Below are 126,049 nucleotides of genomic sequence, written 5' to 3' on the forward strand. Positions count from 1 at the left end.
CAGAGGCTTGTTTCTTTGCATTATTCATGACGTTGGTGTATAACAATTCAATCAAAAGCTCAGCGATTGATATAAGACTTGCGAATTTCTGTGTTTATCGGTGTTCCCACTGTCTGTATCACTCTGCTCAGCTCTTCATAAATTGCATATCACGGCTTTGTGATGTTAAGGGAGCTACCATTTGATTTTTATGCGGGGGGGGGGGGGGGGGGGGGGGGGGGAGTTTTGAGTTAAAAAAAAAAAGGCAGGATGAGGCACTTGCAAAAAAAAAGTCAGGATGACAATTTAGATGAAAAAAGTCAGGATAAACTTTAAAAAAAAAAAGGCAGGACCGAATAGAGTGAAAAATAAAAAGGCAGGACAGAGATTACAACTAAAAAAAAATGCAGGACAACATTTTTCATCTTAGCCCCCCCCATAAAAATCAAATGGTAGCTCCCTAAATACGTTAACCCGGCCTTAAAGACCAAACAGCCTATTGTTGATGCGCATCAACTAACGCAACTTGATAGTGACATAAAAGCTCTATGACGTTGTTTCTAGCCATGAAAAAAAAAGTCAAATTATAACGTCCTATTTCGCGTTTTTCACGGACTCCAACATGGTGTACGCTTAAAAACTACGTCTTCCAAGAAAAGTGGAATTAAGCGTCGCACTGATACCTAGTGGAAATTAAACACAAATGGACACAAAAAATACTACACTATCTGTAACCTCCGTTCTAATAAAAATAATAATAAACATATAAATTTTGAACTCGGCTTTTTGCATTTGCGCCGATCTGCATTTCACTTTTTTTCTTTCACTTGCGCCGATTTTGTCTTTCATTTGCACCGATTGTGTACAGGTAAATTATAGGTGAAAGGTATTTTTTATTTATCATATACATGTAAACCTCTTCCGTTAGCCAGTTATACATATGTTATAAATCCATAAAAATGTAATATTAGTACAATGAATTATTATCTTGCCGAGAATTTATATGCCACACATCTGATATATTCCTTTCTTGTCATTTTATCTTTTCTATACTTGTTGTACTTGCCAATAACGAAGTCCATCTTTTCTTTCTCGTGTCAAAACGAAGTTCTCGAACAATATGACCAAAATTATCTTAAACATAAGGGAACACTATTTATATCCATATATTACCATGCAATATACATCCTAGGTTTACTACATGTACATGTATTTACTCGTATAGCAAATAAAGTATCGGGGCAAGTGATAAAAAAAATAAAATAGGCGCTAATGAAAGAATCAAATCGGCGCAAATTAAAGATCGAAATTTTTTTTTTAAATCGGCGCAAATCTCGTACGCCCGTGTAACTTTACACTGGTAGATTTATATGACTTACGCTTAGAATTTTAACTTAATATGTGATTTTCAAAACTGAGTTTTCAGAAGGTTAGGCCGATAAACAATACTTTCTAGAAGTTTCGATATACTGGCAATGTATGCATGTTGAGATTAACTTATTTCTTTAAGATTCTCGTAAAATAATGGTGATCTTGCAATGAAGTTAAATTTTATCTATACTGCTTAATTGACAAAATCTTATAGTAAAAATAAAAATGATAAAGGTTCATTGTCTTTTGTCATTTGATTCATTTCAAATTGTCTCAAGGAGAAATGATAAAGAATTCGCCTGATCTCACAGAAGCTTAAGGCAAAAAATATAAGAAAATAATATACTCAGTGAATGTGAATTAAAATAAAAATTTACGGTTTTTAAAACTAAACTTGTCGTAAATTTAACTTATGACAAAAACAGTTGCTTCAAGAATAAGATCCAACATAAAATTTCTCACTTTCAAAACTGAAGCTATACAATGACCGGAAAGCTTGAAAACAAATTTCGATTTTCAATGCCGGCAATCTATACATACAACCTTGTCTTTGTTTTAATTTCCAAAATGAGCTATTTAGATTCATAATATTTCATCCAGTTTTGAGAAATACTTTATAGTTTTCAACGGAAAATTATTTCTTAGATTCTAAATCAATTTTTTAATTAAAAACTTATTTGTATTTTATATTTACTGTCTCGTTTATTCAAAACACGTGAGGTAGTAATAACGGGGATCGTATTTTATGATAAATGGATGTATAACGTTTTAGAATCAAAAACTTTAATTCATATATTATACCTATAATTTTAATTTTCTTATATTTCAAATATTCAGAAATAATGAATCCACAAACTAGATGGAATAATTTGTATACGCTCGTCTTAGTCGGGACACATAATGGTATAAAGAATTCCGTCCGTGCTAATGTCTGTCCGTCTGTCAACAGTAGCGAAAGAGTGCGCTAGTTCGCCAGTGTCATCTTTCATTTCTCGTTTTATTTTCAATGATTTTGCCAATGAGAGGGAGAGGACAAAAACAGACTTTCCTTTCTAAAGCGTCGTAAAAGGTTATTTCGAACAATTTTTCATTCCGACGGATGGTGTTTCTGAAGGTTAATTTTGTGCGGCAACAACATCATGAGATCTGATACTGATACATACATGGGATCTCTTGTATTACCGGATAATAAAGTAGGTGAATATAGTTCTTATTCTTGATTCTTGAAAATTTAAATGTGGGTTTCAAACGTCCAATTTGCAATTTTTTTCAAACAGTACGCCAGCAAGGAAAACTTGTACTATGACGTCAGATTCAATGTTCTGAAGAAAGACAACTCTTTTCTCTCAAAACGAACGAGAAAAAAACATGAAAATTAATCATAACTTTTTGGAAAGGTCGGTGACATATACATTTTTTTGCTTTATTTTAAAGAGTACAAATGTCACTTTCCTTCTTGAAATTTTTATGAAAAAATCACTGGTAGATATTTTTTAATACTTGAAACGTTTTTCATTCTTGCGTTTTATTTTTGGCGGGAATGAAATAAATCATTTTTTTAAGATCAAAACAATAAGAGTCTTAAAATTTTGAACCTGTATTTGATAGACACAAATCTGCTGTTTAACATGAAACAAGAATTATGCTTGTAGGTTTCATATAATGGGATTTTTTGAGAGTTTAAATAACAAGCAAATATCATGTTAATATTCGGGAAAACACGAAACTGAGGTTGCTATAGTGACAAAACTAAGTCGGTGACCCCCAATTTTTTTATCATATTTTGTTCCTCAAATCATGAAATACCTTCACACAAAATTTTAAGGAAAAATCACTGGTAGAACTGAATAGGCTGTTTGGTCTTTAATAATTTTGACCCGACGCCATAATGAAGGTTTCGACGTTGATAATGTTCAACGTCGTGTTGTTTCTTTGAAAGGGACGTAACATCACTACTAACCCCATATTAGATATACACGGTCTCCAAGCGGTCGCTTTCAACCAATGATATTCCTAGAAATGTATAAGAGGTAAGATAATATGTACAGGACAAGACATACAGATGTAAACTTCACATCGACCCAACCTCTCATCCATTCTAACTCAGCAGCACACGACTTAAAAACATGTTGAACCTACTCCTCTAACCTGCTGTTCTATTAATTTGTTTTATTTACCAGAAAAATCATAACTGCATTTTTATTGCTATTTATTTTCGTTTATTACTATTTACTCATATTCAATACCGTCCATGCGGAGACCGTATTAAACTCTTCTATCTAAAAGAAAGATATTTTCTTTTCACTCGTTTTCAAACTGTTATACACAATGGCATAACAAAAGTAATAAAAATTTCCTGAATCGATAGATATATATCTACTGGTATAGCATAGCAAAATTCAGGAGAACTGCTAAATTGATTCCTCTTCGTTCCACGAACAAATCTGTGTCAGGGTTACGATTTTTAGATGCGTATCCTACAGGAATGTTTAGGGTATTCCCATGTAGGATCGTGTAGCGGATACGGGCGTCATGAAAATTAAAGTTTATTTGTTTAAAACTTAATACGATTGAACAGCTCTCAGGGGCGGATCCATCCATTTTTAAAGGGGGGGGGGGGGGTTCCAACCATATGTCCCCATTCAAAAGCATTGATCGTAAAAAAGGGGGGTTCCAGGATCCGCTACTGGCCTCTCGTTATTCAATAGTGATAAACATTTCATTTCTCCGCTTTTAACACACGTATTATCATTATAAACTTATAATGACAGATTGCAAGAATTAGTTAAACTTTGATTCATTAAAAAAAGAAGGATCAACGTAGATTCTGGGAAAATACAAACCGCTCTTTGTATAACCTTTCTATTCTATCAAGAGATTCTCTGAAAAAGACATCAAAATGCTTAAATGTATTTTTCAACAGACAGCCGGCAATCCTTTGGGAACCATTTGTGTTCCATTTCTTGTCATCTATGAGAAAAACGATACATGGGTCTGTCAAGTAGAGTGAAGGAAGGTAACATGTCCCATTTCTCCCACATAAATGATGTTCTGACAATGAACAAGTTTTTGATTCTATTTTTCTCGACTTTAAATAAATGTTACACAGTTTCAACTAGGCATTGAATATCCACCAAAATAGACAATGGGACATGTTTAACCACTCCACATTATTTATGTGGCTGTCCACAGTCAAGAGCCTGTACTTCGGTGGTTGTAGTTGGTTGCTGTTTGTCGTATTTGTCTTCGTTATTTTTTTTTTATAAATAAGGCCGTTGGTTTTCTCGTTTGAATTGTTCCATATCTTGTCATAACGAGCCTTTTTATAGCTGACTATGGGTATTGATATGGGTTTTGCTCATAATTAAAGGCCGTACAGTGACCTATAATAATCAAAGGCCGTAGAGTGACCTACAATTATTTTACAGCAGAGTGTGTAGGTAAAGGTAGAATCTTTGGTTAGCTTGCTTGCTAGCTGAACCGTGAAGTCATTATTAGGTCAGATATACTACCCTCCTTTCGGAGTAGTCTAGTCCTACAGACAGATAGATTGGTTATCTGTCGGACAAGTCTATACTCTTAAAGGAGGGTAGTTTACCTAACCTAATAAAGACTTCACGGTTCAGCTAGCAAGCAAGCTAACCAAAGATATTAATGCATTCTGCTGTAAAGGCCATACAGTGACTTATGGTTGTTTACATCTACGTCATATGTACTCTAGTGGATAGTTGTCTCAATGGCAATCATACCCCATCTCCGAACTTTTCTGAGTTGGCCTAGAACTAAACTTTACGACAAATTTTCATTTTTATTTATCACTCTGCGTCTGGAATATACACCTTTCAGTTTATACAACACTCAAGAGTTTTTAGTTCCTTAATCGGGGTTTCCGCTTTAAAGGTTTGCTATTTTCCAGGAAGCTAATACTAGTAGCTTAATAGTTTTAAAATGTCATCTTTTCTAAATTTTAAACACTTCGTCATAAATGACTTGGTTGACTATGACGGGAGATCTTTGTCACAAATGACCAGAATATATTAAAACTGTAAAGGCCGCAATCCTCTTCTCCTTGCCAGATTTGTGAATTGTTACCAATTGCGACCAAACGCCTCACTTTTACCTGTCTTGAATTACACGTCGGTTTCCACTAATGGATCAGGAAAGCTTACCTTTCCACGGTACCTAACGCCATGGTTGATACAAAAATTATTTCTCCTTATACTCCTATATCGATCGCTGAGCATTTGAGTGGATTTTTATGCACCAGCGTCTTAATATGTACCGATTATCAGGTTGTCTGCATACGAGAGTTTGGATGCGGGTTTACAGAAAAGAGAATAATGGGCAAAAATATAAAGAATAGAGGAAAATGGACCAAAATTATAAAGAATAGAGAAAAATGGACCAAAATTATAACGAATAGAGATTAATGAGGTGTTAAAATATAAAGAATAGAGATTAAAAGGCAAAAAGTATGAAGAATAGAGGAAACGGCCTAAAAAATTAAAGAATACAGAAATGAAGGACCCCCACCCAGACCCTCTTAGTGCATGCAATTGGATGCATATATGCTTATTTAACGGCTTAGCAAAACTTCATGCAATGATTTATTATAGATTTGAATACTGATTTAGAAAAAAATATAACGTATTGAAAGCAAGCGACCTTCACATTTTAAGCGGAATCGCTTCTTATTCAAAATGTAATCGTCACTTGCTTTCATTTCGTATAATTAAGAAGAAGAAAATATTTTCAATGTTAACATTTCCAGATCTTCGAAATAATACATGTATATACATTTTTAATCTGAAAATAAAAATGTAACGCGCAAAGCATCTGCAAAAATTGTCTTCTACATTAAAGCAGAATTATTCCTCGTGATATCAATGGAAATTTGCATAATGAAGATGTCGACTTCAAAGTTGATAGCTCATAGAATATTTATTAAATTTTTCAATTACTTGTATCCGATGATTATTCAAGTATATCAAAATAACATAATAATATATTGGTACATATTTCTATTGCATGATTATTAACAATATGTAATTACAAATTCTTTTCCAAATTAATGAAATTTGCATTTCTTTTTAAACAGTAAACATAAGTCTGTAATCATATATAATAATATAGTATTGTTTAATTAGATTGGTGCAGAGGCTTATGATTCTGGGTTTGCTTTCATATAGAATTGGAAACATATAACTGAATGACGTGATTCGACCTTCAGCAAATACAAAATCAATATTTTGGCATAAATTGATCACCTTCTGTAAATATTATGAAATGGACTTAATTAGAAAACTTTTAGAATATTGTGCAGATGACGTCAGAAGAATATAGCACTATTGCAACTCTATGTGTTCTAATAAACTATTTCTGTAATAATATAATTTTTATTACACATGTCGATCGAAATCTATATTTGTTTTACAAGAAAGTCCATGTGCACTTGTTTTATATAGTAAAATTTAGCCATTCAAGTATATAAAAGATTTTTTTTTTAATTTGAAGTTTCATATGACTTTAATAATACTAGTAGGTAAAATACAGTCGGTATTTTAACCCATGTAAAAATTTGTTTCCACAAAATAAGAAAAAAAATATGAAACAACATAATAAATAATTGCAAAAATTTCTTGTAATAAATAATAAAAATAAAAGCATTCAACGAAATGAAACAAATAACATAAATTTAAATTATATTAAAGGCAAGACATGTGTTTTTCCTAAATCTCTATTTCTGGGGACTTTTATAGAATTTTTGTGAATATTTCGTAAACTTTGAACATAATAAACAGTGATGAAATCATGGATTTCCTTATGTTATTGTATGAATAATCATCTATCCATACGGGACACATATAACAATATAATATGAAAATCATTCCATTAAGAAATGATGCATTATTCAAACCTTTTGAACCTGTCTGTATTAATCTATAAGATAATAGTCAGGATGAGCGATTGATTGATGATTTATTGCTGCTTGCTTAAAGTCCAGTGGCACATATTTCATGCATATTCGGACGAGAAACGGTTAACAATTTATACAATAGTTATAGGTAATGCAGGGTTGGAAGGTAGGGGTGAAGGGCTTGACATGTGTGGCGCTATTAGAGAACAATGGTATGCTGGATAAGGACACAACTTGTTTTCCTTGCATCTGATTACCTATAGACCAAGCAAAGAGTTGTTGCAAGGGTTCTTTAACTTACATAGAGCGCAGAAATGTATCTACACGAGGCTTGAGATTCAAATAATACTGGTAATAAAATTATAGACTATTACTCCTATAAGGAAATAATCTGTAAATTTTGGAAATGTCGAAGAAAGCAGGAAGATCTTAAATTTCTCAGCATTTTTAGCCTGTCGTATTTTCTATTTATAGTGGTTTCGAGATATTAGACAATTACCCTAATAATCTTCTTTAGCTATATCGCCCTTGCTGGTAGGCAGGTTAGGGCACAAATTACTAACTTAATAGTCGAAATCTTGATACTGGTAGTCTATTGGAAAATGAAAAGTTAAACAACAGAAAACGACCTCAATGTGCCGAAAATGATGTGTTTAACAACACCTAAAATATTAGATAACGATTGTTTAAAAGTTAAAACCAAAGTCATCGATAATGCATGAAAGGGAATTCTATCTATATAAAATAAGGAAATGCGGTATGATAGCCAATGAAAAACTATCCACCAAAGACCGAATGAGGTACAAAACGAGATTAACAACTACAGGTCACCGTAGGCCGTCAACAATGCGCAAAACCCACACCGCATAGCAAGCTATAAAAGGCCCCGACATTATCAGTGGCGGATCCAGAAATTTTCATAAAGGGGGAGGGGGACGCTCCAGTCATGCTTCAGTGGTCCCTAAATAATCAACCAAATTTTACCCACAAAAGGGGGGGGGCACCCTGGCCCACCCTAAATTCGCCTCTGATTATTAATGTAATACAATCAAAGCGAGAAAACTAATGGTCTGATTTATGTTCAAAACACCAAACGACAAACAATTATGATATACATTTTTTCTACAGCAACAAACGACAAACACTGAATTACAGGCTCCAGTCTTGGAACAGGAATGTACAGAACAATCTATGCAGATCTGATGTGACCTTGACCTATGCATTTGTAACCCTAAAATCATTTTACCCCTTCAATAAAAAAGTAACAATTACATTATTATAGATTAGTAATACAGTTAAAACTAGAGGCTCCAAGGAGCACCACTCACCTCGTATTTTTGCATAAAATTGATACAATGTAACAAGAATATTTGTGCTGAATGAAAATTGTGTTGGTCAAAAACTTGCTGGTAAGTTTTGCTGCACCGAGTTTCTGTCTATCAATTATTGTTTGCAAGATAGTTCCAAAAATTAAAAAAATGAATAAATGAAAAAGGGCAACAACTTCTGTACGGAGTCAATTGACGATTCCGTTCATTTTGACTTATTCGTAGATAATATTTGGTACATAAAGATTCGGTCTGTTACCTGTTACCTTCTGTAATTCCCTCCTCTATTAGGATAACCTGGAGTTCATCTATACAGTTAACAATTTTTCTATTTACAACCTATGAGTTTGGTAGACCTTAGAACTTATAAATGTTTTATTTACTTCTAAGTAGAGCACTTCGTTTTTCATAAAGAGAGTAGCACAGACTTCTTGTAATTGATTCCACCAAAGAAATGTCATTTTTCTGTAACACAGACTACCATTCAAAAAGACTACAGTCCAAGATTAATTGTAACATTTTAGAGATGCTAAAACATATGTCTGACCACGCAGCAGTTCCAATCTTTGGTACAACAACTGTATAAAGTTTTGTAATAAAAATGTCTCTAATACTTGTTCAAGCAGAGAATAAGACTAGGAAATGTTCTAAGTTTTCAATTCCTTCCTCACACAGTGGACAATTTGAAGTTTTTTTACCATCCGAAAATTTTGAACGGCTGTACTGTAGAATGTATGTATCCAAAAGCATTTTGGTTTTATAACAGGCTTTACGTATACACATTTGTTCTGAACCTGCACTCTTCCATATAGAATTGACAGCACCAATTTTACAGTCTGTCTATTGTTGTTTTTAAGATATAAGTTAAAACACAAAAAACGGGAAACATTATCATTTAAAGGGCAAAACTGCAAACAAGGAGTCGACAGTTTCTCTCCATCTATATACTATAGTTTTCACAAAAAATGATAAAACTCATTCAAGGAATCGACTGAGAATTTCGACCATGTTGGCCTATTTGTAGATCTAGTCATGAAAATCATTTATTTTATGGCAGTGGCTATTTTGCCGGCGCCGGCAAAATAGAAAATATGCTATTTTGTCGGCAATAGGTAAGCTGGAGACAATCTTGCCAGTAATATATGTTTTTTATGGAATTCTCTGCGACTATTATTTCAAAATCGAATTTAATTTAAACATTTTTGATTTTGAGGCTATGTGATTGATATAATGTTTTATCAAATTCATATGCAATGATAACTTTTAATCTTTTGCAACATAGGCCTACAGTTAAAAAATCTGAGATTTTATACTTATGCATACATATAGCATTATACTGTGACTGATTTTGGAAGTAATTTCAACTACATGTTTTGATATGATTTCATTACAAATGGATGCTCAATTTTTTACTTTTTTTTTTTAAATTCTTATTTTCACTTTGACTGATGAATGTTTTCAAACAATTATATGTATCTCATATATCGTCACGGTTATTGTTATCTTACAGTGGCGGATCCAGAACTTTTCATAAGGGAGGGGGGGGGGGGGGGGCGCTGACTGACCTAAGGGGGGCCCGCTCCAGTCATGCTTCAGTGATTACCTATATAATCAACCAAATTTTTCCCACGAAAAGGGGAGGGGGGGGGGGGGGGGGGGGCGGGCCCCCCAGGCCCTCCCTGGATCCGCCTATGTCTTATCTAACTATATGAGTTGATTCTTTTATGTTGACAATGCAAATTTTCGTTTTACTTTTCAAAAGTAAATATTAAAAATAACTCTTTAAAAAAAAACGACAAAATAATAAATTCACTATATTGCTGGCGCCGGCAAAATAGCCATTGCTATAGAAATTTGCTATATTGCCGGCTTTAATTAAGAAAATTTAATCAGATCCGGCAAAATAGCATATGTTCTATTTTGCCGGCGCCGGCAAAATAGCCACTGCCATATTTTATTTACAGTTTCTCTCGGTGTACTATAGATTATGCAAAACACAACGATGTGTAAAAATAGCCATTCAAGGATATAACTCATATAAGGAGACGACTGAGGATTTCGCCCATGTATAACTCATATAAGGAGTCGACTGAGGATTTCGCCCATGTATAACTCATATAAGGAGTCGACTGCGGATTTCGCCCATGTATAACTCATATAAGGAGTCGACTGAGGATTTCGCCCATGTATAACTCATATAAGGAGTCGACTGAGGATTTCGCCCATGTATAACTCGTATAAGGAGTCGACTGAGGATTTCGCCCATGTATAACTCATATAAGGAGTCGACTGAGGATTTCGCCCATGTTGAGCATTCCTGTATGTGAAATCCATATATAAGGTTTTTCAAAGACAATGAATATTGTGCAGTATTGTAAGTTACCTTCATCCCGGTTACTAAATAAGTTGCTATTGTTCCACGTAGCAATTTTGGCTTTAAAAAATAAAACTAGATGCTCTAAAGAGCCTGTGTCGCTCACCTAGGTCTATGTGCATCTTCAACAATGGATACTCTCCATCTTTGTGGACTAGAATAGAATTCATGACAAAAATCTCTTCTATGTTGATCTAGTCTTGCTGATCATTTTTGTCAAGCCTGCGACTTTTGTCGCAAAAGCGAGACATAGCGATCCTACATTCCTTCGTCATCGTCGTCGTCGTCGGCGGCGGCGGCGTCCACAAATATTCACTCTGTGGTTCAAGTTTTTGAAATTTTAATAACTTTCTTAAACTATCCTGGATTTCTACCAAACTTGGACAGAAGCTTGTTTATGATCATAAGATAGTATCCAGAAGTAAATTTTGTAAAAAAAAAAATCCTGTTTATCCGTATTTTACTTATAAATGGACTTAGTTTTTCTGCGAGTTAACATTACATTCACTCTGTGGTTAAAGTTTTTCAAAATTTTAATAACTTTCTTAAAATATCCTGGATTTCTACCAAACTTGGATAAAAGCTTGTTTATGATCATAAGATAGTATCCAGAAGTAAATTTTGTAAAAAAAAATCTTTTTATCCGTATTTTACTTATAAATGGACTTAGTTTTTCTGCCAGTTAACATTACATTCACTCTGTGGTTAAAGTTTTAAAAATTTTAATAACTTTCTTTAACTATCCTGGATTTGTACCAAACTTGGACAGAAACTTGTTTATGATCAAAAGCTAGTATCTAGAAGAAATTTTGTAAAAATTTATTTCTTATTTTTCCGTATATTACTTATAAATGGACTTAGTTTTCCTTCCAGTTAACATTACATACAGTCTGCAGTTAAAGTTTATAAAACATTTATTAGATTCAGAAACCATTTCATTAACTGTAAATCTATATTATGTGCATTCCCCTATCACACTGAAAACATAGACAACAGCAAAAGTATGGGTTCCGCGGAACCCTTACGAATTTTTGCTTATTTAAGTTTCTATCCATCTAATATAGTTTTGTAGGTAGTAGGCAAAAATCCAAAAAATTGGTCAGTACCATCATTAATTGGCAATACTCCAATAAGGGGTCGTCAGACGATTTTCAACTACAAACATGTATATATGACTTATTTGTAGATCTTGTCTTGATGATCATTTTGCCTATTTAAGTTTCTATATATTTATTATACTTTTTCAGATATTAGGCAAAAACGCAAAAAAAAATGATAAATATCGTTATTACTCTATATAAGGGGTCATCAGACGATTGAAACCATGTTGACTTGCTTGTAGATCTTGTCTTGCTGATCATTTTTGCTTATTTAAGTTTCTACTTATCTATTGTAGTTTTTCAGATATTAGGCAAATGCAAAAAATTGGTCAGAACCATCATTAATTGGCAATACTCCAATAAGGGGTCGTCAGACGATTACAACCATGTTGACATATTAGTAGAACTTATCTTGCTGATCATTTTTGCTATATAAAGTTTCTCTCTATCTACAATAATTTTGAAGATAAAAGGCAAAAAATTTAAAAGTTGGAAAAATTGGTCATTTAAGAGCAATAACTCCAATAAAAAGTTGTCTGACAGTTTTGATGTAAAAGGACAATAGGTGGATCTCATCATTCTGAACGTTTCTGCCCAGTCAGATTTTCTCTATTTATAGTGGTTCTAAGATAATAGAAAAAACTTGCATTTTACCTCTATGTTCTATTTTTATCCATGTCGGGAATCTTGGTTGGCAGGCAGGGTCATCGGACACATTTTTTAAACTAGATACCCTAATGATGATTGTGGCCAAGTTTGATTAAATTTGGATAAGTAGTTTCAGAGATGAAGATTTTTGTAAAAGTTAATGACGACAGACACCAAAGTGATGAGAAAAGTCCAGTTGGCCCTAAGGCCAGGTGAGCTAAATAAATAGGATTCAACACTTGCAAGAAAACTGATTAAAATGTCAATGGTTTCTGCTGGTAAAAAAATCTACTGTTCCATTTTTATAATTATTATGCTTGAAACACCTCCCAAATACTGTAAATTCAGATATTATTGCAAGGTATTTATTATTTTGATTCATGTGACTAGTGAGTAACACAAAAATAAAAAATGTGGATATTGTCCACATGTGGACACAGATGATGCCCCCGCTTGCATATCATATAGTTATAAAGGGATATAACTGAAGAACGGTAAAAGTGACGCTACCCAAATTTGAACTTGATCTGAATTTTGTGGTAATAAGCATTGTGTGTAAGTCTCATAACATTTGGTTGAGGCTAACTTAAGTAGAGAACAGAAACTAAAAATTCAGCAATTTTTCTATTTGTAAACACGCAGAACTCTAGAACGGTTGTGTATAAGTTTTATAACATTTGGTTGAGACAAACTAAAGTTAGAGAACGGAAACAAATTCGGCAATTTTTATGTTTATAAAGGGACATAACTCAAGAATGGTAAAAGTGTCACACCAAATTTCATACTTAATCTGTATTATGTAGAAATAAGCATTGTGTACAAGTTTCATAACATTTGGTTGCGGCAAACTAAAGTTAGAAAACGGAAACAAAAAATTTGTACTTGATCTTAGTTTTGTGGTAATGAATATTGTGTATAGGTTTCATAATGTTTAATTGGGATAAACTTAAGTTACAGAATGGAAACTAAAAATTTTGTAATCTTTTGATTTATAAAGGGGCATAACGCAATAATGGTTAAAGTGACACTACCCAAATTCAACTTGATCTGTGTTTTATCAGTGGAAGTCAAAATTAAACATTGCATTGTATAAAGCATTGATTGTAGTTGATTCAACTATAATCATGGACAAAGGAAGATAACTCCAATTTAAAAAATTACTTGATATTTAGAAGAAACTAAAAAATTTGTAATCTTTCGATTTATAAAGGGGCATAACTCAATAATGGTTAAAGTGACACTACCCAAATTCAACTTGATCTGTGTTTTATCAGTGGAAGTCAAAATTAAACATTGCATTGTATAAATCATTGATTGCAGTTGATTCAACTACCATTATGCACAAAGAAAGATAACTCCAATTTTCAAAGAAGACTTTAAAATATTTTTAGAAATGAAGGGTAAAAATTGCTTTAATTTATCAGTGGAAGGCAAATTTAAACATTGCAATGTATAAAGCATTGATTGTAGTTGATTCAACTATAATCATGGACAAAGGAAGATAACTCCAATTTTAAAAATGACTTGATATTTAGAAAAAAAAAAAAAGAAAAATTTAACAATTTTTCCATTTGTAAAGGGCATAACTCTAGAACAGTAAAAGTGACACCACCAAAATTCAAACTTGATCTGTATGTTGTGGTAATAAGCATTGTGTATAAGTTTCATAACATTTGGTTGAGGCAAACTTAAGTTAGAGAACGGAAACGAAAAATTTAGCAATTTTTCCATTTGTAAAGGAGCATAACTCTAGAACGGTAAAAGTGACGCCACCAAAATTCAAACTTGATCTGTATTTAGTGGTAATAAGCATTGTGTATAAGTTTCATAACATTTGGTTGAGGCAAACTAAAGTTAGAGAACGGAAACCAACTTTGGGACGTACGGACGTACAGACGGACAAGGGTAAAACTTAATAAAACTCCCATTCTGATATCCAAAACATATATCTGTATGCAGATTTTTGTGAAATCGAAATATTTTCTGTTCTTAACCAAGTTTTGAAGGCAAAAATATATTCTGACTATTCAAGAATATGCCTCTCTTCTAATGACTGTTTAAAGAACAAACCAAATCGAAGTGCTTTTGAGTACTGAGGGGATAAAGATAATCTGCAATGCATAGCAAGTATATTGAGGAAATATCTTAATTTGGGTTATCTCCCTTTGTCCACAATTGTTTGCTTTGCTTTCCAAAACTAATTATTAGTTTTGAGTATGATTTTCTTGATATCTATGGAAAATACACACACATCATTTAGTAAATGGAATACTAGTATCTGAATATCTATTATAAATATATTACTCAACATGGGCATGGATCATAGGGTCTAAAGAATAATCACCTCACTACATGATAGTGTGTGTACTCCCAAAGAGAGGTAGATAAGATGACCAAGATCAAGCTAACCAGCCAGTGACTGTAGGGATTGATAGTGTATTGAGTAATCTCTACAAGGTAAACAAAAACTAGCTTAGCAACATATATTTTAATAAATGGGGAATGTGTCCATGGGACACAGATGATGCCCCAGCTTGCATATCATATAAAGTTATAAAGGGCCATAACTGAAGAACTTTAAAAGTAACGCTACCCAAATTTGTTATTGATCTGAGTTTTGTAGTATTAAGTATTGTGTATAAGTTTCATAACATTTGGTTGAGGCAAACTTAAGTTTCAGAACGGAAACGAAAAATTCAACAATTTTTCCTTTTGTAAAGGAGCATAACTCTAGAACAGTAAAAGTGACACCACCAAATATCAAACCTGATCTGTATTTTGTAGTAATAAGCATTGTATATAAGTTTCATAACATTTGGTTGAGGCTAACTTAAGTTAGAGAACGGAAACAAAAAAATCAGCAATTTTTCCATTAGTAAAGGAGCATAACTCTAGAACGGTTAAAGTGACACCACCAAAATTCAAACTTGATCTGTATTTTGTGGTAATAAGCATTGTGTATAAGTTTCATAATATTTGGTTGAGGCAAACTAAAGTTAGAGAATGGAAATGAAAATTTCAGCAATTTTTCCATTTGTAAAGGGGCTTAACTCTAGAACGGTTAAAGTGATGCCATGAAAATTAAAACTTGATCTGTGTTTTGTGGTAATAAGCATTGTGTACAAGTTTCATAATATTTGGTTGAGGCAAACTAAAATTAGAGAACGGAAACCAACTTTGGGACATATGGACGGACAAGGGTAAAACTTAATGCCCCCTCCGCTACGGCGGGGGCATAATTTCAAAACTTTGAATTAAATTTTTCCAAGTTGCTTAAGTAAATTTTAGTAATGTTTGGTTCAGTAAATATTCCACTGTATCCTTGGTTTTATTTGTTACAATAATTTATCTATGTTTATAAGTATAGTTTATTTTTGAAATTTAAAACAAACTATTTGTTGCTAAACTTTATTTACCTACCAAATGAGACTTATCACCTGGTTTGTACTTACATGAGCAACACAATGTGTGCCTTTAGTGGAGCAGGATCTGCTTACCCTTCAGAGCACTTGAGATCACCCCCGGTTTAAAGTGGGGTTTGTGTTGCTCGGTCTTTAGTTTTCTATGTTGTGTTTTGTGTACTGTTGTTTGTTTTTTCGTATAGCCATGGCATTGACAGTTTGTTTTTGATTTATGAATTTAAATATTTCTTTGGTATCTTTCACCTATCTTTTACTCAGTACATTTATCTTGACACAAAAAACAAATGAACAATCTATTTAATGATGATGTCTTTATTTTGTGTATCTCTGAAGATCAGTTAATGCCAAAAAATTGTTGTGAACAGAATGCAATATGAATGTCAAATATTTGTGTACATAGATATGTTCTCCACAATATTCTAAATACACTAAATGTTAGTATGCATTAAGTATGAATATTTAGTATTACAATGATATTTCTACGAGAAGGAAGTAATTGTGTAAATATATCCAATTTGACATATAATATTGTTTCAACCAAACATAAAGGCTAATGAAAAATAATCTTATTTCAATTCTCAACAATTTTTGGGATACAGCATCTTCCAATTCATGTCCATTAGAAATGTTCTGAAGGTCATTAGGGTCAAAAGTGGTATAATTGCATACTCCTGGAGTGGTTTTGATCCAAGGACTATCATTTCAGTAAAAATGAGACAATTTCAGGAATAAAGATGAATTGGAAGATAGTTTTTATAAGAAAGATTTCCTGAATTGTGTAACAAATCTGAATGCAACTCTTTTTCTGCTTTGCAAAAGTAAATACTGAGCTTACCATTTTCATTCTGGTAAAATAAACATAAGAAAGGGTCAACTTAACTAATTTAAAGTTGAAAATAATTCTGATGCAATAGCATGTTATAAACTAAAATTCTTTTAAATATTACAATTCATTAAATCTACAGATTTGATAAAATTTTTGCAACAAACAAAAATCATAAAGTATCAAGAATAAAGATTACTATTCTTTAACAAAATGTACAGCATAAATATTAGAAATTCCCTGTAAATTAGTCATGTCTGGAGTTCCTGCTCAGGAAATAGGGGTTTCGTTTGAAAGTTTAATTTCATGGAAGGAACAAAGAGCCCCTAAGGGGCACTTACAATTGAGTGTAAGAAAAGAAATGAGGTAAAACTTTGTTTTTACAATATGTGACTATAATCTTTTAAATTTACTTAATCCCCATTTTATCTGGTGCAGAAAAATTGGTAAAACAGACAATTTTTTTTTTTGGTTACTTCAAACTGATAATCTATAGAATTTCAAAGTAATAAAGAGTCATCTACCTTTGTTTAGACCACCCCTCTCCTTCCTGAGCCGACATCACAATGTCTACATAAACAATATTATAATTAGATATGTACATTTCTTAAACAAAGAAATATATACAGTAAACAACTGTCAAAGTGAAACTTGCGAAGCAGGTGCATATTATACATACTATGGTGTATTATACATCTTCTGTTGCTAGTTATAGAGCAGAGAAGGGGGATCTGAAGCCAAAGGCACTTTTCTTTCCAATTCTGAATTCCTATAAAGTTATCTCCCCTGATCAAGCTAACATAAGGAAGTCAATATTTCTTCCCCCCTTTATTTCAAATCATGTCATATCTGGACCAATTTTAACTTGCTTGAAGGAAAGATAACTGAACAATATTGGATAACAATACCACTTCTATTCTAACAAAGTGCCTTGATGATGGAAATTTTTAACGACCTTGACTGGTTATACAGCCCTCACACGGTCGGAACAAAGTGCCTTTTGCTACCCCCTTCTCATTTGTTTCTGAAACAGTCCTAGATACCAAAAGTTTTATGATATTGAATTCCATTGATTAAATTTTCTTTTTAAAAATTGTATGGAAAAATAATTCTCATCTTAAACTACTCTTTAATATTATCTGCTATAAAGAGGCTATCCTATAATTTCTGCATGCAAACTAAAATTTATTTTCAAAGATACTACTACAGCAGTTGGCAAAATCATGAAATTCATGAATTTATGAATCTACAACAATTGATATCCATGAATAAAAATACTTTCACAGTACATTGTACCAGCACAGACTTCAAAAATCAGAGTTACTCAAGTTTTGTTAATCATTTTTCAGTGTGGTGAAATTAAACAACCAGAAAGCACCGTATAATGACAGATACTAGCAAAGTCAATTATAAAACTGCATATTATGCACTGTGTCCAGATATAAATATACAATGATCATAAACATTTTAAAATATTGGGGAGAACTTGTGCCATTTTTTTCAAGATGTGAAAAACCTCACTGTGTTTCGAAGAACTATGTTTGGATGACAAATTTGTAAGCCGTGTTATGATAGACTTATTTTTACTAGCTCGACAAATCTGCAAGCCTGTTCATGATTGGCTATGAACCAAATTTCACTAGCTTAACAAATCTGTAAGCTACTCTATGATTGGCTGATAATTTTTTATAAACCTGTTTACCATTAGCTGAAGCATCATGTAACACATAATTTGATTGGATGATTATGAACACCAACAGCAGATAAGTTTTCTATCACACACTCTTTCTTGTTAACATGGTTTTGATATAATAATGGCAAGATAGGTCAACAAAATACTGACCTATCAACAACTGAATACTTCTGTCAACATTCAATTAAAACTTGTCCATAAAAAATTCTCTAAACTTTTGAATATATGACTTAGCTTCCTTCTCTTATAATCAATTTTTTTTTCTTGCACCTGATAATCAACCAAAGAAATGAACTTATATCTCATGGTGTCAACCTGGTCAAACTTGCAAGCAAAAATGGTACAAGTTTTAATTAAATTATGACAAAAACATTTTTAATACATTATGGAATAAATTAGAAATTAGTCAATACCCTTATATGTACGTCTAATTTTCAATCATAAACTTATTTTACAGAAATTTTGTCTACAAATGTTTAAATATATCAAATGACATCCCTCATACTATAGAAGAATGCTACAAGTTTATACGGTACCAAATGTCAAACAAAATAAATGTTTCAAAAGGGACTCGCATATCACATTTTAACTTCATATGTTTAATGAATATAACACACATTCCTTTAGTTTTAGTTTTTAAATGTGGTTACACAGGTGCCAAAAAGACGGGGAGCTAGTATTTATTTACGCAATAATTTTCTAACTGAAAAATTATAAGTTGGATAAAAATCCATTTGTCAGGAGTTATTCTTACGATGCATTTTATCCAAAATAATATTTTCACTATAGGCCAAAAAATCAGCCATCATCTTTTTCACTGTTGATTATCATATTTACATTTAGAAATAATAAACAATTTGCATCAAGAACGTCAAAAAAAATCCTCTCACAGAACAAATTTTCACACAAATAACAGGTTATCGATAAAATATTTTCTATTCCGTAAAGGAGTTTTAATATGTACACAACAATTTTTTATCCCGCTCATAAACACACACAAACATGAGAAATAATCAAGTGACAATTTAATACATTATTTTCTCAACATCTTTCATGGATGATTGAACATAGCATGTAGTTATGTCAGCTTTTTTTCAGTGACTTTTTACTTTTGAGCAAAAAAAATATAGGTACATGTAAGGCGATTATTTAATATAATCTAGATTCTCATGAAACTTTTTTGAACAATTGGGTGGGGATGCACATTTTTTTTGTGATTTTCTTTTTTTTGTCATTTTTGTGAAAACTGATATAGAAGAAAATAGTCAGAATTCAAAAACAAAATTTCCAGAAAAAATTTGGATGAAACAGTTAAATTCTAAGTAAAAAAAAGATACATCTGAATATATGAAAACTGGATCTTCAAACCTTGGAACAAATTTTGAACCTCAAATTATACTGGACTCTTTAGAAAAGTAAAGCAATGTATGATTTCAATATAAGCAACAATCCAAGGGTGCGTTTGATTATCAGTGATTGCCAACTTTAATTAATGAATACAAAATACCACAATAATTTCCCCTAATTATCATAATCTGATTAAAAAATAAGATGTTGATCAAATAAATGTAATAACTATCGTCCTCAGCTAAATGCATATACAACATCTAAACCGTTACTATATAAATTAATTGTTGCTATGGACAAAAATGCAGTTTGTAAAATGATAGCATGATAAAACATGGAAGAAAGCCAATAGAAAATAATGAATTGGAAAAACAGTGCCTTCCTCATTTCGTCTCTTCTTCTTTCAATTATTCAAAATTCATTCCAACACTTTTTGTCTCACAAATTAATAACACTAACTTTATCAAATTTTCTCAAAAATTAAAATTGAAATCCAAATATCAATAGGATTTTTTATTTTCTGTTGGGTATGAAATTCTCATGAATTATCTTTCTATTTTTATTCTTATTCATTGACGAACATAAAAATTATAACCCTTGCTACATGCATGGTATTAGAGTGTTTTTGGAGTTGGAATGTTAATTTCATAGAAAGGTAAAAAAAGTTATAAAAATCTATGTAACAAGCAATCCACTTGAGTGTTCATATCGTGTGGCCTGGATGTCTTCAGCCTTCATATATGTCAATGGGTCAGGGAAACAGAACTAATACTGTCTTTTAAAGGCTTAAGATCTGCAGTCTGTCAGTATAATGCTTCAAAAAGACCTTAAAGATCTTAATAGGATGCAGGCCCTGAGACCAGATATGATTTTAATGATGGAAATAAAATGTTGAAAATTAACAGTATTATTGATCGTAGACACCGCGTAAAAAAGTTAAATCCGAACTGAAAACAGCGAAAATCTGCCAAAAAGCAGAAAAGAATCATCTTTGCGAGACAAAGCGTTAATTCATACTCTGAAACATGTCAAACATGATGATAGATCGTCAAACAAGGAAGCTCTGTCTCTTAATATCTTCACTGCATGGAGTATCAAATTAAATGTCTTACCTTTTTTTTAACCAAAAGAAACACATTTAAAGCTATTATTTTACACTACTGTGAACACAATTCCTGTACGGCATATTTTGGTTTTTCTAGATTAAAATTGAAAAAAAAAAATTCCTGCAAAAAATTAATTTTTTAAAGAACCTCTTAACTACAAAAAAAAAATTAATAAAACTACACACACCTATTTATTAGTAAGCTGATTTTATTTCAGTTAGAACATAATTTAGTATATTTCTGAAATTTACAAAGAGTTTTTAAAGACTTTTACATGATATGTTAGAATAACTTGGAAACAAGTTTTTTTCAGTCAGTAGTATTCATTTGTCAAACTGACTTTTTAAAAATAGGCAATTTACAGACCTGTCAAATGTACAATAAAAAAATAAGCATCTAAAATTTTTGCACACTATTTCTGTATCTGATCTACCTCTTTCATTTTCTCATTTCTTTAAATTCTCTATGGAAGATTTTTAATTATCTAGAAACAAATCATAATAAGGCAATGTTTTCATTATTGACTTTAATTAGTTTATGAAAATCAGCATTTTGTGCTCAAATAAAAATCCCGTCAAAGAATCATGATAGAAAAATGAAAAATTAAAACAAAATTGAGCATTTATGGGATTATAATGATAACAAGATGAATCATAGTTTAAAGTTCTCTGAGTAATATTTAATGAAAAATTATTCAACAACTAATTAAATTACAATTTCAATGTTAATCATCAACTGTGGTTTCTTGATACTTTTTATCATGATGAAATAAATGACATGTATGAAAAAATACAAGAAAACAAAAACCAAAACCATAAATAGTAATACATAATTAATAAATCTTAAACATAAATTTTAACATCAAGGTGCAAATTACAAAAAAATCTAAATATTAAAAAATATCATAAGCCGATTAGACTCCACCCATGCAAATGATTGACATGTGCCAAGATCAATATGTGCTATTTCTCCCAAAACAAAAACACTGTTAATTACGATGGTGATATTAATTCAGATAAACACAGGATTATGTGCGATTTCAAGCTTCTAAAATTTTAAATAGAGTTATCTCCCTTATGACACAAATAACAGCTGCAGAAAGACCTATATGATATTTGGAAAATGCAAGAAAATTGACTTCAAAACATCTGTTATTGCCTTAAAAGTCATTAGTTGTTACAGGAACTCAAAAGAGCAGTATTTTTTTTTATTAGTACTAAAACAAGACTAGATAAAACCAGAAAAGGTGTGCCAGACATCATTTCCACAACACATTTTTTCACTTTCAATTACAATTTCTATTTTTCATTTTCAGAATTTATCTCTACAATGCTGCATTACATTTGGCACTTGTAACATTATATAAATTTTAGTGTTTCTGAAAACTTGTACCTTCTGAAGAAAAGTGTAAAGAAAATTTTACCCTCTCACAGCTAAATGCCGAGTTTTCATTCATAGACCTAATTCAAAATTATCTGTATTTGTCCAATTTCCGTGGCTGAATCCTCACTTGCCACAAGCCACAGAAAAAAATGGCTTGTAGAACAGCAACATCAGAAAATGGTTATAAATATGCACCAATAGATACCATTTTATAAGCAGTTATATTCAGTTCAATGATTTAATTAGCACTATCATTAATTCTTATTTCTTTGATCTTAATATTAAATAAAGATATAAAAACTTTTCACAAATATTTATCACAGATTCTCAACATTTCTTTTAACAAATGAAAAAAAAATCCTTCAACTTTCTACGAAAGTCAACAGAAATATAACTTTTGACCTGTCAGAGGAACAAACATGGCCATATGTTTTATTTGAACCAGTTGCAAAAAAAAAAAAACCCCAGTGTTTGTTTACTCCCTTAATATCACCATCGTAACCATGACAACAATAATAAAACAACAAATGTTTGTAATCATTCATTCTCACCATTTCTCATTATACACACAATAAATTTAAAGCAACAAGCAAAAAATACAGTTCCAATATACAAAATATCCCCACGTTAATTTATATAATTGTGGGTCGATCAACATATCATCACAACGTTTTTAAAATAGTCTGTGGCACAATGTCCAACTCTGAACAAAAAGTTTCTGTTCTATTCATAGAAACTGTAATACTAATGCATTCACAGAGATCAGTCAACTAATTACCAGGAAAAAGAATTTTCCAAAATTTCACATTGAATTTCCGATCTCCAATTAAGAAAAAAATTCTTAATTCCTGAACTCTAAGAAAAGTTTTGATTTCCTTCACTTTAAAAAGTATGTTTCCAATACCAGTCCAACCAATATTGCAGAGCTAGCACCAAACATATTTAATTAATGGCCATTCTTTCATCAATTGATTGAGGTCAAACAAAATCTGACCTTCGTCCACTGCAGTCAGACCCTGATTTAAAACAAAATATCTGTCTATGGTTTTTAGGCAATATTGTAAACAACTAGACATAATGCAGATTAATTTAATGAGGATACCTCTGACAGGAAAAATTGTTCTGGGATTATAATCAGAAATATGTTTTGAATTATCGAAATAAAAAGATTTTTTAATGAGAAAATATATACAAAGTTGTAGCTATCTATTTGAATGCACTTACGCAATAAAACTTCTTAAATTTCTTCCAATCCATGCAGCTTTGCTCAGACAAAATATACATATTCAAGATTATGTACAATTTTGCATATTAAAAATTTTAAATTTGATAAAACGCATTTTAACTTTAGAAAGAAAGAAAAGAGAAGATAACAAAGAAGAAAGACAGAACAAAACAAGTATAAAGCATCTCGTCCTGATGCAACTCTTTCAAAACCAATGTCATTATCTGGTTACATATCCTAAACACTTTACCCATAAGCAACCATCAATGACAGAAAACCAGTCCTTATCAATATCAAAAGTTTCTGACAATCGGCAGCAAATTCTCTTCTTCACACTACAAATTCATATTTTCTCCTACTAAATCTTCTTCAGAAAATGGTTTCATTTTTAATCCCTTATCACAGAAATCATAAACAATTTTGCCAATGTTTTTTATGTGTCTGCTGCCATCAAATTCCTGCCACTTTTCACTTGGCAGACGACACTGATGATCTAGAGCCCTCACGGTCATTCCTATCACTTCGACGTCTGTCTCCTCTCCTATCAATACGATTTTCCTTGGCAGGCCTACGACCCCCTCCATGTCGCTGTTCTTTAGGTTCAAACTCCCTACGACCATGCTCCTTTGATGGAGTACGAGGAGCAGGTTTTTGAGTCTGCGACTGCTCTTTTAGAGTTTTACGAGAACACTGAGGCGACTCATTTCCTGAATTGTCACTAAGATCGTCTGGTTTTCCTTCGGCAGCGCTTCCTTCTTCTTTCTCACTTCCTTTTCTCTGCACCATTTGAGCATAAGATAACTTGGCTGGAGAAGGCCTTTCCCTTTCAGCCTGAAAAGTGGCCCTTTCAGCCTTAAAAGAGATATAGTCTTATCATTAGTTGAAATAATTTTACAAAATATCACTGCTTTATAAACTTAACTGTAAACTGTTCTCAAACAAAATTTATAAAAAAAAGATTATCTTTCATTGGTACAAATATTCAACAAAAATATTGCCACAATTATTTAACATTATATAGGAATAATAAATCACTGCACATGAATCAAAAGAATGAAGAATTAAAGTTAACCATCCTGAAAAATATTCTACTGTACTAGAAAATATCATACAGATATACTACACCGTCAGGGAAAACATGTTTTATTTATTAGTTGAAATTAGCTCTGCTTTCAGTAACTGTGAGTACTCTTAGATCAGTACTTTCATGTTTTTTTCTTTTTGTTTGTGTTTATGCTGATCTGATTTTTCAAGCCCTTTGCAACTGCTTTTACATTTTGTTCTTATGTTGTGCTGTTACACCACTTTACAGGTTAAAACCCACTACTGTAGATTAATTTTATTTGTCGGATACCAATTTTCGTGGATTTCATGGTAACAGAGAAACCATGAATTAAAATTACAACAAATTACAAAATTTCTATAGGAATATATGCAGACTTTGGAGAAACCATGAAATCAGATATCCATGAAAATGCAAGTTTTCCTCAATCCATGAAAATAAATGAATGCTACAGTATATTCTTTATGTGGCTCAGTGGTTGCTGTTGGTTGCTGTCTGCCATATATGCTTTTAACATAAATAAGGACATTGATTTTTTCTTTTGAGCCATTCACTTTATGTGATGTTGGGGCCTTTATAGCTTGCTATAAATTATTAGTTTTGCTCATACCTGAAGGCCGTAAGGTGACCTATAGGCTTGCTTCCAGTGACTAAACCTTAGATTTACTCAAGTTTTATCAGCAATGGACTGAATGGAGCAATTAAGTTTTAACATGACATTTTCTTAAAAGTGCTCTTGCTCAATAAAATAAAATGCTCCGCAGGGCGCAGCTTGATACGACCGCAGAGGTCGAACCCTGAACAGTTGGGGGAAGTATGGACACAACATTCAAGCTTGATACAGCTTTGGATTTGGATTGTGATTAAATATTTGACACAGCATAGGTTTCTAACACAGATTGAATGTGGTCTAAGAACTTAAAAATTTTAAATTGGACATTCACCTATTATGGTCCAATATCCAAAATCTAAATACATGGTTAGATTCAGCATATCAAAGAACCCCAAGAATTCAATTTTTGATGAAATCAAACAAAGTTTAATTTTGGACCCTTTTGACCTCAATGTGGACAAAGTTGATAACGGGGCCCAAAAATCAAAAATCTAAATACATGGTTAGATTCAGCATATCAAAGAACCCCATATATTCAATTTTTGTTGAAATCAAACAAAGTTTAATTTTGGACCCCGATTTGGACCAACTTGAAAACTGGGCCCATAATCAAAAATCTAAATACATGTTTAGATTCAGCATATCAAAGAACCCTAAGAATTCAATTTTTGTTAAAATCAAACTAAGTTTAATTTTGGACCCTTTGGACCTTAATGTAGACCAATTTGAAAACGGAACCAAAAATTAAGAATCTAAATACACGGTTAGATTCGGCATATCAAAGAACCCCAATAATTCAATTTTTGATGAAATCAAACAAAGTTTAATTTTGGACCCTTTTGACCTCAATGTGGACAAAGTTGATAACGGGGCCCAAAAATAAAAAATCTAAATACATGGTTAGATTCAGCATATCAAAGAACCTCATATATTCAATTTTTGTTGAAATCAAACAAAGTTTAATTTTGGACCCCGATTTGGACCAACTTGAAAACTGGGCCCATAATCAAAAATCTAAATACATGTTTAGATTCAGCATATCAAAGAACCCTAAGAATTCAATTTTTGTTAAAATCAAACTAAGTTTAATTTTGGACCCTTTGGACCTTAATGTAGACCAATTTGAAAACGGAACCAAAATTTAAGAATCTAAATACACAGTTAGATTCGGCATATCAAAGAACCCCAATAATTCAATTTTTGATGAAATCAAACAAAGTTTAATTTTGGACCCTTTGGACCTCAATGTGGACCAATTTAAAAACGGGGCCCAAAATCCAAAAACTAAATACACGGTTAGATTCAGCATATTAAAGAACCCCATGAAATCAAGAATAAAACCCCATTGAAATTGGTCAAGAAATAAGCAATTTATAGGAAGTATCTTCTTTTGCACAATCCTGTGCTATTAAATATTTCTTGCTATTGCGCAATACTGTACAATTGACAATTTCTTGCTATTGCGCAATATTGTGCTATTGGATATTTCTTGCTATTGCGCAATACTGTGCAATTGAAGATTTCTTGCTATTGCGCAATACTGTGCAATTGAAGATTTCTTGCTATTGTGCAATACTGTGCAATTGAAAATTTCTTGCTATTGCACAATACTTATTATATAATAATTTACACATCCTGTTTGGTGTGTATCTCCTACCATATCATTATTATTTGATTTTAAATATAAATCAGAAATAACCAACTTAAAATGGAAAATTTTAAAAGAAACAAAAAAGGAAAAAAAGAAAAAAAAGGAAAAAAAAATAAATCCCCCCCCCAAAAATTTTTTGAACCCCCATTATGATTCATCACCCCCAAACTCAATCCCAGCCTTCCCTTTGTGGTATGGTACCTTGCAGTACAATTTCAGAGAGATCCATACACTTGAACACAAGTTATTGTCTGGAAACTAGAAAAAAAATGTGTTTTTTGGCCCCTTTTTGGCCCCAAATTCCTAAACGTTTAGGGCAATTACCCCCAAACTCAAACCCAGCTTTCCCTTTGTGATATGGAACCTTGTAGTACAATTTCAGAAAGTTCCATACACTTACACACAAGTTATTGTCATGAAACTAGAAAAATGCTTGTTTTTTGCCCCTTTTTTGGCCCCTAATTCCTAAACTTTGGAGGCAATTACCCCCAAAATCATTCCCAGCATTCCTTTAGTGATATGGAACCTTGTGGTACAATATCAGAGAGATCCATACACTAACACACAAGTTATGTCTGGAAGTTACAAAAATGCTTATTTTTGGCCCCTTTTTGGCCCCTAATTCCTTTACTGTTATTACCATAACCCCCAAAATCAATCCCAACCTTCCTTTTGTGGTATTGAACCTTGTGGTGAAATTTCATAAACATCCATTCACTTAAACTAAAGTTAGAGTGCGAAAACCAATGTGTCTTCGGACGACGCCGGAGACGACGACGACGACGCCAACGTCATACCAATATACGACCACAAAAATTTTTTTGCGGTCGTATAAAAAAAACAAAAAAAAAAACTAAAAAACTTGCACACTTACAAGTCCATACATATACAGTTTTCTATTCTTAACAAACTTCCAATAAAATGAAGCCATATCAGTGATAGGGGTCAGAAGAAAGTATCTTCAAAAATCAAAGTAGAATTTTTTATGGAATAGTCCTTGTTACTGTAAACCAACTTATTTTTGTTTTTAATTTTCTCTAGCCAACTTCTCAGCCATTTATTTTCACGACCATCTCATTTTCTTGATATATTTATATAAAGGAAAGTCCAAGTTTCACATATTAGTCACGATTCAAATTCCTGTTATTTTTCTACGCTGGAAAGTCGCGAAAGTTAATTGGTTAACAGTATTTCCTTAAATGAAGCTTACCGTTTTGACTGGTGTTGAAGAGACTGGTGTCACTTTAACAGGTGTCTGAACAACCTCAATTACTTTCTGTTGCTGAGGAGGTTCAACAATTGTAGTCTTTTGAGACCTGAAATTCAAAGAAAAACAAGTTGAACGGTATCACCTCTTTTTAAGTATTTGGTAAACAGGAAGTTTATGAGCAATGGATGTAAAATGTATCACTGGAAGCATGCCGACATGAAGCTAGATAAATAATTTCAGGAAGCTCTGTTCCAGAGAATAGTGAGCCGAAATTTCATACATGGCCATAATGTGTAAAAATATATATGTATTTGGTTAACAGGAATAAACTAGTATACCCCTCCTTTAGAGTATTGCTTTCTATTTGAGGGGTTCAAAATTCAATCATTGTACTTCTGGTAATGCATAATAAATCTGATTTTACAACAATGAACATGCCTAGAATCTCCTTTTATTTAAATGAAATAATTAAATAAAAAATAACATAAAAAAAAAAGCTGAATGGCTTTTTAATGGAGTTTTCTCCCATATAAAAGCATAATTCTTAAAATCACTTGTAGAAAATTGTAATTATTTCACTCCTATTACCCATTGTCATGTGGTATCCAACCCTCATATACTTTTTTTCCCCCGAGTAAGCTCATATACTTCCCGCTTTCAATAAAGAGGAAATGTTTATATTGACCTGATGGCATAGTTTTTTTTCTGCTTACTTTTAGATATGATTCTTTTCAATAACGATTTCAGAGAGTAATCTTGTATTACAAACTTCACTGTTACTTTGCAGTTTGGGATATTGTAAGTCTAATTAATAGATGTACTTACATTTGAGGAGAGACAGGTGGAGGCGACGGAACCCTTGTTGGAGTACTACTCTGGGAGGATATTGTAAATCTAATTAATAGATGTACTTACTTTTGAGGAGAGACAGGTGGAGGCGACGGAACCCTCGTTGGAGTACTACTCTGGGAGGATATTGCAGAGGTTCCATTTATAGCACTACTGGAATTATTAGAGTGGTCTTTCTGAGGTTGAGGAGGTGTGGCTGGCCTCGGTGGGGCTACTGGACTCACAGGCTGTGGTTGGGATGCATTGGTTTGAGGTTTAGCCTGTGGCTTGGCAGTTCCTTTCACAACGTCAGAAAGTTTGCTCTCAAACACTTCATTAGAAGTGGATGATGTTGAAGCACTCTGTAAGATAAAAAAAAAAAAAGAACCAAATTAGGTTTTGTAATCAACAAGTAAGTTTTTTTTTAAATTTAAAACAACCTTTTTTGCCAGTTTTTAAAAACAAGCAATGATACAAAAAAGTTTGTTTTGATTTGTTGCAGAATGTACATTAATATTTAGATTCTGCAAATTGATATAAATTAGTGGCAAATAACTAAATACTGTCATAGTGTCATTGTTCTTCAGTGTTCATTTATGGCAACAACAGCAAAAAAGAATTTGTCTGCTACCAGCCTCCAGAATAACCCTAGTTTGGTTGCAACCCTAAAAGACTTATTGCCTTTCCAAAAAAATATTCAATAAATTATTAATCTTTAAAACCATTTACTTGCCAAGTTTCTATATGGTTTCTTTAGGATTCACAAACTTCTAACTTGTATATGTCAATACAATTTAATACAACTAAATACAAATTTTTTAATAACTAAAGTACCAATTTTTATTGATTTTGTAATTTACTATAAAATCAAATACCCAACAAAAAACATGTTTACCATAGAATTGCTTTTTTAATTCCAAAACGATGTATATATTCAAAGAACTACCAAAATGCTATTAAAAAAAAAAAAACATGAAAACAGAATAAATGACCTGAAACAAGTTCCAAATAATTTTTTTTATGTGTTATTGATTATTAAAACAATTACTTTTTGTTTTTACTGTATTTTTTCCTAGTTTCTTATTCTATTTGAACAATACTCACTGTGGTACCAGGCCCGCTTAACGGAGGAAAATTGCTGCTTTCAAAGTCAAACTGAGGTTCTGGCTTGTCTTTCATATTATTTAATTTCTGTAAAGTAATACAATAACATTTCATTAAAACCTCCTAAAACAATTATTTATCTCAAAATTTACAATATCATTATTACAGGAGAACGCTTCACGAAAAAATAAACCACTTAACTGTATAACAGGAGAATGTTTGATAAGACCATCTGAACTATATAATACCAAAATAGTTCTAAATCTTGAACTCTATTATACCAAAACAGTTCTAAATCTTGAACTCTATAATACTAACAGTTCTTAATCTTGATATGTGTTTGGTGATAATAAGTGTTGTGTATAAGTTTCATAACATTTGGTTGAGGCAAAGTAAAGTTAGTTCTAAAACGGTAAATCAAGCAATTTTTCCATTTATAAAGGGACAGAACTAGAGAGCAATTAAGTTGACGCCACCCAATTTTGAACTTCATCTGTGTTTGGTGATAATAAGCAATGTGTAAAACATTCGGTTGAGGCAAACTAAAGTTAAAGAACGGAAACCAATTTGGGGTTGTACGAGGAGAGAAAAAGGGTAAATCTAAATGCCTTTGGGGGCATGAAACAAAGAAAATCATGTCATGGATATGATGTTATGTATAAAGTTTTTTAAGTCCAGCAAAGCACTTTTTATCTTCCAAACAAATGAACATCAGGAACTCTTTTTCAGCTCAACTCATTCCTGGTCCAGGCAGATTAAATCATAACTTTTACACTGTTTGTACCTTGAAATTTGATTAAAATGCTATATATTATAAACCTAGATGTTAAACAATACTTACTGGACCACCATTTATTGGGGGCTTTCTTCTACTTTTGTATCTGAAAAAGCAATTTAATTATAAATGCAGGGCACCTTCTTTTATGGACATCTAATAAAATTACATTCTAATACCTGATAAATCCCTGTTCTATTTTATACCCCAACTTCTAGGATTTTGTGACAAGCACTGCCAACTTTTACATTGCCCATATTGATCCAATGATTTTGTCAAGATTTCCTTTCGATCTGTCAAATGTTTTCTGCTGTGATCCAACAAATTTATGGGAAAATGATTAATGTCCTTCAATAGTGGGCAAACTGGAAATTGCATTGGCATGTACAGGAATAACAACAATTTTCTTCTTAATTTTCTTAAAATTTCAATGTCACTGATGAGGCATAATGCAGTTGTAGAAAATATTTTTTCCTAACAAAAATTTGTAAGGGTTCCACGGAACCCAGTGTCTCGCCTACATTTTCTGTTAATCCCTGGCTCAACAAAAATGAGGAAGTAAATCAATAAAAATATTCCTCTTGATACTATCTTTTGATTGAAAGAAGCTTCTGTCCAAGTTTGGTAAAAATACAGGATAGTTTATGAATCTAATAAATGTTTAAAACTTTAACTGCAGACTGAATGTAATGTTAACTGGAAGAAAACAAAATTTCCTTCTAGATACTAACATTTGATCATAAACAAGCTTCTGTCTAAGTTTAGTAAAAATCCAAAATAGTATAAGAAAGTTATTAAAATTTTAAAAACTTTAACCACAGAGTGAATATGTTGTTTCCTGGCAGAAAATCTAAGTCCATTTAAAAGTAAAATAAGGAAAAAATGGATTTATTTTTTTACAAAATTTACTTCTAGATACTATCTTATGATCATAAACAAGCTTCTGTCCAAGTTTGGTTCAAACCCACATAGTTTAAGAAAGTTATTAAAATTTTAAAAACTTTAACCACAGAGTGAATGTAATATTTCCCGGCAGAAAAACTAAGTCCATTTATAAGTAAAATATGGAAAAAATGGAATTTTATTTTTACAAAATTTACTTCTGGATACTATCTTATGATCATAAACAAGCTTCTGTCCAAGTTTGGTAGAAATCCAGGATAGTTTAAGAAAGTTATTAAAATTTCAAAAACTTTAACCACAGAGTGAATATTTGTGGTCGCCACCGACAGAATGTAGGATCGCTATGTCTCACTTTTTCGACTAAAGTTGAAGGCTCGACAAAAACCAATGTAAATAGAAGTATCTCATTTTTTGAGATTATTCATCAGTAAATAATCAGTCCACTACTTTGTAAATTAATCATTGATACTTCAAATTACAAATATATACAAAAACATAAGATATGATATGATTGCCAATGAGACAACTAGCCACCAGAGACCAAAGGACGAGGATGTATATGTCACTGTACAGTCTTCAACAATAAGCACAGTTTGCACCAAAATCTTTTCCAACTACTGGTCCGAAGACCAATGTTCTGACATTATTCTTATGTGTCTAAACAAACTTTGGAAAATACTTTAATACTAGTCCGAATAAAATTATAATAGTCTGAGGCATCAGACTGTAAGCATACTGTATGTATAATAAAATTGAGAATGGAAATGGGGAATGTGTCAAAGAGACAACAGCCGAAGGCCACCAATGGGTCTTCAATGCAGCGAGAAACTCCCGCACCGGGAGGCGTCCTTCAGCTGGCCCCTAAACAAATATGTATACTAGTTCAGTGATAATGGACGTCATACTAAACACCAAATTATACACAAGAAACTAATGCTTCTTTTAGCACTCTTTATAGCAGTATCATGGCATCTAGTTTTTAATGGTGGAGGAAGCTGGAGTATGCAGAGAGAACCACAGACTTCAGCAGGAAAAGTGACTATCTTTGTCAATTAAGAACAGACCCAAAGGCACATTGCCCCAAGCAGAGTTCAAACTCACAGCCTTAGTGTTGATAGGTTAGTTATCACTGTAGATGAACTACATAGACCACTCAGCCACTGAGGCCACCTCAACTCAACTACATTTTACTACTGTATGAAGCATAAAGCAATTGTAGCAAAGATTTTTTCGGGGGACAAAACAATTGTAAATAGAAGTATCTCATTTTTTTAGTTTATTCATCAGTAAATTATCAGTCCACTACTTTGTGAATTAATCATTGATACTTCATATTAGAGATGTGGTATGATTGAAGGTGAGACAACTATCCAACAGAGACCAAAGAGCAAGGATGTTAACTATAGGGCACTTCAACAATGGCCATACCATGTTTGTTTGTTGATATTTAACGCTCTGTAAGTACCATTGGCTATATCATGGCGGCCAGTTTTTACTGCTTGAGGAAGCTAGAGTATTTAGAGAGAACCACTACCTTTGGCAGGAAAATCCTCATCTATTAAGATCGGAGTTGAACCCAAAACACCATGAAGAAAGGTCGACTCACAACCTTAGTGTTTACAGGCTAGCGATAACTGAAGATGAACTACTTAAGGCCACTCAGCCTCCAAGTCCCCCTTAACTTTCAATTACATAAAACCTTGACAAAAACCAATGTAAATAGAAGTATCTCATTTTTTGAGATTATTCATCAGTAAATAATCAGTCCACTACTTTGTAAATTAATCATTGATACTTAAAATTACCAATAAATACAAAAACATAAGATGTGATATGATTGCCAAGGAGACAACTATCCACCAGAGACCAAAGGACGAGGATGTATATGTCACTGTACAGTCTTCAACAATAAGCAAACTATGTTTAATGCTAATTTCAGCACTTTTGGCTTTATCATAGCATCTAGTTGCAGGGTTCATACTCGCAGCCTTAGTGTTTACAGGCTAGTGATAACTGAAGATGAACTACTTAAGGCCACTCAGCCAACAAGTCCCCCTTAACCTTCAATTACATAAAACCTTTGTTGTTGTTGACAAAAACCAATGTAAATAGAAGTATCTCATTTTTTGAGTTTTATTCATCATTAGATAATACTACTTTTAAAATTAAACATTGATACTTCAAATTAACAAAATAAAAGATAAACCTTATGACAACATTTTGTTCAGTTTATCTAACGAGTTTATCTAACAGGCTATTCCATTAAAATAGATGTGGGAGGGACTTCCTAAATCAATCAAAAACCAGAATTTGAGTAATTTTTCATGCATCAATGGACATACAACCATAAATGACCCACAAGCATGGTCCAAAAATAAAAAATTCTCTTCCTTTCCTTCCTCATGGACTTTAATGCATACAGTTTAAGTAAGAAGAAAATATACTAAAAGGTTTGAATAAATGGAGAATGTGTCCATGGGACACAGATGATGCCCCCACTTTATTATAACGTTATAAAGGGACATAACTCAAGAACAGTAAAAGTGACGCCATCCAAATTGCAACTTGATCTGAGTTTTGTGGTAATAATCATTGTGTATAAGTTTCATGACATTTGGTTGAGGCAAACTAAAGTTAGAGAATGGAAACCAATTTCAGAACGTACATATGTACGAAAGGACAAGGGTGACAATGCCCCCTCTTCTGTGGTGGGGGGATAATAAAAAATATCACTAATAGTTTCCATCTAATGCTAAATTTAATAAAATGCTCCGCTGGGCGCAGCTTGATACGATCGCAGAGGTCGAACCCTGAACAGTTGGGGCAAGTATGGACACAACATTCAAGCTTAATACAGCTCTGAATTTGGATTGTGATTAAATATTTGACACAGCATAGGTTTCTGACACAGAATGAATGTGGTCTAAGAACTTAAAAAATGTTTAATTTACCTATTCAAACCATATCATTATTATTTGCTTTTATATATAAATCAGAAATAACCAATTTAATATGGAAAATTTTAAAGAAAAAAAAATCCCCCCCCCCCCTCAATTTTTTGAACCCCCTTATGATTCATCACCCCCAAACTCAATCCAAGCCTTCCCTTTGTGGTATGGAACCTTGCAGTACAATTTCAGAGAGATCCATACACTTGAATACAAGTTATTGTCTGGAAACTAGAAAAATGCTTATTTTTGGCCCCTTATTCCTTAACGTTTTGGGCAATTACCCCCAAACTCAATTCCAGCTTTCCCTGTGTGATATGGAACCTTGTAGTACAATTTCAGAAAGATCCATACACTTACACACAAGTTATTGTCATGGAACAAGAAAAATGCTTGTTTTTTGCCCCTTTTTTTGGCCCCTAATTCCTAAAATTTTGAGGCAATTACCCCCAAAATCAATCCCAGCATTCCCTTTGTGATATGGAACCTTGTGGTACAATGTCAGAGAGATCCATACACTAACACACAAGTTATGTCTGGAAGTTACAAAAATGCTTATTTTTGGCACCTAATTCCTTAACTGTTGGTACCATAACCCCCAAAATCAATCCCCACCTTCCTTTTGTGGTATTGAACCTTATGGTAAAATTTTATAGAGATCCATTCACTTAAACTAAAGTTAGAGTGCGAAAACCTATGTGTCTTTGGACGATGACGCCAACGTCATACCAATATACGCGTATAAAAAGGGTTAGCAAGCTCACGTGATATTTGTGATCTACACATATTTTATTTGATTAATTTTTTTTCTATATGTTTGGTTGTAAAATAAACAGACATGTTACGTTTTTTAGTTAATTTTGTTGCCTTCTGTTAAGAATTTGTTGTATTTTTAGCCATAGTGCATACTTCTAATGGAAATTCAGATGACAGTAGACTGAATTTAATTATTGAAATTCACATTCTACAAAATAGGATGGTTCAAAATTCATTTTTCAGAAATGGAAAAAAAGTTCTAGGGTCGGGGTTGGTTGGGTAACTGGAACCACACATATATTTTTATTTGGCCTAAGAGGGCTATTCCATTAAAATGGATGGAGGAGGAGAGAAAGGGACTTCCAAATTCCAACAACAACCAACATAAGTAATTTTGTAGTTTTTACTCTAGATTAACACATCACAATCTATCCTTTAACCTGTCAGAAGCTAATGCTTTTATTACACCTCCTGCTACAACATATCCTCATCTTACCTGCTTGGAATTTCCGATTGTCTGCCTGCAGGTATATTGTTATTATCTATAATAGGTGACATGTGACTGTGATTGGCATTATTGTCCAGGGTTCGTCGACTTTGACTTTGGTATGAGTGATGACCTGAGATCGGTTGGTTATCCGACATCCGTGGACTTGTGCGATGACTTTGTGGTTGTCGGTCATGACTAGGGCGGTTGTCTAAAGGACCTCTGTCCTGGTTACCAAGGCGATTATTCTGTCTCGGATTCCGACTGCAAAATTTTAAGCAGTCATTGAAATTACATTTTTAAGCAGAAGTCAAAAACATCCCTCAACCCCTACAATCAATTTGCAAACAGCCCTAATGCGAAAACTGTAAAAGGACAGGTTTTGCATCATTAAAAACTCACATTTACATTTTTATAGCATTATTTCTATGCAGCACTTTCTTGAATCGTAATATTTCATCTCACTTTTTTAACCAATGTTCAACAATCATAATAAATACATGTAGAAATTTCTGAATTTACAGTATTTATAAAAACTGACCAACTAAATAATTAGGAATTTACATCAATCTTAAGGAAACAACATACTTATTTCTATTTAGATTTCCAAATGGAGTTCTTGGTTGTGTGTTCAACTTAACACTTGTTGCCTGGTAACCGTTAATAGCTAGCACCTACAATAAAATCAAAATTTGTCAGACGGCATATTCAAAATGAAGTGCAAAATTGATGGATCTTAAAATGAGTATTTTCAACACATAAATAATCTAATATTCATTTTAATAGAATGATGTAGATGTTAATTATTATTGACAAACCATTGTTTCACACCTTTGTGAATATTCACACTTTAAAAAAGTTTACAAATAGTACTAATAATATATTTCATTTCATTTATACTAAAAAATACTTATTTTCAATGAAAATTTAATTTCTAGTGGTGTTTATTTTGAGATCTTTGCAAATGATGAATATAGAAAATTGTACATGTTTTCCTTCTGTTGTGCATTTTTTTTTATATACCATGGTCTCCAATTCCTATTATCTGCACTATTCTTTCTATTTAATTCTGTTACCTTTTTTCACTCTTTTTTTGTTTTTTTCATGTTCTGTGTTACTATTGTAACTTCTTGTCTGATTTTTTTCTCTCTCTTTATCAAGTTATACAGTGAAATCAAACTGCCATGAAACTTTTCAGTTCATACAAGCATTTAAACAAAAGCCAATTTTTCAAGCTGATTATTGGAATAATTGTATTGTCTGGTGTGCTAAAAACTTAACTGCAATATTAAAAACAATCTGATTAAAAAACAGATCCTGTGTCTACACTTTTCTAACAAGTATCTATCAACACTCTGTTCTACTTTCTGTTCTGGTAATAATCACACCAGCCAATGAAATTTCAGCCTTCAAAATTTTGAAGGTCAAAGACAGAGGTTCCCAAAAGTTGAAGGTGAGTATCATTAGGACAAAACCAAAGGATCCCGAAAGATCTGCTACAACAGAAAGTAGAACAGAGCATTGTCAGATCTTTGTAAGAGAAGCGTATACACAGGTTCTGCATTTCAATCAGATTGTATTAAAAAGATTAGCAAAAATTACCCCAAGTTGATAATTAGCATGTTCTCTTACCATGCTTGGATCCAATATTGGACTAGATTGCCACTGTATCAAGTTGGGATTTGGAAAGAATGGTAATGCCTGAAATGAGAAAATCATTCATTGTTTTCCAATGGCAAATATTTCAGGCATATTCAGAAAAAAATACTTGTTAATGCATACATTTTTTAAATTTTAACGGAACTGCCTCTTTTGACACTTTTTTGCTGGAATATATTTTTTTTGGACTAATTCATTGGCCTATCAAAATATATTATAAAAAATAAAAATGTGCCTGTATAATTGACAATGAGACTAATATCCACCAGAGAATAAATGAAATAGATGTAATCAACTATAGGACGCCATGCGACCTTCACCAATGAGCAAAACCTTTACCGTGCTTTAAAACCCAGAAATGACCAAATGTAAAACAATCCAAGCGAAAACAAAAAACTTAAAGCAAATATTAAAACAGCGACCAAAGACTATCAAACAATCCAAGCGAAAAAAACCAACGCCCTGATTTATGTACAAAACAAAAAACTAAAAGCAAATATGAAAATAGCGACCAGAGCCTATCACTGAAGCCTAGTATCATCTGACCCTACCAAACCTAAAGTACTGTGGATTCATTATTATTCGTGGGATACCAATTTTAGTTGATTTCTTGGGTATAGGTAAACCATGAGTTTTAAGGTTCAATAAAGTCCAAATATTCTATAGGCATGGATGCAGACTTTGACAACACCACAAAATCAAATATTCACGAAAATACAATTTCTCCTCAATCCACGAAAATTGGTATCCACATGATAAATGAATCCACAGTAACTAAAAATTTGTATCTGGAAGCAATGTTGAGAATCTAAGATTTAAATTTCCATCAAGATAATTTTGATCAATGATTTTATAGTGTAATACATTTGGTGCATCCATGTCAGATAGCAGCAAAAAATAAAATCCGGACAATTTAACATATTTATATATTCCTTTCTACTATTACTTTGCTGTGGCATGGGTATGTTTGTAAACTAAAGTAATTTTCAAAAAAGGGGGATAAAATCTTCTATTTCAACAGTTTTAACTTGACATTCAAGTAGATGACTTGATTTCTGACTTAATGAATGTATAGTGGGTGTTCTTACAAGTTTTAGTTGACTGTAGTTAAATGGTTAACTGACTTGCTGACTATAGGTTACACTTTGTAAATACAGCTGTTTCACAAACCACACCTCTTTTTGGGGAGATATATAATATTCATAGATATTTTGTTTGTTTACCTACTGGTTCCCAGATATGATCCTTATGTTTCATCTCATAGAGACATAACTTGGGAATTTTACCAGTATAAATACAAATGGATAGTGGTCAAATTAAATTCTGAGGAAGACCCAAAGTGAAGGGAGGGGTAGTACAGAATTTTAGTACAAGTTTGAACTGTTAGAAGTTCGAGGCATATAAATGTTGAAAATATGCCACACAGCCCTATATTTTGACCATTGAAAAAAATGGTAGTGCATATGAACTTTACATTCTAGGATATAATTTTTTACGAACCTTCATAGTAAAAGTGTCACAGTTTTAGCAGTAAAAAGAGTTCCTATGGGAAAATGCATTGTCTATATTTAAGAAGTGCAACCTATAGTTAGGTATATTTGACATTAATGAGACTTGGGGTTTAGTTAACTAACCTGCTGACTATAGTTAGGTATATTTGACATATTTGACATTAATGAGACTTGGGGTTTAGTTAACTTACCTGCTGACTATAGTTAGGTATATTTGATAGTAACTTACCTGCTGACTATAGTTAGGTATATATGATATATTTGACATTAATGAGACTTGGGGTTTAGTTAACTTACCTGCTGACTATAGTTAGGTATATTTGATAGTAACTTACCTGCTGACTATAGTTACGTATATTTGATAGTAACTTACCTGCTGACTATAGTTAGGTATATTTGATATATTTGACATTAATGAGACTTGGGGTTTAGTTAACTTACCTGCTGACTATAGTTAGGTATATTTGATAGTAACTTACCTGCTGACTATAGTTAGGTATATTTGATAGTAACTTACCTGCTGACTATAGTTAGGTATATTTGATAGTAACTTACCTGCTGACTATAGTTCTGTATATTTGACATATTTGACATTAATGAGACTTGGGGTTTAGTTAACTTACCTGCTGACTATAGTTCGGTAAATTTGACATATTTGACATTAATGAGACTTGGGGTTTAGTTAACTTACCTGCTGACTATAGTTAGGTATATTTGACATATTTGACATTAATGAGACTTGGGGTTTAGTTAACTTACCTGCTGACTATAGTTAGGTATATTTGACATATTTGACATTAATGAGACTTGGGGTTGCACTTGAAACTGTGGTGTTTGTTGTGGTCCTTGTCCCTCTGTCGGTTGTTGTTGTTGTTGCTGTTGAGCCTGCTGTTGTTGTGGTTGCTGAATCAACTGCTGCTGCTGCTGTTGCTGTTGTTGTTGCTGCTGCTGCTGTTGATTTTGTTGGTAACGGTTGTAACCATTCCTTGGATATGTATTTTTAATCAGAGGTTTAGCTTTTATTCTTGCCTACAAAAATATCAACATATGTATCAGGAATGATCCTGGAGATAAAAATGGACATTTCATTGGGAGTTTCTCAATTCAAAATTCAATTAAAATCTTTAAAAAAAAAGAAGTCTTTGTATATTTGTACAATTTAAATCTTTAATTTTAAGAATGTTTTTGCTTCATTAAATCAAAATGGCTACCCTTTGAAAGTGTTAAAAAGAAAAAGGTTCTGATTTTCCCCATGATACACGTAACCTTCAGAAAATAAAAAGTCTACATAAAAAGGTGACAAATTTTTGAGTAGCAGAATTTGACATACCATAATAGGTTTGCCAAGGAAAGTTTTAACCTCCTCTCTCAAATACTGGTAGGCACTCTGGGCATCAGCATCCGACTCAAATGTCACAAACCAGTTACTGTTGTGAGCAAATTCACAGCTAGCAAACTTAGGACATTTCTCACTGGCAAATAGTCCCTTCACATCCTGTTGACGAAACAAATAGTGCATGTATAATCAAATTATATTATCTAAACCATGTCTGGTGTACACAAAAAAAGTCTAGCTCCTTTAGTTCACACGATGCCCCCAGTTTGTTACCATGATTTGTCTTTTCCTAATCGATTTACAAGATTTGAATACTTTCGCAATATTTAACATAGGTAAAATGTCAGCTAAAAGATGGTTAAATTACTGTAAACATAGATCTATTCTTCAGCTCATTTTAAACTTAAATTTTTAAAAATGTGTGTGCATAGTGACTATCAGGTTGAATACTTATATTTGTTTGGAAATTCCCAATTTTGAACACTACTAGTGTGTTTTAATGTGCACAGTTTTACCTTATATAACCTTTGTACAACTAACCAGTCATGTGTTCTTAAAAAAAATAAATTATTAGCTCTTGACAAAAAGAAAGAACTGACCACTTGCATGAAAACTGTTTGACAAATAAATAATCTGTATACTCAGATTTGAATAAACCAACTTATTTCAATTCTATAACATTTCAATTTCCTTAGGGCCAACATGTCAGAGTTTCTTGTCTAAAATCCTGAGCATTAACTTACGTCCAGAGGTGTGTCGTCTGGAATTTCTCTCAGAATGACTGTACACCTGTTGTGGTTAGGTCTGCATTTTTCTCCATCTTCATGCACTTGGACATTAGGCAATTCTAAATAGAAACAAATTGAAAAATTAGGTTTATATTACTAAAACAAATTACAAACTTAAGAATACTTATTACAGTAGAACATAATGTTATTCCAGTGTTTTCATTAAACTGGACAACTTGAATTACAAAATAGTATCTTACACTGAGAACAAAAACATGTTTGTTAACACCGTGGTCATCTCACACCATCATATTTCCATATGTTCAATGAAGAAAATTCTGGGAATCTGGGTCAAAATCCTTATATGGAATGTAATGACCATGTAAACAAAGTTTCAAACTACCTTAAACCAAAACTAACCTGATATGTGAGGGACATTATTGTAAAGCTTTTACTACATGTTGCAGGAAGATTTCTGTTAAACCTCACTCTATATAGAACCATTATAAGGTCTATAATTTACAACTCTCCATGCCCTTTTCTCTTGAGCTTAGATCATTCAAACCCTAAACAGACTGAACCATTCAAACTTGTTTTAAATGGTTAAATCAACATTGCTCATGCTTGTTCTTGGCTGAGAGAATGAGGGTCTGTATTTGAAGAATTGTTTTGTTTGCTTCACAGTGGAAATGAAGATCCATAGAATGGAGAATTTAGATTTTTTGATTTCAAACCAGTTTGATGTCACAAGAGAATAAAATGCTCTGCTGGGCGCAGCTTGATACGACCGCAGAGGTCGAACCCTGAACAGTGGGGGCAAGTATGGACACAACATTCAAGCTTGATACAGCTTCGAATTTGGATTGTGATTAAATATTTGACACAGCATAGGTTTCTGACACAGAATGAATGTGGTCTAAGAACTTAATTTTTTTTTAATTTACCTATTATGGTCCAATATCCAAAATCTAAATACATACACGGTTAGATTCAGCATATCAAAGAACCCAAAGAATTCAATTTTTGTTAAAATCAAACTAAGTTTAATTTTGGACCCTTTGGAACTTAATGCAGACCAATTTGAAAACGGGACCAAAAATTAAGAATCTAAATACACGGTTAAATTCAGCATATCAAAGAACCCCAATATTTCAATTTTTGATGAAATCAAACCATATCATTATAATTTGCTTTTATATATAAATAAAAAATAACCAACTTAAATGGAAAATTTTAAAGCAAAAAAAAAAAAAGGAAAAAAAGGAAACCCCCCCCCAATTTTTTGAACCCCCTTATGATTCATCACCCCCAAAATCAATCCCAGCCTTCCCTTTGTGGTATGGTACCTTGCAGTACAATTTCAGAGAGATCCATGCACTTGAACACAAGTTATTGTCTGGAAACTGTAAAAATGCTTGTTTTTTGGCCCCTTTTTGACCCCAAATTCTTAAACGTTTTGGGCAATTACCCCCAAACTCAATTCCAGCTTTCCCTTTGTCATATGGAACCTTGTAGTACAATTTCAGAAAGATCCATACACTTACACACAAGTTATTGTGATGAAACTAGAAAAATGCTTGTTTTTTGCCCCTTTTTCTGCCCCCAATTCCTAAAATTTTGAGGCAATTACCCCCAAAATCAATCCCAGCATTCCCTTTGTGATATGGAACCTTGTGGTACAATGTCAGAGAGATCCATACACTAACACACAAGTTTTTGTCTGGAAGTTACAAAAATGCTTATTTTTGGCCCCTAATTCCTTAACTGTTGGTACCATAACCCCCAAAATCAATCCCAACCTTCCTTTTGTGGTATTGAACCTTATGGTAAAATTTCATAGAGATCCATTCACTTAAACTAAAGTTATTGTGCGAAAACCAAGGTGTCTTTGGACGACGACGACGCTGCCAACGTCATACCAATATACGACCACAAATTTTTTAAACTTTTTTCCCTCGGGGTCCTTAAAGAAAATCTGCTGGTCCTCACTATTATTTCTATTACAAAAATACCATAATTGTGTGTCAGTCCTGTGCAAAATTTTAATGGTCAAAACCTTCGGACTATTCGATACTATAAATAACATAGTCTGAACCAGTGTCCGAGTTTTAAGTTGATGGGACTACAACTTCATGATTAACAGCCTTGAACAAAAACTTGTACCTGATATAGGACAAAAGAACACGCAGACTGGAGAACACAGTGCCCTCCACTATTGTAGACTGGGAATTAAAAAATAGTACCACCACAGGACTATCAATACTAACCTTTGATTAAATCAACTATAAGTTCAAGGTCCTTTGTCAACTGTGATATCTGGTCTAACTGGGCAACTGTTGCTATGGGAACATACTGATCAGCATCCATCTGTGACTGTAGATATCTATCACTTGCTAGATTTTCTCTGCAATGAATGATGCAACACCAGTTATCAAGGAGCTCTTTACTGTTGCCTAGCAACTGATTACACAATTTGTAGAACGATTCTATCATTCATATAACTACTCGTATTAAACTTGATAAACACATGATTTGTTTTTCTATGAATAATACTAGTTTAGCCCAACAATTACTAGCCTGATAGGACAAGTGGGATGAAGTAATTTTAAAAATATTTTCCCCAAGAAAGGGTTTCTAATTGTTCAGCAGTAAATAATCAGATAACTATTCTTCATCAAGCCAATATGCATAAAAGGCAAATCTGTTCATGGCAAATCTATATCATATTTAACTGGTCAGCTGGTAATTATTTGTACTAGATGTTCAGAAATTCTACTTTTTGTTTACTGGAATAAAACTTACACAGCTAATTCTTTTGTGAATAGATTATTACTGTTATAAACAGAGCAACACATCTGCATAAATCAGACCAACCTGAACATTTTTATTATCTCTCTACATTTGTACATAGAATTAGTGCTGATGTTTAAAATCAGCAAAATCATACCTCGACAGACAAGCCTCTAGTTGTGTTTTTATCATTTGTCGTTTGCGAGCTTCACCATCCAATTCTGGTGACGGGTCTTCTTCATTATCTGTAATATATATATATGTAAGTATTCACTGTAACTCCTCTTTTAAATGTGTGTAAGTAACAAAATATAATATAATCAATTTGATGCATTTAAAAAAAAAATTTAAATCCAAGTTTTTGCTACATGCAGAAGACACAGAACAAATTTCACCATAATTCAGCATGAATAAAACATAAAATAGGATTAAATAAACCAAGACAGTCAGAGTAAACAACAAGGGGTAATTATAAGTCTAGCCATTGCCAAATCTGCAAATATCTAATACTTGTATCAGTCTTCACGATATACTTTAGAATCTACAGGCCCGAAGCTGATATTTACAAAAAAATTAGTTAGATTCTATTGGCCTGTAGAAATGATTTCAACAGGCCTGACATCAATTTAACAAGCGTGGGCTGGTTGGCCTGTGGTTGAGCACAAAGACTGCTGTACAACAATTTTTCACACCTGCCCAAAGTGGCTAACTCATGTTGTCTTCCCTGGATTCAACATACAGTCTTAATGCTGTTATCATATTTGGCTTTTGAAAAACTGACCAATCATATTTGAGCGACTATTTTGATATGTAAATTAATCATATTGGCAATTGAAACTAATTGCTCATCAATCATGGTATAGTCAGTATGGGTAACATTGAAGACAAAGAATAATTTTTAAATTCTTAAAGTATATCAATAAATGAATTTTACTTTAAATAAAAAAGGAAAATTATTTCGACTGTCTAACATAGTATTGCTATTCATATCCAAATGTAATAAAAAAATTTAATTGCACTAAACTTTCATAACTTTTCATAGACGAGCAATTTAGAATTTCAATTTTAAGCGACCCAAGGCTAAGTGCTAATTCTGACTTGTCTCACAGTCTGTCAAGAGTCAAATTTGCTAATTCGGCTAAAATGCAATTTTACAGATAATACTTAATTTATCACGAAGTGTTAAAATAAATCCTGTCACTTCCCCATTACATGCCCTTAACTTTCCATCCTGATTTCAAAGTGTTGGAACAATACCCACAATATAATAATCAATCTGTATTGAACATTCTGTTAATGATTAATAGCTCTACAGGGATTCAAATTTATTACGAGAACTACAACTTTCCTTAGTCTGATGGTATCATTTCATTAAAATGATGACAATAAATTACAAGTCCCTTTAGATTCAACGCTAAAATCTGCTGACAAAATGAATGTAAATTTTCATAAAACATGTAGAGATTATAGAAATCAGGCACAATATAAATCTTTTAAACCTTGACTTAGTTCATACCAGACATTCATGGTAAAATAGTGTAATTAATAATGACATTTTCTACAGTACATTCAAACCCTGTTTAGTCAACTACGTATAATGTATGGCCATTTTTTTTAATTTCAAAAGAACATTTTAAATTAAGTTTTATTAACTCCCTGATAGACATTTGTTAACTTCTAAAATGCATTAAAATGAAGTTTAATAAAATTACTTAAAACATATTTGTGAATTTTAGAATACAAGTTTATTCAACTCATTTAAAGACATTTTGTTTAATTTTTAAAAAATATTTTAACCATGTCTACATGAAGAAGTCTGAGTTCTTTTCACAAAATTGAGCATTGTTAATGAGTATTTGCAGCTGAACAGTAAACAAACAAAAACCACAAAAAAGTTTGTTCCAGTTAACCAATTATCGTTTAAGCTGGCCATTTCAATTTCATCAAGAACGGATGACAATAGTGTTGTGTTCTTCAATCCAAATTGTTTAACCAAAAACTAAGGTTAACGCTATCATGGCTATGAGAAAGTTACACGAGTTTCAGATCTACAAAATCATTGCGAGAAAAACATTTTGCAAGGCAGTGAGCAGTAACTTGACTTACCGAAGAATTAGAGAATTATACATATCATTTCTAGTATCTGTAGAGAGAGAACCTATGATCTTGAATTTCCGGTTATCAGATAAAGAACATCTTACAGGGAATGGTTGCCCTCGATAAATTAATATCCAATGATTAAACTGTAATAAACATTTTTTGGTTGTAAATTGTAATCACAGAGGTGGGTCTCCAGGGCTAAATAAATTAGGACGTTATGTATTTTGCCCTTTAAATGGTATAAATAAATGGAATTAGCTGGCCTGCGGGCAAGTTGAATTAGACTAAGCTTGCCTTGTTTTAAATCTGGTTGCCATGGAATGCCTGTGGTATAGCTCTTATTTCAAAAGCTGGGTCTCGGCAGCCATCATTGACCATCCTTTTACTTACCTATACTGTGGTTTGGCTCATAAGGATATCCCATAGCATTGTCCAAAGGAACCTCTGGGAGGGGTGTCTGTGTTGGAGTCAGCGCCCCTCCCTCACCTTTCCCTAAATCTCCATTTGTATATTGATATTCTACAAAAATCAAATTCAGAGAAATAAAGCTTAGAATTCTCAAGTAGTATTCATCCTACCTTTTACAGTTAAAAAGTAAACAGAAAAACAATGTTAATTTATAACACAAATTGTTCAAATTTTTTTAAAAAGATTCTTTCCTGTTCTAACATCGTATTCTTGTCTTAAACATACTTGTGCTGTTCGCCAAAAAAAAAGAATTTTCTAAGGGTGGCCTCATAAAACATCTAATATTGACCTGTATGTTAATGATAATGAATTGGTGTTTAAATTAAAGCAATATGAATATTAGCCCTGCTTTGTACTTGACAGACTATCTGAGTCAGATTTTTAATATGATAGTTCAAAGAGTGCGCAGAAAAAAATGTCGGCCTAACAAGTCACATTATTCTGACTCTTAACCAACCAGTCTATTGTCTAGTTTATAAATGCTGTGTGCCAAACGTAGAAGCAGCAAATGCCAATTTTCAAGTCCTTCGTTTGACCAAGCCATGGATTAACCCACAACCTCCTCAATTAGAGAACTCAGAGACAATGTTCATCTGTGTATGATTTCTTTTTTATTGCTTAGTAATGATATTTGGTTGCTAGGTCACAAAAAATCCAGAGAACAGTAGTATCTTAGAGTTCAGTTGTGACCTTGACACTGAGTATCAATGTGTTCCCATGACATCTAACAGGACAGGGCTGTTGAGCCAGTTGTCAGCTGTATAGATTTGATTATGTATGTACTTTACAAGTTTAATGTCTTAATAAGATTTCATGGTTTCAGCAAATCACTAAATCAATGAAAACTGCCCTCACAATTACTAGATCTTTTATCGAATTTTGCCTTTTTTTTTGGCAAAAGTATCAACACTGATGAAATAGTTGATCATAAACATGACCTACTAAACAGTATGAATCAAACTTACCGTTAACATTAACAGAATCAAACTTACCGTTAACATTAACATCCCACTGGACATCAGCAGGTTTGTAGACTGTAGCATTCGGGTTTAATCCTGGCTTCTGTAACAAAAAAAAAGAGTTTAAATAAACAAAGGTCAAGACAAAGGGAACAAGGAACACCGAGTCTTAACATTGTCAAAAATATGGCAAAGCAAGACAGGGTTGCCTCCCTACTAAAATAATGATAAGATAAATAAATAAGATTCAAGAGCATCAAAATAACAAAACATGCCATTACAGAACAGTTAAGGATATTTCAATGCCTCAATTTTTAAGTCTCTGGAAAAACCACAAACCTTCCACTGGTACTCTGAAGACTAACAATTTGAGAAAATAGATTTCTCATCATGTGTGTCCTGTACTTTTTGTAGTCTACCACATATTCCAAAATTGAGCAATATAAATTTTAAGTCGGAACTAAAAACAATGTATGAGACAGGGGTAAGGGTAAGGGGGTTATAAAATACACACAAACCAGGTACATATACATTTTTACCTACAAGTTTCTTGAAATAGTATTTTAAGCAGAAGAAGGTTCTGTTTTTAAAAAATCAAACAAAACGTCCTTGAGAATAATTTAAATGTCATTGAAAACCGACGACTTGTATACAAGAAATAAATAGACATGTGTTCAGGTTAGTACATGTATATTGACCTCTAGATGTCAACTAGTTTTTGTGTCATGTGTTTTACATCTCCTTTTATTGACGACTAAGACTTTATACTAATATTGCATAATAAAACATTAAACAATTAACATGGATATCACATTTTCTATTTCAGAAACAAAATCTGACTTCTCCTTGCAATATGTTAGCTTACAAGTTTTTTGTCAACAATGATAGCAGACAACAGGTTAGACATATCATGTTTGTTAGAATATTTCTCGTGTACATCAATAAAATCAATACAATTTACCAAAACATGTTTTAGTGTATGACTTGTAACATATGTAATATACATGTATATATAAATACATTACACATAGTACACATAAGGGGGTTTATTTATCAATCACCCTCTAGATCTGCTGATGCCAACTTCGAACCAAGAATACAATTTCCTTATTCAAAATTCAATTTTTTAATAACTTAAAGGAGCAGGCTGATTTAAGGACCTATTGTTGACAATTTACCTAAAAATAAACAGAAAAGTTTATGGCATACATTGTGCAGTGAGAAGACTTTTTAAGACTGACCCTCCTTTTTTAAAAAATTCACACCACTCTGTGGTTGTGGGAATTACATGTTTTAAATCTCTAATTAATAATTCTTCAAAAAACCCCTTTTCTTCTAAATGTCATCTCCTCAAACCCTTATTTGTCATCATCTGAGTATTTCTTTATAAAGACAAATTTCTCAACATAATCAGCTATATTTTTTAGTGGTTCTTTTTTAAGTAGATATGTATCTTTCTAAGACAAGGAAATCAATAATTTCATAAATAGACTTAAATCAATATGTCTCCTTTTTCCTCCCCCACAAACAGCTTTAAGTTGATCAAATTGTAATCCTGTTACTTGTCTAAGCTAATGAAAGTAACAGGTTGTATTTAATTACAAAACAATCCAATCAACCTCAAAAATGCCTTTATGCAACCATATTTAGAAAGCTTGAACTTTCACAAGATGCAAAATGTATGATTTAAAGTACATTAACCCTATTCCTATATTTACAGTAATACAGATCCTTTCTACAAATGTATCTGTTTAATTCCAAATAAGTCATAAAACAGAAAAGAGATTCATATGTCTATTATCCCCCCACCCCTCCCCTTTTCAAGTTCGGAAGGTATTTTTTACATCCTCACAACTTACAATGACAAATTTCACGAAATGGAGGATGCTTTCCTGCCAAGATTAGTCCATGCCTACTAAACATACTACAACACCTCCCCTAAAAGAGATTGACCTGAACTGTAGTCTAGTCATAATTCTGCTAGTCATAGTAAGGATCAAATCGTGTCTAAAGGTTCCAGATCATGAAATTTTCTTTTTGATTTAATATGTCTTTTCTCTACCAATTATTCAGTCGCACATGTGTGATGACACAAATGTTTAACCTCCATAAAACTATTAAAGTTTTCATTTATTATTTTATTAAGACAACTGAATATACAAAAATACATAGAAAGTAAAATATAAAACTATTGACGAAACTCAAAATCAAGCATACAACATTAAGACATCATGAACCTTGGGCAGACACTTTTTTAACCCATGAACATCTGTCATCAAAAGAAAAATTATTGTTGGGAGTCCCAAGGAAAATATGATAAAGAAAAGTTACCTTGACCTTGACCTCTTCTGTAGGTTCAGACTGATCATGGTTATTTTGCTTAACACACAGGACATAGGAGTTGGTAGAGTAATAGTATACATCGCCGGGAAGCATTTATAATGGATCCATGCAACTCGCTTTGCAGTCTCTCATAAAAAATTGAATTTGACTTATGTCAAGCTGTATGTTCCATATTTCACTATTATGCAGCACAGATTTTCTCTTATGTTAAAAGCTGTCAATCTTTTCAAAAGTTCTTTTCCAGATTTCTATGGCAACTAAGATAATTATTCAGTTTTTTTTTCAAATACTTTTCAATAGTCAATTTTCTATGAAATCTGTAAAGTTTTAGAAATGATAAAATTTGCGAACAATTCAGTATTTTCTTTTATTAGTTCTCTTTCTTTCATTTATAGCTGTGGACTCCTATCTCAAAGGGAGTGTTATACTTCCAAGGTCGACACGAATTCTGTCTTTTACTCAAGACAATGAAGGTAAAAGTATATGAAGCTTTGATTTTTCACAATTTTTTTTTTATATTTTCACAATGGATTGAGAAATTCCACCTTGATAGAAATCATATTCCAACAAATATCATCTTAAGTCAATCCCATTATCTATCTATACACTTCCTTTTGAAATATAGATACAAAAACATGAGAAAAATCTCAAAACTTTTTTTTCCAAACAGTTTAACTATATAATCTCATCAACAATGATTCAAATAATTACAGTATATATCAATTAACAGTCTGAAAATCCCCTTTTGCTATTATTAATTTGTCATGCACAGCTCTATTTGTAATGTGCAATTTTTCAATAGTCATCGCTTTAATTTTCCCTGTAAAAATATTAATTACTGAACATTTCACAACAAATGTTACATTTAGTTTCACTACAAGTAGTTTCCTTCTCAAATTATGACCAATCGCACAATTCTTTCGTTTTTCAGGAAATTGCAATCGTCAAAATCAATCATTCCCTGCATGTTTCAGAAAAAAGCGCATAAATATTCTAAATGGACAGGGAAATGAAATTGAAAAATACCACCAGAATTTTATCGAGGTCTTTTTTCCAAGTCTAAAAAATTCCTTAAAATGATTGAAATCCTATTTTACGAGTTCACAAGTTGAGAGATATTAACATTACATTCTCATGACACCTGTCCAGCTGTCTTAAGTCACCGATGTCTGCTGCTTGTCATAATATTTAAGTCACGTGTTGTGGTATTTTTATCGGGGACCTTAATCAACCACCAGGAATATCTTTATCACCAGTTGATTAAGAAATTTCGTGATATCTCCATTTCCTAACACAAGTGGTCATGCTCCCCTTTTGTTCACAGATAACACACAATGTTATAGTAAGTAATGATAACAATCTACCTATAGATAATCCTCCACTAAAAATCAATTAATCAGCTGTTTATAAAATACAAGGACGTCTCCGATACATGTAAATGCTGAATTCTAACTGTAAAGTGTCCAATTTTTTCTTAGAATCTTGGCAAGAAAAAATATTACTTTCCAGCAAAATTGTTTCGTCAGCCAAATTTAAAGGTTTAAAAAGACGTAATGGATTAGTTATAATTTCCAGCTTCAGTGACAAAATCCTGTTCTTTTTCCAATCCACCGAGATGTTTCTCTAGGTCCAAAAAAGATATCAAATCCTTATGTGCAACATTTGCACAATTTAACACACATGTCAAAGGTTTCAGACAGTTTGTTAATTATGACTGAACACCCCTTTGGCATAAACAATTACGATTCTGCCCTGAGGCCCTGGTAAATGTGTACTAACAAATTCATTAGCTGTACTGTACTATTACTTCTCTATCCTTGTACAGAAGGTTACAACAAATATAAATCTATTGTCTTTAACTAACTCCTTTTAATATATTTATGTTGTGAGGTAATACATTCAGGTGATTTTAGTCAATATATTGTCGACATATGGTCATAAATTCTCCAATGAAACGTCACAATGAAAATAATGTCTAATTCAGCAAAAATAGCTATCTAATAATATTACCTCGTAGAATGTCTAAGGAAAATATATCTTTTGTCAAAATAACTTTACAAATATAGAAATCTAAAATATATATAATTCTTATTTACAAATCAGATAGATGCATTTTGTTATGATCACCGATTATCTATTTAAATAAGACATTATTTTTTTTATTCTGCAGCATACGAGACTGAGGACAAACATACGGCAATTCTGCTGACACTATTTCAATTAGAATTTCTACCATATGGATATAAATTTGAAACTTATCCAGTATCTTTAACATTTGCTTATTCCTAGTCCTGTTTTTAAAGTATGTATCCTAAATGTTCCAATTTGTAAAATGAAATAATGTTTGATGGACACTTATATATTTTCCCTGTTTAGTAAGAATGTACAAAATTATACACAATCAGAATCACGTATCAAGATTGCAAGCTAATTGTCCACAGCGTGTTAAAATCAATAATGTCCTTTTCATAGCCTGGTTAATTGCTGTTATTCCAAAACCTATCCACGTAAAAAAAGGTCAGAAGACCATTCAAGTTCCTGCTTTGTCAACCACTTGTTCCATTTATAATACAATACACAACAGTGTCAAATCAAAAGACACAAGTTAAAGATTTTAAAAATCTATAACGGTAAAGTTATCATTGAGTCTGGTGCCACTAAAAATGATTTCTGCCAAAACACAACGTATAAAAAAAGAATGTGATAAATTCAAGCACCAAATAACATGAAAAACAGTTTTGATTTGATGCAAGAGTCTAGCGTTAATTAAATACACAAAGATATAGGCCTCTGCTAAATCAATACTATTTTCTTCACAGAATTATCTGATTGTCACATATGTTAGGTCATTAGAATTTTGTGCCCCAACTACCATTCATTCTGAGTGGGAGTATTTTATATTGTAACTTGAATGACGTAAAATCTGATACTTTGAGTTATTTTCAGTCTTCCGCTATGGGTATTTTCTTGAAAAGTCATTCATTAAAATTCATTCAGGTAAAACAGGAACGGTGCAGAGGACATCCGATTAGTTCACTCACCGTGTGAAATTGTGTTAATTGGCCGTAAAATAGGATAAAATATTTCTTTGAATACAACAATAATGTAAAAATAGTGTAAAATTTCAAGTCAGGGTCAATAAGGATTAGCTCAACCATCAGCTGACTACTGAAGGTCATAAAACAACAAAATCCATAAATCCATATCTCAATTCATGATGGTTTGTCAATATCAATGTATCATACTTCAGTCTTCAAAAATAAATGACTTGTAATGTTAAAAATAATGCTCACATAATCTGGTTGTGAAATTTAAAAAAAAAATAATAGTCTGACACAGTAACAAAGGAATAGTTCAAGATGTTTGCCTATATTGTAGTTATAGAGAATTTCAATAATTTGGGTAAACAAAATTAAGGTTTGTTTCCTGACGCATACCCTTGCACATTTTATGGACTTTTTATGTTAAAGTCAGGACATTTTTTGGTAAAGCACCTATAATGTCAAGAGCATTTACCTACATGTATATACATGTATTCTGTAAAATAAACAAGACTATTTTGAGAATTGTTTTACCTACCTAGCAACCTATAGCTATATTAAGCCTTATAAAGGACCTGAATTTCCTCATTATAAAGAATCTGCTCTGCTTAAAGGGTCAACACAAAGCTGCAAACTGTAACTGTTGGGGAAATATCCTTAGTCAAAGGGTCAGAGTCATCAAAGTCTGATAGCCAAAATAAAGGCAAAAGTTGCTACATGTAGGTAAACCAGAATATCAGCTCAAAATCACCACAAAAGTAGTAAATTTTCATCCTATACAAATCAATTAAATTAAGTTTCCCCTCACTCTCTCCATTAAGAGAAATTATTAAAAACACCATGATAATTTTCCGGATTTCGTTTACAATGTCAAAAAAAAAAAAAAAAAAAAATCCAACCTACCGACCCTATTTAACAAAATGATGTTACCGGAAACACAGATTTTTTTTTTTTAGGCCTTATGTTCAAATGAAAATCACCTTTCTACAGATAATTCCTATTAAAGCTATATCACTGCCTGTAACCGAGTACGGCAGAAAGTGATTTTCTCCCGATTATAGTACTGATTTTCCTCGATTTTGTACTGATTTTTCATGATAAATTTTACACTATAGTTCTGTTATTCAATTTAAGTAGCTTGAACTAATCAATTGGTTAAAGATCATTTATTCTGTCTGGTCAGCAGTCATTAGTAAGTGATATCCTGAGGTGGGATTGCTTTGAAGTTACATCATGACCTTCCTTATTCTTTGTTTTGATGCTGTTGTAGCTGATTTGAGTAAAAAAAAATCTGTTTTAGTCTGCTTTTAGAAAACTGGGAATAAAAATTAGATTTTTTTTCATGAAATTTTGTTCAAATATAATAATCTGAAAAATGCAAGTAGAAATTTGGACAAAATAAGCATTTAAATGGGAAAAAAACTAGCAATTAAACTTGAGCTTTGGTGTACAGATTGTCCCCGATCAGCTTGTGTTGATTACAGATTTTCCCTGATACCTATACAGATTGTCCCCGATTTTGAAAAAGCTAATCCTTCAAAAATAAAGCTAATATGTGGATCTTCATTACACTTAGGCATGTGCTAATAAAAATAGTGGAATATATGAAAAATTTTCCTGCAAACCTGTAATTCTACAATTTTATATATAAAATTGAATTAGAGATTTTTTTGTTCATTGATATTTCATTAGATGGTTCAGAAACTTTAAACAGGTTTCTTCTTGCTTGGGGTTCATAACTTGCTGTTTGTATATTTCTGGATTCATAGTTTGGTGAATTTGATAAATTGTCTGAAATGGTTAGAGATTGTGATGATTTGCCTTTTTTGATAATCTTTTGTGGTGTATTTGTTGATAAGTTACAAATTATAATTTTTTCATCTTGTATTTTAATAAAAGTTTTTCCTTCTCTGTCAAGAAGTTCTGGAATGAATGCATGGTATGTTATCTTTCACCACCCTCTTCAAGTCTTCTCCAAATGACAAGTTTTTCAGATGGATGTGTCTTCTGATGGTGAGCTTCTTCAAAGATGACATTTTTAGAAAGCTATCAAAGCAATGTTGATATTTTTTTGCAAGTAGTTAAAAATAAAACTTAGAATGAACCTTTTTTCCTTATGATACTATAAGAGAAAATCGGGGAAAATCTGTAATTAACTTCATCTTCTCTGGGACAATCTGTACACTGATAGTGGACAATCAGTACACTGCATCAGAAATTGAAATCATAATTTTTTTAGTATTTTCCTAATCTCCTTAAAAAAGTTCTTCCAGCTCTAAGTTAACTTAATTTGCACATTTGAATAAGTATTCTATAATTAGAGAAATAACATTTAGATATTTGAATAATATAAGAAAATCACTTCCCATGACTTTCTTGCTTCGGAAAAGTTTCTATTTTTAGGATTGGTCATTAAAATCCATATTACCCATGGGAGGTCAATGATAAAAATGCATGAATGAAAAGGGAGGTTGCATAATTATTGACACAGATTTTCTTTAATTCATATATAATTACCCTTTTGATGTTCTCTACATAGGAAAATCGGGAAAAATCAGTAATCAATCAGGGAAAATCAGTACTGTAATCGAGGGAAAATCACTTTCTGCCGTACTCGGTTACAGGCAGTGTATATATTTACATGTTATGTATAATGCATGTTCATAAAAGTTCATTTAAGGCCAATTCAATGAGAAATTTAACAATAAATGTGCTTGAGAGTAGGTATAAATCTACTTATTTATCAGACAAGTCAATGATGAAAACAGTTATTTTCATATCTATGATTTGAATTGATTGAGTTATTCTTAAACACAGATCAATACATTGAAATCTTTTTATACATCACAGGAAACTGAAAACAGCTGATCCTGGCCTAACAATCCTTACTGACTGACAGCTTTTGTATTTTTAGAAAAGGCTTAAAAGGGGGGAATGAATTGATAATCAAGATCTACAGAAAAAAGAAAAAAAGTCTTTTCATAACTCAAGTCCAACATTTGCAAATCCTATATGCATTACATGCACTGGTAAGTTACTCTGAAGTGGACCAAAATCATGATAAAGTATAAGACCTTTCAATCTAAATCTATGCAAGTCCAGTACACTGACGGGCCAAATGATGGATGATTAGGCCAAATAAGTAAATACTTGTTTCCTGCTTCCATACAGAAAAAAAAGGGTAGGTATTCATTTAAACATTGAACAAGTATGTGTCCATAGTCTGATAGTACACAGATGCCCCACTCGCACTATCATTTTCTATGTTCAGTGGACCGTGAAATTAAGGTAAAAACTCTAATTTGGCATTAAAATTAGAAAGATCGTATCATGGGGAACATGTGTACTAAGAATCAAGTTGATTGGACTTCAACTTCATCAAAAACTACCTTGACCAAAAACTTTAACCTGAAGCAGGACAGACGGATAGACACACAGACCAGAAAACATAATGCCCCTTCTACTATCGTAGGTGGGGCATAAAAATGTTCTTAACTTAAAAAATGTGCCTATTCTTCCATGGTGCTTAACAGAAAAATGTCCATAAAATGTGTTCAGGTAGGAATTAAAGTTAGGTAGGGAGGCAGGACACAGAACTATATTTCTTGCCTTACTTATCTGACCAAATGTGTGTGATCAACATTATAGACTGTCAGAACCATGGAAAAAATGTTAATGTTGCTGACCATAGGAAACTGGGAAGTCGAGGATGTTAAATACCCCCATATAGTATCATAAGTTAAATACCCAGTATACATGTAGTATTATTAGCTTAATAAAAAAAACAAAACAAAGAAAACTTGTAGCTTTAGGTTAATTAACTGACAAACTAATAATACATGTACAACATTTTCCCCATTTCACTCCATATTTAGCTAATGTACTAGTACAAATTGACAATTCCTATCAATACAAAAAGAAATCAATTTTTGCAATTATTCTGCACCTGTCGCCACTGCTAAGCTGACAAATTGAGGAGCGACTGACTTTTCCTATTAAAACTTGCTCTGAGGCAATTTATAAATAAAAATGATGGAATCTATGTTTCAAAGTTTCCCTTGCATCAGCAAAAATTTAACAGATATATTTTGGAATAGAAATTGTCAGGAGTAACAGCACAAATTAAACTGCAGAATTTTACATGTGATAATTTCTCTGTCTATTGATTTTTTCCACACTATACTTTGTTCCCTAAGGCATTTAAATATAAATCTGATCTGCAGTTATAACCTGTTTATTGACACATAATAGAATATTCATGTTATCCCACATTTGTTAATTTTATGATTGACTTTTTATGTATTAAAATCTGTGTTTGAAGGGAGATAACAAATTTTCATTTAGTCCCACAGTGACAAACTACATGTACCAAGCTGCTTGTGTCACTTCCATTTATATATACAGAGCAAGGTGATCCTTCCAAGCCCTTACTATTTGCAATCTTGCATGAACAAAAAGTGTGTTAATTAGGTACAATAAAAAATGGTCTGATTGCCAATGAGACAACAATCCAACAGTCCAAATGAAGCAGATATAAGTTCCATAAATTTATTTATTTTATTTTCCCCCTTAAACATGTTAAATATTTAATATTCCAAAATTATTTTGAAGGCATTATGTTTGGTTTTTACAACTAGGTTTTGAAAGAAGAAGCTGAATTGTCTGAATTTTATTTAATTGTAGTAAACTAGATATCATTGAGATGGGAGCCATCTCTGTGGGCCCCGCTGTGAATAATGTGTGGTAAAAAATTTGTATCTTTATCATTGGACATGGGGTTGTCAACTGAAACCAAAGTTTTTCTCCTTGACCTTTGACCTAGGAAGTTGTACATAAATTATGACACACCCTCTGCTGTTGGTTTATATACATGTCAAGTATAAACTTTGAAATCATAACGGTTCTCAAGATATAGAGCGGACACGATCTTTACCATAGGACATGGGGTTGTCAACTAAAACCAGTTTTTGACCTTGACCTTTGACCTAGGAAGTTGTACATACATTATGACACACCCTCTGGTGTTGGTAAATATACATGTCAAGTAACTTTGAAATCATAACGGTTCTCTAGATATAGAGCGGACACAATTTGTTACGGACGGACAGACTGATCACTATAGGGCGTCCGCCATTTGGCGGGGCCCTAATAAACCATTTTTTAAATTAAAATAAATGGGGAATGTGTCCATGGGACACAGATGATGCCCCCACTTGCAAATAACATTATAAAGGGACATAACTCAAGAACCAAAAGAGTGACACAACCCAAATTTGTACTTTGATTTGAGTTTTGTGGTAATAAGCATTGTGTACAAGTTTCATAACATTTGGTTGAGGCAAACTAAAGTTAGAGAACGGAAACCAATATTGGGATGTATGGACGGACAAGGTAAAACTTATTGCCCCCTCCGCTACAGACAATCCTACTTTTAGTTGTACCATGTTGTGTAAAATCTTACAAGGTTTACTCCAGCATAATTCTTTTTAAAATATATAGACAATAACTGTTTAGTGTCTTTAAATATCAGCTGTATTTGTACGAGGCTAAGAAACAAGTGTAATGCGAGCAACAGAAGCAGGATACCAGAAGACTATATACGTCTAGCGTATTAGTATAGTAGAAAGGTCGATTGCAGGATAAAAGTTTATATGAAATATATAGCAAGAAATTGTAAGTGACAAATACTTATGTCTATGCATTGTAGTTATAATTAGTTAGAAGAGATTGATGGAAAAGTCAAAAATAATTTTTCACACAACTGAATCAAAGCTACTAGAAGGGTCGAGAAAAACAGTCATTATATCCTTCCTCAATATCTATGTGTTTGTTAAAGAGATTCTAGACTAAGGAACTGTGTTGACCTAATGGTCTAAATGTATACAAGTTTGTATGAATTATATAAGTATATACTGTAAATGCAGAAATTATTGCAGGCATTTATTAATGCGATTTGAGTTCTTATTGAGATACTCAACCAGTCGCATTAATAAATATCTTGCAATAATTTCTGAATTTACAGTATTATGAATGTGATGCCTAGTAGTACTTTAAAGGGAGTTGCTAATACATCTTTCCATTTTAATTAGAGAGCATAATCAGTAAGTACTTCTAAGAGATGAACATAATATTTTCACCAAAAAAAAATAATGATACAGTTCATTCAAAATTTAACAGGAAAAACATAGCATTTTTGTTGCAGAAGTACCTATTGAGGCCGTCTTGAACTTAATGCAGCAAGGTGAGTTTTTGCTCCTTGTTGAAGGTGTATTTAGAACTGTGACTTTGGGATGAAGAACAACAGAACAACAATAAAAGTGCTGTTCCTCTGCTTTTGGTTTTTTCATGTCTTTGTAGTGATTTTGTGTCATGAATTCATACACGATATCCTTTCTTTTTTTATACATTTGTCAAACCTTTAGCAAAATAGAAATTTTCAACCTTTAAAACCGTTAAAGTTGTGTGAACCAGGGCCAAATATAATTGTTTGATGTTAGTGTAAACGATATTTTATTATGAATTTTACAAATTACAATATAAATTCTAATTCACAAATAGGATTCAGAAACAAGCAACAAGTGCTTATATCATGTATATTATTCTGTCTCCTTGTTGTTGTTGCCTATAGCTACCTACCCGAAAAATTTTATGATACAATCTGTTTCCAATTTTTATTTTTATTTTTTTTTGTGTTCTAACGTCGTTTTCTTGTCTGAAACATGAATCTTATGTTGGTGGCAAAAAAAAAAAAAATAAAATCCCTGCCTACCTATCCATCTCTAAAAGGCATGAGTTGGGGTGGGGGGGGGGGGTCAAACAAAGAATTTGTAAATGGTGGCTCAACTATACATCAATTTGAAAGACTGACAGATGCATGGACAGACAGACTGTGTACATATGAGTATTTTATTTATGTGACAGACAAAAGTTTTTCTCTACAAAATGTATCTTGTATCTTTAAGTCACTGTAGCTTTCGAGATTAAAAGCAACCAAGAAATCTATGACCTTTGTATATTTATCCAAATTCATTTTGATATAAATGGTTAAAATACACTTAGAATAAAAATATGAAGACTAATGCAGGTCTGTTCAAGGGCTTCCAAAAAATCTTTGAGCCAGCCGGACATTTTATGTTTTATCTCGATTTTAATCCCTTAAGAATTAGTAACAAAAGGCAATGATGGTTATAAGTTGGCCATCATATAACCAATGTCAATGATTGACAATAAAAAACGATATTAAACTTTACTTTGATATAAACTCGATGTTCTGAAGTAAACTGTTAAATTGACATTTCATCATTTGAAGTGTGCAACATCAGTGTACTAATATCTGCCTTAGACTCTTTATTTGTGCAAAATAATGTTGTCAAAAACTTTACTTTCGTTTTTGAAAAGCACATTTTCCTAATACCGGATGTTGACTTGACAACAGTAAAACAGGGACCAGATACGGATACGTAAAATCCGTGTGCGTTTACAAAGCACGATTCTCTCCACGTTATTTTTTCAAGAATATACTTGAAATGAACATTAGATAAAGGTATCAATGATAATTTTAGCATTTTTGAAGAATCAGGATGCATAATTAAATTTCCCACCTGTGCACATGCGCACTAGTTCAAACAACATTCAAACAACGTGGTTCTGACGACCTTTTTAAATTGTCCATCAAATCATATTTATAAACGTATTTCTGATAATTTTAATCTTATTGAATAAAGTAATTAGATGTAAACCGCTGAAATGTAAGAAAATAACTTTGAATAGACCAATCAATGTCCGGTTCAAAATAGTTTACCTGTCAACTGAACAGGTCAAGTTCAGCTGTCCGACACACACTAATTAACCTTGATTATAATGAAAAGGTATTAAAGTAGGGTTTGTTTTGATGGTACTTATTCATCATGTCACTTTTATGACCGGAATTGTCTGGCTGTTGGCAAAAGGTCAAGTCAAAAAGATCGCATAAACTTCCAAATTTTTTGGTAAATTATGTTAAAATAATGGTCTCTTAAGAAAGCCTTGAAAACTAAAAGTAGATTCCGTTTCGTGCTTTTCCCAGACGGACAATGTCCGGTCAATTTAAAAATGTCCGGAATATATGACCGTTTTGGAAGCCATGGTCTGTTCAACATTATTACTTCATGTTCATGATCAGCAGCCAGCTGTATATGTATTTATGGTAAAATAAAACAAAAATCAAATTATGCATATTTTGAGTCCCAAATAAAAAAAATTTATGTTGAAACTTTCATGGGAGTTCCATGGATGAATACAATAAAGCAAACATCATATCATCATCTTCAGAGTATGAAAATACCTTCCATTTCTACTGATTAAAAGCCACTAGGGAAACAAGTGGCACAAAGAGATTGCACTTTGAAAAAGGGGTATCAAAAGTTTGTGATATACATTGTAATGGCAATATTGGTGGATTTTCTATGATGATATCATGTGGATTCATTATAACATGTATTTGTGGGATATCCATTTTTGTGGATTTCATGGGTACAGGGAAACAAAAATTTAAATGTTCAAAGCAGTCTTGCTTTGGCAAAACCACAAAATCAAATATCCACAAAATGCAAAATGTTCTCAAGTAACGAAAATTGATATCCACCAATAATAATGAATCCAGAGTAACAGATACAATAGTGATGCATCTTTGAAATCGCCTGTTCATAAGGTCAAAAAAAATATATGCTTGTTTCCTGCCTCCCAACAGACCCTAAAATATTTTAATGCCTTTTCAAACAATTATTCAAGAAAAGCATTGTGAGTCATCATTAGACTGTGAATCTAATTTACACTGGATTATTCACTAAAATTTGTAATAATATCAACACATATTAAGTGTAGAACTTGTCATACCACTGAAAATTATAAAAGTATCAGCACGCATGCGCAAATAACAGGATGTATAAGTGTATAAAGGGATCAAACTCAGAGAAAACACGCACCTTTTCCATGTTTTGTTAATACGCAAAAAATAAAATAAAAACCTGACCTACCCTTTTTTAAAGTGGTTGGAGGCAGGAAACAGACATATATTTTTTTTTGGCCTAAATAGATATCCTTGAGAGGTTTGATTTTTACAAGCCCAGGACTGGACTCTTAGTTTGAACCTTGTAGTCTAACATTGAGGTGAGATGTTTACAAAACACACATAAAAACCATAAATCAGTCTGGAGTTACCATTACTGATTTCCAAAGGACATGGGTCAGTACCAATCATACCTCAAACTGTAAGACAGCTTCCGAACCATCCCACTGCACCAAATACTCTCCCGACTGGACCGGTGTTGTTGTTAACTCAGCGCCCCCAGTGGTTCCCCGGTCTGACGTCATCAGGGCGGCTGAGCTTTCTCCGTAATTATCCTTCAGTTCCACCTACAAACAGAAAATTCAAATTCAATTGATTGGTTAACAGGTGCTGATTCATGAATGCCAAGCAGAAATATACATGCATATTTAGGGTAAAAGCATGTTATGAATATTTTCTGTATCAATATGCAACAGTGTTTGTACATCAGTTTTCTGTGTAGTATTGTGGATTACGGAGTGTTTTATTCGGATTTCTCTTCCCTTCTGAGACAGTTTGTCATCTGAATTTTTACTTGTGATTCAACTGATCTTTGCTCTTCTTATTTCGTAAAGACTGCTATGGAACCGAGGAAGGGCATTCAAGAGCCTTATTTTTTAACCGGTGTTGGGTTAATTTTATACATATTGATAACTTTAACATACATGGATACATGTACGTTTCAGAAAAGTGGATTTATTTATATACATCCAAGAGCACTGTCCCAACGTGGCCTTCTTCATCTTAAATAAACTGATTACAGAAAATTAGCACTAGAGTGAAATTTTTCTTCCCCAACAGTAATTACAAAATTCCATAATATTGTGTCAAAGTTAACTCATGTACATTGTATTTGTTTATATCCACATTTCAATACTGTTCATTTTATTTTGGATGATGGGTGGCTGTTAAATGTCCAGTGGCAAATTAAATGGATATTCAGGACGAGAACATGATATTGTGATAACCCTGCTTACACTCTTAAGCCAGATTTTTAATGTGTTAGTTCAGGAAGACACATTATTCCAACTACAAGATGACCAGTTTTTGATCTTGCTTCTTAATGTTGCTTGCTTAGTGGAGAAGCAGCAAATACCAATTATCAAGTCTTTGGTTTGACCAAGACATGGATTGAACCCTTACTTTAATTTATTTTAGCTACATGGCAACCTTCAAATGCTAACACTAGCTTTTGTTAATTGCAATGTTGAAGGAAACTGTAAGGACAACATTGATTCAAGTACAACCTCCCCAACATAAATGTAATTTGTATTGTTTAAGGTTAAGGTTTTTGAGGTTATGATTCAAGTGTCAAAAATACCAAAAATAGCCAAACCTAAATAATTTTTTTTTTAAGTTGAAGGTCAAAGTATCAGTAAGCATCTGCTGATATCAAATTTCAAGTGTACACTTGTGTGATCAAATAAATCATAAAAACTTCATAAGTGTTCACTTCAAGGTTTTATTTTTAACTTACAATGTAAGTCAAATAATTTTGCAAATCCAAAAGTACGAAATTCTTAGCCACCAAAACGTTACCTTTTGCACTTCATTAAAATACATTTAAAACACCAAAGTATCACAAAATGCTGATATTCACTTCAGAAATGACATCAAAAATAAGGTCATTTTTCAAAATAGGTTACTTGCCGACATGGATGATTATTTGCTTCATCACACTTTGATTGATCATTGACAATTCAATACCCCAATCAATGCTAAAAATTTTAAACCAAGGATCACCCATGAAAGCCATACAGCTCAAGTATCAGCTTAATGTGGGTATTTTCAACTTTCATTTCATTTAAGCAATGTTAAGTATAATATTAAGATACATTGTATATAACACAGCCTTCCCAAAATTCATCATAAGACTGTTAGACATATGATTAAACACACAACTGCAATGATTCCACAGAACCCTGGGTTAGAACATATGGAAAATAAATGGGGAAAGTGTCCATGGGACACAGATGATGCCCCCGCTTGCATATAAGGTTATAAAGGGACATAACTCAAGAACTGTAAAAGTGACACAACCCTAATTCTTACTTGATCTGGGTTCTGTGGTAATAAGCATTGTGTATAAGTTTCATAACATTTGGTTGGAGCAAACTTTAGAGACAAAACGAAAAATTCGAAATTTTTCTATTTGTAAAGGGCATAACTCTTGAAAAGTAAAAGTGACGCCACCCAAATTCAAATTTGATCTGTGTTTTGTGGTCATAAGCATTGTGTATAAGTTTCAAATTTCGGGATGTACGGACGGACATACAGACGAACAAGGCTCCCTCCACTACGGATGTCTAAAAAACTTTTAACCTGTATCTAAATGATATAAAATGCAAAAAAAATCTAAAAAATAAATGGAGAATGTGTCCATGGGACACAAATGATGCCCTGTTGCATATAACATTATAGTATTTTTTGTGGTAATAAGCATTCGGTTGAGGCAAACTATAGTAAGAGAATGGAAACTAATTCAGGAGCCTGTTGTTTAGTGGTTGTCGTTTGTTGGTGTGGTTCATAGGTGTTTCTTGTTTCTCGTTTTTTATATAGATTAGACCATTGGTTTTCCTGTTTTAATTGTTTTAAACTAGTCATTTTGGGGCCCTTTATAGCTTGCTTTTAGGTGTGAGCCAAGGCTCAGTGTTGAAGGCCATACTTTGACCTATAATTGTTAACTTTTTATACATTTTGACTTGGATGGAGAGTTGCCTCATTGGCACTCATACCACATCTTCTTATTCATTTAAAGTTATAGAACGGAAACTGCAAATTTTGCCAATTAGCTCAATAATAAGGACAAAAAATGTCATTCCATTAGGTTAAATTTGTTAATAACAAATTTTCTGGTAGGGCTGATTTTGGACAGGTGATCAGACCATAAGCATACAAATCTATTTTTATTTTAGGCCCTGGGATCTTTATTCAAATCTTTTTTTCCCTGGTGGTTCTTGAAGAAAATCTGCTGGTCCTCACTATTATTTCTACTTCTAAATACCAAAATTGTGACGGTCCTTGAAAAATTTAGGTGGTCAAAACCTTCGGACCATCACTTTTCGAGAACTCTGTCCACTAACAAATTTCCAAGGGAGGTGCATATTAAATCTTCCAATGTTTTTTAAAAGACCAGCATGTGCATGATACACAGAGCCAATCAGGTGATGATTTTATTATTATGATACTCATCTTTAACTGACAGTTAAATATGTGAAGAAATAGAGGTCAGAAATTATTAAACAATTTTGATTATATTGCTTTTGTCTTCTGTGCATGCCTTTGAGTAAGCCTTTAAATCATAAAATAATGACATTAGATGCGTTTGACTCCAATATTAATTGACTAGGATTGTCAGTTTTCCCAACGAAAGGTAGGTGGTTTTTTTTAGGGCACTCCAGCTTCCTCCACCAATAAAAAACTGACCGCAACGAAATAGTACACTAGTACTGAAAGTGGAGTTAAATACCAATCAATCACAATGTAATGCGTTTTTCTCTCTCTCAGCATGACCCCAATAAACACCAACAGTGATGGTTTCCTGATAACTTGTCATAAATTTATACATGTAGGTCCAAATGCAAACATCACAAAATGTGGTGTACAAGAACTTTCAATTTAAAGTTATCACCTGATTGCAAAGGTGCTATTCAGATGTGGATCCAGGATTTTTAAAAAAAAGGGCCAAACTAGGCAAGTTTTGAGATGGACATACATGTTAACAGTCGAATCCGGGTCCGTTCGCCCAAAAACATGTTCGCTCCCATTCACGTTCCCACCAAACACGTTCTCCCCCTGGTGCCGTTCGCACCCACTTTTTTAATTCAAAAACCTGATGAATTATTAGATGTTTTAACAGTCGTTGCATTAACCATAAATGTGCTCCATAAGGAGAGGGCCAAAACACAATATCCAAGGTTACAACATGGTATAATTGTTCAATGATGTCAAATTCACAAATTGAATTTGGTTTTACCAGTGTAACTCATTCATAAAAAGGAAATAGAAAATACTATATAAACTGTACTTCTAGGAATTTGAAGGCCCCTTATATCATTTTTTCAATGTCTTTCCAAACTTAATTTTCTTATTTCCAGTTGTTTTTTAACTCAATATGTTCACAAAATATAACTTTATAAATACTTTTAATGTTCAATTATTGATATGATTTACAAAATTAACAGAAAACTGGGTCTGTTTACTGTTTGTTTTGATATCCTCAAAGCTTGGTGATCTAAATGCATAATTAATTAGATAATCTAGTTTTGTTTATAAACGTGTATTTGTAATCGAAGCTATTACATTAATGTGTGAAATTTACCTGAACAACTACCATTTTGCGAAATATTTAGTCCAAAAATACGTTAAAATGTATCAAAATTCTAAATTTCCATGGAGGCCGCCATTTTGTCTGACGACATACGAATTTCCGCTTTCCATATGAAAAGCATGCTTGCGGATGTTTCGTGTAATTTCATCAATAAAACAACTCAGTGTCAAAATCCCAGGTCAAAGTTCATAGCAGTTACCACTAGGAATGGTCTTTGCGAAGTGACAACTTCTCACTTACACCCCAACACAAAAACAAAATCAAATGAAATTGCGAAAGATGACCTCGATACAGGCGGGTCAAAACCCGTCCATTTCCTCGTTAATCTTTTAACCAAAATAATCGACATGAACAGGAAATGTGCATAGAATGTAGTTAATTCTCTACAACATATTAATATCAATTATTCGTGCAACGTTCAGTAAAATATCAGTGAAGAAAATACACACGTGACACGAGGTGTATTACCTCAAAAGACATGGCGTCTTACACACGGTGGCCTATCACGCTTAAAAATATTGAAACTTACTGTTGTCCCTTAACCCTCCAGTTTAAATTTGTAAATAACACAAATGTATTCCCTTTAATCTACAAGCCGTATTGGGTGACTACACGAAAACCTAAGGGTTTAGGGAGTCTTGGGGCGAAATACGGCAAGATCTTCACAAGGTTGCAGAACGATCTATCGCCACAGTAGTCACATGGGCCGCATATATCCAACATGGCAACCGCGATGTGGGACGTGTTGATTTTTTTTTAATTATTTATTGAAAATAGACTGTTTGAGATAAAATTATTCTACATTTAATTTTTATAATGGTACAGTAGATCAACTAGGGTAAACAAGATGCTCATTAAGAACTTGGTGATCGTCCAAGTTATTTCTGATTTGGCGGGAGAGGGGCGGTTCTATCGTGACGCAGTGCGGTAAAGAGGCCATGGATGGGTTTACTACGTGATAAAACTACACTTTTAATAATAAATGATATTTCATACAACGATGAAATATATTTTAGAAATCGAATGGTAAACTTTTAATAAACATTTATTTTGAACACACTAAAATCGTACCTTTGACAAATTTTGTTTAATTTATTTTTGAACGTTTTCTCTCATTTACATTATGAAATGTCAAAAAAATTTTTTTTTTAACTATATGCATTTTGAATATCACGACAGCAAATAATCAATGGCTGTTTGCCTTAAGATATTGATAAATTCTATGCATGGCGATCATCCTGTATTCTATTTTTGGTAATATATTCCTTATCGGTTACCTTTGGTTGCCTCTAAATCATTTCATTCCCTGTTCCTTTTATGGATTGCCATTAAGAAGGAAAAATAATCGAGTTATCGCTCTTTAAGCCATAAAATTACGAATCTTGTAACGGATCTTGTAAGTGACTGCTCCATATGTTTACAAGCAAAACAACTGTTCTAAAAAAAGAAAAATTAAAAAAAAAATACATGGAAATTTATTTATTGTAACATGTATGTGTAACAGTATATTCGTTCCGATAGTAAAATGTGTCCCCTTGATTTTATTTCCTTGTATATAAAGTAAGTATAAGTAAGTCCATATTCATTAGAAAATAGGGGGGGGGGGGGGGGTAGGACCTTTGTCAGGACTCCGGGATCGGGTGTTTTTAAGCTCGGGATTTCGGGATTGTTCCTTTCGGGATCCGGGAATTCTTTTTTCGAATTTCGGGATGTCGGGATTTAATTTTTTTTAAATTCGGGACCTCGAGATTCCATGTTTTTAAGCCCGGGATTTCGGGATCAGGACCCCCCTACCCCCCCCCCTCAAATATGTCTTGCACTTATTTTCCTACGGTGCGAAATTTGTACAGATAGGGGCCTAACGTGAGGGTACCCAAAATGCACCTATTTTGACAGTTTTTTCACCTACGTTTTTTTATGATCCAGACAAAAGTTTCCATTCTGTGTTTATTTTGTAGACGTATCCTTATTTACTATATAGTTACACAAATTCAATTGAATCTATATTGAATCATAGAAAAATGGGTTTGAACCGACCTCCAAACGATCCATTATTCTGTAATGAGGAGTACCCAAATTGCATCCATGCTTAAATTCACATCCTTAAAAATCGAAAAACAGAAGTTTTGTATTAATTCTTCAAATATTTAGAACAATTTGACATTAGTCCATGCTTACTATTCTTTTTTTAAGAAATGGATGTTTGTAACATATTGTATTTGCTCATTTTTAAAAGATGACTTTTTGTGAACGTCGCATGGCTACGTTTCCGTAGATTTTACTTTTTCCAGTGAATGCTTCATCTGTTGATATATACTGTGAACGTTTTGTGTATATTTAAATATATTTACATATGTTGAAAGACGTGTATAATGTCAAATCATGAAAGTACAAATTGTTTAGCCTCAAAGAAAACTTGTAAGATTTCCGCAGCTATTTTTGTTGAATAGGTGCAATTTGGGTACTCGGTGCAATTTGGGTACTGTGACGTTCCATGTACTTCATTTTCTTGCAAAACATGAAACATAGACTATTTTTCAAAGGAAACACAATTCGGGGGCCTATTTTTCACCCACAGGAAGCAAGAGACTTGGAACATTGATTAATATTCGAAAAACAATCCGATTTCCTAGTGTTAAAAGTCATGAAACATGTTGATAATTTTACTTAAATATATATATTACTTATCAACTCAATTTTGTAAAATAACTTGTGCAGTTTATTTTTATTAAAATTTGATTGATTGTTGTTTGTTTTATATCTAGTGGGGGGTTCAAGTTAATAGTTTATATAAAAGTCTATGTTATCAATTTTCCTAAGAAAAATTAGTCCCTTCAAAATTTCATTTCTTTTCTTACATTATCTCAAATTTTATAGTGAAAATTAGAGTAGTAAAAGCAGACGCGGATTTTGGAAGAGGGGAGGGGTTATGGAGCAACATGTATTGCCAATACATAGTTTTTTTTATAAGTACCACTCCTAATGTTGCCAGCTAGCTTGTTGGTCCTACTTTTTCAAAAATCTTGCAATCCGCATTTGATAATAATGAACCTCAAGTTTCCTAGCTATAAGCATGATAAAAGTCCCGTTTTCTATTTGCTACGAAAATAAGTCTGATCAGTACTTATATTATTAGAATAAACTTATATAAAAATAAATCCGTGATATTTTATAACCAACATCAGGCTAAAAGTTATGTAAATTATTACCATGGACTTTCATCGGCTTGCAAAATTATGTCCGCCCAGACACATTTTAGCAGGACTAATTTATCGCTTACATATGTAATAATGTGATACTATGCAAAAAGTGCCACATGTCACAAAAATAAAAAACTTTAAAGTCAAAACTATTTTTTTCTACTTTAATTCTGTTTGCTGTTTTCACTAGGACGCACTACTTCCAATACTTGTAAACCTGATGATATCCTTTCGCCCACCGTTTCCTGGTTCGATGTCTCAAAAAGATGCACCATTTATTTTTTACATGCAGAGACCGATGTTTCAATCTGCACAAATTCAAATCAAACAGAACACATATTGAGTGCAGAAAAAAAACCACCTTGAAAAACTACTTTCATTCCATTCGATATTTTGATGCACCGGAAACAGTTGTCATACATAAAAGCATGGGTACTATACAACTGCAATGATATACTATCAAATTTTGTTGTTGTTGGTATGTTTCATATTATTATCCAATTTAAAACGTAAACCATGTCTTTAAAAGAATGTACTGATTGTGTTTTTGGATCTTGTACCATTATTGTAGGAGTGCCCTTTACTGAACAAAAGCAAAATTTTAGATACTAGTCACGTGTTTAAAATGATTTGTAAACCTGTATAAGTACTAACACTGACCTGGGACCTAATATATTGACGTTAGTATCCTAGTCCCAGCACTTGTCAACGTATATTTGTTCCACCTTACCGTGAAGTTCCACTGGCAACTTTGTTATAAACAATGTCATAATATATGTTCCTGTTGGAACAAATATTCTATACCCTTTATTCCGTAAGGAACAAATACTGTAATATTTGTTCCATTGGAAATAATATTACAGAATATTTCTTCCACTTGGAACTTATATTATGAAGGAACTTGTATTTCGTGACACACTGACTCGCAAGGTCCCTAGAAGGCTAAGTTTTACCTCGTCTCATGTACGTCATTGGGCTTGTCGCAAGTTAAAAACTTCGCAAGTATTGTATACATATTCAAATTATTTTTTTCAATACTATACATGTATTTCTTTTATTACATTTTTTATGGGTTCACGTGTCCTGTCATCTGACAATGATAAAAGGTGCGCGATCCCTAACGAAAATTAAAAACAATGTAAATTTATTGGTAAAATTACAACCATTTTTTGGTCAAAATATGGTCATCTAACTACTCATTATGAGGATCGCGCCCCCCTAACATCAAATCATGGGTCCGCCCCTGGATATCAAACATCGATACTACGATAGATCTATTGGGATTTGGATTCAAATCTCTGCTTATTTTTGTACAGGAAAGTGCTCTCTATATCTATGATTTAGATAAATTGATTAAATCGGGAGCAGGAAAGTTCAGATCTTATAAATTGGTTTTACGACAATCAGGTGTAAGCATTCTAGATCGAGAAAGGACAAGGTTTACTTTAGGCCAATTACTGCCTTAAATTTCAACTTTATCATAAAATTTCATAATGGTCATAATTTGGTTCTTAAATGGATCTATATCAAAAGCCTTAATACTAGGTTGAAAAAATCTCCCCATAAGAATATATTCTAGGCTTCAAAATCACTATTGGATATATTGTGCAGTTTTCGGACCTTAAAGATTGAGGAAACCCTTCGCCGCAACCTAGGATCCAAAATGTTCTGTAACCAAAAGTTGTCAATAGTGATATTGAATCCCTAGACACCTAAACTTTCTGGATTCGAGGTGGCGGCCAAAGTAAATTATTTATAAACTGTTAAGAATTATTTCAAATTTGACCATAACTGTCGTTACAACACAAATAATGCATACTTAAGGAGTCATTACTTCGTCATTTTTAATATGATATGCCAAAAAGAAGTTTTTTTGTACAAATAGAATTATCACAACTATTTCTATGTGAAATGTCTAGTATTTTGGCCTGATTAAAAAAACACGAAAACCTTAGGGCCAATTTTGTGAACTTACTCCTCTCAGGCCATTGGAGAAAAAGGCATAATCAGAATTTCAAATCATATTTTGATGGGAATGAAAGAGAGAGTGAAAATGAAGTCACCCTCCTACAGGTGTGACAATTGATTATCAACTTAGATTTACTCATATTTCTGTAAAATGCAAGAAACGTCAAGGCAACTGAATGTATTAAATCGTATCCGGTAACATTTTATCAAAATTGAAAAGATTATCTATCTATAATGAAACAAAAATCCGAAAGATGTAAACTTTTAGATGTAGTTACTTACTCATATTTGGCGGGAATACTACTAGTAGGACTATTTCATTTCAATTGTCTCCACTGTGAAATGTTTTTTTTTATAAATGTCCTAATAAAAAAAAAAGACAAGATACCAAGTGGTCAATTTGAAAACCATAAGGAAAGAAAGAGACAATATCATGACTAAAATGACGAAAAGACAAACAAAATGAGAAAAAAAAAATTTACACAGAAAACTAAAGATTGGTGAATATGAGTCGTCTCTCGGCGGGATTTTTTGTAGCGCCCTAAACTACTCGACCAATTATAGGCTATATAAAATATAGTTAGATATCGTGACCTATAGTTGCTTACTTCTACGTCATTTTGTGTCTGGTGGATAGTTGTTTCATTGGCAAGCATACCACATCTTCTTATTTTTATATTCGCTAGTTGAGTGATGCTTTAAATTCCTCCCCAGCTTCATTTAGAACTGTATAACACATTACATGATGTATGACGGCATGTAGATAAAGTAATTTGTAGATCAACTGTTTGTGTCAGTTTTAAAGGACGAATACTTGCCATGCAGTCTCATCAATATATTCTTATTTTTCACGTTTAAATATGTAACAACTCTGGGACATACTGTTGTCACAGTGGAAAAATGGACAAAATTTGATTTTGAGACTTTTCGGACATTTTGTAAAAGATTTTGTAAAATCACTGTTTTTCTTATATTTGCAATATTTCACTAAGGGATTTTGTTATTTTTATTGTGAAAGGTTAAAGTCTATTTTTGAAAATTAAGCTAATCTTATTTAACGCTTCAATTTGTTATACAATTAGAGACATTTACTTTAATCTTGCATAGTATTCTTGTATCTATTTAATTCGATATGGCAGATTGGATTTAGTATTACACTGAGCAGTTCCAACTCTGTACAATTGTATTCCATGCTGAACTATTAAATTATATGTCGCGGAAACCAGAGTCGCCATTTGTTGCAAGAGTTAGTCCCAGAGTCAGAGTCAGTGCAGACTCTTCTTATTGTCTATTGTGTGTGTGTGGTTGCAGGCCAACACATAACCCAGTCACAAGATACACCCAGTTTCTATTTGTGACACATTCTCCATTGTATAACTTAGAGTTATACAGGGTTACCACCACAATTAAGATATACTTCGCCTGAAATTTACTCCAACAATGTTAGATCTCCAAATATACTCTATATGGAGGTGATGATTGAAGGATAGTTCCACTGACGATTTCAAAGTGTAAATGGAGGTATTTTTCATTAATGTATCTATGAGCGTCACTGATGAGTCCTTTGTAGACGAAACGCGCGTCAGGCGTACATGCACAATTTTAATTATTGTATCTATGATGTTTTTTTTTACAACCACTGTGTCGATGCCAGTGCTGGTGGAGGTTTCCTATCCGAGGGTATCACCAGCCCAGTAGTCAGCACTTTTGTCTTGACGTGAATTATCATTGATATGTCCATAATTATAAATTAACTGTTTACAAAACTTTGAACTTTTCGAAATACTAAGGATTTTCTACCGAAGGAATGTATTATGTTAGCTGTATTTGGCAAAACCTTTCGGAATTTTGTGTCCAGAATGCTTTCAACTTCGTACTTTATTTGGCCTTTTTAACTTTTTTGATTCAAGCGTCATGCACTGATGAATCATTTGTAGACCAGACGCGCGTCTGGCGTACAAAATTTTAATCCTGGTATCTACAATGAGTTTTTTTTTATATACTTATATGGCGTTATTTCCTTTCAGAATGATAGGCCAACGACCCAGGCGATACCAAGTGTCAATGAAATGTGAATCAAGGCAAAAAGTAATGACCTGTATAGGTCATCATTTACCTCGATTAAAATGTCAACTCCAGTAACAGTTTGAACGATCATTTTATCCATTTAGTTCATGTGTTGTGTCCAATTGGGATATTCTGCATTTTTTCTTCTTCAATATTCTTTAAACTTAAGGCAGAAACAATCATATCCACCAATTTTTCGACTGGAATATGTTGTTAACGCACAGTTTGTTTTACACAAATAATGTGAATGTTAAGTATGCGCCGCATGTTGAGGGAATATTCTCTCTGTTAATTTATCGCTACAATGAAAGGACATTACGTGAGATAAAATTAAAAATGCAAAACTTTAAAACAAGACAATCTTGATAACACTTATGTGTAGAAAGTTTAAAATAAAACAACCAACAGTTTATTAGTGTCAGAATGGCAGAAAGAAAACCTCCCTACGGTCGTCTTTCATTTGACCAATCTTGCCGCCTCTCGGTGTGCTGTACGACAACAAAATCCTCAAAATATGCATTATCTTTAACAGAACTGACTTCGTCGTAATGTGGTATCGTGTTTTAATTCCTAGAGGGTTTGATCCCGTCAGCAGAATTGCGATCAATTTCATGATAGAATATTACGAAGAAATACACTCGCGAGTCGTTTCATAAATAACACATAGCTTAGATGGTGAAGAGCAGATTGTTACACCGAGAAAACACATAGCTAAGGGTTAAGAGCAGATTGTTACACAGAGAAAAAAACATAGCTGAGAGGATTAAGAGCAGACGGTTACACCAAAAAAAAAAACAACAAACAAACACATAGCTGAGAGGGTGAAGAGTAGATTTTAGCAGCGAGAAAAACACGTAGCTGAGAGGTTGAAGAGCAGATTGTTACACCGAGAAAAACACATAGCTAAGGGTGCAGAGCAGATTGTTACACCGAGAAAAACACATAGCTGAGAGGGTGAACAGTAGATTTTAACAGCGAAAAAAAACATATAACTGAGAGGATTAAGAGCAGATTGTTACACCGAGAAACACACATAGCTTAGGGTGAAGAGCAAATTTTTACACCGAGAAAAACACATAGCTGAGAGGGTGTAGAGCAGTTTGTTACACCGAGACATACACATAGCTGAGAGGGTGAAGAGCAGACTGTTACACCGAGAAAACACATAGCTGAGAGGGTGAAAAGCAGATTGTTACACCGAGAAAAACATATAGCTAAGGGTGAAGAGCAGATTATTACACCGATAAAAGCACATACCTGAGAGGGTGAACAGTAGATTTTAACAGCGAGAAAATCACATAGCTGAGAGGATGAAGAACAGATTGTTACACCGAGAAAAACACATAGCTAAGGGTGAAGAGCAGATTATTACACCGATAAAAGCACATACCTGAGAGGGTGAACAGTAGATTTTAACAGCGAGAAAATCACATAGCTGAGAGGATGAAGAACAGATTGTTACACCGAGAAAAACACATAGCTAAGAGTGAAGAGCAGATTATTACACCGATAAAAGCACATACCTGAGAGGGTGAACAGTAGATTTTAACAGCGAGAAAATCACATAGCTGAGAGGATGAAGAACAGATTGTTACACCGAGAAAAACACATAGCTAAGGGTGAAGAGCAGATTGCTACACAGAGAAAAACACATAGCTGAGAGGGTAAAGAGCATATTGTTACACCGAGAAAAACACATAGCAAAGGGCGAAGAGCTGATTGTTCCACAGAGAAAAACACATAGCAAAGGGCGAAGAGCTGATTGTTACACCGAGAAAAACACATAGCTTAGAGGGTAAAGAGCAGATTGTTACACCGAGAAAAAAATGTCAAACGAGATGAAGACGATGTTATAATGAATTTTAGTTTTTTTTCTTCAGATTTTTGATTTTAAACACGAAAGAGTAACAATGAAAACAAAATGTTACCCGCTGAGCAATGTGTTAGAGTATAATGTTACCCTCACAGTTATCATTCAAAACTTACATTTTGACATGAAGTTTAATATTTCAGTACAACTTACTACCAATTTTAGTATTACAATTTTAGTATTACAATGGTCAATCATTCTCTTATATTCCTTTAAACAAGGTTTTGTGTACTTGCCAGATCAAAAACAATGACTTTTTTAATTTAGAAATAAGAAGATGTGGTATGAGTGCTAATGAGACAACTCTCCACCCAAGTCACAATGTGTAAAAAGTAAACAATTATAGGTCAAAGTACGGCCTTCAACACGGAGTCTTGGCTCACACCGAACAGCGAGCTATAAAGGGCCCCAAAATGACTAGTTGCGTGATATTTTTTGGGGTATCAGCTCATTTCAGTTGAAAATTAACGTGAAAACATTTCTGCGAATTTTCATCTTAATTCCAAACGTTTCTGCGAATTTTCATATTATTTTCAAACATTTCTTCGAATTTTCATCTTTTTTCCCTTATAGTTAGAACCGATTTTATTTTTACAGCGGATGAACGTGAGAGCATTCCGGTGTTATGTTGCCGCAGACATTTGTACCAACGTGACTTGCGTTTTTGGCTGATAACCGAACGTATTTCGTATAATTATGCGGATATTATCGAGTGCAAAATAACATTCCTTATCGCTTGTTATATATTAATTTCATCAATAAATATTCATGAACATAATTTTTAAGAACATAGATAAATGATATGAAAATGTTTTGTCGTGAGAAATAGATATATCAATAACAAATCAAGAATACCGAAAATTTGTGTGAACGCATGCGGAAGAATATCTCAAGAACGTTTTGCAACAAACGCGGGAAAATATGAATGCTACTCAAATCCAATCTATTAGAAAAACGAATTATTACAAAAGAGTGTCCACCATGCAATTGCACTGCACTATCATTATAATAGTAGAATAGAATGATATTGAATTCCCTGTCATTTATTCATCATCCACACAGGAATTTGTCTCAGAAAAAAATATACATGTTTCTGTGTAACTTTCAGGTATAAAGATGTGATTTTTCTTTCTGTGACAAGCACCAGAACTTGCGGTCATCCGATGTTCAGTACTTCAGTACTTTGATTTTAGAGTGTCTTGTGCAAGTTATGTCTTATTTTCGTATTCCTTTAATTAAAGTTGGCATTTCAGATGACATTTAAGATGAATAACATGCTGAAATAAAATTAACACCAAGCATCGTCATCTCAAAGGTGCGAATAATATTTCAATAAAATTACTAACATCTAAATATTTAAATATCTACCAAGGAAAAGGAGGGTACATCGTAACTGTAATAAAGATGGAGCAAGAAAATGATTCTATGAACATTCATACCCCGGTTATTTCATTCTTTATATGTCTTGGTCTCGGCACCAATTTTATGTTTCTAATGTCACTAAAAGCCGATAAGCCAAAAATGAAATACAACGACCGGATCCAATGTTTAAAAACCATATTTGTGCTTCTTGCCATCATCTTCTATATTCCGTCTGAATTGTGGGTAATGCAGACTGGACATGTTACAAAAATTGCTTGTATAGCCAAAGGTAAGTTATTATGATCATTATCTATTTATTTATTTACGAGAGACAATTTCTCGCGGTCTTAGGTCTAAAGATACCAAAAAAGTCGTTTGTTCTGTAAATTTAACAATTGTGTCCCTTTTTTTATCTGAACATTTTGTTTCAGAGACGTTGACCCTGTGGACATATCCAGGCTCACTCCGTTAAGAGTTCATGCAATTTCCTACGATATTTCTCCTGATTTGTATGATCAAAATAGATTTACGGGTTTTGAAAATTGGTTAGCTACTGTTGCCTCTAATTTATTCATGATAAACGAGAACACAAGACTGATTTGATTTTCAGGATAATGTACTGAAATAATCACACGTAACTATGCTTATCGTCACAAAAAAAGTGTAAATCCTCTTCTGAAATGTCTTTAAACATTGGATAACAGAAAAAAATAAAATTTTGAATACACACATATTTTTAATGACACATACAGGATGAAGTCACACAATTAACATACAAATTTTTAAAATAGATCTTGACAGATTTTTAATTTCTGAGCCATTGCAGTTGGTGTTATGAGGTTTAATGTTAAAAACTTATGTGAACAAAAATCTGAGCAATTGTTGGAAGTTAAACATGCAGTTTAGAAAATAAGGAAAACATGAAGACTTCCGGAAGTATAGAAATGTGTTCATTTCAAGACCTGTTCCCGTTATTTAACATATTTTTTAGTTTTCCTGTTGAGAATATATGAACCCCTGTGTAATTATTCAAACTAAATATGATGAATATATTTAATGTTTATTTCAGAAACTCTTCAGTCTACGTTTTTGGATACTTATCCAATAGGAATCACGGTAGTGGCAATTATACGCTTTCGTCTGGCTATCTGCAGAGAGAATGCTGACATCATGGTCAGCAATGCGTTTTTCCTCATGGTTACTGTATGCAGTTTCGTTCTCGCCTTGATTACAGCCGCAACTAAACTGATTGTTAGGATCACCGCTATGGAATCAAAATTGAGCAATAAAACAGACGGAAGTAGCAATTACTTCTGTTTTGACGTCCGCCATGAGGGAATAAATTACCTTAATATTGGTAGCACTATGTTAATGTATATTATCCCTTCAATTATGGTCACTGCTTTATACACAGGGCTCGTCAATATATCTTCGTCCTCTATTACCAGAATTCAACAATATAGAGATAATAACAATAGAATCACAATTATCGAAAGACATAATAGCATTCCGAACTTGTCAGCCACGAATCGAATACTCCCAAATGCCACAGATCATAGGAAGACAGGCGCAAAAATTTGCCAGTCGGTTTCAACACTTATTATTTTCTTTTTGGTTTCAACCGTACCGATAAGCTGTATTGAGATTTGTCTAAGCATAACTTACAGTACTCAACCTCTCAAAATCTTCCTACTGTATTTGAAGACTGTTATGTGTATTCTGCATGCTATTGGTGAAGGTGCTCTTCATAAAGAAAAACGGCGGAGAGTTATGATGTTCCTTTATAAATACCTCAGCTCAACGACCTCGACATCTATTGTTAGAAGGATGTCACGTGATGTACTTGGGCAGGCGGTTATATTCCATACCAATGTTCAACTGTCAACATTAAAAGAGGAGTCAATTGAGATCATCCATGTATCAGACAACGTTGAACAGTCAAACACAGTTACTCAAGACGAGGTTTTTACAGGGGACATAACCCCTCGAAAGTCATCAGCTCTCCAACAAAATGAATATGGGAAGCAGTTATGTATAGAAACAAATAAAAAAAGTGAAAAAAATGAAACTGTTACTAATAAGATACAAGTTAAAAGTACAGAAACTTTCAAAAACTGTGGCAGTATTATGTCTGAAACAGAAGAAAATCTGAAAAACAGCGATGTCATTGTCAAAAGCCCGCGGGAAAATACACATACACCTACAAAATGTAAAACACCAGATATAGTTTTAAAGCAAAGGGATCACCATACACATGCGTCACCAAAAGTAGTGCACAGATGCAAAGAATCGGCGTTCGTGACGCGTAGTATCGCCGGAATAAGAAAGATAAGTTCATCCAAAAGATACAAATCTTTCAGTCCAATAAACAATTATGCTCTTAACAGTCCGTGCAGATTCTTTGGTCAACCTTCCATACAGTTACACATATTTGATGATATTCCTTCGGAGTCCAACATCCCATTCTTTGAACAGTCACCAGGCACGCCTTCCCGTGATTGGCAACTACAAAATTCAGGACATTAATTAAATGGTGTTGACATTGAGGATAAAATTTCACATGGACATCACTTTTCTGGAAATACAATTTTTTACAAAACTTGCGAAGGATATCAACACATAAGATTTTTTTTGGGTAAAACAGCTAAAGTATTGGCTCTAAGTTATTGTAAAATAAACGATAGTCTTTTTCTTATAAAGAGTGAAAAAGTCTTATTCTCTTGTGGTTGTGGCCTGTTATCCATTACCCACACGAAGAGATAATTTTCGTATCACACTGAACGGAGTGTGATATGAATAAGTGGTACTACAAATGGATTCATTTGGTTGGCCTATCCTGCAATGTGTAACGAAATTGCTATATTTCCATTGACTATTTGGTATTTCAATTATGACTTTCAAAGGTCACGACGGAAAACGTTCCTCTTCACAATCGAGATTTGTGATTTCATAAAACACTCTCATGTTTCACTGAAAATGTCCCTTTTGTCAATCATGATTCGAATCTGAAGCGTACAAACAGCTCTTGGTTCCCGACACAATGTTCTCAATATCGTAAGCGGACTTATCATTATCAGTAAAGGGAAGCTTGCGAAATCGAAAATATTTCACCAGGACAAAGATAGATTTACCATTAGAGAAATAGAAACAACACGTGTGAATTAGTCAGATATCGCTTGATATCAACTCTCGTTATTTCATTTCAATAATAATAAGAGGCTCGTTATATTTATATTGAATTTAAATAATCGGGTTGATATCAAGCTATATCCCTCATTATGAGTTCCAAAATGATAAACATTTGCATGAAAAATTATATATACATTTGAAGATGCTATTATAAAAAGTAATGTATTGTTAGATTCGATTCTCCTTGCTAAAAGCAATATAGGAGTTTTCAAAATAAGCTTAAAATCAATCAAGTAACGTCTTACAAGCTGGTATTTTGAAAGATGTTAGTCTTTTTACTACCAAAACTTAATGTGAAAGTGTTTCATCAAGAATATTTTCCAAACGTATTATTTAGTTTAGATTACTTAAGGATGTTCGCTGCTCTGTTTCAAAATAACAAGCTTTTTAAAAGACTGTTATACATTGATAGTATATAAATGAAGGAACTAAAAAGCAGAACCATGTACTTGTTTTCGAGATATAAGCCATTGAAAATTTGGCGGGAAATGATTCTCTCTAGATTTTTCATACATTTAACATTGGCACCTTTTTTCTTTCAAAAACAGTGAAAAAATAACAAGGATTTTATAAGATTTTCAAATATGGCTTTTTAAACTATATGTAATAAAATTATGAAAAGAAAAGTAGGGGTTTGCGGGCAAAATTTTTGATGGCACTACATCGATAAAACCGGAGGATTCCGAATATCTGGCAAAAATCAAAAACAAGAGGAGCGAACATCCTTAAGCTGCAAACCGTTTAGTGTTATATAATTTGGTTGTGAATGGCGGCTTGTGTGTAATACAGGCAATGCTCATCCCACATTGACTGCAAATAGATACGCAATAGTTGGTGATCACATTGCAAGACTCACTTGATCTCACCATGTAAGTATTATATTGATACTATATAATACTTCCATGATCACAAATGTAATCAAATGATCACATCGACCATATGTAATCAAATGATCACACCGACCATATGTAATCAAATGATCACACCGACCACATGCAATCACATGATACACAGACCACACGTGATCACATGATACACAGACCACATGTGATTACATGATTAGATATCATTTATTTACAACGGAATGATTTTTTTTATTTATCTGTAGAATGTTTTTCTAAAACTATCCATGCAAGGTAGTAGTTTTCTCTCTTTTTTCTTCATTATTGACATAAAAAACCAAAGAAAGTGTCTAACATGTGAAACCAAAGTGGAAACGAGATACTCTTTTTACTATACTGTCAAATAACAAAAAGAAAAACGTAAACATGTTTTAAATAAATTTTTTAAAGAGAATCCTATATTTCCAAATCTAATCGATACTGAAAAATCCAGTGGTCCTGCAAAATTCATCAAAACTAAACCGAACAATTGAAAATAACAGGTTCCATTATAAAACAGTCTTGAGAGCTGAGGACAGGGGACTCTTAGTCATTTTAGCTTGTACATATATTTATTCAAATCTGCTTTTTGTTTGTTTATGAATTATATTTGTTACAGCTTGTATGTAATTTTAATGAAATGTTTATATGACAATAAAGAGTAATACTATTTATTATATACATGTATTTAATTTATAACGGGTTGTGCATCTTTGTCGATCTAGTACAAAAGAGGGTTTATATATGTATCACGTATTGTCATGTTCTCTTCCAGAATATACATTTGATTTTGCCACAGAGCGTTACACAGCCATCCATAATCATCATCTTTGTATTATCTACTTAATAGTTTTTTTTATCTTTTTTCTAATCCATGATAATCCAATTGTTATGTTCCGCTCACTACGATCACTACATGTGGAGCAGGATCTGCTTACCCTTCCGGAGCACCTGAATTCACCCAGAGTTTTTGGTGGGGTTGGTGTTGCTCAGTTTTTAGTTTTCTATTTTCTATTTTGTGTTTTGTGTACTGTTGTTTGTCTGTTCGTATTTTTTTCGTTTTTAGCCATGGCGTTGTCAGTTTGTTTTCGACTTGTGAGTTTGAATGTCCCTTTGGTATCTTTCGCCTCTCTTTTAAGGACACTGGCTGTAAAAGGGCACTGCATTATTCGAGTTACTTTTTTTTTGTGTTGTTTTGTGACCTTCTCTAAAGTCTGGAATTACTTATTGTTTTTATTGTTATTCGCACAATGACTGTATGGAGTATTACTGATTAAACATGTTTTATTTATCAACACTTTGGGTTTCAAGGCCATTCCAGTGATGATCGGAATCATGTTTATATAAGCATAGATGAAGCTTACAAAAATTGTGTAATGTTTTCTTTGATTTTGATTTTAAGGCATACACGTGAAATTTTTAATTCGTAATTTTATTGATTTTTAAAAAAAAATCTACTTTCCCTACAAAAATTTCAAAAAAATCGGTATTAAAACTTAAAACTTGAACATAAACATGATCTGATCAAAATTATGAATACCAAATTGTCGAAATCGAAATTTTGTGTCGATTTTTGCCATCATTTTCCGCAAAATTAATTTGACCCCAGAAATCCATTATACGATATGTTTTGTCTTTTCGACTTGGTAAGATTTTCTGAATCATATGCATTTGCTCGCCAATGTATGTTTTAATTGGATAGTTTAAGTTTTTCATTTTTATTATATTTTATGGTAATTAAATTTGAGTTAAAATTTGTGTGCGTATTGTTACTTTTGTTGACTATATTAAAATAAGAAGATGTGTTATGATTGCAAATGAGACAACTCTCCACGTTAGCAACTATAGGTCACCACAAGTCTTTCAATAATTAGCAAAAACCATACCCCATAGTAAGCTATCAATGGCTCCTAAATGACAAATGTAAAACAATTCAAACGAGAAATTTAACGACCTGATTTATGTACAAAAACAATAAACGAAAAACAAATATGATATGCAGCAACAAACGACAACCACTGAAAAGCAGGCTTCTGACTTGGGACATATTACATGATGGTCATGAAGTATAGATTCCAGGTACTAACGTTGTTTATCATCTTAATTACATGTTATAGTGTTCTTTTTATTTGTCTTTGTATATTTTTAACATTTACTGTTTAGTCCATTTTTGGTAATATAATTTTGGCGTGGCTCGGTATTTATAAATCCCGCCATTGTGTTATTGTGCTTTGGACATTTTTTTTTATTCTTGTCTTTCATTTTTGCTTATTTACTTTGTCTATTAATTATAGAGTATCTATACGCCATTTTGTTTTTCCTTGTTGACATGGTTGTTTGTTTTCATAGTGATTAAGATTATAACACAATGTTGACTGCTGTACTTCAATTTTTAAATTTTTTACCTATAATGTCTGTTTGTTTTTCTCACACATTGTTGTCAATATAATGGAATTATATGAGACTGTCATACAAGTGAGAGGTTTAGCTAGCTATAAAACCATGTTTAATCCACCATTTTCTACATAAGGAAATGTCTGTAACAAGTGAGGAATATGACAGTTGTTTTCCATTTGTTTGATGAGCTTTTAATTTTGCCATTTGATAAAGGACTTTCCGTTTTGAATTTTCCTTGGAGTTCGGTATTTTTGTTATTTTACTCATTACACATGTTTGCCGCCATTCCGGAGAACATGTGTAATGAGGTCGAGATAAGAGTTAGTATTTTGCTCAAAGTTTTTATTAGTATTCATTTATCCGAGTAGTTTGCTGCTAATTTGATTATAAACTGACTAGAAATGACTTCAAATCATTCTTTTGAAACACATAAAATAAGAACTTTGACTTATAGCTGAGAATGAATAAAGGAGATGCTGCAATGTGGTATACATCAATGAGCAATACAAACAGCACAATCACCCAAAAGACAACGAACGGTCCCGAACAATAGACATTTCAATCTTAGCCAAACCGCACCTAGTCTTTAAAAGCTGTGAACAAAACCAACAGATAATACCAAGTAACAGCCTTAATTCAACACCAATCACCAGATAATCTTTCTTTTTGGCTTACTAGACTTATTGATAACGGCTTAATAGACATATTGATAACGGCTTAATAGACATATTGATAAAGGTTTTAATCATACTGTTGTTGTTCATTTCATTTCGCCTGGTTTTTTTTGGGGGGTGGGGGGGTGGGGGGGGGGGTGATTAGCATCAGTTCCCTGTTCAAAAGAAGGCTAAACTATATATCCCCTGGATATGTCCAATTGTCGTAGCAACCATCCTGTCCTCTTTTCTTCGAATTTGACATTACAAAATTAGACTTTACGCCGAATTTATCCTTGCCATGATCTCGAGCAACACGACATATGCCAAATATGGAGCAGAATCTGCTTCTCACTCAGGAGCAAACGAATTCACCCCCAGGTTTTTCGGGGTTCTTGTCTTTACTCTTCTACGTGAAGTGTTTTGTAGACTATTGTTTGTATTTTCGTGTTATTCGTTATATATATAAAAAAAAAAGATGTAGTATGATTGCCAATGAGACAATTCTCCACAAGAGACCAAATGACACAGAAATTAACAACTATAAATCATCGTACGGCCTTCAACAATGCGCAAACTCAAACCGCATAGTCAGTTATAAAAGGTCCCGAAATGACAAATGTAAAGCAATTCAAACGAGAAAACTAACAGCCTAATTTATGTACAAAATAATGAACGAAAAACAAATATGCTACACAGCAAAAAACGACAACCACTGAATTACAGGCTCCTGACTTGGAACAGGCACATACATAATGTGGCTGGGTTAAACTAGTTTGAAGGCGCCAAACCTCCCTTTAAAGTTTATTATCTCAGAGTGTAACTTTTACAAAAAATGACTTATATATACATAGTTATGACGAGAACGGCTTGTCATATCAGACCACGTAGAAGCCCGCTTTGAAATTTATTGAATCCGCGCCTGGATTTTATTAGTTTTTGCTCGAGACCTACTGGCATTGCCGCAATCCCTAAAACTTAGAACATTGATAGGTCATGAAATCCGATATCACTATTCCATGCCAAAAAAACATTTAATGATAGTCAATACATTTTTTGAATAAGTTCATGCTTATGTTAATGCACTATGAAACAGTATTAACACTTCCTTCTAGATGTGATAAAAAGTAAAGGCGTCTGGGTTCTAAAATAGAAAAAATCAAAAAATCAAATCGATAAATTAACAAATATACGGGAACTGTAGATTCATTAAATCTATTTCTGTGAAAGTCCACTCCTTCTTAAATAACAATTTTATATGTATTTGTCTTTTGTCCAAATATATGTTATATTATTAAATAACAGTCATTTGTATTTCACACAAGCTATATTCAAGATCATTCAATATTTGTTATCATTGTAATATTATCTTCTCTGTACCTTTGTATATGGTTTATGAGAATAAAGATTATTCGACAATAGAAATTTATGTTAAATGACTTATCAGTCAATATTTTCATTTAACCCGTATGTTGACTAGGGTGGATACATGAGGGCGGATCATCTTACCCGTATGTTGACTAGGGCGAACACATGAGGGCTGAGTAGTGGGGCGAAGGAGCGCTCCTTCCCTTTTATAATCCCCCCAAAAAATTGACACGAAATTTGATAAGAAAATCGATTTTATAAGGACCGCCCCTCCCTTAGCGTCAAATCCTTGCTTTTTTGCATAGAGGTAAATGCATAAAGATACATTTGAAATCTACTTCAATGAGAAAGCAACCAAAAAAACTCACAGAAAATCATGAGACATGATGCGGCATATAGACAAAGCACATAAGCAAAAATTAAAGACAAGAATACAAAAAATGACCACAGCACAACAACACATTGGCAGGATGCATAAATACCGAAGTTGGAAGTGGAAGTTGGAGGGTAGGGAAGCTGGAATCAGGATCCCCCTGTCCACCCCCTCTTAAAAGGTCAACGTAAATTTAGATAAATCCCTGATAACAATAAACAATACGATAATACTTCGATAATTTTGTTTACTTTAATGTTTACCTGTACATTTTAAAGTTGCTGGAATAATTAGATGATTTAAGCACAATAGTAAGTTATTATAACTTTTACACATGTATATATATAACCAAATGTGAAATTTTATCATATGTATGTTATCTTCATTGTTATTGTTCAAAAAGTTTCATTCAGATATACTTCAGACAACAGCATAAACAGATTTGAATCGTAAAATCTAAATGGATTAAAAATATTCTAAACACTTGGTTTCCCGGAATTTGTCGTACATTGAAGGCTGAAACTCTAATAACTACTATAGTAATAAGCCTTTCCTCGTTCATGACATCAGGAATCCGATCTATCACGGAATTTGTACTTGTGATGATCAATATGACCAGATGCACAAGAGTTCACTCTGTTGTGTCTGTGGGGTTTGTGTTAACTCGCTCAGTATTTAGTTATCTGTGTAGTGTTTTGCTCAATCTTTAGTTTTCTGTGTAGTGTTATGCCTAATCTTAAGTTTCCAGTGTAGTGTTATGCCCAATCTTTAGTTTTCTGTGTAGTTTTTTGCTCAATCTAAAGTTTCAAGTGTAGTGTTATGCCCGATCGAAAGTTTCAAGTGTAGTTTAAATTTTGCCATTTGATTAGGGACTTTCCGTTTTGAATTTTCCTCGGAGTTCAGTATTTTTGTGTTTTAACTTTTTATGCCCAATATTAAGTTTCCAGTGTAGTGTTATGCCCAATCTAAAGTTTCCAGTGTAGTGTTATGCCAAATCTTAACTTGAGTTTTTAGCATAGTGTTATGCCCAATCTTAAGTTTCTAGTGAGTGTTATGCCCAATCTAAAGTTTCTAGCATAGTGTTATGCCCAATCTTAAGTTTCCAGTGTAGTGTTATGCTCAATCTTTACTTTTCAGTGCAATGTTATGCTCAAGCTTTTGTTTTCAGTGCAGTGTTATGTTTAATCTTTAGTTTTCTATGTTATGTTATGTTCAATCTTTAGTGTTGTGTGTATTGTTTTATGGACTGTTGTTTTTCTGATTGTCTATCTGTTTTGAACATGGTGGTGCAGACAACATTATTCAGAGACGTCATCGATTATCACTGGTTAGTTGTGCAACTAGTCGAACTTACCTGAATAGACCACTTTCGAGTTATGTCCTTCACCGGAAAAGTTCGTCAATTATGCGCGCCTTTATGACGTCATTTACCAGATAGAGGGACCCGCCTGTATCCCTGCGATATTATAAGTTCATCAAGCGTCTTCGTGATCATCTTTAGTCAGGATAATCTAGAAATAATGTTTGTTCCGTAGCCTAGGTACTTAATCACAATTCCCTAATGACAGCAGTGCTGATTATCAATTATAAGAATATAATTTGCCGAATAATTCGTGCAATATAGCATCATATTTTTTCAACCGCTCGCTCAACATGGGAAGGAAGTGTTGTCGGCTCTGCGGACTTAATTGCCGAGTTTATGAACTTCGGTCCGTGCTTGGAAGTTGGCACAAGTGATGTTTACTAAAACCAAAGTTTTGACGGAAATGCAACGAAAGTGGTCTATTGGCTTTGAAGAACTGCTGTGACGACAGCAAATGCTGCTGACAGCAGTGTTTGTAATAAATATGACTGTATATACATTTGTATGTTGAAAGGGCTTTTAAGTGTCTGTTATTTTTACACACAATATCTTCCAATATCGCACACCCTCCCAGTGCTTGCAAGTGAGGATTGCAAGTTGTGTCCGTTTTTCCTATCCGTACCTACTTCTTTACCAATAACTGTACTTCCAGAAATTGGAAGCTATGGGAAGGAATATACGAACTCTGTTCACAATTTTTCCTAGTTTTAATTTTAATATTACTTTAGTCATGTAAGTGATAGATTTTGTTTTTAGTGGATTTATCTACAAAACTTGACAGTTGGGGTTTCAGTGTGATAAAACAAGCAAGTATAAGATAGAACACGAGGATGTATGTCTGCTTTTTTCTATCCTATTTACAATGCAGTCCCATAGGATGAAATTTAAAACAAAAAGGCAGGACAGGAGTTTTGAGTAAAAAAAAAAGCAGGATGAGCAACTTGGCAAAAAAAAAAAAGGCAGGATGACAATTTATGTAAAAAAAGTCAGGATAACTATTAAAAAAAAAGACAGGACCGAATAGAGAAAAAAATAAAAAGGCAGGACAGGGATTACAACTAAAAAAAAATGCAGGACAAAATTTTTCATCCTAGCCCCCCCATAAAAATCAAACGGTAGCTCCCTAACAACAACACAAAAGACACAAAGTACAGATCTGAGAGTACTCACAGTTACTGAAAGCCAATAACACAAACTGAGAACACAGAAATGTCAAATAAAAAAAAACAAACAACAACAAGGGTTTGGTTTGGTTCATGTAAAAGTGTGTTAGTTCGCGTACAACGGTACTGGTTTAGTCTGACTTTTTCAAAACATATACGTCATTTGGTCTCTAGTGGATAGTTGACTTATAGGCAATCATACAACATCTTCTTATTTCGTAGGTAAACATACCACATCTTCTTATTTATCTTAATTTCAACAGTAATTCTATGCGACTGTCATACAAGTGAAAGGTTTAGCTAGCTATAAAACCAGGTTTAATCCACTTTTTTCTACACGAGGAAATGCCTGTACCAAGTCAGGAATATGACCGTTGCTTTTCCATTCGTTTGATGTGTTTGAGCTTTTGATTTTGCCATTTGATAAACGGGACTTTTCGTTTTGAATTTTCCTTGGAGTTCGGTATTTTTGGTATTTTACTTTTTCCTTTCAGAATTTGTTGATATTGAATAGCAAATTATATCTTGACTCGATTTCTGAATTCGATTAGCTTCGTGTAAACTAATCAACCTAAAAATCGACGTACTGGTTTCCTTATATTTATATAAAAATGAGGAGATGTGGTATGCTTGTCAATGAGACAACTATCCACCAAAGTTAAAATGAAGTGATAGTAAGCAATTGTACATCCTATTCATGCCGTTGGTTTTCAAGTTTGAATGGTTTTACACTAGTAATGTTTAGGGCCCTTTATTGCTTGCTGTGCGGTGTGAGCCAAGGCTCCGTGTTGAAGACCGTACTTTGACCTATAATGGTTTACTTTTATAAATTGTGACTTGAATGGAGAGTTGTCTCATTGGCACTCATACCACATCTTCTTATATCTATTTACTATGGTTACCTTAATCCACAATTGCCTCTTTCAAGACCATTTTCAGTGACTGGTATTGACTGTTCTTAGATTAACTGATGATCAGAAAAATCTGACAAAATCTATTCCTTTACTTTACTATAAAGGAAAAATAAGAATCATAAAATTATATTATATTATACGAACTGTTGTTTTATTGATAGCTTTTATCATTAAAAAGAGATAGCAGTGTCTCAAATGTCAATGTACCGTAAATAGTAAAGCAAACTGTGGAAACATAAATGTCTCATTGAAAAAAGGGTTTGGTTTAAAGTACAAGCTTAAGTTCGCGTATAACGACACTGTTCTTATCGTGGGTTTTAAAAACAAACAAAAATTTCAACAGCTACGTACGTACTCCCTTTTAAAATTCGTTGATATTGAATAGCACATATTATATTTACTCGCTTTAGTAATTCCAATACCTTCGTGTAAAACTAATCAACATAATAATCGACGTGCTGGTTTCGTTATATTTACACCATTTTCATGTTTACTAATTTTAAAAATCGACAATTGCCTCTTTTCAAGACCATTTTCAATACATGTGACAGGTATTGACTCTTCTTAGTTTAACAGAAAACATCCGGTGTGTATTTTTCATTACCCAGGGATCATGGCCAAACGTCCATTTCTCGAAAGTAAGTCCACAGTCGAGAATTGAGCCAGGATCCCAGTCTTATTTTGTATGATCTCGGTCGGTTTATAAAACATCGGGTGTTTCCGTTCTTACTCGGATGTGTAAAAAGGACAAAGTCTCCCCGGTCCGCCCTCTGCGACTGAATCGATCTCAATTAGTTCACACCCACTTACAGTAAAGGCGGTAACATTTTAAATGTAATTATCGTCTCTCGAGCACTGTCCTTCTAATATAACCTCCTTGGTTTAACGATAATCAGAAAATACCGACGTAATCTATTCCATTACTACTATTAAGAACGATAAGAACCATAAAAGTGTTACACACAAACTCATTCTGATCTAGAACAGTTCTAATCAACACACATGGCTTAATAAGAAGCAAGTCACAAAGTAGGTGTGATTTGCGGGGAGAACTTTTTTTTTCAGTGCGACGCAACATTAATAAATATTACAAAATTTTAAATATTACTGAAATAAATTGAACAGAAATCGAACATGAGCGAAACCTATCACGTATAGAAAGCTGTAAAATCTATGACATGACAAAATGTAAAACAAGTCAAAGAGAAATCAAACGGACTGATTTATGTATAAAACAATTCACGAAAAACAAATTTGATTGACATCAACTAACGACAACCACTACAAAAATATAAAAATATGAAAATAACACTTTTGAGTAATTTCATACGTCAGAACGCTTTTCTGGATTTACCTTCACCAGGAACGTTTAATATTTAAAACTCGATGATGTATTAGAACCGAAACAGTTAAAGAGCTATTTGACCAAACAGGACATACAAATAATAGTCAATTCACATAAAGTTGACACATTTTTTTGATAATTTATAAATTTATAAAGGGACAATTTAAAGAAAGGTATGCTACCGAAGTACTGACTACTGAGCTGATGATACACTTGGGTCCGATAGTCCACCAGCAGCGGTATAAAATGCCTCTCGACTCATTAGATCGACACAAAGCTTTCTTATCAGGTTATTAATGATTACTTTGAGCTAGCTGTCATCGTAACTGCGAGCATTTTTTAATACGGTTTATTTTGTGTTTTTGTTACAGGTCTATCATATCGTTACTTAGGAGTTGAACTTGTTTCTTGTCATCTGGCAGAAAATAAATAGGGTAGGTAGAAAGGTAAAATAATTTACTTTAAAAAATGTCTGGACTATTACAGTGATTAACTAAAACTAAGGACGTATAACTAACATAATATACGTCCTTGCTAAAACCATCCATAAAATGTGTAAGAGAAGACAAGAATATTCAGTGTAGGTTAGGAGGCAGAAACATAGCTAACTTTGTTTGACCTTTGTGATTTTCCTGGACTGGTTTTTACTGCATGTTCTTTAATGTAAGTTTTATTACTCTACTGATCAAGATTAAAAAAAGGGGAGGGATGAGATATAAAAAAAACTAATTTAACCCGCCACCTTTTTTAGTGATGTCCCGAGACAGAAACCACGTTAGTAGTTTTTCTATGCCATATCATAATGTTTTTTGTTATTTGGAGAATTGCATTTTTAAGGATGTAAGCAAGTGAAATAAAAATGAAATTCTGGAATTTAGAATTGGTACTATAAATCAGAAGAGTATAAGTTAAGGAACAAAATAAGCTCAAAATATTGATAGGTAGTGAACTCCTTCTTGAGATATTTGATTTTCTAAAAATGGCGGGAAAATGCTGACTCGGACTTTTACCTTATAATTAGTGACATTATTTGGGTCTCAAATCGTAAGGAAAGAAATCTAGAATCGCTTAAATTTTAGTAATTACCTTTTATGAGCTACTGAAATCTTTAATGAAAACAAAAGTGGGTGATATGGGGCAAAATACTTTACCCTGTATCGTACGAAAAAACCCAAGGAGTCCGAACATCTGACAAAAATTCCTAAACCTGAAATGACTACATCCTTAAGGCAGATCTTTGTTTGTGTCTGTTCAATAAATTCACATTTTATTTTAGATACGGGACGATTTACAACTTTACCTATTGTTTATTCACCTGTCTGTTGGTGGTTTTTTTTAGGGTTTCTGTGTATTTGAGGTAAACCCCTAATTTCTTTAAATTCATATAAAAAATAACATCTATATAAAAAAAATCCAATCATCCAATACATTTCAATTGATCATGAATTTTTTTTTAATTTCTTATGGGTTTTCAATGATGCATGTTGCCTCCTAACGGTTGACCTTTAGCATACCTAATGAAGGTTATTCCTGGATCACGAAATCATACTATTAAACTAAAAAACGTCTATTTTCGGACGTATTCCTATGTTACGCTTTGGACGCGCAACTGTCGCGCACTCAAGTTAGACTTAAGTCCTTTGACTTGTGACATTTTAGCACACAATACAATAAATATTCTCAAGATACGTGCGAATGAAACTTTCGTACCCCGCATAAGCTTATGGTAGATTAGTTCATCAATTTATATTACTATTTATGCTTTCCAGTTTTGAATCCATAATACATTTTCTAATTCAAATACTATTGAACATTTCTTTTTCATTCAAATCCATCTCAGATTTGCTTTTTATATTCAAATACAACAAATTACAGTCATCTTTTCATTAATATTATTGAGAATTATGTAAAGATACTATTCAGATATACTTGTAAAATATAAAGCTCAGCATTTTATATTTTATATAGGTTTTGCTTCATTTACTAAGACAAAATGTTTTTTTAATGTCGAGGTAGTAATCCTTCTTTTAAATCTTACTTGATATATAACTGGGACGTGATCCCAGTTTATATTTTAAAACACTTTGTTACCGAATATATGATTTAAACTCTTTTTCATAAAGTTTAGTTATTTATATTTCATATTTATTTGGCTTCAGTTACTCCCAAAGAAATAATTTCAACATGATGTTTTAGGAGGGTCTGGGTGGGGTTACAGAATAGAGAATAATGGACAAAAAGTACAGATTGAGTGCGACAAAAATAGAATAAAGAATAATGGGGTGTTAAAATAAAAAGAATACAGAGAATAATGGGCAAAATACATAAAGAATAGAGAAAAATCAGGGGTCTAGAAAATTAAAGAATAAAGAAATGAAATCCCCATCCAGACCCTCTTTTAGTAATTCTTGTGAAGAAATACTACTTGATTTCTAATGTATAAGCACCATATGACCTAATATATGAGCTGTTCAGTGGTCTATTATATAATTCGCCATTCAGGTATTGGTGTCTATAGTACAGAAAAAGGAAGGATAGAAAGGACAAGGATAACAACCGAATTATCAACAATTATCAGAGATCTCTCACCCACCTGCTTGTAAAACTTTGATAAGGTAAAACCTTCCTATTTTGTTGTATGAAGGATGAAAACGTCAACAAAGCAAGTCCGGTAAGATTTTATTATAATAATTAATAAATTCATTTTTAAGTTACATGACGGATAAAATTTTCCTAAAAAATCACGAAAAATGAATATTTATTTACTTTTCAAATACAGAATTTTTTTTTCTAAAAATTCATTTCTGTACTTTTGTAAATTGATAATTTGTATCATTAAAAGGGTAGGACCATTTCCCCTGTATTCTTTTCATTTACAGGATCGGAATTATAGAATGGATCCTACCTTAGCAGAATTGGAATATCAATTTTTCCATTTTTACAAATAATGGCATGAATACAACTGTATTATTATTATTATTATTAATGATATCATTTTTATTATCGGTTTTGGCTAATTGCAGTCTTGTGTCATCTCTGTAAAAGAGGGACGAAAGATACCAGAGGGACAGTCAAACTCATAGATCGAAAACAAACTGACAACGCCATGGCCAAAAATAAAAAGACAAACAGACAAATAATAGTACAGATGACACAACATAGAAAACTAAAGACTAAGCAACACGAACCGCACCAAAAACTGGGGGTAATCTCAGGTGCTCCGGAAGAGTACGCAGATCCTGCTCCACATGTGGCACCCGTCGTGTTGCTTATGTTATTACAAATCCGGTAAATAGTCTAATTCGGTAGCTCACATTCGTGAAAAGGGAAGGGTATTGTAGTTACGACATAAGGAACATATCCGATATCATCTGTGAAACGGTTATTCCATAACGGTCAACCAACTCGTGATGGCGTCCGTAAAATTTACGAAGGGATGATTTCAACTTCACCATTTGGAACTCTTGGTTTAATAGCTTCCTTGTGAGCAGCAATCCTCTATCAAGGAAATCATGATAGGAAATACAAGCCCAGGAATATCGTATCAATTGGGAGATATATACTCCGTATGCAGGCGCTGCTGGAATGTTGCTACATAGCAATGGAAAGTTCACAATTGGGAAGCTGAAATCATCTCTTTTGTCGTAAAGTTTTGTATTCAACCGACCCTCATTGTCAATTTCTAGATGTAAGTCAAGATATGAGGCAGACTTAACTGTATCTGTAGTATCCTTTATCTCTAGTTCGATGGGATAGATTCGTTCAACATAGTCACCAAATTTTGTATTATTTAGTGAGAGAACATCATCAATATAGCACAACGTAAAGTTAAAGGATATTGCTAACTTCTTATCTTTCTTCCTAAGAAGTTCCTGAATGAAGTCAGCCTCATAATAATAAAGAAACAAGTCGGCAAGAAGAGGGGCACAATTGGTTCCCATTGGAATTCCGACAGTCTGTTGAAAAACACGTCCTCCAAACGTAACAAATATGTTGTCAATCAAGAAATCAAGCATCTTGATAATGTCAGTTTCAGAGAATTTTTTGTTTGAATCAGAGTGATTCTTTACAAAGTAGGATTTATCCCTCCCCAAGACAAGATATTTGTATCTACGTTCGCCATTCTTTTTAATGAAACAAAGTAATACCAACTCTTTCAATTTGTCTTTTAGTTTGGAATGGGGAATACTTGTGTAAATGTAGAAAAGTCAAATGTTTTAATACTATTGCAAGATGAGAGAGTCTTAGATTGTATGTACTCTAAAAGATCTTTGGAATTTTTTAGTATCCACATCTGATTCACGCCATCTCTAGAATAGGCAGTTTCACAATAACTTTGGAGCCCGGCTTTGATTGCTGATAAAATAGATGTTAATAATTTAGAAAGAGATTTCGTGGAGCACTTGAAAGACCCAGCAATATACCGTTGTTTGTAAGGACACTTATGTAGTTTAGGTATCCAATACAGTGATGGAAGATCCAGTTCTTCATCTTTGGTTGAAATTCCAAAGGAACATAGAACAGACCTATGATTATCCAGGATTTCCTCTTTGGTGAGTGTCGTGAGGGTATATTTTGAGTTTCCAAATGAATTGTCAATACCTAATTCATTTATCAAGCAGTTTATGTAATGATATTTACACACAAAAACTATGTTGTTTGGGGCTTTATCTGCGGGGACAACAACATATTTGTCATGGAGGTAGGACAAGTGTTTTGCAACATTTGGGTCTTTAAAAATTGACGTAGCATGGGTATTGATAGACCTATTTAGTTTCTTAATTCGGCTTTGTATCAACGACCTCACAGCCTTAATCCATTCGGAAAGAGTATCTACGTCTTCTTTCTCTCGTTTAGCCCATTGCCTGGCATAATCCTCGACTGAATCCATCAGAATTTTAAGTTGTATTTCCAATTGATGGATTTAGGCTCACGATATTTCGCAGGGAAGTGTTATTGACAATGTTGAGGTCTCCGGTAATAACGTGTAAAATTCATTACTTGTTTAGATAAGAAATACGAGAATTACGCCTTTTCAGAAACTAATGCATTCTGTGTTATATTTACTAAAGAGTACACAAAACATTTTGGTTAGTTTAAAACGCCATAAACAATGGAAATTCAATCAATGATGTGATCGTATTTTCATAATGCAGTATGAATATCAAAATAACAAATCTCCAAATGCCAATGAGATAACAATCCATCAGATTTCAAATAACAAACGGTAGACAGCTCACTCACAAGTAAAAAAACTCAGAACTGTTGAAATAATCTTTTAAGATTCTAAAATAGCAAATTGTTGTATGATCCCTACTCAACTGTCAAAACAGGAAACTGGGGGATTGATCTAAGTTCTTCGGAATTTAAAAAAAAACAAAAACAAACTATGATTACAGCATACCAGTGAGAGAAGACAAAACTGCTAAAAAAGATTACGAAGTACAAGAATGTGTATACACTATATGTAAAAAAGATGTCAGACTTTCTGCCTATGAATAAATATTGTTATTTCATATCGGTTAAGAATTAGCTTCTCTTATTGGATAACAAGGGGCCACATGACATTCTTTATGCTTCAGTAATAATTTCTATCGATCTTTAACAGGAAAACCGGTCGTTAACAGGCTTTTACATGATAATGACCGGTGGGGCGTGGTTTCTCTGTTTAAAACATTTTCTTGATTTTAATTTTATATTGAAGTTGTTGAATTGTTTACCATATGTTTTTGTTAATTATAAAATTATAGAAAACTTTATTTTGTTTTCATATGCTGATTTTTTTTTCATTTAAATGAATGGTAGTGCTTATATATAGTTATCACTATGACTGGTCTTCACTCTTTCCTATAGAAATCGTACAATAACTCGAGTTTGTTTTGATCAATTTGAATTTATGAGAATTTTTAAAAACATGGTTCCTCAATGAAATAAACATAATAGTTATTAAAGAACTGGTCATTATCGTGATACATGGACTGCCCGTAGGACAGTGGTATTGACTGCGACAGCGATAATGACCTCGTCTACGGCTCAGTCATTATCGCTGTCTTAGTCAATACCACTGAGGTCATTATTGCTGTCTTAGTCAATACCACTGTCCTTTGGACAGTCCATATATCACGATAATGACCGGTTTTTCAATAACTATTATGTAGTTATTCGCTTGTTATATCTGATAGTAAGCGGGAGAAAAAATATTTTTAAGCGAACAAATCTTTTTATACTTATACTATCTTGAAAACCAAGATGCGCTTTGCTTTCTTAATTGCAATTTTATGAAGCTGTGAACCAATCTTGTTTGTTTACATTTTATCTACATATAAATATATCGTTTTTTTCTTTTTCAGACTGATAATTAGTTGTTCTTTGCTTGGTTCCTTGATAGTGGTCATCCAATACACATTCTGCACTAACAATTATGATTATAGACAAGATGTATTGGAGCGCCATATATCTTATGACATGGAACAAAAAATGGTAGAATACTCTGAAGCTGTTAAAAAGCAACTGCGCAGCCATAAGAAGGACATTCATGTGACTAACCTGAATTCAGATACAAAATCGAAAAGAATCGCAAAGTTAAATGAATCAATAAATACAACTAAAATAAAGAAACACATTTCCAATCTACAACGGCCTGACATAAAATATGATATGTATTCCAGGCAGACAGCAACAAAAAAGGTCTGTTCGTTTCCTATGACTCATGTTGCGTTTTTAAAAACTCACAAAACAGCAAGTTCAACTATTATGAGCATTATTCAGCGTTTCGGTTATTTCCGTAATTTGACGTTCATTATGCCTTTGAAGAAGATAGACCAATACAGATTTAACTATATTGGAAAACCAGGAGAAACAATAAGCTATGACAATATCATTCCAAAAAGAGAAGAAGATGAATACGATTTACTATGCAATCACGTGATCTACAACGAGGATGCATTTCAAAATACCTTTCCAAATGATACTTTTTTATTCACAATTATCAGGGAACCTCTTAAACAACTTATTTCAACAGTAAATTATTATGGATATACACAACAAGGATACTTTGCTAATATCTTTAATCAAAGTTTAACGAATCCAATGTCAGATTATTTGAAATCTCCATGGAAATTTGAACCGAGCAATCCACATTATTCCGTAACAAACAATAAGATGTCTGTAGACTTGGGCTTGCCAATCGGCCAGATAAGAAACGGAAGTTTCATTAAATCTTATTTGGAAAGATTAAATAAAAGATTTAAACTTGTACTTCTACAGGAATATTTCGACGAGTCACTCATACTCTTTAAACGCTATACTTGTTGGTCTTTTAAAGACATGATTTACATCTCAAAAAATATATGGCCGCTTCATCAAAATTTGAATTTATCAGCAGAAGATATAGATAATCACAGAAAGTGGAATGTTGCTGACTATGCTTTATACGAAACTTTCTATAAAATATTTTGGACAAAGGTTTTAAAGGAAAAAGAATTTTTTGACGAGGTGTATCATTTTAGACGCATTCTTCAAAAAGTAAACATTCATTGCTCAAATGATAAACAATCAAAAAATTTAACTATATTTGATTCAAAATGGAGTCCTGGTTTTATCCTGACACCAGAAGACTGCATTTTCCTCAAATTGAACGAAACAAAATTCATTACAGTGATTCATAAAAGAATGATGTCACGTGCTTACCCTAAAGGTAGCAATCCATTCGAACAAACCGCAAGTGAACATGAATTGGCTCATTTATTTTAATAAATTTGCATCGTTGTTGATATTCTTTTACAATTTTAGTTTTTTTAAAATACTCAAATAGCATAATTAATTGTTTTTTATTGTGTTAGAATCATGTGCAAAACAGTGTAGCCGAGACCATTGATTGGCGCGCTAAAATATCCCATTGACTGGGTCAGATTAGGTGAACGTTCGTCTGTAACGCCCACAACTCACGACGTATTTATTATAAACATTTAAACTGTGGGGTCACCAAAGGGTCTCAACGCCTAAATAAAATAATTCGGAAAAACTAATCAGGAATAACCTTTATGTTTTGATTTATATTGAATACTTAAACGTTCTTTACTTGTGTTTTAGTTATGTTTTGATAATCAATTTTTATGATATCGCACGTTTTTTCAGCAAAAAAGGATTTAACTGGCTTTAAAAGTTACAATGGATGTGTTGATTATTATCTTTTTTTCGGACGTCAAAGCGATTTAACAATTCCGGTTGTCCAATTATGTCATCTTTTAACTTTTATCTGGTCAAAATTTTATTTTAGAACGAATGCATGATCAACTTTAAAAAGTGTGCAAACACAAAATATATAGACGAAATATACTTCTTTCCTGTCTTTTTCGTACTTGCAAGTTATTAGACAGTAAAAAGGCTATTTGGATCAAGCCTTGTGAAATTTGCATTTACGTTTTTGAATAGGTAAAATGTATAGTTTGGTGAACTTTTCTGCTAACTACTATACTTGTGAAAAACCCTTGGCAACAGAAACATATTTAGCTTTTTTTTTAATCGACCCAATTTACATAGTAATGGACGACTTCGTACATTTTATGATCGCAAATAAAATATGTATATAATATACTGTGCACTGTAGTTCGTATATATACTGAAACCCTTTGGCCACCCCACAGTTTAAATGTTTATAATAAATACGTCGTGAGTTGTGGGCGTTACAGACGAACGTTCACCTAATCTGACCCAGTCAATGGGATATTTTAGCGCGCCAATCAATGGTCTCGGCTACACTGTTTTGCACATGATTCTAAGTTCAAATTTATCATAGCCATTTTTTTGTAGCTTATTTACCTCCCCCTCCCCTCCCTGACACTTTGTGGCCGGGAGATATATATTGTTACCCATGTCAGTCCATCCATCCCTCTAAAATAAACTACTTGTCCGCCCTTTTTTCGCTTTGACTGCAGATATTGTTCAGATCGACATTTCGCAAAATCATGACTCTTGGACAACTATTTCCATAAAAACTTGCGTCGTTCAGACTTTTTTATACGCCCGTCAAATTTTTGACACATGTCGCGCCTTATCTCAAAAACGATTTATGATTATTGCTTAAAATTTTACACACTTCTTAGTAATATTAATCTAAAGATCTGTATACTTTTTGGTTTTGATTAAAAATTTTATTTTTGAGATATTGATTTTTTTTTTTAAAAGGGGAGTTTTCACATGTCGCGCCGTATCTCAAAAACGATTTATGATTATTGCTTTAAATTTTACACACTTCTTAGTCATATTAATCTAAAGATCTGTATACTTTTTGGTTTTGATTCAAAATTTTATTTTTGAGATATTGATTTTTTTTTTAAAAGGGGGGTTTTCACATGTCGCGCCGTATCTCAAAAACGATTTATGATTATTGCTTAAAATTTTACACACTTCTTAGTTATATTAATCTAAAGATCTGTATACTTTTTGGTTTTGATTAAAAATTTTATTTTTGAGATATTGATTTTTTTTTTTAAAAGGGGAGTTTTCACATGTCGCGCCGTATCTCAAAAACGATTTATGATTATTGCTTTAAATTTTACACACTTCTTAGTCATATTAATCTAAAGATCTGTATACTTTTTGGTTTTGATTCAAAATTTTATTTTTGAGATATTGATTTTTTTTTTAAAAGGGGGGTTTTCACATGTCGCGCCGTATCTCAAAAAAGATTTATGATTATTGCTTAAAATTTTACACACTTCTTAGTTATATTAATCTAAAGATCTGTATACTTTTTGGTTTTGATTCAAAATTTTATTTTTGAGATATTGAGTTTTTTGTAAAAAAAAAAGGGGGGTTTCGCATGTCACGCCGTATGTCAGAAACTATTTATGCTTATTGCATAAAAATTCACACACAAGACGACGGGCGTATCATGCGCTCATGGCGCAGCTGTTTATTGTATATATCAAACTTATATTGGTATATTTGTGTTAATTGATGACTACTAACTGTGAAACTACATACTATATAGAAGGTATGAATCATAATATTTATAATATGTTAAAGAAAGAAAGTCATCAAAGAAACCGGGCTTATAATTTTGTACATCAGACACGCCTTTCGACTACATAAGACTCATCAGTGGCTCTTGAATCAAAACGGTTAAAAAGGTCAAATAAAGTTGAAGTTAAAGTACACACAGTCTAATGGTCATTCCTTATGCAATACCATAGAAAAAACATTTCGCCTCTCTTCCCTTAACACTAGTATTCCGCATTCTGAACTTAAAGAAAGATTTAAAGAATTAGTTAAAAAAAAATGGCTACATTCTTTATGTGCTTGTCCTAAGTCAGGAGCCTGTAGTTCAGTGGTGGTCGTTGTTCCATTTCAGTCATGATTGGTTTTCGTAAATTGTTTTGTTATAAATTAGGCCGTTAGTTTTCTCAATTGAATTGTTTCATATTTTTCATGTCGGGGCCTTTTATAGCCGACCATACGGTATGGGTTTTTCTCATTGTTGAAGGCCATACGGTTGCCTGTAATTGCTTACATCCACTTCATTTGAACTTTGGTGGATAGTTGTCTCATTGGCAATCATACCACATCTCCTTATTTTTATAACGTAGATAATTTTTTTTTTCAGGAAGGGTTTACATAATACTTGATACTCTGATTCAAACAAACATTTTTCTGAGTTTTGCTTGATGATATATTTGTTACGTTTAGATGACGCGTTTTATCAAAAGACTACTGGGATTTCTATTGGAATCAACTGCACTCTTCTATTTGTCGACTTGATCCTTTATTCATATAGCACTGATTTTGTACAGGAGCTTTTCAAGAAGAATGTTAGCATTATCGTCCAGCCTAACTTTTCGCTATAAAGATGATGTCGTCTCACTTTTCCCTATAAAGATGATGTCTTCTCACTAAATAATTCGTGATTTGGTGATTATGTTGAACTCATCTATCACATCGAACTTGAAATATCTCAAATACAATTAAGTTTGCTTCATATTTTGACTTAGATCTAAAAAAAAATTCAATGTGGTTCCGTTGAGAACTAAACGTCACGACAAAAGAGAGGATTTAAGCTTTCTATTTTTGGACTGTTCTTTTCTATATACATGTAGCAAAATTGAAGCAGCGCCTGCATATGGAGTATATATCTGCCAATGATACAATAGCCCAAAATTTGCGTTTCTTATCATTACTTCTTTGATAGAGGGTTACAATTTACAAGGAAGGTGTTGAAAAAAGGGTTTCTTTTTGGTAATGTTGAAATCATTAATTAGAAAGGTTTACGACTGCCATCGATATTTGGCTAACTTTCATGAAATATTCGTTTCACATATATAACCATGGATCTATTCCAATTGTCCTAGCCATAATACCATCTTTTCCTCGATTATGACATTACCGTATGCGACTTTTCTTTAAAGTTGTACTTGACATGCGCAAGGCGACCAAGGTCACTAGTGAAGCAAGATCTGCTCAGACTTCTAGAGCAACTATGATCTCCACCGATTTTTGGTGGGGTTTGTGTTGCTCAGTCTTTAGTTGTTTGTGCAGTGTTATGTAGTATCAAGTATCAACAATTTCAAAATCCATGATCATATTTTAATGTTTCAACGTCCTCTTTTCTTTTTTTGCAATTGTCAATAGCTTGCTTACAATTTTAGCTAAAAGTAACATTGGTTCCATTTGTCATCTATGTTAAGGTCACCGGTAATATTGTGGTCTACATGACTAAAAAGGGATTTGTGAAGGACAATCTACACATGGAAAGCATGCAATCACCCCGACAACAATATCTAAGGTGATTATACTTTGATATTATGATAGCAATAACCGTCCATCCATTTACTTGTATTCCTTACTTAAATTTACTTATGATCAGAAGTATGGGTGTTGGTATGGAACCAGTAAAATGAACTGTGACGGAGTCTACTCTAGGGGCGTCCTGATTTACATATTGTGTTTCGAAGATGAAAATTAAAAATAATGAAAAAAAAGTATCAACGAAAATTGATTATTGATTTATTAATGTTTGAAAAACGTCCAGTGCAAAATATTTCAAGCCGATTCAGGACGAACAAGTGAAACTGCGAGCTACTGCTCACTGATGATACCCTGTCCAAATATTTCGGTAAACAGGAATTTGTAGAGTGATGAATCTGAAAACGCATCACACGGTATAGCTGACTTATATAAGCCCGGAAACCAAATTTCAGAAATCCTTATGATGTAGTTCCTGAGAAAGCTGCGACGAAAAATATTCATGGGACGGATGGACGGACTGAAGGACTGACGGATGGCCTGACGGACGGACGGATGGCCTGACGGACGGACGGATGGATGGACGGACGGACGGACGGACGGACGGACGGACAGACAGAGGTAAAACAGTGTACCCCCACTTTTTTAAAGCGGGGGTATAAAAACGAATGGATAATTGGTATAGAAAGCGAAACTGTCTATTAAAGTTTTCATGTTGCTTTAAAAAAATACTATTTAAAGTTAACTATCCCATTAAAGATCTACATAACTGCATTCTTTGCTTTATTTTATCCAGGTAAGATTGATTAGTTTTGTATCTTATTGCGTATTTCATCAATATTTGTTGTATGCAAATTCGAACACAATAAAAAAATCAATCAAACAACTACATAAAAAGTAATAACAGCTGACTTTGGGAACAAGTTGTGAAAAATAGAACTTCACTTGTAGATCTTTATTATTGAATTTTTCAATGATCGAAGGCGTTATAAACATGTTATCGCTTGACCTTCAATTCAAGACCACAGATATAAAGTTTCTAAAAATGCCTTTTCAACAAACAATTAAGATAACATGACAGTGCACTGTTTCGGCCTCGGTTATTGAACGACCTTGATTATTCTTGGGAATTCACATAATGATGTATTTAGTTCAAGAATTTGTCTGAATAACAATAGAAATGCACTAAATATTTTCAACATTTTCACGAAAATTCCGAAATTCATTTACACTTTGAACACCGAAAACTAGCTTTTTGCTACTTGCATCTTCTCAAAAACCCATTTCTATGATTGTGCTATAAAAATGTGCCCCTTAAATAACTAGCTTACAAGCTAATACGTTTATAAGCGTTTGTCGTTCATATACGTCTTTTCTCATAGCTTACTTTCGAAGAAGCCGATAACTTAAACAGAATTATACCTAGCTTATTACTGAATGAGCGATGGTCAGTAGTACTCATTAGGTAATCTCCCGTTTATCAGAAACATACGTTTTTGGAATATCACTAAAAATGGAACAGGTACTTAAGAAAATAACACGCATAAGGGAACACAGGAATTACCAAAATATAAGACAGTATAATAGACCACATCAAAAGTATAAAATATCGTTTTCCAAGACATCTTCATTAGTTTTATATACCTGTCACAATGGTTGTATTGTGTCTCGTTCATATTTTGTGGTCTCGAATCATTGTTTGATTCCTTTTATTATCGCTATTTTACGAATTTGTCCTTTGATCTTGCTGACTGATAATTTCCGTTCTCAGCGGAGTCGAGTGATATGAAAATTATCGCTAGAAATTAAGGGAACACGTGCCGTTGTCAAGGAAATTAATAACGTCTTCATTGGTAAAATAGCGATAAACAGATTATCATTGGTCATCTCAACTCGATTGCTTTTCTCACTTTCGCCGTACCGGCTCAAGCGAGAAAATCAATCTCGTTGAGATAACCAACGATAATCTATAAATAGTAGGTGTTTCGGTTTTCGCAGAGGAACATATATCTTTCTTTTGGTTACAATCTGATACAAGAACAGATACATATATCAGTTATCATGAGAGAATAATAGCATACTGGTATATCTTATACAAAATTTGTTTCTTTAATATATCTGTTTCTTATTATTCCGTGTGCGTTTTGTGTAATTTATATCCACCCTCGTGGGAAGTCAAGGTAGTTTGACACCCCGTAGTAGTAGTTAAAAAAAAATATATTTCTGGCGAAAAATATGCTATTTTACAGGAGTCAGCCTCATTAGTAATACAGAGTTCGCTCAACGTTCAGTAGAGGTAACCGGGAAGAAAGAATATTAGGTTGATATAGATGACACGAAAAGCACACGGAATAATCTGATGATGATGATGGATGGCTGCTTAACGTCCAGCGGCAAACTAATATGCATATTCAGGATGAGAACATGTTAATGTAATATGAATATCAACCCTGCTTTGTACTAGACCGACACGATGAGTCGGATGTTTAACATGCTAGTTCACAAGGTAACATACCGCAGGAAGACATGTCACCTTACCCGGACACATTATTCTGACTCCGAGCGGACCAGTCTTTGCTCTTACTCCTTAATGCCGCGTGCTTAGCGGAGAAGCAGCAAATATCAATTTTAAAGTCTTAGGTTTTACCCGGACGAGGTTCGAACCCACGACCTCCCTGCCGTTTATTATTTCGAATGCTGATGAAAGGTCTTTAACGATGAAACAATAGTTCTAGTATCTATAATTATCAAAAACAACGTTACTTCAATGTTGTTTTTTTCAAAGTCGGAATTTGTATGTTTACGTTGCCTGAATGATGGATTAGTCATGTTGAAAAGTTCATGATGTTTAAAGGTTAGTATAAGGAAAAAAATTGAAAAAACTCCAAATCGAAATAAATTATTTAAATTTGATTTCCTTTCAAACGTCTGACCATTTGTCTTCAAAGGTAAAAAACGAACTAAAAATCCCCCATATTCAAATATCTCTATCTCAATTATTCTATGAATATATTTTAAAGTAAGTTAAAATATCACAAGTTCTGTTTTAGCTGCGTAATCCATGTTCAAACTGACTTTCATTTAAATTTTAACCCGTTTGGCAGACTATACTGTGAAGAAAAAGAGATTATTTCAAGTTTTAAACGTTTCTTATTTTTAGAATACAAGTATCAAATTTTATATATCTCACAGCGAAAACAAGATATCAGACAGTAATATTTAGTAAAGATAGGAAAACATAGAATATTTCTCATTTATGGGTAATAGAAATTTTCAATTTGACATTGAAAAAAAATTCTTATCTGTTAACCGAATTGTAGCTCATAACAATACGTAGGGTTTGATCTTGACTTAGTTCTTATAGATTGTTCTAGTGTATTGACTGTATAAGGAAACATTTGATATATTTGAAGTTCATTTATATATTTAATGTGAAACGATAACGAAATGAAGCTACGTATGTACATTCCTATATATAATACTAAAGGAACGAACTTGTCGGATTTTCAAGAAAACGCGAGCCTCAAACTGAAAGAGTTAAAGTTTAAATTGTGCAGGTTTATTATCGCATAAGCATAAAATCTCTTACAAGCATACATCATTTGTACATAAGCATACACTTTTTTGCACTAATTTACAATTCATTTTGTATGCACTTTTGAAAATTAACTTCTCTGATTCATAGAAAATTATAGAATTTGATGTCACAAATATTCCTACTAGGTACTTAGGTGCAAATTTATGACCAATTGTGTATGATCGTTGTGTAATCTGTAGATCTTTAACCCCTTTATCCGTTTGCATTCGTGAAATTAGTAATTATTCATAATAAGCAGAGTTGGCTTTCCCCAAAATCGCAAAAACAAAGAAAAGGACAAATGAAATGCAGCCAGTCATGAAATTCTCTACGAGAAAGACACATAGATATACAATATATGTACATTGTCGGAAAATATAAAATTTATTTGTATGAGCTTTAGAAACAGGACGAAAAGCGAGGCTCGCCGAGCTTTTCTCCTGTTTCGCAGCGAGTACAAATAAATTTTATATTTTCCGACAATGTACATATATTGTTTTTATCCTGAAATTTACACCCAACACTTAACTTTAGTTGTTAAATTTAAAATCTAAACCATTGACTCTAATTTTTCAAAGAAATCGACATAGTTTAAACGCGGACCGCGAAGAGGACCCCAAAAATGAACTGGTACGCAAAAAGAAATATAAACATTACCGCTTGCTCAACATGGAAGAGGGACAACAGGAGACTTTATTTGTACAAGTACAAATAAAGCAAAAAATTATTTGTGTACCTGTTATTTATACAATAGTTGGCTGATTGCAGGATAAAGAAATGTAATGATTCTTATTGACTAAAATAGTCAATGTTCAATATAAATGTTGCATTTTGATACTAGGTGACGATTCCACAATAATTATATATTCAAATAGAAGAGGATGTGGTGTCAATGAAACGACAAATAATCTAAAGACATAAGGATGGGAACTTACAGTCATAAATAACAGACAGGCGACTTACAGTCATAAATAACAAACAGGCAACTTACAGTCTTAAATAACAGACAGGCAACTTACAGTCAGAAATAACAGACAGGCGACTTACAGTCATAAATAACAGACAGGCAACTTACAGTCATAAATAACAGACAGGCAACATACAGTCATAAATAAAAGACAGGCGACTTACAGTCATAAATAACAGACAGGAAACTTACAGTTATAAATAACAGACAGGCGACTTTACAAAATGCAAAGCTCTAAATCGTCCGGGGTCTAATCATTGGAGATTAATTAAACAAAACTATCAAAGATCAACACCAAATTCTCCAGAAATCAAATTTGTTACGATATGACATTAGAAAACCACTGCCGATGTTCCTGACCTAATTGGTTTAAGCCGTTGTAGTTAAAGGGACAACCTCCCCGCCCCAAAAGAACCCCCACCTTTCTTTAGGTATGGATGTATTCACTGAAATTGTGTTAATTACACAAGAGGTGTAGTGAATATTTCGATTAACGAGTGAGCTTTTCGCTGTGCTTTGCCTCTTACGATATTGTTGTTTTGTTTATCAAAGTTTTGGATTTTTATAACGCGTACTGTATACAGTAGAAAAATATCGTTTAATTAAGAATTGATTGCTTCTTTTTGTAGTTTTGTTGTGTAAAACCTCAACAAAACTGTCAAAAACTATCTTAATTTGCAAGATCTTAGCATCGTTTGTTCTTGCAGCATGTATAAGTACGTAGCCACGTCCGGTCAGAATGGGGACGTTTAAATCTGATGCCTCGTGTAGGGAGAGTACCACGCTTTTGCACGTTAAAAAAACCTTGCAACCACTATTAGAGGTGTCCGTAAGTGGTCTGTCGCAAGGCTACATTATTGTCCCTATCCAATACCTCATTTTCCAGTGGCAGTCCAAATTTCCCGCCCTTCATCCTGGTCGACCCCTATTACAGGACCTACCTGTTGAAGTTATTGTTAATTTGTTATAGTCCTGAACATGCATGCAATATTTGCCTCTGGACGTTCAGCAATTATCAATCAATCAAATTCCCTGCCTGATATTGTTTGCTTATTTCATGTGAGAAACGCATGCATGAATCTTTTTCACGGTTGTTTCCGAAAATGGTCATGGGATAGTTTGCAAAAACGACAACTTTATAATTATATCTATAAATGTAATTCATTTTGTTTAGCCCGATTCACTAATAAGAATGAATAATAATGATTTGATAAAAGTAAATATTTCTGAATCGTTATGATAACTACATATAAGACTACAATCCAACAATACAAGCTAAAACAGTGTTTATTGTCTTAATATTTCTTTCCTATTGTTGTTTGATGCTCTATGTTCTGGACCACACAGACAATTTGAATTGACAAGCATAACATTATTGTAAACGTTTGAAGTGCATGATGCATTATTTTGAGGTTTTATTTTCAATCAACCATGTAAGTACTGGGACAAGCGAAGTCATAAATATATTTTGTAAACTACCAACAAAACTGATAAAACCGTCTTACAGCACAAAATGTATCCAAAGTTTATCCTAAAGGAGAAAAAAGTCCTGTGAGAGAAAAAATAATCCTAAAGGAGAAAAAAATCCCACAGGACAAAATAAATCCCTTTAGGAGAAAAAATAATGTTAATGGATTTTTTCTGAGAAAAAGTCTTTCATGATAATCATATAGGAAAAACATAATTCTATAGGATTTAACATTATTTTTGAAAATCCTACAAGTAAATTCTCCTATAAGATTAAGATATCCTAAGGGATTTAAATATCCCATGAAATTTTAAAATATCCTACGGGATTATGACTTTATCCTATAGGATTTCAAAATCACTCGTATTGCCGAACCAGGCGAGCTATATAAAAAAATTGTATTGTTTTACCTATCTTCAGAGGTATATTATTGTCAAGTTTGATGATTCTACCGTTAAACAAATTTGGTACCAATTTCCACTCGTGAGAAGTGCACTTAAATCCGAGAAACTGTTGCTTGTATTCAATTGTTCTCCATCTTAGAGTCATAGCGAGATCCTCAACATGTGGCAAAAGCTTTAACTTCACTGCAACTTAAAAATTTTAAATTTACTCTATATAGTACTGTAAAATTATAAATTCCTTGAAACCACGATATCAACCATTCCGTGTTTTGAGAATAATTCTATGGAAATTAAATTAAGATATTTTCGTCTGTCTTTCAACCAGTTGTAGGGAACTTTAAAAGTCAATGATCATAATCGGAATATAGAGTAAAAGACATTATAGGATTCCTAGAGATCAGAGATTGTGTAGGAACTGTAACATATAGGCAGACGAAAATCATTTATATCAGATTTTGAATTTAATATGGTTCTAAGAATCAACTTTTTTGGTGCTGTTGGGAGAAACATTTCTGATCAATATTTTTCTGATATAAAAAAAAGCTGATTTATTTCTATAGCAATCAGCACCATTGCAAGTGAATGAATAAGATCCTACATTAAAAAGTCATTAGAACTGAGGACGGGAGACTCTTGTCTATTTACTAGATTTATATAATTAAACGACCATTTATATTGTATACTTAATTTGTAATTTGTACTTGTCATTAAATTACTGCTTGAGGATTATATGACAATTACCATTTGAATAATGATGTCGGTAGATTTTGTAGAAAAATATTGAAGTTAAGTTAAAATGTTGAATAAATAATTGTAATAACAATCCATTCCATATTTTAAACATTGCTTTAACCTTTTGCTTCATGATATAAATTGCTTATTAATTTTAAAGCATGAACATATTTTTATTTCATCCGTTTTATCGATTTCACGGTTTTGACTTCGGCTAAAATATAATTCTCCATGATTGATATCAAAATTGATAGGAATAAGAGAGATACGGTATACGATAAACAAGACAATATTATACAATACAATACAATACTATAAAAAAAAATCTTTCTAATAAACAATAAAATCGAAGGTACAGAGAATGACATGCAAAAAGATCAACAAGAAATACATAGTATGGTAGAGGTGAGCTTACATTAGTGTAGTAAGAGATACAACATGAATACAATATGGTACTGTAATTTAGACAGGAGAGTCGATTTTTTCGTTTATTATTTTAATCAGTTTAGACAGTCTTTAAAGAATAGAAGTTTTCTATGCGTTCAAACGTGTCTCAAGTTTTTTTAGAATACGTTTGAGTGCCAAAAAAGCGATAAGACCATTCAAATAATGAGAAATGTTAATGGTATTCATCCTTTATCTCTGATCTGTCGCAAAGTGTGCATTTTCTTTCTGATTTATCTACATTTGTCCATCGACCTCTTTCGATTGATAAATTATGATATAGTGTCAATAATTTATAAAAATGTTATAACATTTTTATTCAGAAGTATTTATGAATATTCTTCAAACGTTAAATCATTCTTGTAGACTTTATAAATTGAGGGGTGTTATGAATTTTTGAAAGCAATGATTGCTTAAATGGATCTGTACGTTTACCGCTGCAACTTACAATTTTGGATAATTCTCATTTTGTAGAAAGAAAATATTTTAAAACCAGTATTCTCTTAATATGATTTTTACATTTTTTCTCGAATTTATTTCTTGGTTATTAATCGTGCAGTGGTGAAGTGACAAATTAGTATATTTCTGAGTTTTTGCTTTTGTCTACAAATACTCCGTGCTTACCGGAGAAACAGAATGTCATTTATTGACCTAGCCGGTAACTTATACCACAAATTAACCACTCGCGCATTCGACGGCAGCATGCTACCAGAAGACCAGAATACTGCCGTACTATTCAAATATGATTGGTGATTTAAAAGTGTTGTGGAATAAATACTTTTGAATTTTATTTGCAATTTAAGTTGAGTTATTTTGTCCCTCAAAATATCCTTAATTAACCCTTTGTTGTCCACATTGAAACACTCGTGGCCTGACAACATTGAATTGATACAGAAACTCATCATACCCCTCACGAAAAAAATTTCACAAGCACCAAAAACAAATAACCTAACAAAACAGCATCCCTTACATGCAGAAAAACTCACTTGAAAAACAAAAAAATGAAGAAAACTGAGTAAACAAAAGAATACGGTTATTTGTGTTAGTTTTTGTTTTAGTTTTAAAAACATTTTGTTGTCTGTCAAATAATATACATCAGTGTAAACAAATTAGTATCCACATTTTAATGAAATAGGTTTCATATTTACTATTGGCTTTGTCGATTCTGGAAGTAATGGAAATCTTGTAGGTGTATCAAGTTTAAATTATCAAATAAACTCGCGATAGAAATCACCAATAAAAACTAGACACTGAAATGCACAACTGCAGTGCAATGATATCATTATAGTCAACCGTATCTAGTCAACTCCACACGAAGATCCCGCTTGAAGAAATAAGACAAAATAATTGCATTAAAAGCTACAATGTTGGTACACTTTTCTGAAATTTTAATTTCAATGTTGATTATAAAAACAAGCGAGGGAATTTCACTTAATGTAACCGGTTCTTCGTTTCAGAAAAAACATTTACAGTAACTCCCATGTTATCTTGGCCTATGACAAAATTGGACCACTTATGTGTGTTGGTGGCTGCATGCTGTACAAGGGGTGCAACGCAGTAAATTTCAACAGAAGTCATTTAGAATGTGAACTACTGACTGTTTCCTTCCCTGGTGACACTATAATTGATATGGAGAATTCATTTTATACAGATATTGGTGGTTGGATGAGGGTAAGTTATTGTCATTAAAGATTCGTATACTTTTCCATATTTAATTAAATCTGTTTATCAGACGCAAAGACACGAAACCATGAATATTGTGTGGTAGTGACAATGCGCTGATAAAATAAATAAATAATGGTCGAGCGTACACTCCAAAAACTACCATATTAATTTACAGTTTGTTGTTGTTGTTTTTTTGTTTTTTTGTTGTTGTTGTTTAACCAAAACAACAACCGGTGTGATCTCATGGATCTTTTAGGTTTTGGTTTGTGACCCGGATTTGTTTTCGCTTAATCCATTTATAACTATTGAACAGCGGTATACTACTGTTGCCTTTATTAGGCTCTCAAACTCCGTACTGTTTTAATAACCTCGCTTTGAGATCTTGTCACTAATACTTAGTTATCCGCAACATATTTAAATAAAAATATATTTTGCTTCATGGTGTCTTATAAAATCTCATGGATTTGCAAAATCAATTAGAAAAAGGCGTTTTCTCATATTTAGTTTAATCCAATATATGAGTTTAATGGCTATGTCAATTTGGAAATGTCAGAACCATGTCAGCGGTTGTTTAAATAGATATAAGAATATGTGGTATGAGTGCCAATGAGACAACTCTCCATCCAAGTCAAAATTTATAAAAGTAAACCATTATAGGTCAAAGTACGGTCTTCAACACGGAGCCTTGGCTCACACCGAACAGCAAGCTATAAAGGGCCCCAAAAATTACTAGTGTAAAACCATTCAAACGGAAAAACCAACGGTCTAATCTATATAAAAAAACGAGAAACAAGAAACACTTATGAACCACATCAACAAACGACAACTACTGAACATCAGATTCCTGACTTAGGACTGGTGCAAACAAATGCAGCGGGTTAAAACGTTTTAATGGTACCAAACCTTCACCCTTTTTCTGAAACAATAGTGTAACATCACAACATAGAAAGACACACTATAAAATATCAACTGAAATAGCTTAACTCAATCAAAGGACATATTAACACCAGTGAACATACACTGAACAAATAAATTTGACCTATGATACAATGTAAATACAAAATAAATAAGTCTATCTTAATGAGTTTTGCTTTTGTCAATTGAAGAATTTTGTAAAGATGGCCAGATCTATAATTGGTTGGGATTAATTTATTCACAACTTTTATAGACTCGGGACGACTAAGATCATGACTTTGTATAGACACCTGTCTTTTGTAGAAGACCGTTTTTTTTACCTATATATGTATTTTGGTGGTTATTGTGGTTGGGTTGTTCTCTCGTTGATTAATTCGTATTATTTGATCTGAATATATATATCACCCTTTTCATTTATAAATTATAAAAATAATTAAGATAAAGTTGAAAAGTTTGAAGAATTTTACACTTTTTCGCCATCTCATGGGTCCAAAATAGAGACCAAATAAATGATTTATGTAACGTTTGTGCATTTTCAAAACCAGTCGTCAATGAAATAATCGTTCAGAATACGAGCTTACTAGAGGAATTCAACTGACAGATATAAAAAATGTATGAAAGTGTTATAGACACAACATTTGAATTACAACAAACGTTAAGGGACAGTTTCATCGGTGAATTTTTAAAAGCATTTACGTGAACCATTTTAATGTTATCGATGTTACTTAACATTTTTTTGAAGATATTCATGAAAAAGGTTTACGCAAATGCATACCATTGATTTCTAAGTATTCATCTAGAACTACCTCTTTGAAATATTTTGATACAAACAGCAGGTTCGTACAGATTTCTAAATGTATACAATATTTTGCGTATTTAAAGGATGAAGACGGATGCACTCTAAACCCATGTGAAGTTGGCCAAAAATGTATATCAGCCATGTACAATAAGACTATCTGCCCCATTTGGTGCCAACGTTTTTAATTTTTTTATCCAAAATCTTTTCTGAGTGATTCTTTCCTCTATATACCAATCAGTGTTGAGGTCAATGGTGAATATAGTCAGTCGATGGAGATCTGTTTAAGTATGGCCAGGGGATCTCAAATGTCGACTGAGAGCAAGGACTGGCTTGCATTCATATTCACTACGATGGCCGTTCATACGTACTTTTGTGAAATGGCTGTTCTGACTCACCAACATACTGTTTACCTCATTTACACTGTAGAAGATGCACATCATTTGAAGTCTTGCAAACAACATTGCAAAATATGGCGTTTTCCGTACCAGTGGAGTGACTGTTAAAAGTCTTTGTATTCGGTATTGGCTTGCAGGTCAGACACCGTTTGTTCCCACTACCCTTACAAGAGCCAACAGACGCAAAACCTGATTTAGAGGACAAATCAGCTCTCACCAGCAAGTCTTTAAGGCTTTTGGGCGTACGGAAAGTCAGTACGGGTGGCTCGGGGGAAGATCTTGGATAGTTTAGGATGTTTTTTGTTTTCTTTTCAATTTTCGTGGATATGGTGTGATAACTTTGGGAAATAGCACTAACTCTTTCTTGATTCGGTTTTATAAGTATTTTCTTTTCTTTGATTTGAATAAATTTTACGCGAGGGGATATTTTATAAACCCTCATAAGAAAACCTTCTGTACAATATTAAATCTTTACGGTTAAATGAAATCAGCATATTGCTTAAATTAGTTTAGCCAAAGCTAGGTTTTAATAAATTCCCAATAAAACTAATTTGCACGAATGGTGTTCTCCCGAATGTTCCATTTTTAAAATTACAGTTACGGAAGGGGTAACAAATAATTGCAGGTAATACATAATAAATCAGGTACATTATACGTCTCATCAAACATATACTGTAATATTGACATTTAATAAACAAAAAAGTGCAAGTCACAATATAGCACATATCCAGCACTACTCAATTCTCCATAGTGAAAATAAATGTAAATAAACTCACCATAGATTCCAGGATTAAAATTTTGTACGGCAGACGTGCGTTTCGTCTAAAAAAGATTCATCAGTGACGCTCGAATCAAAAAAGTTAAAAAGGCCAAATAAAGTACGAAGTTGAAGAGCATTGAGGACCCAAAATGTAAACCACAACAAGAGCAAGAAAAATTAAAAAAAAGTTATAATAAAGCAAACATAATACATATTTACAATAAAGCACACATGATTCAAAGTTACAATAAAGCACACGTAATAATAATGTACAACAATATAGAACGTATAATACATAAGGTACTATCACAAAATAGCAAGCTTGATACAAGAAAAAGGTACAACAATATAACACACATAATACACAATGTAATAGATAACATCGCAACACATCACATCATATCATATGCAACAAATGCAATCAAAATGTTACAAATATACGGCAATAACAGCATACTGAAAACTCTCTGTGAGTTCCCACAGTCATTGATTGAGCTGTGCGTATTATCTTTTATTTGTTGGTCGTATTCCTTCGGATTGGTACCGGATGGTGGTCACATGTTCGCTTCCTGTTGTTTAAGGTTGTTGATTAGAATTCATATGTTTGGGTGTGGTTCGTTGATCATCTTCCTTATGCTGCTGTGTCTTCCGTCGAGTTGGTTTGTCGTCTTTTGTCCTTCGGCTTATTAAGTATTTTTTCTTCAAAATACAATCACAAGTGAGAACTTTAAAGTACAATGCCCCCATGTGACACTTCTCTAAACTAACCCATAACAGTATGTCTTGCTTTGATTTATGTATTATAAAACAAAAAGTAAGACGAAAAGCTCATTAAGTGTAATACTAAAACCAGTTAAAAAAAGAAACGTGACAAATACGTCATTATCAATTAAAAAAAAAGAACATTATGTAACTCCATAAATGCTGCATATGTATTAGCCGCCATTCATACAAATTGGTAGAAATTCACTATCAAGCACAATCATTTTTTTTATCTAGGTATATATTTTTTTACTCTTCGAGTTATGGTTTTTGATTGCCCTTTGATAACCTTTCGGTTCCTTTTAAATATCGTTGCTGTCATTGACATATCATCAGCCTCTAAAATGGTTTTTCGCACGAGTATCCTCTGTTCATATAAATATTAGATCTAGAATTGAGTTTGATTATTAAATTAAAGTAAATGAATTTTGCTATTTGTAGATTACACACATTTGTTATAAATTTTCATGAACACTTATTTAATCAAAAGTGAATTTTACGCAATGATTTATTCAACAATTCATATTTACATTTATAAAGTTGATATCAACTACAAGTATACTGTAAAGTAAAATAACAAAAAATACCGCACCCCAGGAAAATTCAAAACGGAAAGTCCCTAAACATATGGCAAAATTAATATCTCAACCACATCAAACGAATGGAAAACAACTATCATATTCCTGACTTGGTACAGGCATTTCCTTATGTAGAAATAATGATTCCTTATGATGCAATATTTAATTTTAATTCTTTATTGCAAAACAAACAAAAATTACTTTTTTAAACATCATAAAATAATGTGGGGCAATCCGAATTTTAAAAAGTGTGATTTGGTGTTCACGACAATACTTAATTATCTAGTTATAAAAATCTTTTTTTCGAGTACAAAAGTAAATACGGAGTGAAATCAAACACATTCGTTTTTTGGCGTATCCAGAATTTTTGTTTTAGTTGAAATATAAACCCTTTTACGATACAATTTATCGTTTAATATTTTGCACCATTATATAGACTATATATGCTACAAAAATAGTCATTTCAACAAACGACGCCTCTTCGGTACATTTTAGATGCACCTTGTGACAGTAACCCTTGTCAAAATAAGCGTGTGTGCAGAAACAAGTTCAACGGTTACAGGTGTATTTGTCTGGAAGGTTACGATGGCGATAATTGTGAATGTACGTTTTTCTAGTTAGACCAATTTTTGTTGCTTAAATGAAAGGAGAAAATATTTGGTGGAAGAACTCACACGATATCTTCAACACATATTTTAATCATCTCGAACGTCATCAAAAGGTGAATTATATGGTTCAACTATTGTATCAGTTATGCGGTTCTAAGCTTAAAAGTACAATACGTTTAAAACTGCAATTTCTGTAAATTATCTGAAAATTTAGGAAACGAATTATCCGACAATACCAATCACATTGCAAAATTTAGTTTTCGTTAAATTATTATTAGTTATTCAACTTTAAATTTCATTTCATAGAACTTTAACCTCATTTCCACATTCCGGTGGTGATATAAGTTTTCAGGATACGGTCACGAAATTTGTTAGGTGTATTTTTTTATCTATTGTAAAAATCGTATGTTCGTCTTGGGCCTTAATTTAAATTCAATTTTTTGCAAAAAGACGAAATGTTTGTGATGAACTGCTCTACAAATTTTCTCTAATTTAACACATGAATAGTGCTGACAAACTTGCACCAGAAAATATCCCAAAATATTGGTGTTAACTGCTTTAGATTTTTTGAGATACGAGCAATGGAATATTACTGCTAAAATACATTCGAGGAACACAATGGGAAAATCATAAAATTAGGCATATATTTTTACATTATAAGCATTTTCTAGTTTATTAATCTACAGAACTAACGAACATAATATATGATTACAAAAAACGAATGACGAATCTATCGGTGTAAAGAAAGTCCTTAGCAACCGTGCGAATTATTAATAATCCAATGTAATGAATTCAAAAAAAATTGCAATAACCATACCAATGTGTTAATGTAGTAGGGTGCATGTTGCTCAATTTTACATGAAATAGAAAGCAGCCATTTTATCACATATTTAACATGTTAAAGCAAAACTAAAATGCATGTTTTTTTTTATGTCGGAACATTGTCATATCACATATTTGTTCTTCCGAATGGAGGATTAGAATTTTTGCTGATAATATTAAAAAGAGTGATTATCTAAATAGACCAGTGAAAATACATGAGGTAATATCCATGTAATGATTTCAAAATATTGTTTGAAGGGACACAAACAAACCAACTACAATTTACATGCCACTTTAATTAATAATTTAATATTAAGTCATCTTATTAAATCATATTTCATTAGAAAATCATACATTCCACAAAGCACTGTTGACGACCAACAAATTTTGAGAGTAAAGGAGTCGTGTAGAAAAGTTGTCACTGTATGCTGACTTCTATAAGTGAAGGTTCTTGTGCATTGGTGTTATTTGGGACTGTATTATTTACTCATGTAACGTCGTCCGCGTCATTGAAAGGATCATTTTCTACAAGGATTCGACAACTGATTTTAGCCATCTTAACTTATTTGTAGATATTGTCTACTTAACTTTTTTTTTGTCATGAAAAGTTTCTCTAAATCTTTTTTATATGCATGATTATAGCCAAACATGCAAAAAATGACAAAAACTGTCATACACTCCTAAAGGGAGTCGACAGATGATGTCGGTTAATTGACTTAAATATATACCTTTCATGCCTTGCTTATCATCTTTGCTGTGAACAGTTTCTATGTATTATTGATTTCGCAAAAATAGGTAAAAATCGTCATTAAATAGCAATAACTTCTTTAAGGTGCCGACCGATGATTTTGATCATTGAACTAATTTATAGATCATTTTTGCAGTTTACAAATGTTTTTATCGTCCACAGTTTTAGCCAAGAAACGCAAACTGTGGGTATCAATTTATCATTGCACGCAATAACTTCAAAAAGTCTCATTTCTGCAATGTTGATTTATTTGTAGTTCGTGTCTTGCCAATCAATTTTCGTGTTTAAAATTACTATATATCAAAATATCAAGATTATAGCGAAAACTACGAAATGGATAAAACCATCTTTGAACGACGATAACTGAAATAAGGAATCGACCCACGATTTCGGTCATTGATTTATTTGTAGATCCTATTTTGCTGATTATTTAAGCTGTTTACAATTTCTATCTGCATTAACTGTAGTTTAAGTCAAGAACAGTCAAGGAAAAAATGTCTTTGAAAGGCAATAACTATCATAAGGAGTCAACTACCCCCTAAAATAGGCCCTTTACCCCGAAAATTGTTTTCAGTGTATTTTTTTCATGATTTAGATGATCCCAAAGTATTAATGAGAACAAAGTTACATAAAACACATAGCCTGATGATATAAAAACTATGGCGTTCTATAATCTAATATGTATGGTTGTAAATCAATGTATATTCAATCCATCAACGTTATAAACTACATAACAGTGTGAGTATCCTACTGGACAGGGAATTATATTTTTCATCAGTTCCAGAGAATTATGGGAAATAGAAACCACTCCGTGGTTTTTCACATCTTAAATATTGTAATAGATAGTTAACAGTTATTTGTGTGTTTTAAGATCCCTTTCGGTTAGGTTCAGGGGTCTTTTAATGCCAATATATCATTTAACTTATCATTGAACTTTACTTTTTCGATTTTTTCAGGTCTTTGATGGATCAACTATATCAGATACGCGCTTGCTGAAGCTTTCTGGGTCCAGAAATAGTAATACTACAGTGCAGTCGATTAGCAACAAGATGCTCGTGGTGTTTACATCTGACCACAGTTATACTGGGAGTGGATTCATTGCTGCATATTCATCTCATTTATGAGGTAAGGTTTTGTCTTAACATTTTTTCTTAACAATTTAAAGATAATCACATGAAAGAACTAAATATAACAAATAACACATTGACTTACTGAAAAGTACAGTCTGATATAAACATGTATGAATTTACGGAAACCATTAAGGACCTGTAAGATATAAGAAATAATGTTTGAATTCTATTGATTACGAATTTTTAAAGTTGAAGGAACAAATTACTTTCGAAGTGAAACATTTAAGCATGTAATTTACTTTATGTTTTTTATTGCATTTATATGACAGATTGTTGCAAGGAATTTAATTTGAAATAAGTAAGTTGAAATTTGAATTAATGAATTCGCGAAATTGTTTATACCATTATCCAGAGTTATTGGAAGTTATTCGTCAAAACGATCATAAAATCTGTTTTAGCAAATCTTTTAATTTACGGGAAAAAGAATAATTGAATGTAAGGGTTCCTTTAGATTTTTAATAAAAGTCATAAAATTCAATTTTACAGATTTATTTGATTCAAATTACAATCATGTTTCATTGCAAGCCAAAAACTTTTTATTATATGTAAAGTAATCCTTAAAAAATTAGTATCGCGGATGTTGTGAAGTTCGTTACAGCATACTCTAAAATCTGTTACAATGAATTCCAAAGAAATGAAATTCTTAATTGGAAATTAAAATCTATGAAAATGTATTGAATCCGTTTTGATAACAAATTTAGAGGTTGCAAATTGTCAAAAGATCATATACATATTCATTACGCCTGTTCACGTAGTTTTCTGATTTCCAATTTTAATTAGCATAATATTACTGTGTAGATCTATAAAGGCAACAGGAGTATACCGGTGTTCAAATGCTTTCTTATGTCGCTAATGTGGTATAGGTTTCATAAGAACATATTCTGTTTGGAAGTTTCTGTATTATTTTGATATCACCTGGCCCTTTGGACTTTAATTACCAACATTTGTAAAATTGTGGTAAACTTTTTCATTCTTTTTTCTCTGACACCACACAACATATTTTAACCTTAATTGGCCTGAATATGTTATCTAATATGAACTTTGTGGTTTTTTTTGTTCCCGACTACCAATAAAAATTGCCATCATTGCTAAATAAATCTGAAAGGGCAAACATGCTAAGAATGCTCTTACAAATGTTATTGCCCTATACAACGATTTTTGACTAATTGAGCTTGTTTTCCTTTTATCTTGAAAAGTATAATCGATTAGCAGAAACTGAAACAGTATCAACAAAATAAGAATATTAACAACCATCAAATTTTCGATCTGAGGTATTGCCCTTAAATTTTGCTGTCTTGACTTATTAATGTCCCCCGCGTACCGCGTTGCGGGGGACATGGAATAACCGGGCGTCCATCCGTCCGTCCGGTCTTGTTAGCGCTCTCTCAGGTACAATTCTTGCCAGATTTTTATAAAACTTATACTATAGGTTAATATCAGCAATATCTTGGACAAATTTTATAATGGTGGCCGATCGACTTTTTTTAAAAGAGTTAAACCCCTTGGAAATATAAATTTATTGAACATAGCCTCGTTAGCGCTCTCACGGGTACAATTCTTGCCAGATTTTTATAAAACTTATACTGTAGGTTAATATCAGCAATACCTCGGACTAGTTCTATAATGGTGGATGATCGACTTTTTTTAAAGAGTTATGCCCCTTGGAAATATTAAATTTATGGAAAATGGCCTCGTTAGCTCTCTCACTGGTACAATTCTTGCCAGATTTTTATAAAACTTAAACTGTAGGTTAATATCAGCAATATAATCGGACAAGTTCTATAATGGTGGACGATCGACTTTTTTTCAAAGAGTTATGCCCCTTGGAAATATGAAATATGTGCAACGCGGGGGATATTGGAACTCTGTTCTTTTATTTTATTTTGCTATAGTCTTGAAACAGCAATAGGTAGACATTAACAGTACACATCAGTAATGATACAAGATCTACACATATGCTAATATGACTTAAGCATGTTCGCTCATCTTGTTTTGGAACTTTTGCCAGATATTCCGAATCCTCTGGTTTATCGATACATTGCCTTAAAAAAAAATTTCATACTAACTCGTACTTTTTTTTTCATAATTTTATTACATATAGTTCAAAAAGCCATATTTGAAAATCTTATGAAATCCTTGTTATTTTTTCATAGTTTTTTTTTGTGCTTTATAATATTAAAGTACTACATAAAGTCACCGCTGTCAAAAAAATAAAACAAACATAATAACTGTATATGGAATAAGAATCATATCGGTAATGAACACATTTTAAAAATTGAAAACACGTTCATCTTTATCTGTGTACAGCCGCATTATAATATTAATGTACAGAAATATCATGAAAAATTCTGAAATGATGTTATACAAATTTTTCTTTTTCAGGTTTAATGAAAAAAAAATAAGGAATTCCATGTAAATGTTGTACTACTAAAAGTAAAATTGAAGTCAAGCAAAACTAAACGAGAAATGTATACTTATGACTGTATTGGCTTCATCAGACAGGTAAATAATAAAATTTTAACTAAGTGTTTTTCTTTAAAAAAAAATGTTTAAATCTATGATTACTCGAGATTATCAGAAAAAAGTATGGGGTTAATGGAGAGAAAAAAAACCCAACCCATAATGCATTAAATACATAACTCTTTAATTTTCGGCAAGAATCTTTGTTCTGAGATTTCTCAGAAATCTCAGAAACTTAACAAGACCAGTATCAACTGCGACAGTAATGTAATGAATGTCTAGTGATATGAAAAAACGGGACATTCTCACCATAGCTAGAAGTACTTCTTAATTTTGATCGTTTTTTTTAAATATCCAAAATATATGAAAATTCTGCGTCCAAACTAATCTGAGATCGAATAATTTTGATAGTGTTTGTTTTAATGGTCATTTTTTTTACCTTGACCAATTATCAAAGTGAGCAATACAGCTTCTTGTTAAGTACTTATAAAGCTTGATTGATCATAATACTTAGTATAAATGTTGAAGTAAAATAACAAAAATACCGAACTCCAAATCCATAAACGGAAAGTCCCTCACCAAATGTCAAAACCAAACGCTCAAACACATCAAACGAATGAAAAACAACTGTCATATTCCTGACTTGGTACAGGCATTTCCTTCTGTAGAAAATGGTGGATTAAACCTGGTTTTATAGCTAGCTAAGACTCTCACTTGTATGACAGTCGCACAAAATTCCATTATATTGACAACAATGTGTGAACAAAACAAACAGACATAATAGGTAAAAATGTCAAAAAAAGGGGTACAGCAGTCAACATTGTATTATAATCTTAATCACTATAAAAACAAACAAATATGTCAGCAAAGAAAAACAAAATGGCATATAGACAAAGCACATAAGCAAAAATGAAAGACAAGAATACAAAAAATGACGATAGCACAATAACACAATGGTGGGATGTATAAGTACCGAGCCACCGCCAAGAAGATATTACAAAAAATGGACTAAACAGTAAGGTTTATTAATTCACAAAGACAAATAAAATAACACTATATAACACGTAATTTAGATGATAAACAACGTCATTAACTAGAATCTATACTTCAAGACCATCATGTATTATTTGTGAAGTTGATACGGAATATTTATCAACAAGGTCTTGATATCTTCCGATGAACTTTTTTAGAAAAAGGACGAGACGTTCTTTTACATAACCCTGGTTCATCAATTTTCTGCTCAGACACTGGTGATGTTTTATGAAGTCTGAGTAGCAGCTGAACGCTCTAGAATACCGAATGAGTTGGGAAATGTATATCCCATATGCAGGTGAAGTTGGTATGTTGCTACTAAGGTGGGGGGAAATTGATAATTTCAAAATGAAAATCGTCTCGTTTGTCATAGATTCTGGTACTGAGATGACAGCTCATGTCAAATTCGAGGTATAAGTCTAAAAATGAGGCGGAGGAAGTAGGGTCTGTTGTTACTTTAATTTCTAGTTCCTGAGGATATATTAATGGAACCCAATCAGAAAAGTTTGGAGTGTTAATGGAAAGTACATCATCAATATATCTGAATGTGAAATTAAATGATCTAGCTTCTTTGATCTTCTTGTTTTTGACGTGTCTGAAGGAACTCCGACTCAAATGAAAAAAGAAGAGGTCGGCAAGTAGAGGCGCACAGTTTGTTCCCCTAGGATTGCCGACAAATTGTTGAAAAATTCTACCTCCAAATATGTTGTCAATAAGAAACTCCAGCATACACTTGGTCCTCTGTGTAGCATGTTTTACCTTTTTGTTCAGAGGAACAAAATATGCTGTATGGTATCCCAAAGTGATCAATTTATAGCGTATGCTGCCATTTTATTATTGAAATTGGATTTTTTTTCCTTTTACACGATTTTTAAATTTCACATGGGGAATGGTGGTATACATGGTTGAAAAATCAAAAGTTTTGATAAAATAAATTTCAGAGAAAGATCGAGAATCCCATATGATTAATACCACTACGCGAGTAAACAGTTTCACAGTATTTCTGAAGACTCTCTTTCACTGCGGACAGTATTTTTGTCAATCTAATAAACAATTCCTTTGTAGAACATGCAGATGAGCCGGCAATGTACCGTTGTTTGTATGGAATTTTGTGAAGCTTAGATATCAAATACAAAGAAGGTAAGTCCTCAGATTTGCTGTTTAATGTAATGTTCATTGAACCACGAAGGACTTATGATTCGCCAAAATTTCATCCTTGTCAAATGATCATGTTTTTGTATGAGTGCTCATTTATTCCTAATTCTTTTACAAGACACTCGTAGTAGTACGATTTACAGACAATATTATTTGAAGCTTTGTCCGCAGGAACAACAACATATTTATCGTGAAGAGATGATAGACATTTCACAGCTTCTTAGTCTTTGATAATAAGCTTTGGTCGATAACAGCAACAGTATTTTCTTGCCTATTCACTCCGATTTAATTTTTTAATTGAAGAACTTAATTTTTATATTGAGATTGAAAGTTCGGTTTGGGTTGATCATGGTTTTTGTCAGAAATAGAGGTTGAAATATGATTTATGATATGCTTTAATGGAACCGTGTGACAATATTGCCGTCATATTTGCCATTCAAAATTGTCTCTTGTAAAAAAAAAGAGGCGGAAGATACCAAGGAGATATTCAAAACTCATATGTCGAAGAAAGACTGACAACGTCAAGGCTAAAACCGAAGGACGACAAGAAAATAAACAAGTTAACAAAGCACTATAGACTTTAAAATACGAAACCCGCCAAAAAACTAGGGTTTGTGTCAGGAGCTCCGGAAGAGTAAGCAGATCCTGCCATCCTAATGTCTTCAGTCATGTTGAACTTTGTTATTTCAAATTTGCTGATATGTCTCATTCGATGATGTCACAATCCTCTATTAAGAGACATTGTGACAGGAAACTAACGATCTAGAACGTCATATTAACAGGCAGATATATACTCCAGATATATACTCCAGTATGTGGACAGTCACAGTTTGAAAGCTTTAATCATCCCATTTGTATCAAATGACCCTCTCTGTCAACTTCTAGATGTAAGTCAAGATAAGATGCAGGCCAAATTGTATTTGATGTATCCCTTATTACAAGTTCGATGGGATAGACGCATTCAACATAGTCACCAAACTTTGAATTGTTTAATGAGAGAACATCATCTTCATAGTGGAACATTTTGTTAAAGAATAAATGCTAGCTTCTTTTCATTCTTTTTGAGGAGCTCCTTATAAAGTTGGCCTCAAATCAATCAAGAAAAAAGTCAAAAGGAAGTGTAGTAGGATTGATAATGTTTGCTGAAAAAACACGTCCCCTAAATGTAAAAATTATGTTGTCAATGACAAAATCAAGTATCTTGAATATGTGTAAAAGAGGGACGAAAGATACCAGAGGGACAGTCAAACTCACAGATCGAAAACAAACTGACAACGCCATGGCCAAAAATAAAAAGACAATCAGACAAATAATAGTACAGATGACACAACATAGAAAACTAAAGACTAAGAAACACGAACCCCACCAAAAACTGGGGGTGATCTCAGGTGCTCCGGAAGGGTAAGCAGATCCTGCTCCACATGTGGCACCCGTCGTGTTGCTTATGTTATTACAAATCCGGTATATAGTATAATTTGGTAGGTCACATTCGTGAAAAGGGAAGGGTATTGTAGTTACGACATAAGGAACATATCCGATATCATCTGTGAAACGGTTATTCCATAACGGTCAACCAACTCGTGATGGCGTCCGTAAAATTTACGAAGGGGTGATTTCAACTTCACCATTTGGAACTCTTGGTTTAATAGCTTCCTTGTGAACAGCAATCCTCTATCAGGGATTTCATGATAGGAAATACAAGCTCGGGAATATCGTATCAATTGGGAGATATATACTCCGTATGCAGGCGCTGCTTGAATGTTGCTACATAGAAATGGAAAGTTCACAATTGGGAAGCTGAAATCATCTCTTTTGTCGTAAAGTTTTGTTTTCAACCGACCCTCATTGTCAATTTCTAGATGTAAGTCAAGATATGAGGCAGACTTAACTGTATCTGTAGTATCCTTTATCTCTAGTTCGATGGGATAGATTCGTTCAACATAGTCACCAAATTTTGTATTATTTAGTGAGAGAACATCATCTATATAGCGGAAGGTAAAGTTAAAGGATATTGCTAACTTCTTATCTTTCTTCATAAGAAGTTCCTGTATGAAGTCAGCCTCATAATAATAAAGAAACAAGTCGGCAAGAAGAGGGGCACAATTGGTTCTCAGAAATTATCTCAGAAATTTTATCTCTTATAAAGTTTGCAACATTTAAAAATTAAAACATCTCTCAACGTAATAACCCTTGTTTAGAATGCAAAAGAATAAAGTACAACTTTATCGCTTGAAAAACTGTCAGTGTAGGTTTCATTTGAAACAACAGAAGGGTAAGGAACTGGTGCTTGCACTGTGTTTTTTTTTAAGCATGTATTTTGTGATTACTGAAGTAATGTTTAGAATAATAAATGCTGACAAGATAATAAG

The 126,049-nt window shown here is 32.8% G+C and overlaps 2 protein-coding genes across 4 annotated transcripts; one reads left to right on the top strand and one right to left on the bottom strand.

The window, feature by feature from the left end:
• Positions 1-16,435: 16,435 nt before the first annotated feature.
• LOC127718795 (la-related protein 4-like) lies at positions 16,436-67,105 on the bottom strand. Of its 3 annotated transcripts, none has more exons than XM_052224858.1 (17): positions 66,934-67,105; positions 62,230-62,382; positions 47,639-47,708; positions 46,569-46,697; positions 44,236-44,323; positions 43,556-43,692; positions 41,304-41,407; positions 40,555-40,719; positions 39,984-40,253; positions 37,687-37,755; positions 36,643-36,728; positions 36,064-36,318; positions 31,027-31,066; positions 30,186-30,272; positions 29,169-29,443; positions 28,254-28,359; positions 16,436-24,568 (listed from the first exon to the last, which is right to left on the bottom strand). In XM_052224858.1, the coding sequence occupies exons 2-17, from the start codon at positions 62,338-62,340 to the stop codon at positions 24,185-24,187; spliced, it is 2,376 nt and encodes a 791-aa protein (XP_052080818.1). In that variant the 5' UTR covers positions 62,341-62,382; positions 66,934-67,105; the 3' UTR covers positions 16,436-24,184. The 3 variants fall into 3 exon arrangements, with proteins under 3 accessions (XP_052080818.1, XP_052080816.1, XP_052080817.1); XM_052224856.1 differs by having other exon boundaries at positions 37,657-37,755; XM_052224857.1 differs by lacking the exons at positions 62,230-62,382; positions 66,934-67,105 and adding an exon at positions 49,937-51,648 and having other exon boundaries at positions 37,657-37,755.
• Positions 67,106-96,864: 29,759 nt separating this feature from the next.
• On the top strand, positions 96,865-98,275 carry LOC127718807 (galactose-3-O-sulfotransferase 2-like). The gene has a single exon (XM_052224876.1). The coding sequence runs from the start codon at positions 96,983-96,985 to the stop codon at positions 98,267-98,269; it is 1,287 nt and encodes a 428-aa protein (XP_052080836.1). The 5' UTR covers positions 96,865-96,982; the 3' UTR covers positions 98,270-98,275.
• The last annotated feature ends 27,774 nt before the right edge of the window (positions 98,276-126,049 follow it).

The sequence above is a fragment of the Mytilus californianus genome, unplaced genomic scaffold (assembly GCF_021869535.1).
Source record: "Mytilus californianus isolate M0D057914Y unplaced genomic scaffold, xbMytCali1.0.p SCAF_10, whole genome shotgun sequence".
NCBI classification, from domain to species: domain Eukaryota; kingdom Metazoa; phylum Mollusca; class Bivalvia; order Mytilida; family Mytilidae; genus Mytilus; species Mytilus californianus.

Excerpts from the sequence above, each read along its gene's own strand:
- LOC127718807 (XM_052224876.1), top strand. The coding sequence starts at position 96,983 with ATGGAACAAAAAATGGTAGAATACTCTGAAGCTGTTAAAAAGCAACTG.
- LOC127718795 (XM_052224856.1), bottom strand. The coding sequence starts at position 62,340 with ATGACGTCAGACCGGGGAACCACTGGGGGCGCTGAGTTAACAACAACA. Across the intron at positions 43,693-44,235 it reads CTAGAGGCTTGTCTGTCGAG|AGAAAATCTAGCAAGTGATA; the intron begins GTATGATTTTGC and ends CATTCATTGCAG. Across the intron at positions 29,444-30,185 it reads TAAGCGGGCCTGGTACCACA|AGTGCTTCAACATCATCCAC; the intron begins GTGAGTATTGTT and ends TTTATCTTACAG.